Here is a 117,158-nt window from a genome sequence, read left to right as displayed (position 1 = left end):
CCGGTGATGCTGCTAGGTGCCTTCAAAGCCATCCCTCCACCTGGCTGAACCAGCCCTGGTCCTGCAGCCTCCCCTCTCAGGGCAAGGACTCCAGCCTCACTGTCTTAGTGGCCTCCCCTCACCTCAGTGTTGTTTCTGTACTGGACCAAAGTGGAGTCAGTACCCAGACAGGGTCATGCAAGCATCAGGCAGAGAGGAGAGTCCCTGCCTTTCCCTGGCACTCAGGATTGTGTCCTGCTCACACCTCCCTCCAGGCACCATTGGCCCTCATTGCTGCCCAAGTGGCCCTAGCTCGGCTCGATGCCTACCCAGGACCATCCGCCAGAGCTGTTCTCCAACCCCTTCAACCCCAGTCTGCATCTCTGCAGGGCTCTGCTTTCCACCTTTCCACCTGCTGGGCTCAACATTTGCCCATGTTGAATTTCCTGGGTTCCTTGTCAGCCCATTTTCAGGTCCACTTCAATGGCAGTCCTGCTTACAGTAAATCCACTGGTCTCCCTGTCTGGTGTCATATGAAAACTTGACACACTTGCCCTCTGTTCCCCCCTCTAGGTCAGATCTGGCAACTGAGCCCATGTAACACAGACTGAAGCCGCTCTCAGTAGCTGTGCGCTTATCTTGCTTGCTTCAGCAGCCAACACAGTTCCCACTGAAATGTCTAGGAAAACTTAGCTGACCAGAGGATCCTTCTGTCTAGCCCAAGGTAAATTCACTTCAGACATGCTTTTGGGTCATCACATAAACTAATCAGGCACAGTGAGAAATTTGAACACCTGACTTCCTGAAAATGTCCTTCAAAATTACAGAAGTCATCAAGAGGATGTAGGATTTCAGAACCTTTTTGTTGGACTACTTCAATACCACCTTGTACCAATCCATGGGCTCTGGAGAAACAGGAATGAACATCAATCCATAGAGACCTACATTTCAAGAAAAACTGCTTTAACTCATGCCACCTACTCTTCTTAGTTATAACATGTCATAATTCTTCATTTTCTCACAGTCTATATTAAAATTTGCTACTCATGGAAAATGATTTTCTGTGTACAATCCCTGGATTCGATATTAGGTCGTTTGGTAAGGTTATGTCAATGAATTACCGGGAATAGTGCAGAACAACTACATAAGGTTTTTCTTCAGCCATTGTGAACAAATGTGTAGTTTGCATGACAGCCTACACAGGCTGTTTCAGTTATTTGGCCTTTATTTTCATGTTGGCAAACTTTGGCATGCATCAAAAGTCTCAACAGGTTTCTAGCAAAGTCACTTGAAGCCAGCAAAGCTCTTATACTCACTGAGTTTTTATATTCCTAAGTAACTGTCATGAAACTTCATAATATACTTAACATATTCCCATTACTGAAACCCATGTAGCAACTAGAATTTTTCCCCTTAAATTGACATAGGCACTGCATCTAGTCAACTGTGCAGACAGCCATGGTGATATCTTGGGTAATCACTCCAGCCCTTCCCCAGTTCACGTTTTGTCCATGAAGATTTTGGCTGACACACTTTATTGTGTTTTGGCAGGGAATGTGCGTTACAATATCAGATTAGCCATCTACATAACCTACCTCCTTATTAATCACTCCAAAATGTGTTCAGTTTGAAAGGCGTTAGTTTTGTACCTAGAAAAACAGACTCTGTATTCTCACGGGGAGGACTTGCTTGCTAGTTTTGGGGAACAACAGTGAATGGTTTATGGAAAGTCTTGCAATCATCATAAAGTTATTCAAATTATTTGTGGTATTCCTTGTGCATAAACAACAGGCTCTTAATTTTGGCCACTTCAATGTCAGAGGACTAGAGTAGCATCTACCTTGGATATAACCACTGACAATTTAATTTTTAATTTGATGGGTATTAGTGCTATTCCTTCAGTTTCTCAAAAAATATAGTAATATTTGCATTCTTCATTCATGGGTTTGCACAGTGTCATTTTCAGGCTAGGATGTCTAGATTGGATAGCTAGATTACACAAAATTTGCTGCATAGTTCACCTTCCAAAAATTCCTTGTTCCCTTTCCTTTCCCAGAGTACACTGGCAGTGCCCTGAACTCTGATTTGTCATTCACCTGTACTCTTTGCTGTATTCACAACACTTCTTCCCCCTTTTAGAAATTTGCTCAATTCATATGGGTTTTTAATAAAACTAGTGGTCTTGACCAGCATAGGTAAGCTCATTTTTGTGGTCTTTTTCTTTTTTTTCAGCTTGACCTGTGATTTGTAGAACAACAAGCCTGCCAGCCCTTCTTCCAGTTTCTGCTCCAGGGAAAGTGGAAGAGTATAAGCAACCCAGTGGAGAGGGCTCCCTCAGCTCCACTTAGAACACTGTCAAAAGATATATTATCTCCTTGAAAAGTTCTCAAAATCTTCCTCTACTGCTAGGGTGCCCTATTCCATCTCCTCCTTCAAGGAATGTCCTGATGAGATCCAGAACTTGGCTCATTTTTAGCTCAATTTATGCTCTGCTTTTACTACAAGTTTTATATTTTCAGCCTTGGTTTTATACATCACAAACTTTTGGGGTAGGTCCTTGCAGGGGGGTTTGCATCAGACTCCAGTCATGAGCTGGTGTCTTCTCAGGGATTTGACTAATCCCAAAATGCAAAATTGGTTCTTCAGCCACAGGCTGGTCATAAACTCTATGGGTCTTTTATCTTCTTTGCATACTCTATTTAAGAACACACCGTTCCCTTAATCCATTTTTTTACGGTGTGCAGAACATCACAACTTGTTAGAGACATTAAGTGCTTCAGAACCAGCTTCTTCAGAAATAAGGTCAGATTTCCTTTTTTTGCAGTGCTCTATTTCTCATGCATGTACAGTTAAGCATACTTGTCCGTGTTTTCAGGGAGTACCCTGTTCCCATCTCTTTAGTTTAATTTATTCTTGATATTCTAGACAAAAGATCCTGGTAGGATGCAAAAACTTGTTATGGTCCCATGTCTTCGACCTTCTGTAAATTAGATTGTTTGTCTGCAAAGGGAGATAGAGATAGGCCTGAAACTGCAAGCTTTTACAGTATTACCTCCTCAAAAGTTGAAACGGTGTCTGCATAGCACCTCAGCTCAACTTTTGCAGCTGTCCCTTTGTCTGCCCTGCCTTCCCAACTCCGTTGCAATGTGAGAAAATCTCACACAAATGCACAGACTTAAAGTCAAGGAGGTGATAGGTTTAAAAAAAAAGAAAAAAAAAAAGAAAAAAAAAAAAGGAAATAAAGCACATTACAAATTTTCCAGTTGGCTAGCAAAACTAGATGGGTTCTCATCAGCATCTTCTTCAGAATCAAGTCAGTTAGACTACAGTAAAATGGTTGCTTGCTCAGACATATGGAAAATCCAAACATCAGCTAAAGATTTATTCTCTTTTTGACAGAAGCATCATGTTGCTTTATTTTTTTTTTTCTCTCTCTGATATGTCTGCCAGTTGCATAATGACCATGTTTCGCTTGAGGTGACCAAAGCAGTCTCCTACTGCTGAAGAAGAAACGAACAAAACCTGGCACACTGCATGCCATTGTTTCATTCTAATGCAGTGACAGATTCAGAACTACTCTTTGAGTGATATACACAGAAACTCCAGACTTGAAGTAAGAATCAAAAGGAAATACATTGTTTTTTCCCCAAACTATTTTGATTACTTTACTATTCCTTTGTTTCAGTACAGTTGCTTCAAGTTTTCTTTAATACTAACTGGTCAGTTAATACTAAAGGTATCTTTTTCTCCTCTCAGTCATACCCACTCTGAGTGCTATGGAGGAGATCAGTTCCGTAGCCTTGACCATCACACACTCTTCCCATCCTTCCATTTGCTCTCCTCTCCCATCCTGTTAAACATAAGCTGTTTGCTTTCACTTTCAAAGACTTTCACGACCTCCAACTCCTGACTGGCTTTTCCTTTGCATTGACATCAACTTTTACTCCCTTTGATCCTCTCACATATAAGAAGCTGTCCATAATCATCCACATTGTTTCTTCCTTGTTCTACTTCACCTTGAAAGGTGGCTTCTTTATGTTTAGTTTTGTTCAGTTCCTGTGAGACCTGTAGAAGATTGACAAAAACATGGAAACTGCTATGCTGTGTCCAGAAAACTTTGGAAGAGGCAAAGATTACTTTTATTTCTGTTTTTGGACAGGGACCAGTTTAATAGAGGTACTTTGGTTCCTAATTGCTATGGTAACACAAACAATAAGAAATAACAAAGAAATCAGTATCACTTCATTTGTTACATTGCAAATACTGAAGTTTTGCATTATCTGTCTATCCAGGCTGCAGACACAGCATACTTGCCCAATCTGACTTGTGGCATACAATAACCTTTAAAATAGAGCCTTTCTTTTTAATAGCATTCTGTTGTTTCCTCAGTAAGAAGACTTAACCTAGGATTTATTTAGTCAAAGCCATACACACGATTTAGGTTTCTCTCCCTCTCCAGACTCTCATAGCTAAAATCCTCAGAGACTCAAATGATCTCATTTCAGGACATATCTGCTGTGAAGCATTCTTGACAGCTGACTAGTATCACTTCTTAATCTTTTAGAATAAATGGATTTATTCCTGTTTCAAAGAGTAACAAACTCTTGGCAGGCAAGTCTTTTAGCCAGATTTTCTGAAGCCAGACATGCACGCCTGACATGAATTAATTTCAATACCACAGAAGCTGATTAGCTAAACGTATCCAGCTGCTTTGAGAAATGCCCCATTTTGCACAGTATATATACACAGAATTGAGTATAGTGCATTGCACAGTATATACCAGTTTTGAAGAGCTGATGGTCCGAATAGCCAACTGTCACTGGTGACTCACCAGTATAAGCAGTTCACTAAGAACAGCTGAAGTGACTACTGCCCTTGATGTTAAACTGGTTATTAAACTGGCAAATCCAGATTTCTGTAACCTTTCAGGAGCCAGGGAAGCAGCAGGAGAGGTGTATAATGGCAGAGAGGTGTGTGAATGAGATGTTCTGAAAGGGAAAGGGAAAGGATGAGCAGAAATGTGAGTAGAAGTTAATATTTGGAAGGTAAAGAGAAATACAATAGATGCAGAGTTGGTGAAGAGATTTGAGAAAATATTTAAAATAATGAGATCAATGGCTAGGGCAGATGCTTTTTTGAAGTGTTATTTAGATTTGCAGATTAGTTTAAAGGAATTGGAAGAGGATGGTACAGAATTTCTGAAAGGCTAGGTAAGCCAAACTGTGACAGACAAAACAAAATGAGTCAAAATCCAGGCAAGGGCTTTGAGACAGTAAATACGAAAATGCCATAAAAATTCCTGAAACTGATGTAAAACCTCAGAGTGGCCCGCTAGACTGTCTTCCAAGAAATGTGCAGAAGGGGACAGAACATTTTCCTTAATAATGAATTTGTAAAAGTAGTTTGCACCTTATTAATTCACATTTCCCAAAATCCCACGCTGTCCTTTCCTGCTGCTAAGTCAAGTAGGTTGTCCTCTTCATGTCAGGGAGTAACATAATCGTGCATATGTTAATCAGGCTACCTCACAAGGGAAAACAAATGTCAGAAGTGTCATTAATCGTTATATATGAGTTTTTGAGAAGTACAAAGCCTTCTACAAATGGTAGAGTTTAATTCCATAGGCACGTCCCCAGTTCATTACTAACCAGCCAGGAAATGGTTAAGCCACATTTGTTGCTTGTTGCCTTTTAAGACCGAGAATGCAGAGATCCACGATAAGCCAGGAGCCAAATTACATCTCTTATTAAATCCTGTTATTAAGTGAGCTTGCTTTAAGGACAAAGTTGATCCACAGGGTGCAATCTACCTTACATTAATTTGACTCCTTTCATATTTCCAGATTAACTGCAATACCAGAGAAGCAGAAGAGCAATGGTTAAAGACTGAGCACTTCCAAATTCTCTGCTCTCCTAGCTACAGATACTCTTGAGTGTTTGTTTTGAAATCCTGGAAAATACACTTTGTAAAAAGATCTCATTGCATGCCCAGGCACATCCAGACTTTCCACTTGTTCTCAGACATTGGACACCAGTACTACTCTCAGCTGGAAAAGGAAATGAGGTCTTGTAGCACAGTTCAGTGTTCATATTTTGGTCTCCTCATATACATGTGTTAATGCTATTATTTTATGCCTTATATGCTTTAATGGTACTGTAATAACGCATGGCAAGTACAAGTCTAATTAGACAGAAATCCTGTCATCTATTCTATTTAATATTTATCTTCAACATGAAAAATACAAGTAATTTGAGCTGAGATCATCTAATCAGATTAACAGTGTTGGTGTATCCATAGTTCTTTTGTCCATTGCCCATTGTCTCCAGTGATTCACAATACCAACTGATTCTGATCTTGCGTACAAGACAGTTTCTGCCGCTTCTGTCTCCATTCTCTGGAATTATGTTATGCTGTAGGGATACTTCCACTGGCTTTCAATGAGCTTCTTGAAGAGTAAGGTGCAAGTCTACATAAAAGTCTAGATTTGTCTTTCTGAGGACATGACTACATTACTTTACAGAGTGACATTAACAGAATGATGTAGTCATACTTGGTTCAGTTGTGATATCTGGCTTTATTGAAGCCCTTGCATACAATGCTTCTGTTGTTCCCAGTCCTGGTTAGAGCCTATGGGCTAGGTTCTGTCATAAATCAAGCAGAAAATGCTTAAAGTTTAGATTCTCTATGAAGGTACTACACTACAAAATGCAGTAAAGTGAAAAAGTTGGCAACCCTTTTGTGTTGCAAACCAAGAGGTGACATGCAATGGTGAGAGCGAGTAAAAGGAGTATACATACTCATGATGTTTTTTCAAAATTTTCTGAGGGATTTGATTCCTAAGAGAAAAACCAAAGAGAGACTGAGTAGAAGGTAATAGCAGCCAGGGACTGTGCTGGCCATATGGTTCATGTGCCATTTTGGGAGGGGTGAGAGAAGAAATGTACCCATGAGATGAGCAGAAAAAGGTTCTGGCAGTTTTATTTGATTTTTCTGATTGCTATGGCATTGCACTGTTAGCAGCAAACTGCAACTGCCAGCTGAAGCAATGGGGAAGGCTCTTCCAACTGCCACCTATGGCATGAGCCACATGTGCACATAAGCATAGCAGGTACATCTGTGTTCTTTTTAGGATGGGTCAGAGAGGAAATTTTTTCACATTCTGTTGAGCAGGTTCTATATAATATTTGGAAGGCTCTGCTCCAAACAGCCTGATATGGTTTAGTAATAACAAAGTACATATGTTTGGCATGTTGTCCCCACATACTGTGTCTTGGTTCAGTATATTTACTCTTCTGTGTACTGAAGTTTCTTCTGGTGATTGACATGCTGAGAACCTCAAGTGGGAACCTTGGAGCTCTCCATTACTTCTGGTTTGCTGAGGATTGGTGACCAATCTTAAGAGGCACCTGAGTTTATTAATGGCAATTGCAGTCAGTCCAGTGCTGATTCATCTGCTAGGACTCTGTAAAGAGTGCTGAGTTGCATCTGAGCTTGGCAAGATCAGCTGCTACTGAGCATGGTCATACAGAGCCACAACAACAGATGGCAAGGAGTTAATCCATTTTATCTGTGGAGTCAGCATCTGCTGTACACATGTAAAGTCAGTACTGTAATTCCAGGTGAAAATTTGGTTAGTGACTGAACTGAGAAAACTAAAAAAAAAAAAAAATAACAATTCTGTAACATGCTGCCTGATCATAGTAGGGATAAGACCAGGAGGCCAATCTCAGACAAGGTAAAGCTGGGCAAGAAGATGACTCTTTGTGAGTGACAACAAAAAGACTCCAGGATCCCTCTCTTACATTAGAAGCATAAGCCTACTTCTTCTTCTTCTTATTATTATTATTATTATTATTATTTAGTAAGTTTTCCAGACCTCATTCAATTCCCTATAAAGCAAAGCCAGCTGCTTAAAAGAAGAGAGCTCTTGCTGCATATCACACTGATTTCATGAAGAGGAGTAAAAGAAACAGTCAAGAATGACACCTGCATGTGAAGTTACTAAACAAGAAAAAACCCAGTGATTTGTTTCTTTGTAAAGACTCTGCTGGCATCAGCAAACTGCAACTTCCTCTGTGGAAAAAGGCACTCAGGTGCTGGAAAAATAGCCAGCATAGGAAGTTCAGTTTTACGTTTTATAACAGCTATCAGGTCTGACTTCCCCTGGGTTTTTTAAAACCAGACAGCAGCTGATTGAACCGTAAGGTATCTAAACATCTAAACATTGGCTACAAGCCTGCTAGCCAGATGGTGGCTTCTGAAGACCATTGAATATTGCTTTCAGCTGCTAATTCTGTCTTTTTCAGTCCACAGAGAGAGTGCCAGCCGTTGGTATAAATGATCAGGTGGAGGGGTCTGAAGAGGATGCCCATGCTTGAGCCATGCTGGAGAATACCACTCTACAAGAGTTCCTTCTCTATCCTCTCTAACCCACTTGTGGAGAAAAGGAAGCCAGTAGGTAGCAGCCACAGCAGCACCATCCATTGCAGAGCAGGAGACCCAGAGCCCAAAGTGAGACAGGCAACCTCACAGCCATGGTGACTGCAGATAATCCTGATAAAATGTAGCCTCCAACATGCACACATGTAATAGCATTTTCTTGCATAAATCCATACTACATCACCCATGCTCCTCTAGCAAAAGACGGAAGTCACCGCAAGAGAAGACCTGGCTTCACAAGGCAAAGTGGAGGCCTTCTGTGGTGAACTCCCCAGATGTTCTGCTAACAGCGAGTAGTTATGAAATGAACTTGGAGAGAAGAAGAAGGAAATATTAATATACCATCTTTTGGGCTCAATATTCAAAGATGTTTTGGGTCCTGGACAAAATCACAGAATTCAAGATTCAGGTATTTTACTGAATATTTCAGCTACCCAGATGAAAACAATAACAAATGCTTCAATTAAAGCTGTACTATAAGCATCTAATTACTGAAGGTTAGTTATATCTAGACACAAAAAAAAAAAACCAACAAACAAAAACCAAACAAAAACCTAACACTTACTGCTGTACATGAAGATATGAGTTTGAATGTATACAAATTTAGAATACGGGCTACTTGCAAAAATATAGTCTAAATATTAATTTCAACACAAGTACTTTTTCATTTGAAGTGGGATTTAAAGTACACTGGAACAAGACATGCTGGAGCAGGCATTTATATAATGAATGACAGTGTAAATCTAACTAGTAAATGGCATATTTTTCCCATGAAGACAAAATTCCAGGAAAGTCCTGCTCAGCCCAAAGCTATGATAAGGATTTGTCTTAGGATGGGGGATTGGGATAATGATGGTTTTATTACACATTTCCAACTGGGTGAGTTTGATATCCACACCAGTGAAGGATAGCATTAGAGTTACAGTAAGGGAAGCAAGGATCCTCAGGGTTGTAGTAACACTGAAATCCTGCTCCATCCAAAGGCGTAGATGAAGATGGGCTCAGGATGGAGTGGTAGGTCATCATAAATTTTGAACTGGGGGGGGGGTTATCTTCTTCTCTGAAGAAGGGTAGGTTTAGGGTTGGGTTTAGGGCTAGGGAAATCGAAGACCTCGGACCTGAAATACCAACAACATCCTGCTCAGCCCAGAGATATGGCATGGCAGCTGGGCTCAGGACAGGGCTGTAAGTCAGTGCATATGGAATCAGAAACTGGTATGGAATCAGAAACTGGTCTTATCTCCTGCAAGGAAAGCTGAGTTGTAAAGTTAGGGGCTAGGTTATTTAGCTGAGTGCCACCATATGATCCTTGAAGCAATGTGTAATTAACAAAAATAAACTGTTCTTTCCGATATAGGCTACCTCTATTCTGCTATACATTTTAGTAGAAAAGTATTCTTTTGTTTAAACAATATTTAAATGCCATTATAATCTTTGGACATTACAGAATGATTCAGGTAAGAGAAAATTCTGTTAAAAATTTTGTAACAGTCCAGAAAGAACAAAACACTATGGACAGTACCATTAAAAATTTGTACCAGATGCTACACTATAGGTGTAAAAGTAAACACAATTAGGCCTATTAACAGAAAAATTACATAATTGATTGTAAACATTATAAATAAGTGACTTGTAGTCATGAGCAAACCAAAAAGCTGTTGACAATTGCAGAAAACTTTTTCTGTGGATGATGTCCCTTTTTGTTATTGGTTCTGTGCCTCTAACAATGTATTTTTAAGATTCCTTTGAGTTACCAGCTGCTGAAGAAGCAGGGGAATGCCCAGCTGTTCAAAAGCAACTTCATCATCCAGAGGACTGCATAATGAAAAAAAATATGGTTGCCATGGTAAAATATTATTTGTGTACAAATAAATGCCCTGAGGTCAGTTTCTCCCCCAGATGACAGTATTTTTGCAGAACTTGGAAGAGAACAGAGGAGAAAACCAAATATAAGGAGATGTGCAGAGATGGAAAATTAAAAAAAAAAAAAAAAAAAAAAGGAAGTGAGACAGAAGAAAAGGAAGATTTGTTCAGTTCTGTTTAAAACTATTAGCCCCCATTTTTTAAGACTGAGTGAAGTGGATCTGCATATGCCATATCTTGCTGTAAAGTAGCTTTTCAGGATCTTACGAAGATAAGACTGGCACTAGGGTAATAAATCTCCCTGGCAAGGGCAAAATAACTACCAAACCAGTGCAAAAATTCTGCAGAGGAGGGTTGTCCTGTTTGAGAGAGGCCTCCAGGACTAGTTCTGCTGTGTCAAGAGCTTTTCTTCAGCAAAGAACTGGCAGACACCATGTCAATATCATATCCTCGGGCTTTGCAGTCCTACAGCTGGATGTTACTGCACTCACCTGGCTGCTGGGCTAGCATTTTTTGTGCCTTGAAGTCATGTAGTACTCCCCTGCCCTTGTCAGAATTTTCTTTTTGTCAGCATTGGCACCATCTCTTCTCTGCTGAATAGAGCAAGGTTATGTATAAAAAACCCCAAAATCATGTTCACAGCAATAGCAGTTCCAGTTGCAACATCAAAAGTAAGTGTATGAGATTTAAAAACCAAAACCAAACAAAACCACCACCACAAAAACAAGAATGCTGACATACATATGGCACTTTTGCCTGAAGGGGCTATTGCTAAATTTTTACAAATTCATATCAAAGTGAAGAATACTCTATCTGACTGCAAATAGGGATACTTGCTCACACTGGAGACTGCCAATTACCACAAAAAGCTTCACTTTTGCAAACCTTCCCAATGAGGCAGTTCCAGCTGCTCCCATTTTTCAGTTTGACACATACCATAAATGTACAGACCACAAGATAAATATATATGTAAGCTGTACAGGCAGGTATTGTCACAGGGTTCCCCCCCAGCCTGTTCATGTTAAATGCCAGCATTTCAACAGATTGCATACAACAAAGAAAGATCTTTGTAATATATTGCTTATTTTGATCACAGGTCACAACTTGTTACTTACCTGATGAAAAACCTGAACGGCAGCTCCACAGTGTTCCTGCATATCCAACTGATACTGACATTCATCTTGCTTCATGGAAATAACTGGCTTTTGTTTTCCTGTTACACCAATTTGTTTTGACCTGTGAAGTTTGGGGCACTCAAGTAGTGTTGAAAATCTTTAAGGCGGCAGGAGAAAGGAAATTGTTAGAAGAAGAAAGGCGAAGGATGAAAGAGATGGTTGTTTATAGTTTGGAATCATCATTTTCATTCCTCAACAAGAAGAAAGCATGCTAATGAACACAGGTGTTTGTATATTCAACATTGTTTAAGGCTCGATTGGGGTTTCATATCCCGATTTTATACTTCTCTCTAGTTCTTACTGACTGACCCTGCGGTTGGTGTGAGGAGAGTAAAACTTCCCAACCTGAAACATTAGGTAGCCCAAGTTAAGGGAGTATAGGATCCAAACAATGGACATAAATATCTTAAACCTTGGGGGTATGGAAAAATCTCTATATATTTTGGTCTTTAAAAGACAAGTTCCATGAAAGAGACAGCACCACTTTGCCATTTCCTGATTCTCTTTCCAACCAAAAATCCTTGCCAATTTCAAAATCTGCAAGGACAAAAAATGTGTTCCTTAGGTTAAAATATTTGTTCCTCAGGAATTATTAGGAGCAACTGCTGGATATTATGAATTGTCCCTGCTTGGCAGAAGGAATAACTGAGTCACACCAATCATCTCCAAACAAAAAAAGACAGCCAAAAAAAATGTAAATCTAGAAACTTTAGGGGCTCTTCTTCCTGTTTTTAAAGATAGCAAACAGATGAGGCTATTTCTTCTAAAGTTTTTCACTTAGACAAAAAAAGAAAAGCCAAAATGACATCCTTTCTTGCCGCTGTGGTTTGCACTGTCAGCTAGTTTGATCAATGTCTGCAAAAAATCTGTGTATGCACACTGGGCATCTCACACCAAGCCAGAATGATCAGATCTGCAAGTAGTGGTCATTGTACCAAACAATGCAGTTCATGGTAAACAAACAAATTTTGGTTGCCAACAAAATGACAAATCTGTGGCTTCCTTGCAACCATGTAGAGACGAAAGCAGTGAGTGAGGATTACAGTACATAGCAAGTTCCAAGGGGGAGAATGACTAATAGTGACAGTGGGTATGAGGTTGCCACAACAATGTGCTGTTGTGGACTGAGCCCTGTGACTGGCTTACAGAGTATGGGTATTTCTCTTTGAGTCGTGTTCCCATCTGATTAGGAGTATTCATTTTTAGTTCTAGCATCATGACAAGATGGGTTCAATAACTAGCAAGCTGCCAGATCCCCTGTTTCCATCAGTTTCTAGACATCGAGTGTTACTTGATCTTCTGAGACACTCTGTGAGTCTTACTAAATTTTCTGCCCTTCATCCAGTATCAACCCCAAGGCCAAAGCTCACAGACAGATTTATGGTTATGATGTGACAGTTTCTGTAGCCAGATAGGGAACAAACCAGAATAAGTGATGAGGTACTCAGTTATAGGTGAGTCAACAAGGGTTGGTCTTCTGCAGAGCTCCAGAGCAGCATTCCCACCCAGATTAGACATCTGTCACCATGACAGTGGCAATTTCATCAGCTTCTCCAGACTGACTCTGAGCTATCTACTGTTCATCAGCACTCCGTCTTTTCCAAGTACTGAAGCACTTAGTTTTTTGTCCAGACCTAGTGATATGAAAAGGGAGAGCTAGGCTCTGTCGGCACAATAACCCTCATCTCCCAATTAACTTTCTATTGATCTCCTTTATACTGATGTGAACTTGACTGAGCATCTGGAAATCATCACTCCAATTGACAAGTAACAGGTTGTTAATAATAATATGAATTGATGGTACCCATCAGTCCAAGTTATATGAGAGCTTACTATGTCACTCATGTCATCCTCTACAGAGCAGTGAAGCTATAGGCTGCAAGGTCCATAGAAGTGTTCCTTGTGGGTTAGATTTGACACACTGGCTGGGAGAGTAAATAGGGGCCTGTACTACCACTATTTGTATTGCACTGTGCACAACAGACAAAAGAAAGGAAAGCCACCTTGTTGATCATCAACATTACATTTGCCCCTCACATACGGGACCTTCTTTCACCCCATAAAATCCTTTCTCTTTTCTTCTTCCTGTCTTCTCTCTGTCTTTTGTTGCTATGGCTGATCAGTCACGGTCAGGAGTGGTATACCCTGAAGTACTTCAGATCAGGCTTCTTGGACTGTCCCAGCAGAGATTAAGAAGCTTTACCAAGCACAATGGGAAGAGCACATGCTGGGAAAGATCATCAGAGAAAAGCAACATAAAGCGATATGTTAGTCAATACACAGAAAATAGTTGTTATGAGGACAAGGTGAATATTTTTTTTTTGCAAAATCATTCCTTCAATAAATATTAATTTGCAGGCTAAGCACTTGGTGTCATTGCAAAACCAGCTAGGCAGTGTGGACACCATTAACCTTCCTAGTCAGGTGATTGCCAAATTAGGTTTACAGTGTTGTCTGGGAAATGCAGTATCTCAGTTAAGCACTCTTTCTGTCTGATTTGAACTGGGATCTTCCACCTCCTGGAAGAGTGCCTTTGCAACTGGGACATAGGGTATTTGGGGTCTGAGTATCTCTCAGTATATACAAGAGGGTTTTCACTTTATGTGAAGAAAACATGACATTTTGAATGAAGGGAGATAAATGCAAATCACAGGATCACAGAATCACTTAGGCTGGCAGGGACCACAGGAAGACCCTGGACCCTGACAAAGCAAGGAAGCTCTGAGCTCAGAGTGGGTTCTCTGAGCTTCGTATAGTCAAGTCATAAAAACCTGCAAGATGGAGATGATGCAACCTCTCTGTATCCCAGCTGCATTGCTTGGATGTCCTCTTGGCTTAATCTTTTGTTGTTGTTGTTGTTATGTCCAGTTGAATGTTACCTGTTTCCATTTACGACCATTTTCTCTCACTTGGCAACCATCCCTTCTTCAGGCTAAACCAGCTCTAGCCCCATAGTTTCTCTTCACAGGGCAAGAGCTCCAGCTCCTGGCTATCTTCATCTACCTCTGCTGAAGTCACTCCAATTTATTGATGTCTGTTTTGTACTGAAGGGGAGCACAGCTAGACACAGTGCTCTGGAGATGGCTGAACAAGCACTGAGTAAACAGACACTATACCCTGCGATGTGGTGTTTTTCCTCACTTCCAGTGACTTCAACCTGCCACCACTGAGTTACTGCACACACAAAGGGTGTGGACACTTCCTCCTCCCCTGTTTTGCTAATCCAGCCTTCTGTTTCTGCTTTTCCTGTTCTTGTATAAAAACATCCCAAAACAAAAATATTAAATTTTGATCAAATCAGTAATTTCATTCAATATTCTTAAAAAGAAGTTTCTATATGAAACACAAAACAAGTTTTCCTGTTCTTTTTTGGGGGATGGAAATCTGTATTGCTAGCTCTGTGGAAAAGGGTTTGGTGACTGGAGATCTTGCTAAGTAGCAGGTAGTGGCTGTGAGACTCTGCAAAGCCCCTAAAATTCATCCCTGATTCCTTGGAAACAGTAGTGGAAGTAAATGCCATCAGCCTTCAAGCTCTGTTCCTCTTCCCATCCTCTCCATCTTTGGTAGCAATCTGTGAGAGAGTCTGGACTATACCTACCTGTATGCCTGGGAAGCAGCTTCTGCTCTTCTGCCATAGCCTGATGTACGCCTGCTTAATGCTCAGAATTAATACTTACACTGTATAACTTAGTGCCTTTCATTAAACAGTGGACTAATTGGATCATGCTGTGCTAAATTAGTCACAAAGTACCATGTAGTAACACATTAATTTCCTGGAATTTCTTTTAATCAAATTATTACAAAGATCCATTCTTCAAACAACTGTTAAACAAAGGTGTCTTGCAGATGATGCTGCTATAATCTTGAATAAATCACCCCTTAAAATTGGTTCATCAGCTGGGATTCCTCCTTGTAATATCTCTATGAGTAAGCTTTTCTAAAGCTTACTGTGAAGTCTGTGTTGGAATGTATTTTGGTCACAGATTCACATCACAGAATCACACAGATTAACAGACACGTCTGGAGATCATCTAGTCCAAACTCCTGCTAAAGCAGGGTCAGCTACAGCAAGTTTACCAGGACTGTTGTCCAGTTGGGTTTTGAATACCTCAAAGAATGGAGACTGCACCACCTGCCTAAGAAACTTGCCCCAGTGTTTAATTGTCCAAACAATAAAAGTTTTTTTCTTCTGTTTAAGTGGAATTTCCCATGTTTCAGTTTGTGCCCACTGCCTCTTGTCATGTCACTGGGCACCACTAGAAGAGTCGGGTTCCGTCTTCTTTATTCCCCTGATCAGGTAGTTGTACACACAGAACTCCACCATCTCATGGTCACTGCAGCCGTGACTGCTGCCAGCATCCACATTTCCAACCAGTTTTTCTGTGAAAGTATCAGGAGCAACAGAGCTTCTTCCCTCTTTGGCTCCTCAGTCAACCATGTCAGGAAATTGTCATCAGTGAAATCCAGAAAAATCCTGAGCTGCTTGTGCTCTGCTTCATTAACCCTGCAGCAGACATCAGTGCGGCTGAAGTTCCCCACGAGGGGCAGGTCATGTGAAAGTGAAGGCATAAGGTGCTGGCATTGAAGAGCAGTCTCATATGTTCCTGTGCAATACAAAGTCTCCAAAAAGCACAGGGCAGGAATTCAAGGGAGAACACACACCCACCCACCCCCTACCCCCCCCCCCCCCCCCCCCCCCCGAGAATGATTTCAGTGTAACCCAAAATCCAAAGGAACAAATTTCCCTTAAAAATAAAAGGCTTAGATTAAGTCCTTATGCTGTTATACATCCGAATACCTCCACATACCATTATGTCCTCAATAAAGTTTACCTGCTCAACCTGACAGGAATCATACAGTGCGCTCCTGCTGTGAATACAGGGATAGAAAACATGACTTGGGGCCTGTGTTTGTATCAAGCTCCGAAGACAATGCATTTTGTTTCCCTAAAATGAGACATTTTCTAGTCATGGACTGACTATGCATTGTGACTATCTATTAGGTTATGTGTAAATAAGTATATTAAAGGAGACATGGTGGTAGTTATTCACCATAGTTGTAGGCACTGTAAACACCTGCAAGCTTTGGCCATAATAACTTCAGAATCTGCAGAATCAGGGATAAAATGTCCAGTATCCCAAAGTAAGGAGTGAGTTAAAATAAAAGTGTGAACCATATTTAAAGGTATAACGCCATGCAAAGATGCTGACAAGTCTGACCTGAGTTGAAAAGATCATTGACAGTTTAGTACTTGGCATGGATGTCACAGCAACAAAGTAAAATGGTTTTTAAAAGCTACAGTGCATATGCAAAGGCAGTGTATTTCTATTAAGACAAGTTGTCTCATTTTGAAGGCACCAGAAACTCGATGGAAAAGACATGCAAATCTATGCCAGAAAGGTATGCCATGATCAACAAAGTCTTCCTGCTTGGAGTCCTCAGATTCAGTCCTGCCAGGAGCTTTTCATTATTGCTGCAGAGAGCTTCACACTAAACATGAGTGTGAAAGCAACAGCTGTTCCCTTCCTGCAGACATGTGTGGAAAAGTGGTACCCATCAGAAAATAATTTCATTTTTCTATGAAAGATATTATGCAGAAAACGCAACATAATTCTTCACTGAAATAATTTGTGCCCAAGAACTACCTGTGCTAGTTTTCTTCAAATAGAGGAATTCCCAACCAACTGCCAGAAGCAGAGACTTCTGTAGGCAGAAGTGAAAGCATCTGGTTTTAAAGACAGCCATATAATAAATGAGTCTTCACAAATTTGTATAAATATAAATCACTTATAGAAGCTAATTCTGATCTCCAGTATGCTCATGAAAACTAGGAGAAAGCCTCCCTGAGCCAGTGGAACTACATTCATGAGGAAGTTCCATTTAAGAAAATACAATGGTGTAAAACAGCTGGTGACCATCAGGCCTGTTGAATTCAGACCACAAACTCGTTAAGGCAGGAACTGCTTTTTTGTTTGTGGCTGGTGTCTTATTCCTTAATTGCCAGTGTCATTACCAAATGAGAGTAGAACACAAAGCTCCAATTTTTGCTAATTCAAAGCAGAACTAGAACTACATGTGTCTGTTAGAATTGGAAACTGCAGTTTGACATGCATAAATAACAGAAATCCAATTACACCATGTCAAGCATTAGAGAGTCAGTCACGTTTGACTTTGCTATGGTTGCACATTGTGTCCAATACTAACATTTTACACAATCTCCTGCTTTTTTTAAAAAAATAGCCATTCATGTTTCTCTATGTAGAGTTCAATGAAGGTTCAAAGCCTCTTGATGAAAATAGATGAGAAAAACACTAGTGTTGCAACAAACATACTTCTGAAAATGTTGGCACAGGCAAAATTAAGTAGTCAGCCTACTTCAGTCTCTCTCATAGTGATATGTTTCTCTGGGGTTTTTTGTAATAGCCTCTGAATATTATTAACTAAATCTTTCCACTGATGGTTCCAGTGTGCCAAAACAACACACTGAATGTTGTAAATAGAAAACGAACATAGCAAAAAGCCAGGGAATAATACAATATTAATACCTAGTTAATTTCTGTAATAGACATAAGGAGGAAAAGGTAAAAAGACAAGATAAATCCAGATTAGACATTGGTTTCAAAAAACTGCAGTTAATGACTCAGCTTTGCTCCCACTGAAGGAAGAAACAGACTTTCTCTTTATATTAATGGAAACAGGCAAAGGACCTCCGTCCCTTAGAGATGCTGTGAACTGAAAAGGTGTGTATCCTTGAAGACTGTGTGGGAAACAAAGAGACCAGTTACATTTTATTCTACTTTGTTCATTACTATTTGACACTAGAAATTGAAAGGTACTCTCAATAGCACAAAAAAATCTTAAATCAACCACTGGATCATTCAAACACATAATAAAGATGTTTAATTTTTTTTCTCTGGCATCCAGTGAAGATGATACTGAAAAGGCAGCAAAAACCAACAGAGGTCCTAACACAGGCAACCTGTGCTTAAAAAGCATGCTCTGAACGGTGTGGTTGGGATTTGTCTCCAAGAAAGATCCAAGGACAAATAGGGAATAAATCCATAATGGTTATGAAAGGCATCTTAGCTCAGCTCATCCTCAACATCACAGCAAAGGGTAAAGATTTCAAATTTTGGAACAGAAATCAGTATTTTTAAATTTTTAAAAATTTTGTGAATAGGTTATTTTCTCTACCTCAATGTGCATTTTTTCCTATTTGGTTTTGAGATACAGACTTTCTAATGTAGTGTAAAAAACCCCATAGCACTAGACTAAAAATTCTCCTTTCTCTTTCAACAGAATGTAGATTCCCATTCTGAGTATCACTTCAGCTGTAGGCAAAACAGCTGCTAGTTCACTGGGATTCAAATTTAAACCCAGTTCTTGTTCCTATACACACTGTTTAAGTTTCTGTGTGACTGAAAGGCATGCGCAAAAGCCAATGGGTCAAATTCTAGCCTCATCTAATCACTCATAAAACATAGCAAACCCCCATGAAATCAAGTCAGGCAAAATAACATTAAAAAAAAAAAAGCCAGGTCTTTTAGGCAGGAGCATTAGTCCATTCACAGAACAGCCTTGCACATTTTTCCGTTTGCCCTCCAATCAGTTTGTCTACCGTTTACCATTTCTGCCACCGCTTATCTTCCGGGCAACCATTTATCGGTACAAGCAACCTCTGCTCTCCTCCACCTTCACCAGCTGCAATTGTGGATCTCCAGCCACCCCATTGTATTCAACTGAGTCTTTGGCAAACACCCCTCCCCTGTTAGGAGTGGTGTCCCAAAGACTGAGTTTTGATTTGCATTTGACAAGCATTCCAGTGTTAAAAGAATTTGCAGAGTGTTCACAACTGAGGGTAACTTGCACACAAGCTAGTCATTTGGAGCCGGTGACTACGCCAGCTTCAGACATAGATTTAACATTGTGGGTTTTACAAGTCTTTGAAGCTAGCCCTAGAACAATTGTCAGCATTTATAGTGGTGATTTCTAACATGACACTGGGGATTGCTTCATAATCATAAAGAAAAGAAAAAGAACCACAAAAGTAAAAGTCCTGCCAGAAAAGAAGTAGAGCAAATCAGACAGATGGTTAATATTAACTGAAAGGGCATCCAGATTTGTGATTTTCTTTTTCCTTAACAGCAATATCAACAAACAAGTTAAGAAAGCTCATAATATTTCTTCAATTAACTGTTCAAACTCTTGGTCTCCTTGTATTTTACATGTGACTTGTCAGCGCCATCAGCTTCATCTCCCATAATGACAGGGCAAGTGGAGATCTCACACTGTGCCAAAGACTTATCCTTTTTAATTAAGGGTTTGTTGGGTGGGTTTTTTGGGTGGGTTTTTTTTGTGTCCACTAATCACACGGGTAACCCATGTTATATGTCTTTGATAACTTTTCAGATGTGGAGTATTTTTAGGCATTAACCTTGTATCAGAGGATATGGATTATCCATTCCTCTGTAATTTAAATACAGCTGCACTAGAAAAGGAGCTAAGGGGTCCAGGCAGTAACTAAAACATCTGTTGCAGTATTAAGAGAAACTGTTGAACTCTTTTGTCACAGAGTATGTCTCAGGAGATAATAACAAAAGGTCTATTTTTCTACTCCAATTAAAAAGTGAAGAGGACAAAGAGAAGGAGAATTCAGAAATGGACCTGACTGTCTCCCATAATTATGGTCTAAAAATAGGAATGTTGCTCTCTCTGGCAGGCTGGAGACTGATCAAGGATGTTACCCCATCCACCTACTCAGAGTCAGACCAAGGCAGAGCTACATGAAACCTATGTCCAAACTTTGCAAGACCTCTGCCACAGCAGTGATTACATATGCAGTCCCTAGTACCTGCTTCAGGGAGAGCGCCACAGCTTGGAGGTCAGCATGGTGAGGACTGGCTTTCATCCAGCCTGCATGGAGCCAGCAGCCTACAGAACATGGCCATTGGCCATTGGCCTGAGCCTGCTCCACACCATCCCTGTGGTCTAAAACATAGCTGCTAATTTTTGGTGGCAAATTATGCACAAAACCAAAAGGCATAATTCTCGCCCTGCCACTGCAGTATTACTGAAACATCATGCTAATGATGTGTTTTTCTGGTCCTAGGACAGAGCATAAAGGCATGCACTGACCTCCTGGGACCGCATGTGGTAAAACAAGCCATACATAGTGCAATGTGTATTTGTGCTGCCTGTTTGTAAAGATCTTGGGATTGAAACACCTTGACAGCTCTGCCCAATTACCCCTTGTCCTATCTCAGACCAAACTAGCACCCATACATCCTGAATAGGATAAGGTCCTTGCAGCAAAGCAGACATTACAATAAACCATCAGAATACTTGCTCCCATACACTCTCCAATGGTAGAGGACAGAATGTCAAAGTTCATTGATGTGCTTTTGTTTCTCCTATAGTAGTCTACTCTGTAACTAGGTCCCAAAGGGTTTTTTTCCTTCTTGATGCTCCAGTCTCCACTCAAAACCTAGAATTTGTGACCACTAGCCTGTTATCTCCAGAGCTGGGAGCCATGTATATTTCTTCCTGGGTGGCTTCCACAGTTGGATACTATAATCAGGATCAATTATGGATCTATTTCCTACAAAGAATGGCCACTTCTCATGGTTTATTCTGCTTCTTGGACCAGTGCATGACGCAATTCAGATTCCTGTGTCCTGGACAGAAAAGAAATTCTTGCAAAAGAAATAGGAAAAAGTTTAGCAGACAGGATTTCTTGGAAATAATTCTTCCTACATATAGTAGGCCACAATGTGGGCAAAATGTGTCATTAGAAAGTTATTACTAGGTCATGAGAAACCCTCTGAAAATTTTAGAGCAATCTATGAGAAAATCTTTAGAAACATCTGATGATAACATTTAAACATCCGACAAAAGAAGTACAGAGATGAATCAAAGAAGAAAGAAGAATAAAACCCTAGCTTTCTCATACATGAAGCTTTGCCTGTGCAGGAAATGGAGATTCATGACCCAGCAGATGGAGGAGTTCCTTGTGCTGAGTTTCCTCAACAAAACCTGAATTATCAGTGTGCACCAAAAGAAGAGGTCTGTGCTGAATGGCCCCTGGCTGTGTGAACACCTCATCCACACAAAAAGTTCCTCCAGCAAAACAAAGGCTACAACACTTCTTTTTTTCCCACTCAGGTGCAGATCTCAACAGTTTTGCTCTACTTTACACGCCATGATGGGTACAATCCCAGTATAACCACAGTATGCCTGCCTCCTATTTATGCTGTTGCACTGCAGTCAAGACTGCTCCCACTTAAGAGCCCATTAAGACCTTTGTGCGTGGAGTGGCAGAAAGAGGTGTGTCTCCTCTGCCAGGACCTCAAGAGAAACATCAGCGTCCTGCTGAGTCAGCAGTCATGGTAAATACTGGGACAGATATTCCAGCCCTATCACGCTAATTGATGCAGCTGTTGAGAATACAAGATATGAGGATACTTGTCACTATTGCCAGATGTCAAAGTAATTATTAACATAGATGCTAGTGGTATCTGTGATGCCTGGAGTGAGGTTATGGTGACCCATATAAAAAGTCTCTGTTCACATTCCTGTGGTCTGGGACTTCAGATGAGTCCCATTAGCAGAGAATCCGTACATTTAGTAAGTCTTTATTTGTTTCTAATTGTACTTGAAGCTCCAGCCAATGTATCTCCAAGACCTTGAAAAGGTAACGCATGACCCAGTAAACCATCAGAACAATGAAGAGGCCTTTACAGACATACCACACTGCAAGCTGAAGAAACATTTTTAAGACTTACTCCTTTGTTACAGTTTTCCCAGAAAATTAAAAGCTATTCTTCAGTGGGTTTAAAAATAGGTTACTGAAGTAACAACCACTTTCCTTCAGCACCTCTTGAATTAGGGGGAAAAGCAATGAGGAATCACAAGGAAGGGGATAAATATTTCACTATTGATTTTTTTTGTTCTCCACCTTTTGCACTGTGTAATACAAATGAAGCTCAATAACTCTAGAATATCCCTTTGAGAGAAAAGCTTTCATTTTTAAAACACAATTCTTTCTAGAGTAAAAAGTAACTAACAGTAGAATTGAGATTTGCTATCCCCAAGGTGCCTAGATTAGACAAATTCAGTTTACAAAGAAAAAATGTTTTGCTACCTACTCACCTCATGCACCTGCATGGGTTCTCTGGTTTTTGTGCCATTGCCACAGATACTTTGATTTCAGTTGTTAATGAAAGGTCAAACAGGAAGAATCCAGTGGAAGAGAGTGGGGATAATGGACACAGAGGTGGCTTTGAGACCTTTTCTCTGCCTACATCACTCCTGGAAGAGCTGTTCCTTCATGGGCTGTCAGCATAGCCACAACTCAGGGATGTGCAGGGATAAAAGTCCTTCTCTGTTAGCTGCAGGAGTAAGGAACAGAGTAGACAGAGTAACAGTTGCAGTTTGAAACATGATTTGTATCTTAGCTATATTTTGAGTGGTTAAACTGCCATTGTTATTTCTCAATTTAATAGGAATTGTTCCAACTGCTCATGTTCATTAGCATAAGAGAGCAAAATAAATGTTAAACCAGATTATGAGTCCTTGTTTCTACAGTTTAAATAAATAATATGTCTTATTTTCAGGGTTTATTTTTAGTGAAAATTACAGCTAGGCTGAGTATTTACTTGTAACTTTTTTTTTTTTTCACTTTTCTAACTTTAAAAAAAAGTCAGAGCAAAATACATAACATATAGGTCTAAAATGACAATTTGGCTCTGATGCTTTATTCCAATGTAGAACTTGTCCTCCATATGAGAATTGCTTGAATAAAACAGTAATTTCTTTAAAGTGTTGTCATCACTTATGTATAGGAAGAGAAGGAACTAAATTTTAGTCAAAGAAAGCTTATAATTTTAGCAATATACTTCTTTTTTGCACTTTCTTGGTACTGTTTAAAAATTCTTCTTTCAAACTCCTCCAGTCTGAATAACTATGCTCTTTGGACTCTTTCTGTGCTAAAACACAGAAATAGTTTCATTTCATTCTGAAGCCACTAAGAAGCTATAGACAACTGTAAGCTTTTCCCCGTGTTTTTCTTTTTAAGCCTCTGCAGTTTTTTTCTTGTGGGGATAAAAAAAAGAGAAAAGTAAAAAGCATGAGTGGGGTCAGCAAAAGTACTAAAAGTTAAAATAGAATGACAAACTGAAATTTTATATAATAAAAGAGATTAACTGTCCAAATAATAGTTGACATTATTTTTTCTTTTGAAATTTCTCCATCACCAGAATGAAAAATCAAGTCACAATCACTATTCTCTCACGAAAAAAGCCAGATTCAACAACACCACACTTTTCCAAGGTGCATTGGTAAGCAATGTATTGGAGAAAGAAGCACTGTGTACCTATTATAGAAGCATTAGTTAGAGCATTGTGTACCTATTATGGAATGCCTCAAGGTCTCTGAGGACCACAGCAGTGCCAGTGCATATAAGAGAGAACCCCTGCAAATGCTGATTTTTTTGATACAGCAAACAACCTGGATATATACCCTCATCTGAAAGAGTTTTTTCCTTTTTAGACTATGTGAAGCTTAACATGGCTACCACCAGATGTCTGGGCTTGTACATGCCCAAGGTAGAACAGAACAAGCTGTACCAGAACACACTAAAGAAATCTGAGTTGTGATGCTGTGAACAACTACAAAAATTGTACTGTCTATTCCTTATAAACATATATGTATAGCTTTCAGCAGGCAATGTTCTTATGCTCCTCCAGTGAAGCAAGAGGTTTTATCCATCAAATTCATATGACATCTGCTGGCTGACACAGAATTCTACTAATTCTAATTCTACTAATTTTGCACAGATCTTCGATTGCCTTCTGGACAGGTATAGTAGAGTAGAAGGCAGGGATCTGAACAATCCATATGTGGGTTTCTCTCACAGTCATAAGCATCCTGTTACCAGCTTTGCATTCTCCATTCATCACCACTGTGTTGTTAAGCATAAGCATATCCTAACAGGTATGATTCCAGGAAGTGTCTTCTGCTGTCCTTCCATTTTAGAATCATGGAATCATCTAGGTTGGAAAAGACCTTTAAGTCATCATTGAGTCATCATAATAATTTGAGGACAGGACTAGCCAGTATGTGACTAACTCCTAGGAAGATGTGCTCTTTGAGAACTGAAATAATTCACAAAAACATCTGATCCCAAGGGATAGATATAGAGATAAGAATATGTGGCTACTTTGTAATGCCGTTAGATGAGGCTTTGAGAAATGAATTCCTACTACAGTAAAAAAAAAAAAAAAAAATCTTTGCCTGAGATAAAAAGATAAAAACACTCTAAAGTCTGCTGGATAAAAAGAGTTTGCATGAAGATGTTTCTATAACAGTTTATTTACAGAAGCAAAATATGTAAGTGTGATTTTCTCTTTTTGAGACACAATTCCTTAAAGAAAGAAGATCTGGAAGTTTTCTTGCAGACGAGAATATCCATCAGGACTTTTCTTCAAGTAAACATGATGTAGAACTGGGTGCCACTGCTAGATATCAGGTTGTCCTGTGTCCCTCCCTCTCATTTCACTCCTAAATAGATTTCAAATGCAGTGTTATATTTCCAGTATGATTATGTGATTGTAATACCCCAGTCTGGACAAAGAAATTGTGCTTTTTCAGCCTTTCACTTGGCATTCTCTTAGCTTTAATATAAATTATAATGCCACATATTGCTCTCTGGGACTGGAACTGCAGCAAAGCATGAACTGTAAAAATTAGTGGACATTGCAAATAACATCAGACTTTGTAACACTTAAAGAGTAAGAGCCAAAGACCACAAATATTCCTGTGAAAAGAGGACAGGACAAAAAGGCCTCTGATCCTTTATTCCTCAGCACCAGTACACATTTACGTTATTTTCTTCTACCCAGTTACTGGGGGAACAGCTCAAAGAAATCCTCAACCCCCTATTTTAGCTTCAGAAAAGTTAAAAGATCATTTGGGCCTTCATCCCATTCCAGGACAGGAAAAAAAAGAGGCAAAAATCCCTGAGACAAACTGCTGTAGACTAGAAGTTTCCCCTTCAGCCAGCTCTGAATTTACAGGATGAGTACCTATTTGCCAGCTCTTTTTTTGTAGGAAAGAAGGAGAAGAAAACACTGGCTCAAGGCTTTCTGTCAGTGTAGCCACAAGTGAATCAACTATCCCAAAGTTTTAAGAGAAAATGTTGCAGATAGAATTCCCCTTATCACAACGAAATGGAAGTGATGGGAAGCCTAGCAAGCCTTCAGTCCTCTTTGCCACCCTATTCTGTCCCTCGTCCCAACTAAAAAAGTAAAATTTTCTCACCTAGAAGTAGGGACAAAGGTAGTTACAGGTTTAGTTTGGGCCTGATGCAGACACTCCAAGATTTTGCAACTTAATGAAGCCTAAGGCGTTTCAGGAAAGGTGCTGTGCTATCACAGGGATTTCACAGCAGTCACAAGCTCATAGGAAATTCAGTTTGGAAGGAGCCACAGGAGGTCTCTAGCCCAACTTCCTGCCCAGAACAAGGCCACTTCTTAGTTCAGATCAGGTTGCTCAACACTTTATCCAGTTGGGGATTGAAAGCCTTCAATGATGGAGATGGCACAGCCTCTCTGTGTGCTCCACTGCTGCACTGTCCTCATGGGAAAAAGTTTCTTCTTATATCCAGCCTGAGCCTTTCTGACTCGTTTTAACAAGTTTCAACTTGTGCCCACTGCCTCTCATCCTCCCACCACACAGAGCTGTGAAGCGCCTGGCTCCATCTCTTTAATCACCTTCCTGTAGGTGCAGGGAGAATGCTTCTGTTAGGTCACTCACAAAAGGAAAAGTTGCAAAACCTAAGTAATAGAAGGCTGAAGTAACTGAAGTCATCAAGTAGCAATGGGCTAATGTAAAATTTAAATCTGAAGTTGAGGAAATTCATGATCTCCTAAAGCTGTTTATCGGAAAAAGGTTACCAAGATGTTTTAGAGGCAGGTGGGCTGAGAGTTACATACTCTTCTTAAAACTGTGTTAGTATTTGTTGTGGAGAGTTAGTACACTACCATTATGGACTAACTATTCTGGGAGCTGGCCAATGAATACAGTCAAAGCACTGAAACTACAATGAGAACAGAAGCCTTTCTCCAGCAAATACAAGATCGATGTAACTTGAATACTGATTAGAACAGACCATCTAAATTATTGTGATATTTTTTTCCTGCAGTCCTGGCAAAGGTCTATTCTTGGAATTTACCAGCACAATTTTATATCATTTTTTTCAGCTTGGGATTGTCTTCAATTGTGAACTTAAGCATAGCAGTTTCAAACATTTGTTGAAGTGACAGAAGTGACTGTCTCCATGAAAAATATCACACTTCAGTCCTCAAATGTCAGATCTGAAACTGAGACACAGGCAACTGGAGTTCCTTATGTTCAGAGGCAAGCAAGAACAATGACAAAAGCCTGACATCACAGATGCATTGAGGAAGGAAAGGCAACATCTAAAGGGTGAAGTGAGAGATTCCAGGCTACAAGCTAGGACATATGATGTTCTCCGTAGGTGAGATAGGGGCAAAAATCCAAGCTAGGCAGTAGGAACCCAAAACTCAACATCAGCTGGTAGCTAGGTTTTGCACTAACCAGCAAAAAAACCCTTTTAAGATTACCCATGTAGTCAGGGTAATATTTTCCATTTGTCTGCTTAAGTTCATTAGACCCTTTGGTACAATAAGCTTTATTTCAGCTAGCTGCAGGGCTAAAGACCTTTCACAGATTTCCCTGATAGATAACAAGGTCCTGACCTGCACCATGTAATACAATGCATTCACTAAATTACTCTACCATGATTGCCTTAAGAGTTTTTATAATTTTGTAACTATTAAACTGAGTGACAGCTGAAGGGAGAAGGAGAAGGAGAGGTTCAGTTGGAAAGGACCTGCAAGGATCATCTAGCCCAATTGCCTGACCACTTCAGGGCTGATCAGAAGCACGTTATTAAGACAATTGTCCAAATGCCTCTTAAACACTAACAGGCATGGGGCATTGACCACTGCTCTGGGGAACCCGTTCCAGTGTTTGACCATCCTCTTGGTAAAGAAATACTTCCTAGTGCAGCCCTGGTGAGCTTTGAACCATTCCCATGCATTCTATCAATGGATCCCAGGGAGAAGAGATCAGCACTTCCCTCTCCACTTCCCCTCTTCAGGAAGCTGCAGAGAACAATGAGGTCATTCCTCAGCCTCCTTTTCTCCAAACTCAGACACCTCAGCTGCTCCTCACAGGACACGCCTTCCAGTCCTTCCACCAGCTTTGTTGCCCTCCTCTGGATGCATTCAAGGACCTTCAAATCCTTCTTAAATTGTGGGGCCCAGAACGGCATGCAGCACTCAAGGTGAGGCCGCACCAACACGGAATACAGCAGGATAGTCACCTCTTTTGCCCGGCCGGTTATACTGTTTTTGATGCACCCCAGGATATGGTTTACCCTCTTGGTTGCCAAGGCACCATGCTGGTTCATGTTGAACTTAATGTCAACCAGCACCCCCAGATCTCTTTCTGCAGGGCTGCTTTACAGCCACTCTTCTCCCAGTTTATACTTGTGCCCAGCATTACTCCATCCACAGTGCAGAATCTAGCATTTAGACTTGGTAAATTTCATTCCATTAATCATTGCTCAATGCTCCAATCTATCTAGATCCCTCTGCAAGGCCTCTTGTCCCTCAAGAAAGTGAATAGCACCTCCCAGTCTGGTGCCATCTGCAAACTTGACAATGGTGCATTCAGCTCCTTTATCCAGATCATTGATAAATACATTGAACAGAACTGGCCTTAGGATTGAGCCTTGAGGAACACTGGTGGCTGGTCACCAGCCAGATGTAGCCCCATTCACTACAGACCCTTGAGATCTGCCCTTCAGCCAGTTCTTCAGCTGCTGCAGGTAGTCATCAAACACTAAAGAAACTGAGACATGGGTTATCTAGCTTCTTTGATATAATGAAAACACCTGATTCACTGAATTGATCATGATCACAAGGAACACCTAGTGTTTGTGACTACAATAATTAAATTTATTCTCATGGCAATACCCAATGATCCTTCTAACAACATAGTTGACCAGAACAGAATTAAGAAACGAAATAATTTACTGTTTGCACTAAATTAAAATATGAAATATTTCAGGAAATTCAGTGATGATGGGTCTCTTTAAATAACAGTTACTGTAATTCATCAGCCTTAATATTGTTTAATTTTTATACCTATTATATGCTCATTTGTCATACCAGCTTGTACCATCAATGATTTAATTGTCTGTCATTAATAAAACAGTAACTGAAATATCAATAAATTAATCTAATAATATTGACAATAATATTCTGGCAAGAAGATTCTGATGTGATTACACTCTAAATACATGAAAGAGAAATTCAGCCTATGAAGTAACAATGACAGAAAATCTGCAACTACAGTACTTTTAGCAACTGACTCCACTGGCAATCTAGAGGAAGACTTAGATAATTATATCCTAATCCTATGCAATATTCTCTCAAATGTAGCACTCTATTTTTACCTCTTAGCCTGATTTTCAAGGAAGACATACAAAAAAGATGAGTTTGTTAAACAAAATTCACACTTCTGCTGAAACCAAACACATCAATTCAGTCAAGACACGTTTATTTTATGAACTTTTACAGTCTTTCCCAAACCTCTGTTGACTTCTCTGCTTCACAGATGCTAATTATAGATTTCTTTTGCTCCAAGAGTGACAACAGCCTTCAATCCTCTCCCTCATGGCACTCCATGTTCCAGAACTTTTCTTTTCATTTAACCTCTTTCACTGAAATATATTTAGTTGATTAATGCAATTAGTAACTCAATTTCACCATCTTCATGACAAAGCAAAGACTAAGTCACAGAAACAAGGAATACCTGCCCCAGAAGTAGCACAGTCATCAATAGGCTTAAACAGATGATGAAAATACATCTCAAGTGCTGTTATAAATTATTTTAGCCAGGAATTTGCTACTTTTTTGTTAGAATTCCTGTGTTTGAAAACTTTATTTTCCTCCCTAAATATATTATGTAACCCTCTAACAGGTAACATCTACTCTTCTAAACATTCTATTATTAAAATTATTTCAAGAAAGTGCTCACATGCTTATAGTTTGTGTATTTTTTTCTGCTAAATTACACGGTCTAATTAAAGACACGATTTCTATATGTATTTTGTCTCCTGTCTGTCCTTAGATCACCACAGTTAAAACAACACTATCACTAAAAGAAGAATCATTCTCTCAAATATGCTATTTTCTGCATCTATGACACTTCTTATCTATGAATTGCTAGAATTAACATTTCAGTTAAGATTTTCAGAAACACTTGTCATGACCTACAACTAATCCTGGTGAAGCCATTATTGGAGAACCATAGATTTTAAAGAAAATAAGTCCAGTACTAGAAACTTTCACATATCTTGGCCTTCTGTATCTAGCTCCCACTGAAATCAAATGTCTAGGTAAGATTTCAGCAGGAAAGTGTAGGTACTACACTTTCAAGGTGGTAACTTCAAGTGTAGTATGATCTTTCTTCCTCCTGCTCTATGTCACTGCTGAGCAAAGAGTATGTAAGATCTGGCTCTCAAGTGGGCATTCATCTTTTTGTGAGAGAATATTTTATAAGAACAGAAATATCAGCTGTCTCTCCTGGTGTGTTTCATTTGTAACTGTGGATTATGAATAATTATAGTAGAATTATGGTAGTTCTGTAACTAGGATTCTCCAACAGGATTAGGACATCACATCTGTGTTTGTGAAGTAAGAAGAGGAGGGATAGGAAAATGAGAAATGCACATGACTTTCCTGCTCCTCATACCTGATGTACATGGTAGGCACTATGTAGACTCACATTTACAGTCTCTTTTCCTATATTGTTTGCAAAGCAGTTTTTAACCAGCTTAAAAGCGAACAAAATCATCTGAAAAACAGAAGAAGGACCTACAAATACAGTCTTTGCCACAGTATGAGTCTAATGTAAACGTAACCCAACAAGAGTGATCTACAAAAATAAGAAAAACATGACATAATGTCATGACCTGCTCAGACAAGGGGGACAAGTGACTCAGATTCGCAAATCCCCAGTGGACCAGACAACAAGTCTCTAAGTCCAAACATTTATTAACTACCCACAATGTACTAATTGAGCACACAATAATTGGCTAACTATACAGCAAGTTGTGGCAGGCAATACAATATGCCTTGCATTTCTTAATGGGAAAGGGGAAAGAGGGAGATAGAGGGAATGGGGAAATACAGAAATACACCCGTCTGGGTTTCTGCGTTGATCCCACCAGTGAGGGTTCCAGGAGGCAGCCGTCTTTTTTGCTGGCAGCTGTCTTCTTCACTTCACTGCACTCCCCAGGCCCCCCCCCTTTCTCTCCACCTACCTTGATTTATACCCACCTTCCTTGGGTCCATCCCCTAGGTCAACCCACATAGCTACGTATCCCATGTACAGGGAGGGGTGAGGTGTTTCATGGGATGATGTAATTAGCATGATCATGACAGCCCTCGTTAGCATATTGAGGGGTGTTAACTTTAATATGCATTTCATGGATAATGAAGCAAAGGTTATTCGCCGGACAGATGGCCCTTGAAATTTTCCCCAGTGCACCAGAGCAGAGCCGTCCTGTCTTCACAGGACTCCCTCCTTCAGCTGCACCTTGTGTTATTCGGGCAGCCTTATCAGCTTTGACCTCCACAGAATGCACCCTGTGACTCATAGTTTTGTCTTGTGAGTGGTTGAGGCATTTCTTCGATTAGCCTCAACTTTTGCTTTCCCAGGCTGTTTTTCTCAGTTTCTTGAAGGCCTGGTTTCTCATCTCTCACACATAAGGCCCCAAAAGAGCCTCTGAGAAACCCACAGTTATTTCAGATGTAGCTTTGCTTCCAAGCCCTGCAGAATTTTTTTCTTCTGTTCTCTCCCTTTTCTGGATCCGTCTCCAAATTAAAAAAAAAAAAAAAGGAACATATAACAGTATCCTGTAGGTAACAGTTTATTTTCCAGGTGTGCTCATAACAAACACATGACAGTTAATATTCTTTGGTTTCCAGAGATGGTAATTTCTCCTTGGGAAGCACCTGGAGATATACAGCAGTTCAGTATCTCTCCATGCTAACTTACCAATACTTGTTTTCTTCTACATCTAGCTATTGTAGAGCAATAGTTGCAAGGTTTTTGTAAATGCTTTGTTTAGTCTCCAAGAAGGTGTCAACAGAAGCTGTTTACACGTCTTATCATGGCCTCTTGTTGATCTATGAAAACTAATGGATAGTTCAAACATTATCCATTTTGCTCATTCACAGAAACTGAAAAAAAAAAATGAAAATAGGTGAAGATTAAGCAAAAAATCTTCATCTACTATTGTTCTATTTTTTTTTCCAGTAACAAATTGTTTTAATAGTAGGGCTAGTTCTAAAACACAGTGAATAACTGTGTGAGGGACATATACCATGCACAAATTTACCAAATATGACTACCACTGTGACTAATTTAATTATTAAGAAATCCAGACAAATTAGTACTCTGTTTTTTGCTAGGTTCATAAGCAACAGAAGGAAATATTTCATACATGGGGTATTTTTGATGGTAACTGGACAGACAATATGCAGCAGTAGGATGGATTAAAAATCTCCCGTGTTATAAAATGTTATGCTGGTTTTGTAGAAACTTAAGCCAATTAAGTTTATGTGTTTGGAAGAGCTCTGGTAATTCAACACAATCACATTTAGAGCTCTGTAGGTTTCACATGAGTGCATGGCTGCATGGTAGCTTCATACACAAAATACTGTAAGGAAAAAAGAGCAAGGAAACATTCAAACTGCTTTTACATCTCCAGATAGAAAAAAAAAAAAAAAAAAAAAAAAAAAAGATCAGGTACTACCTTATTTCAGTTATTCATGGCAGAATCATTCCTCTTCTTCAAGGTTTCAATTTCAGGGAAAGAAACCAACTAATGAACAGCACAATAAAATGTTTATATGAAAATCCCCAAAGAAAACCTACAATTTGTAACTCAGAGTGGCCAGTGTTTAGGAAGAGGGCTATAGTTATTTTTATTCTATAGAATTGAGCTTAATACATCTGCATATTGAAAACATTAAAAACACTGAGAAAATACCGTCCTAAAAAGTCCTAAAAAGATTCCATCTGCTGGAAGCACAAGAAATTTCTTACTGTTTATCACCTTGACTCAACACTTAGGTATCTCCATTTGGGTCTGAGACGAGACAGTGGAGAAGGAAAAAATCAAATTTATCTGGCTTTGATTACATGATGTTATAGTGACCACAGCACTAAAAATAAAAATAATAATCCAAAATCCCAAACCAAAACAAACAAAACAACCCCCCCAAACCCTGAGACATTAAAAGAAACAAAAGCAAGAAGACTACATAGTTTCCAAAAAATGTAGTTTGAAAATTCTTTCCTAATAAGCCAAGATTTGTGGCTGCCTGCAGCTGGAAAAACCCAGTAAGACATGTTCTTGACGGCCGATGGTTCCAGATGGATGGTGCCATGCATAGTCCAGACTCAAGAGTACCCAATTAGGTAAACACAACCGTGGGATTTGTAACATTTTCTACAATTTTCTGGAGTTTTCTAATGATTGGAACATTCAAGATTTACTACCTTTTAATTAACAAGAACATTAAATTTTTACAGCAGTCAAATGAGAACAGATTTTATTTATGTCTGCAGATCCTCAGCTAAGATAAATCTTTGTATCTCTGTTGACTTCAGTGAAATTACTTGTATAGAATTTGAAAACACTCAATATATCATAATAGTTTTAAGACATAGCTGTCAATACTCTTATTAGATATACATCCCTCAAATTTATCTTGGTGGTCTAAATATAATTGTCAAACGAATCTTACACTGATTTTTGTTTAATTGTGATATTAATAGATTCAGATCCTCAGTTCAGCTCCGACCCTTGAAATTCTGAAAGGAGATTTACAAGAAAGACTGAAAATTCAATTCTACCACAACTGTTATAGCAGAAATAAACACAGAGTACTAAAAATCTAAAAAAGTAAGGCTATGCCAGTTACAGCAGACATCCAAGACAATTCCTGACAAATCTTAAACCTTCTGACAGCTCCATTATAAATCAATACAGCTTTAATGTCAAACTTAGAGTTTATTAGATGCAGAGGAATCTAGTGTGCAGACTTATGCATCAAACTTTTAAAGATTTCTAAAACGTTCGTAACACCCTCTTCGACCACTCCAATTTTTGCCTATGGGAATAAGAGTATGAGAAGGTGAAATATTTCTCACTGTATAAATCTATTGTCTCACATCACAGAGAACATATAATCACTCAGCTTGGAAGGGATGTCAGAAGTCCAGCTCCAGCTCCAAGTCAATACTGAATGCAGATCAGAATGCTCCAGGCTTTGTTTAGTTAGGTTTTTAAAACCTCCTGAGATGGAGCTACCACAAGCCCTCTGGGAAACCTGTTCTACTACTTCATTATCCCCTGTAGTGACATTTTTCCTTATATCGAGTTAGGAACGTCACTATTTTATTTTTGATCACTATCTCCTGATGTGCATCTCAGAAAAGTGTGGCTCTGTCTTCTCAGGAACCTCCTGCTCAGCTCTGGAAGGCTTCTATTTGGTCGCCAAAAGCCACCTCAGTACTTCAAGCCAAGGTAGCTCACTTCTCTGAAGGCATCAGTAATAAGGTTTTATTGCACCCTCTAGTGTCTGAGGACAAGCTTCAGTGTGTTTAAAATTAATTATCTTGTAATCGTTCTTGTCTTTACATAAAATCATTTTCCAGCAGCCACAGTCAAACTCAGGACATTATAATAAAATATGTGAAGTGCAGGTACTTTTTACCATAAAAGCCTCTTCTTTTTTCACTTATTTTTTCTTGACTGTATTAAAATAGCATTTAGTACTTACACTGCAAAATCAAAGCCTTAAGTGACTACTTCTGAAAATAAGCATTGAGTAGTTAGTCCAAAAAACACAGCCTCATAATACTGTTAAGTCCAAGTCCAAAAAGGTTCAAAAAATGAGGTTAGAGTCTAATATAAATCAATTTTCTACAACTGCAGTAAGAACTACTGTTCCAGAGGAGCATAGCCACATGGTTTCTTCTATTTCACATTTAGAAATGGCAGCATATTACTGGGATTTAACAAAGAAGGAATGTAGGAAGTGCTACACATCAGAAATCCATGTGATATCTCTGCCCTGGACTTGTGAAACTTTTAACTCTCCCTACTGCAATAAGTAGATTCAACATGAGATGATTCAATATGAACTGGGCTTTTGTCAGCCCTACCTGAGAAGTGAAGTCAAAACTACTGTACCACCATCTCAGTTAACAATGAAAGAAAATATGAGTTCCTTCATTACATTTTAACACCAGTCACATATTCAAGCCTATTTTATTAGCACTTAGGAGCAGTAAGGTGTTTGAAAAGTTTTGCCATGAAGAACACCACTGTATTCACTTAATCAAGTTACAGTAAATATCTCAGATTAATAAATTTACATAATAACATAATTCCTGTGATTTAAACATAGAATAATATCATAGAATCACAGAATGATAGAAAGGTTTGGGTTGGAAGGGACCTTAAAGATCATCTAGTTCCAACCCCCTGCCACGGGCAGGGACACCTTCCACTAGACCAGGTTGCCCAAAGCCCCGTCCAACCTGGCCTTGAACACTGCCAGGGAGGGGGCAGCCACAGCTTCTCTGGGCAACCTGTGCCAGTGTCTCACCATCCTCCCAGGAAGGAATATCTTTCTTATATCTAAGCTAAATCTCCCCTTTTTCAGTTTAAAACTGTTACCCCTCTCATCCTACCACTACACTAACTGATAAAGAGACCCTCCCCATCTTTCCTGTAGTCCCCTGTTAAGTACTTGAAGGCTGCTGTAAGATCTTCCTGCAGCCTTCTCTTCAGGCTGAACAACCCCAGCTCTGTCAGTCTGTACTCATAGGTGAGGTGCTCCAGCCCCCTGATCATCTTCGTGGCCTCCTCTGCACCTGCTTGAGCAGGCCCATGTCCTTATGTTGGGGGCCCTGGAGTTGGACACAGTACTCCAGGTGGGGTCTCATAAGAGCAGAAGAGAGGGGGAGAATCCCCTCCCTCGACCTGCTGGCCACAGTTCTCTTGATGCAGCCCAGGATACAGTTGGCTTTCTGGGCTGCAAGAGCACATTGCTGGCTCATAGTCAGTTTTCCATCCAATGTTACTTCCAAATCCTTCTCTGCAGGGCTGCTCTCAATCCCCTGTTTGCCCAGCCTATATTTGTGCTTGGGATTGCCCCAAGCCATGTGCAGGACCTTGCATTTGGTCTTCTTGAATTTCATGAGGTTTGCACAGGCTCACCTCTCAAGCCTGTCAAGGTCCCTCTGCATGGCATCCCTTGACCGCACCACACAGCTTGGTGTCATTAACAAACTTGCTGAGGGTGCACTCAATCCACTGTCCATGTGACCAACAAAGATGTTAAACAGCACTGGTCCCAGTACTGACCCCTGAGGAACGCTACTTGCCACTGCCCCCCCACTTGGACATTGAGATGCTGACTGCAATTCTTTTAGTGCTGCCATCCAGCCAACTGCTTCTCCACCGAGCAGCCCATCCATCAAATCTATGTTTCTCCAATTTAGAGATAAGGATGTTGTGCGGGACAGTGTCAAATGCTTTGCACCAGTCCAGGCAGATGATGTCAGTTGCTCTTCCCTCATCCACCAACACCGTAACCCTGTTGTAGAAGGCCACCAAACCTGTCAGGAATGATTTGCTCTTAGTGAAGCCATGCTGGCTGTCACCAGTCACCTCCTTATTTTCCATGTGCCCTAGATAGTTCCCAGAAGGGTCTGCTCCATGATCTTGCTGGGCACAGTGGTGAGACTGACTGGCCTGTAGTTTCCTGTGTCCCCTTATTAAAAATGGGGGTTATGTTTCCCCTTTTCCAGTCCGTGGGAACTTCACCAGACTGCCACGACTTCTCAAATACGATGGATAGTGGCTTAGCCACTTCACCCATCAGTTCCCTCAGGACCTGTGTATGCATCTCATCAGGTCCCATAGGCTTCTGCACCTTCAGGTTCCTTGGATGGTCTCGAACCTGATCTTCTGCTGTGGACAGTTCATTCTCCCCATCCCCACTTTTGTTTCTGAGACTTGGGTGGTGTGGCTGGAGCCCTTGCTGGTGAAGATCGAGGCAAAAAAGTCATTGAGTATGCCTTCTCCATATCCCAGGTGATCAGGTCTCCTTTTTCTTTCCAGAGAGGGCCCGCATTTTCCCTAGTCTTCATTTTATCGCTGACATATCTGTAAAAGCTTTTTTTTTGTTGCCCTTGACATCCCTGGCCATATTTAATGCTATCATTTTTAGAATATAACTGTCTTCAGCAACACTTGTCTTCATTAAAGAAGACACTTAAACACTTGTCTTCAGTAAAGAATGGTAGTGCTGCTAGATCCATAGAGAGTGGTTTTAAACTCATTGTCCCATCTTTTAAGCAGCCATTTACAGTATTTTTTTAAAGTTTGAGATCTTTTCACATCAAGTAGCAGTGCTTGTGTTTTATTTTCTTGTTACACAGGTTCAGTGCAACATGGAATCTGACACTTTGGAAAGCTCTCTCACCTACTGCAGATTTACTGATATTTTTCATATTTACTACGTTACTGTTCTATGTGACAGATATAACATTTAGATAAACAAACCCAAACACAATAAGTCATACTACTATAAAATAAGAGTCAGGCCTTATTCTCACATGTAGCTGAATTTAAGTTTGCATGCCTGTGAGTGTAAGTGAACTTGCATTTCTGAAGACAAGTCAGAGAAAGGGTTATAAAATCACACATACAACTGATGTAAAACTGTAATCTGTTCTCCTGGATTCTATTGTAAAGAGTGCTTTTTAGTTTTGTTATTTTGTAGAAAATTCTTTGGACATTGTCCAAGCCTGACACTTCTTGTGTTAACATATTTCAGACAAAGAATGTTTCTAAAAATAAAAACATAAACACATAATATCTTTGTAGGCAAATGAATAAAAATAATAGCTAATTTATTTAAAGATGCCTAGCAAGAAATGTAAAATGCATAGTTGATATAGAATCAAAACATATTTTACTTTAGACTTAGTCTGCTGAAGTGGTTTGGTTTCATTATTAAAAAGGTGTCTAATAGAACTGTATCAGCTTTTGACCTGTGATTCTTTTATCTTAGGAGATCCACAGAGTAACTCAGAACAAAAAAACCCAGGAGATACTCTCAGGGGGTTGTTGTCTTGGAAACTGCAGCACAGGCAACTGCAATTTCTAAAGGAAGATTTCCATATAAATACCTTTGTTAAATTAATTGTTTAGCATAATTGCATTTTATTTGTCTCCATACTATATCCCTTGAGTAGAAGTCACAGAATCACAGAATTGTCCACGTTGGAAAAGACCACAAAGATCATCCGGGGTACAACCACCAACCCAACACTGACAGTTCCCAACTACACCAGATCCCTCAGCGCTATGTCAACCCAACCCTTAAACACCTCCAGGGATGGGGACTCCACCACTGCCCTGGGCAGCCCATTCCAACACCTAACAACCCCTTCTGGAAAGAAATGCTTCCTAATATCCAGTCTAAACCTTCCCTGGTGCAACTTGAGGCCATTACCTCTTGTCCTATTGCTTGTTGCTTTGTTCAAGAGACTCACCCCCAGCTCTCTGCAACCTCCTTTCAGGTAGCTGTAGAGGGCGATGAGGTCTCCCCTCAGCCTCCTCTTCTCCAGACTAAACACCCCCAGTTCCCTCAGCCCCTCCCTGTACAACCTGTGCTCCAGACCCTGCACCAGCTCCGTTGCCCTTCTCTGGACACGCTCGAGTCATTCAATGTCCTTTTCGTAGTGAGGGGCCCAAAACTGAACACAGGAATCGAGGGGCGGCCTCACCAGTGCCGAGTACAGGGGTCAGATCCCTTCCCTGTCCCTGCTGGCCACGTTATTGCTGACACAAGCCAGGATGCCATTGGCCTTCTTGGCCACCTGAGCACACTGCTGGCTCCTGTTCAGCCGGCTGTCAATCAACACCCCCAGGTCCCTCTCTGACTGGCAGCTCTCCAGCCACTCCTCCCCAAGCCTGTAGCGCTGCTGGGGGTTGTTGTGGCCCAAGGGCAGCCCCCGGCATTTGGCCTTATGGAAACTCCTCCAGTTGGCCTCAGCCCATGGCTCCAGCCTGTCCAGGTCTCTCTGCAGAGCCTCCCTACCCTCGAGCAGATCAACACTCCCACCCAACTTGGGGTCATCTGCAAACTCACTGAGGGTGCACTCGATCCCCTCGTCTAGATCATCCATAAATAGGAGTGGTCCCAAAAACGAGCCCTGGGGGACATCACTCGTGACCAGCCACCAACTGGATTTAACTTCATTCACCACAGCTCTCTGGATGGCCGGGCCCAGATTTTTACCCAGTGAAGCATGTGCCCATCCAAGCCACAAGCAGCCAGTTTTGCCAGGAGAATGCTGTGGGAAATGGTGTCAAAGCCTTACTAAAGTCAAAGTAAACCACATCCATGGCCTTTCCCTCATCCAATAAGCAGGTCGCCCTGTCATAGAAGGAGATTAGGTTTGTCAGGCAGGACCTGCCTTTCATAACCCCATGCTGACTGGGCCTGATCCCCTGGTTGTCCATTATATGACTTGTAATGGCACTCGAGATGACCTGCTCCATGACCTTCTCTGATACCGAGGTCAGACTGACAGGTCTGTAGCTCCCTGGATCCTCCTTTCTGCCTCTCTTGTAGATGGGTGTCACATTTGCCACCCTCCAGTCCAATGGGACCTCCCCAGTCAGCCATGACTTCAGGTAAATCATGGACAGTGGCTTGGCGAGCACATCTGCCAACTCTTTCAGCGCCCTTGGGTGTCACCCATCCGGTCCCACAGACTTGTGTGCATACAAGTGGTGCAGCAGGTCTCTGACCACCTCCTCTTCAACTGTGCTGACCTCACTCTGCTTCCCCTCCCCATCTCCCAGCTCATGAGGCTGGGTGTGCAGGGAACAGCCAGTTCCACTGCCAAAGACTGAGGCAAAGTAGGCGTTGAGCACTTCATCTTTTTCCTCATCCTTAGTTACTCTGTTTCCCTCTGCATCCAATAAAGGAGGGAGATTTTCCCTAATCCTCCTTTAGTTGTTAATGAATTTATAGAAGCATTTCTTATTATCTTTAATAGCTGTAGGCAGGTTGAGCTCTGGCTGTGCTTTGGCTCTCCTAATGTTCTCCCTGCATAACTTCACTACATCTTTATAGTCTTCATGAGAGACCTGGCAGGTCCACTTACACAGCACAGAACAATGTAGACTTATTCCTCATTTTGCCTTAATGGCATTCCTATGTGCCAGCAGATCTGTTCCAGAAAATGTACAGCCATGTCTACTATATTTGAAAAACCCTTTTTGTTTTCTGTACACATCACATGATTATTCACAGAGTGACTATATATTTAGTCTTCTATATAAAGAGGAAAAGTTACTTAGTTTAATGGAAATGAATTTGCATTTAACTTTTTCAATGGAAAGCGCATATTTATATGTTATGTTTGCTGAATAAACCAAACCTAAAGGCCACGAAGATGCATGTTTCATTATTCAGAACTGCAAGCAGGCCTCACAGATGTGTGCACTTTAATTTCTGAGCTACAACAAAGGAGAAGGCACAATTACTTACCCTCTCTGTATTTCCTTGTATGAAATAAGACCAGCATAAATTCCTCGAATCCAAAGGGATCTCATTTATATCGTACTCTTTGCAATTAGCCTCTTCGTGCCAATGCAAAGTAGGGCAAAGAGAGAGAAAAAAAATAGTACAACTCTCATTTTTGGAAAGCTAGAATTAGCCATTCTCCAGTTTCAGGACCAAGGTTAAAAACTAATCTTACTTTTAATGCTATTGCCCTACTCTCTTTCTCTTACCACCTTTAGTTTAGATAGCATTTGCAATTGTAGCTCATTGCACTTGAGAGATGGCAAATTATTATGCCTTCCCTTCAGAGTAAACCAAACATCTAATGACACGCAGGACCAGCAACAAAACTAGCTGAGATGTATGCAGCTATAGCATATTGCCAGAACTATCATAACTCCTCTTTACCTACATTAATGTGCACCTAGCAGAGTTCCCCCCTAGCAATATCCCTTAAGCATTCTCCAGATTAACAACTCCATTCTCCTAGTCACCACCTGTGGTGGTTTAGGCCCTGCCAGGACCTGAGATCATGTTTCCACTGGCTCCTTGGACCGGACGGGGCAGGGAGTGAGATACAAACCCCAGGGTTGAGATAAGGAAAAATTTAATACGACAGTGTAACAGCAACAAACCGAACAACAATGATAATAATAACAGTAATAACAATGAACAGAACAAGAGATATACCACACAGATACAGCAAACAAGGGTACCGACCTGGACAAAAAACATCCCAATGCTCTTCCCATGCTTGGGCGCCCAGACCTGACATCAGCATGGTATATGAATAACCCTGCTAGAGCTCCCTCCCCACTGCTGGGGAAATTTAACCCTATCCAGCTGAACCAGGACACCACCTCAAGTAGCTACTTTGTCTTAATAAGAGATATTCAGAATGTGAGTCATCAACGGCACTGCGAAAGTGTAACTGAAAAAAATGCAAACTGAAACAGCAGCTGCAGATACCAAAACCACACATATTCCAAAAATCCCTCTACTTCCTTCCCAGCCTGTTGCAGATGAAGGTATTGACACAGTAATGATTTAGTAAGAAATCTAGGTTTATTAATAACTAACAGCAATTTATCATTACAAAATAATTCAGAAATGCTGAGAGAAAGAAAAGCGACTCATTCATAGATTCTAAAATTACAAGATTCACTCTAACATTTAATGGTACCTTAATTTATACATATACTAGTTTATACATATATACATGTGCATACACAAAATGGACATATACACAGAAACAAAGGTGTTTGGGTTCAGTACCAACACACACAGAAACAAGGGTACGTACCCCCCCCATGCACACACCAATAAACAGAGAAAGAACAGGTGAAATAGAAGCTAGCTCAAAGAAAATTTCCCTCTCGAGTTTAGAGCAAATACTGACAATGCCTTGGCATTCCTCAATGGGCGATAACTGAGACTCGAGAGGGTGGACTTCACCCTGGCCTTCCGTCTGGAGAAGATGACACCTTAAGGGTTTTGGTACCTGAGAGGCGTCCCAGCTCAGGGGAGATGCTGGTCACAGGCCCGTGGCGATCCAGGAGAGCTCAAAGGGTCTCCCTGGTGGTCGTAATTTACAGGGTCGAAGATAATTGACTTTTGTCAAATACCTTCTGGTGCCTTCCAGCAGTTGCACAAGAATTTGATGAACGTTGATACAGAGAAATAACCACTTTTCTTGCGAATTATTCACTTACAGCAACATACGATGATTTCTGAACGTTGTCTAAGGATCCTGCTTGTCCAGACTTGTTTTGTGGATTCAGTGTAATTTACCAGATAGCTTGGGAATTGGCTATGATAAGAAAGTAGCAGGTAACCCGGGGGTATGAATTAAAAGGACAACTCACTGATAGCAGAAGCAAAGCCCTCAGTGGGTACTTAGGCAAACTTAAACTTGAATAAAAGGACTCAGAGATGCTATCTAGAGAGGATGATCTTGCCGATTTAAGAAGGACATATCTGGACTTTGCTTAACAGCGCATGCCTGGAGAGAGCGGACACTGTGAAGAAGATCACGTACTTCTCCCCTTGAATAATTATAATAATCACACCTATTCCCCGAAACTAATTCTAATAACCCAGCCCTTCCTAACGAATATGTATGTTTTGGTGTAATAAATATTTGGCTACTTGCCAGAGACGGTGTGCAACCTTTGTGTAGAAATCCCCTTGCACCCCGGCCGGAATAAACATGCCTGCTTTATAACTCTCTTTGAGTTGTAGAGTTTGTTTCTGTGCATCATGATACAGAGAAATGATTATTTGTTTTGAGATTTATTTACTTCTTACTTATAGCAAGTTATAGTATTTTTAAAATATTGCTAAGAATCCTGCTTGCCCAGACTGTTCTGTGGAATTTTACCAAGGACTACAGTGTTCATCAAAACAAAGCAGTTCATTGTGAAAATCTACCAAGGATTACAACGTTCAGAAAAATATTATACTTTTGTCCTTGAGGAACAGGTGGCTCTAACTAGTTGGAATCTTGCTAATGAGTAAAGAAAGCCATGTATGAATGGTAGAAGTTCTATTGTATTTCTTAGATATGATAGAAAGTAAACCATCTGAAAAACACTATTGTCATTCAAGAAATTGGCCAAGGGAATCTGCTCATGCTCCGGGGAAAAAACAAAGTGAGAAAGACTATGAGCCTTCCTCCCAAAGACCCCCGAGGATGTCCCCCAAGAGGCAATGCACAGGTGCAAAGATGACAAAAACTGCTGACATCAGCCTTTTCGAACTAACCCAGCCTTATTCATGCCTATGTATGTTTGTGTTATGTAACCCAATGAATATGGATATCCACACTCTACCAGTTTTTGGTAAAATGTGCGGTGGGTGTGCAAGCTTTCTGGAGAGATCCCCTTGCACCCTGGTGCCGGAGTAAACATACCTGCTTTATAACTCTATTCGAGTTGTTGAGTCTGTTTTCTGCAAATCAGGTAACCTTAACCCAGGAGAGGGGAGTGAAGGAAGACTTAAATCCTGGAATAAGCTCTATTTGGTCACTGAAAAGCAAGTTTCTGAATCACAAGTACTTTATATATTTGACATATCTTTCTTCCACTCTTGAGCATTTAATCTGAACAGCATGTTCTGACTTCTGAGAGCTGTGGATTCACAAGTTGAAGCCTCGATACTAAGAAAAAGATCTTTTAATCAAAACAAGGCAGATGATACACACGTTACCTCTCAAATCTGTTTGGTAACTTCACTAGAGATCAAATTCCATTTAAAAATCAGAATTATTTGGGACATTTTATTAAAACAGTTCAAGAAGATAAATCAAATCAAATATTCTGCACTTAAAACTTAAAATTCCACCACATATGGAATACTGTGTCTAGTTTTGCACTCCCCGGAACAAGACAGACACTGCCATACTGGAGAGTCTGGGGGAGGTCACCAAGGTGGTCAAGGCCTGGAACACATGATGTGTGAGCAGAAGCTGTATGTATCACTGTCATATGAATATATGCCCAAACATACAAACAGAATGCAAAAAGCAGAGGGCTGAGTCCAGAAAGTCTTGAAATGTATTATTCTGACTAAGGAGTGTTTTAAAAGTGCCAGAAAAATAAGTCTCCCTAATAAAAACAGATAAAAATCACCACTCAATTTTTTCATTGAGTCACCTGATTGTTAAGAGCAGAGCATTTCTGCTGAAAGCAGGGCAGTAGCCCAGATCATCTGAGATACTTGAACTTGGGCAGTCACACTGGTCACTTGTATTAAGAACACACATGCCCTAAAATATTCATCTTTAATGCTGTCTTCTCTGAACTTACATAACTTTACTGCTGACTGATATGTCACAATGAATCAGTTATTTTTAGTGTAATGATATTTGTAATTCAGAAACTCCTGAATACAAGCTTCAAAAATCACACTGAGAGTCAACAACTTACTCTTCATGTTCTATCTAATTCACATCTCTTCTGTATACAAGAGAACCTGAACTTCCCTTATGCAACATTCTTATGACAACAAGAGCACAGCTTTTCATTTTTTTAAAAACTGTATTTAACAAAGGTAGGAGTGAGGAATTCAGCTGCATGAGGAGCCTCATCTTTAATTCTGAGCATTTTGTGACATAGCAAGTGATCTAGCAAATGTCAATAACATTAATTAGATTTCACCCCTTTCTCCCACAAACAGGTAAAATTATCAAACTGCTAATGAATGATCCAGTCTCAGTTACGCTTTCACTTTTTTAAACAGCTTTGACAAAAAAATCAAAACACTGCAAGAGCTTTTCACAGTGGGAAGGATGGAAAACAACTTTTCTAATCCCTTGAGCAAAGAAGGACTGTTTTTTTGCCCATCAAAATTTATACACATATGTATACACGATGCTTTAGCAAAAGGGGAGAAAAAAGCTGGAAACAGAGGAAGATGCAAAATAGCACATTTCAGAAAATCTGTGCAGCTGAGGACTACCAGAATCCAGTAACTGTGTTGACAGTATAAGATCAAGGGTTTAGCCATAGTTGTTCCTCCCATCCAGTACTGAACTACTAAATCTCCTGGAAAAGAGAAATGAGAGATCATATCTCATCCAGGTAGAGATGACAAAGAACTTATATGGGTTCAAGGGAAGGCCCAAGGGTTTTTTAATGAGATCTTCTGAGGGTTGCTAACAAAACAAACCACAGTCTTTTGACTTCCCTGGAGCTGAAGAATAGTCGGAAGCTAAGGGATTACTCTAATGGGGGAAGGAGTCAGAAGAGAGTATCACATGCACAAGCTCGTTTTAGTCCTCCCTGGGTATCCATCTGTGACCTCTGACCAGTAACAGACGCCTGGAGCCAAACAGTCGCTTAGTCTGAATCAGTAGAGTTACTCCTATGTCTTCATTTTCAGCTATGGAGGCAAACCCCCGACTGTTTTATCTTCAGGGAGACATAACTCAGCGTGCTTAACTACCCATAGCAACAACTCCAGCTCCATGGAAAATGTAGAACTGGTAAACAATTTCAGAAAAGAGTTGATTTCATCATGGCTATACTTTAAATGGTGGAGGAGGGTAATGGTTCATGAACAGGATTTCTAGGATAAAAATAGCACCACAGCTTCCCAGCACACACTCAGAGACATTAATCACCTGCAGAATACCATCTTAATCAGCAGCATGACCTTGGTCAACACAGCAATGCAATCACCTTGTCATGTTTCAGAGACAGGGCTGTTTCATGTATTCTTTCTTTTTAAAGCACAACAGGATTTAAAAAAAAAAAAAAAAAAAAAAAAAAAGAAACTGACAGGTATATTCCAAGTGTCCTAATTTATAACAACAAGTCTAGTCTCCAGTCTCTTTCTGGCTGTCTAAAGCATCAGTTCACATGGTTTTGTGGTACTGCTCAGCCTTTCTACATCTCCATACTTTATATTTAAAATGAAATGATGAATATTCTCTCCGAATTTTCATTTTACTAAAGCCAGAAAACACAGGCTTATCATTGCGAAAACACAGGCTTATCATTGCTTTCAACATCTATAGGCCTTGGGCATGAGCAAGGGGTTCTGGAAAACTGTTCTGGTCTCTGTCAACATTAATTGAGCAGAATTCATCTACAGGAGCTATATCAAGCAAGAAACACAAAGCTTGCCTTCTTGTTAGCAGCAAGGCTCCTGAGGTAACATGAAGGGCATTTAGACATTAAAATGAGGATAGGGATAGAAAATCACTGCAAGAAAATAAAGCACTGCATAAGGATACAAGGCTAGAATGCAATGCTAGACAATATTAAGAAACAGAAAGATTAAAGCTATGCTGTTTACTTAATGCTTCTTCTCCATAACATCTGAGGATAACACTATAGACCACTGTCCACTGAATGTATAATTTTTGTAAACATGAGAAGTGACAGAAGTCTCCTTAACTAGGCAGGGTTTTTTACTTACATTTGCTTCTGGCAACACTTCAACTGTGTGTTAAAGAAACTAACCATATATATCTGTGACTTCTTGAAAGTATGGACTCAGAGTACAGGACCATTTTTAAGACTAGTGCAAAAGAAGTACAGACAGAACTTGAAGCAAGATGATTCCTATCTGAACAAAAAACCAAAATCAGGTAACATTATTTTGAGAATTACAGCTTTTTATTTAACCTGACAGCCAGGCTTGATTTCTTATCTGTTCAGTGAGTGATGAGCTAATAAGGTTGCTACAAAAAAATTTATGTGTTAGTAATTTTCCATTCTAATGACTAAACAAGAATTTGAAAAAGATTTTATATATGGTGTGAACGAAGAGGAAATGTCTGTTTTCTTAATATTTTACCCATTGCCTGAGAAACAAGCTGAAAAGTTTCAAAATATGCAGAGCTACCAAGAGAATGTAGATTTTACATATGTAGCACTTCACATCACTTACCTTATTTTACATGTATGCAAAACAAACCGTAAGATTTATACTGGAAGCAGCAGTTTGTATTTCCACACATTACTGAAGCTTCACCAGCAAATTTTGGATCTTTTAATTTTATTGGAAACTATAATTACAAGCACTGCTAGTCTCTTGGTGAAGAGAGAATGACACCTTATATGCTTGTAGTACACATTTAACCTGGGATTTTCATTTTGAACTGTGTATGAGAACACTTGAGATGAGATTGCTTATACTCTAAGAATCATTGTTTACAGCCATGGACATGTAATTTCAGTGGATGCTAAATATGATTCCTATTATCTTTAAAGATTTGCCTATAGAAATATAGCAACACAAGAACTGTAAGAAATTACAAGTACTAATATGAGCCAAGAAAAGATTTAAGAGATAGGATTTAAGGGGTAGATTAAGCAGGGCAAAACATGTGAATCTGGGAAACAGAGGAAAAATATGTTTCCCTTGAGATACGAGAGTGAGATTCCTTATCTATCCAGTTCTCTGAATGCTTACTTCCTTCCATCTCTCTACTGTTAAGCAGGATTGAAACTGAAAAAACACCCTAGGGTGAGGAAGAAATTGAGAAAGTAAGTAGGTGGACTGCCACTACCAGTTTGGACTAAGAGAACACATACAGTAGCACTCAGATAGTCTAGGATTAGACTTTATGGGTAAGGCAAGGATACAGACTTAATATACAAATTCAGAAGACGACCAATTAAACCAATTTTTGCTGTTATCATCATTCACTGGCCTATAACAATTTATGGTTCAACTAAGAGATGTAAGATGCAATCATCACAAGAAGACAAGGAATGGTAAGAAGCTGATGAGATGAACTGACAGTTACAACCAAGCATGAGTCACTGGGACGTTACAAATGCTGCTGTCAGTCTGCCTCACATCTTGAGATCAAGTGGCAGCAATTAAAAGTTAAGACTATAGCTACTGTTTGGGATTATATGATGGGGGGGGGGAGTCACAGTGGCCCAGAGAAAGGTCAGTTCTAATCTGAATTATGGGTTGTGCTACAAGAAGCCTGTGAACTAGTTTTTTTTCAGTTCCAGCTGTGACATAAGTGAGGGATAATAGCAAAGGAATTCAGAAGACATTGCCATCTGTAAGTGTACCTCTGTAAGCACAGTGCATGAAGCTAAACTTAAATGTGGTGTGGCAGGTTGCTGCAAAATTAGAGCTAAGGAGAAGGCTCATATATGGATTTAGGTCTGGGAGTCAGTTCAAACCAAAGAGCTAAAGAAAAAGAGGATCAAGAAAATCTGGTAGAGTAACACTTTTGGTTGGTTCCCCCTGCCCTGCCCCAAAAGTGTCACTGGTCTAAAGCTGCAAGCACCTGGATTTCAGCTTATCTTATATAGAGAGCAAGTTCTTGTGCAAGACCAGTGACATTAGGCTTAAGTCCCCAGATCCACCAAGCCCCTGTTCTAAAGCACAGAATGGAATTCTCCCTGCAGGACCCGAGGAGGCTCCTTCCTGGACTACACTTTTCAGCATCCCACATGCCACCCACTGAAGTGGTAACCAGCAGTAGAAGTAGGAAACACTTACTTTCCCCTTAAAACTGTTAGAGCTCTCCAGAGCAAAACTCTACATTTATTATTGAATGCTCACTTTTCAGAGTTGAATGCTGCTTTAAGAACACATGGATGTGTTTTAGCTATATTAATACACAGTTTGACCCACTTACAGCTGCCAAGAGGACAGTTTTAAGCTGTCATGTAGATTCAGCACATCCATCAGACTTTACAGATAACTGAATTCAGCCGCCCAATTATGCTTCTTTGCCATTACGGTCAAGTCCCAAATGGATGCTGATATTCTTTAACTCTTGAGCTTTTAGTAAAACACCAGTTAACATTTACAGAGAAAATAAATTATTACCTATCAATACTATTCCAAACTTACATTAACTTCTCTTTTCCTCAAATCATTTACGTTTTTGTTCTATTAAAATACTTGAACTGAATATAACTGAAGAATCTGCAAACTTAGGGATGATACTAACTTTTGCCATTCTCAATACAGCAAAAAAGATGCAATCCTGCAGTCTCTGTACAAGCAATTACAGGATTACTTGTATTATTTTTCTAGTTTTATAATGAAATACTACACTGATATGCTAATATACCATATTACTCTCATAGAATATTACTCTCATGAGAGTAAGTGTTAAACAACTATGTCCTCCTACAGAACTAAACACTGGTTAGTAATTATGATAAGCAAAATTCTGGAGGTGTTAGATGGAGGAATGGATGAAGTACACAAACTATTTTATATTCCTGAAGCATTTTGCTTCACTGTGACCTCATTCTATGTCTCCAAACAGCACTGAATTATTTCCTCCATTATATCATCAGTATATACACAGTGTGTCTAAACACCACCTTCCAGATACCCTATGGTACATTATACAATATATATTACAAAGTTGAAATAGAAGAAAAATATTTTATAAGAAAATCCATTCAATTACATACTAGATAGTTGTAAAGAGGTTTGTTTTTTGGTTTGTTTTTTTTTTTTACTTTGCTTTGGCAGTCCTTATCTAGCAGCTTGTTACGCACACACTGACATCAGGAAGGAATATGTTCCTCATCTTTTCAGTTTTCAGATGAAGGATACAACACTTTTTAACTGAAATCAGTCAAGAATCAGGCCAAACATCACTGATTCCCTTGCTTATTTATATCACAAGATTGCTGTGAAGAAGCATTAGTTAAAATATGTAAATATACACCAAAAGGAAATCAAGTGGTCACCAAATTCCATTCTCTACCATCCTTATCATAAAGGAAAATTAATGCCCTTATATATAAAATCAATGCTCTTATGTATTAGGAAATACTCTTGAGACTGACCTCTGTGCTTCCCGAGAAAATGAGAAAGCATTCTCAAAAGAAGTGACACTGTCCTGGTTCATCTGGGATAGGGTTAAGAGAGAGAAGGGGAAGGGATCTCCAGCTGGCTTATTCATATCATGCTGCACCGGCGGCAGTACCGCATCAAACGAGATTCCCCGGTCCCCATCCATCAGCTGATCCGTCAGCTAGAAATCCAGAAGGTGATCAGCAAAACTCACTCACCCTTCAACAGCCCTGTATGGCCAGTGAGAAAGCCTAATGGCGAATGGAGGCTAACTGTGGACTGCCATGGCCTGAATGAAGTTATGCCAGCAATGAGTGCTGCAGTGCCGGACATGCTCGAGCTCCAGTATGAACTGGAGTCGAAGGCAGCCAAGTGGTACGCCACGACTGACATTGCTAACGCGTTCTTCTCCATTCCGATAGCGCCAGAGTGCAGGCCACAGTTTGTGTTCACTTGGAGAGGCATCCAGTACACCTGGAATCGATTGCCCCAGGGGTGGAACCACAGCTCCACCATTTGCCATGGACTGGTCCATACTGCACTGGAGAAAGGTGGGGCTCCAGAACACCTGCAGTATATTGATGACATCATTGTATGGGGGGACACAGCCGAGGAAGTCTTTGAAAAAGGAAAGAAGATAACTGAAAACCTCCTGAAGGCCGGCTTTGCCATTAAGCAAAAGAAAGTTAAGGGGCCTGCAAGGGAAATTCAATTCCTAGGAATAAAATGGCAAGATGGGAGTCACCACATCCCGATGGAGGTGATAAACAAGATAACAGCCATGGCCCCACCAACCTCTAAGAAGGAGACTCAGTCTTTCCTGGGCGCTGTGGGGTTCTGGAGGATGCACATCCCGAACTACAGCCTGATTGTGAGCCCTCTCTACCACATAACCCGTAAGAAGAACGTTTTTGAATGGGGCCCTGAGCAACAACAATCCTTTGAACAAATTAAGCGGGAGATTGCCCAGTCCGGGAAGGGCAGGAGGTTAAGAACATGCTCTACACCGCAGCCGGGGAGAATGGCCCTACCTGGAGCCTCTGGCAGAGAGCACCTGGGGAAACCCGAGGCCGATCTCTAGGCTTTTGGAGCCGGGGATACAAAGGCTCTGAAGCTAATTACACACCAACTGAGAAGGAGATACTGGCAGTGTACGAAGGAGTTCGGGCTGCCTCAGAAGTGGTCGGCACTGAAACACAGCTCCTCCTGGCACCCCGACTGCCGGTGCTGGGGTGGATGTTCAAAGGAAAGGCCTCCTCCACACATCATGCAACAGATGCCACGTGGAGTAAATGGGTTGTGTTGATAACACAACGGGCTCAAATAGGGAACCCCAGCCACCCAGGGATACTAGAGGTGATCACGAACTGGCCAGAGAGCAAAGATTCCGGGATGTCATCAGAGCAGGAGGTGACACGTGCTCAGGAGGCCCCACCATATAACGAGCTGCCGGATGAGGAGAAGCGATATGCCCTGTTCACTGATGGGTCTTGTCACATTGTGGGAAAACATCGGCGATGGAAGGCTGCTGTGTGGAGTCCCACACGACGGGTCACTGAAGCTGCTGAGGGACAGGGTGAATCGAGCCAGTTCCCAGAGGTGAAAGCCATCCAGCTTGCTTTGGATGTTGCTGAGTGGGAAAGGTGGCCAAGGCTCTACCTCTACACCGACTCGTGGGCAGTGGCGAATACCCTGTGGAAATGATTAGGGCAATGGAAACAGAACAACTGGCAACGTAAGTGTAAAACTGTCTGGGCTGCTGAAGTATGGCAGGACATTGCAGCCTGTGTGGAAAACCTCGTTGTGAAGGTGCGCCATGTGGATGCCCATGTACCCAAGAGTCGGGCCACTGATGAACATTGACACAACCAGCAGGCAGACCAAGCTGCTAAGATTAGAGTGGCTCAGGTGGACTTGGACTGGCAGCGCAAAGGTGAACTGTTCATAGCCCGGTGGGCCCATGAGACCTCGGGCCACCAAGGTAGAGATGCAACATACAGGTGGGCTCGAGATCGAGGGGTGGACCTCACCATTGACACCATTGCAGAGATCACCCACAGATGTGAGATTTGTGCTGCAATCAAACATGCCAAGCGGGTGAAGCCCCAGCGAAATGGAGAGCGATGGCTGAAATAGAGATATGGAGAGGCCTCCAGATCGACTACATCACACTGCCACAGACCCGCCAAAGCAAGCAGCATGTGCTCGCAATGGTGGAAGTAACCACTGGATGGCTGGAAACTTACCCAGCACCCCACACCACTGCCCGGAACACCATCCTGGGCCTTGAAACCCAAGTCCTGTGGTGACACGGCACCCCAGAGAGAACTGAGTCAGACAACAGGACCCACTTCCAAAACAACCTCATAAATGCCTGGGCAGAAGAGCACGGCATCGAGTGGGTCTACCATATCCCCTACCACGCACCAGCCTCTGGGAAGATCGAGCGCTGCAATGGACTGTTAAAAACCACATTGAAAGCACTGGGAGGTGGGACCTTCAAAGACTGGGACATGCATCTAGCAAAGGCCACCTGGCTAGTCAACACAAGAGGATCTGCCAATCGAGCTGACCCGGCTCAGTCGAAACCTCCACGTGCTGTAGATGGGGATAAAGTCCCTGTGGTGCACATGAGGGATGTGCTGGGAAAAATGGTCTGGTTTAGTCCTGCACCAGGCAAAGGTAAAGGCAAACCCATCCAGGGGATTGCTTTTGCCCAAGGACCTGGGTGTACCTGGTGGGTGATGCAGGACAATGGAGAGGTCTGATGCGTACCACAGGGGGACTTGATTCTGGGTGAGAACATGCTGTGAATTGTGCTGTGCCTTTGTAAATTGTTATTCTGTGATTGTTAACTGCTAAATGGCAGCTGGACATGATGCAGATAGTATAGAATAAAGGGGTGGATTATGTCCTGGTTCAGCTGGGATAGGGTTAAGAGAGAGAGAGGGAACGGATCTCCTGCCAGGTTATTCATACCATGCTGATGTCAGGTCCGGCACGTCAGCGCAGGAACTTTTTTCCTTTGTGGCTTTGGTGATGGGGAGCACACGGCGGGCTGTTCGTAACCATTGTGGTATTTCTCTGTATATCTTTTGTCTTGTTCACTGTTATTGCTGTTTATTGTTGCTATCATTGTTACTGTTGTTGTTCAGATTGCTTATTCCACTGTTATATTGAATTTCTTCTTATTTTAACCCGGGGTTTGTGCCTCACTTCCAGCCTGACCAGCTGAGGGTGTGGGAGGGGCAACGGCAACGTGGTCTCCGGTCCCAGCAGGACTTAAACCAACACAGACACTTAGCAATAAGCACAAATATTTCAAGATATTCTAAACACAATACAGAATATGCTCATTTACACAAACAATCATCCCAACCTCATACTACAATAGGAAAACAAATTAGTCACATTTATTACTTCTCTGTATCAGTCCTTAATGATTTTAAGGAAAAGCATGCTGAAACTAGAAGTAGGCTATACAGCTATTTAAATAGGGAAAGAGTTCCAACATCGGTTTACTGATACAGAAATTGTGAAGAAATCTCAACTTTGCCTTAGATAATATTGGACTGACAGTACGCACCTAGCATTAAAAACAATTATCATTTGGAGAAATTACAATAAATAAATTACATCTACAAAGAAAGAAAATAAGGAGAGAGACTTACAATAATTGATTCTGTTGATTGTGGATGGTTTGCTGATTCAAGTGCATATTGTAATCAACTGCTGCTAAAAACCATCTTGCTCTGTGTACAAGGTAGGTGTACTCAAACCACTTGGTAACATACATATACAAGTGCTGCTAGAACTGTTCCAGATCAAATTCAGATCTTAATGAAAATATACAGTTCGATTTTAAGAAAAAATTTGACACTACTTGACATATCAGGAACACTTTCACTGTATTAAATATGTGTTAATAGAACACAAGTAGAAGTTTTTATCAATTTAACATTTTTTCCTTAAAGTTACTCTAGAATTAAAATCAAAGTAACGTCAATTATTACATAACTTCATACTATACAACAAAAGAGAATTAATTATTTGACATATGTGAGGGGGTTTTTTTTCGGCAAATCAATGGCATTTACTTCTTGTAAGAGAAGATAATTAGTTTGGAGAAACACAGACAAACTAATATCCACAAATGAAGTCCATTTTACCTAAACTGTAGAAAGTATGGGATGTTTCTGAGAAACTTTTTATCCAAAGTTTTTCAGCACATTTCAGTGTGAGGTTTGCTTCCATTCCTTTTCTCTTTCATCCATTTGAGGGCCACGTCTGCACTGTCCCTCAGTGCCATTTCTACTAGACCACTGATATTCATTGACTACATGATGAACTAAGCCACACCACATTCCCAACAATGTTAAGAAACCATTATAGTAAAACATAATTTATTGCAGTAAAAACATACTAGAATATTCAATTTTGATGCAATAATATCTTACAATGAAATTTTCACATGAACTAGCTTCCTTGCAGCAAAACCAGAAGTAACTAACAATGTCTGAGCACCAGTATAAACAGTGTCACAGGAGAATTACTGAGAGGAGCCATTGTTGTGCAGTTAACCAAAGGTTTTATTAAACAGTGATTAAGCAGCTAAGAATCTACTACTTACTACATGTCAAATAATTAGTTTATACACAATATACTTCTAGATCTTTTAGATCATCTCTCGTTGTAGACACCAGATGCTGGGTAGGGATCTCGCAGCCTCGAGGGGTAACCTTGAGAGACATCCCAAGAGGTGATCCCAAGATCAAGGGGAGATTGCCATGCCTCCCGCTGCCATGCAGCAATGGGCTCTGGTGGCTGCCAGTATTTGTAGCATCCGGTGACTGGCTTATAGTCAAACTCCCTCTTGGTTTATGCACAGCTGTCAACTGTAACAATTTTTAGTTCTGTCTAGTTCCAGCTCAGATGGGTATTGCAGTTTTGGCTCAGAGCATTAGTTCTTGATAAGATGTGACTTAGCATGAGTTTACAAGGTAAGCACAACAGAGTTCATTTAATCAGGCCTACTTGTCTGAGATGCCTGAACCAAAGTATTGTTAAGTCAGTCAGAGTGGGTACACCAGTCTCAAACAGTGGTCTCAAACAGTGAGAATCTTTCTATTTGCCAGCCTGAAAAACAAATGTATGGAGAACTACTAAGTATAAAACTATAGACACACCCCATATTTTTTATATTAAAGAAACATCACTGAAAAATCTGAAGACTGACACTTTGTTTTATGAAAAAATATGCTGTGCCTTCCTGCATTTGTACCACAGCTGTCAAATTGCCAAACGATCTTTGTAATAAATAGCAAAGCAAGGACAGTGGTGATGCAATTCTCCTCCTGTTGGCCATGCAATTTGGTCTGTTTAGAAAAATCTTAGGCAATGGAAAATCACTAAGTGATGTGGCCAGTTTTCCATGCACTTGTTTCCACTCTCCCAAAGCAGAGGACAATTAGTATCAAGTGTAAGGGGTTTTCATGCAAAATATGCTACATATATCAATAGCATTAAAGTCAATCGGACTTGTCTATAAAGCTGTAACAAATTATAATAGTTGAAGGGCACAGAAACAAACCAAGATCATCATGCATATTTTGCAAAGGTGGCGGTGAAGACATTAAAAATTGCATTTCACACTTGGTAAATTGAATCTAAATTGAAAGATTCTACACTTTCAGTTATTTGTTAAGGCAAGCTTAATGTAATAGAAGTTTGTTATATTACTTTAGACAGCTACAAGGATATAGTATTCTGTACTCATCACAGAGGAACTACCTCAGTCAAATAGTTTTCAAGGTATCTAGTACCTCCCTGGATTTCATGGGACTGGATTACCCAGGGAAATTTCTTTTCTGTGGGTAACAGACATATAATTCTTACAATATTTAATTATGGTGTATTTTCTACAGTTTATTCTTATGCCTTATGTAAAATTTAACATCTTTATTGATGATCTTGATAAGGACATAGAGTGTATCATCAGTAAGTTCACAGATGACACCAAGTTAAGTGGGAGTGTTGATCTGCATGAGGATAGGGAGGCTCTACAGAGAGACTTGGATAGATTGGATCCATGGGCCAACGTTAACGGGATGAGCTTCAACAAGGCCAAGTGCCAGGTCCTGCACTTGGGCCACAACAGCCCCCTGCATGGCTACAGGCTTGGGGAGGTGTGGCTGGAGCTGTCTGGGAGAGAAGGATCTGGGGGTTCTCATTGACAAGCAGCTGAACATGAGCCAGCAGTGTCAGCTTGTGTCAGAAACCAGGTGACCAGCAGAAGCAGGGAGGTGACAGTCCCCTTGTGCTCTGCACTGGTGAGGCCACACCTGGAATGTTGTGTCCAGTTTTGGGCACCTCAATACGAGAGAGATCTCAAGGTTCTGGAGTGAGTGCAGAGGAGGGCAACAAAGCTGGTGAAGGGCCTGGAGAATAAATCCTGTGAAGAGCGACTGAAGGAGCTAGAACTGTTTATTTTGAGGAAGAGAAGGCTGAGGGGAGACCTCATCACTCTCTACAGCTACCTGAAAGGACATTGTAGAGAAGTTAGTGCTGGTCTCTTCTCACAGGTGATTAGTGACAGAACAAGTGGAAACAGCTTTAAACTCCAACAGGGGAGGTTTAGACTGGACATTAGAAAAAAAAATTCACAGAAAGGGTGATCAGACAGTGGAATAGGCTGCCCAGGGAGGTGGTGGAGTCACCATCCCTGGATGTGTTTATGGGTCATTTAGATGAGATGCTGGGGGATATGGTGTAGGGGAGAACTTTGTAGAGTAGGGCTGATGGTTGGAGTCAATGATCCCAAGGGTCTTTTCCAACCTGAATGATTCTGTGATTCAACAAAAGAATATTTTCTGAAATAATTTAGTACAATTACAGCAAGTAAGCTTGATTGACAACTCAGTAATCACTTCCAAAAGCTACTATACACTATCATGTGCAGTATTAATACCAAGTGCAGTATTAATACCAATGTCTGCCTTATAAGCTTTGACAATGTATGTAAGTACCTAAGGTATACAATTTAAATATATATCATTATTTAAGTAATAGCAATTTAATTTTCAGTCCTCTTCAAAAGGCATGCATGAAGTCATACACAGTATATTGTCAGTTAATTGTGCTATTCTAAATAACTACTTTTGCAACTTGTAAGTACATTATTAGTTTTGTAACAATTTTCAGTACTTTCAGAACAGCACTTCACATTGTTATGACTGATTTTCACTTGTACCCAAAACTAAAATGAAAAAAACCCAACAACAAAAACAAGAACCACAAAAAAAACCCAAACCAAAAATTAGATTTTTAATCCACTGACTAATTTTGGCATGATTAATGGTTTTAAAGGTGTTCCTTTTATGTCTAACTCGACCAAGCTTCTTTACAGAATTCAAACTTCACATGTAGTTGGAAATATTTCATTCATTGAATTACCTGACTAAGGTTAAATTTGTTGCTCTTAAAAAATCTGAAACAAACCTGTATAGTGAATAAATTGCACAGGACAAAGTGAGAAGACAGTGAGCCTGAAAAGGTATGCTGTCAACTGCATAAAGCTGGCTTATCCCTTCTGAGCAAGGCAAATAGGCATAAATTAAAATTTCTGGGTTATGCTGAATATAACAAATTTATTTTTAAAAAACAATTTGGATTTTTCAGATGAAAATATCTTCCCGTGTCCTCCAAGAGTTGTAATACCTTTCCTCATATTTATATTTTTGCTTATTGGACATCCAGAATGCATCAGCTTGCTTCAATAATTTCAGACACCATAGATCATAAAACAGCATCTATACAGTCTATAAGGTGAGATGAAAACCTGTGACAGCACCACCATATAATCCACTTACACAAAACATGCATTATTTAGTCTAAATTTTTCCACTGAATATATAGGCTATTAAGAAGGCCCCATAAAATCTCCCATATCTAATTCATTTTCTAATTTAGAGTTCAACACACTGAACCTTCTGATAAATCTGTGGAAGCCCAGATTTGTGAAAGACTACAATCTTTTAATATAACAATCGTATTTCAAGTGACATATGACTACAGACTCTTGTTGTCTCCTTACTTATACAAAAAAATTTACTGAGTTGAAACCTAAACCAGAATTAAAGCATCATTCGTTTTCTCAACAAATGCAGACCATTTCTTCAGTACTGTGAAGATGGTATTTTAGACCTACCTTATTCTACTACATACTCTTTTTTTTCTGGGCATGGAGTAAAAAGAAATGCTTAAAGGAAAAAAAAACCCCAAACCTACATGAATTCAACATTTATGTAGTTACTGTAACAAATGACTTTCCCAGATTGGTAGAAATGTCTGGTGAAGCAGGCTGCCCTGGAGTTGCTAACACAATACGCGCTGCATATCTTTTGCTTTCAAAGGCATTCAGTTCAGAATTCTGCAACGATGGTGGCTTGCCATCTGACAGTGCCAAGAGATACTCACTTAGGCTACTTACATAAATTAGCCTTATAACAAAGTAGCTAGCTACAGTTCATTAGGTAATATTATAGTGGTGAAAAAAGGAAAGTCACAGGAACTGGGAATGCAGGAAATCCTTGATTCTAGTTACCGGGTATGTGCTCTACATAACCTCTGATCAGAGCAATATAAGTCTAAGCTTGCATTTATAGCAAGTGAAAACAAAAATAAAACGTGTATATAGATAAATATAGAAGCAAGATTAACACCTAAAAATACTATTTCAGGGAATATACGGAAAACAGAAAAGCAAGAAATTATCTTTTAGCAGTTGCTGCTGAAAATGTTTTTGACACAGCCTCTTCAGCTTTTAACACCAAGCTTCCATCAGCATCTTGTTTCACTTGGGATTCCTTGCAGGCATCACCTTAATGTTTCTATTTGTCATATCTAAACAAGCACAAAGTTTAACTACCAAAAAGGGAAAAGCCAACATGAAACACAGTCTGCTTTAAGGTTAGTTCTCTAACCTTAATCCAGCAAAAAATGGGTAAGGGACACCCTCCTTTCTATCTGTTCTTTTATACATATCTTCACCTGAGCCCTTTTTCCCTCCAGACTTTCTCCTCCTATTTTTTGTCCGAAGGAGAATATACAGGGGGTCTACCAGGCTGCTTGGTGGTGGTGAAGGCAAGAATGAAGTAGATGATGATGACATCACAAGCTTTCAAATGAGAGACAATTATGCATAGTTAATGCTTTGTAAAACAATTTGTTTTGAAATAATACATTAATTTCTAAATGACAACTAAATACAGCAGTTACGGTTCAGAATAATAATTGTTTCTTCACATCCAGCCTGCAGATAAGAGTAATTATCTCTTCACATTCAGCCTGCCGATAAACGCACGTAGCTCTCTTCGAGGTCAGGGGAAGCTGTACATGCGCGTTCATCTCTTAAAGCTATGTGGCTTAATATCTAACGTGAATATTAAAATAGCAAAGGTATAAACTACCAGTTTCCCATATAAATTAACTATTGCTGCTGCTTTTGCTTTTTTCTCTGTCAAATAAAGGAAAGGCGGACAGAACTGCAACTGGAGTGTGACGAGAACACCACAAGGCAGGGGGTGCTCGCCCTCAGCTGGACTTATCTGTGTTGGCGGCACTTGGGGCGCTGGCAGCCCCGCCCCGCCCCGGTCCCTCTGAGCTGCACCCGGAGGCGACCCGCCCGGACAGGCGGGACCCCGAAAGAGGCTCAGCCCCAGGTGGTGAGGGGCGGTGCAGGGGCCGCGGCCTCCCCGCGCGGCGGCCGGCCCTCGGCTCCCGCCGCCCCCGCCTGTCCCGCCCGCCTCGCTTCGGGACGGGCTGCACCCCCGGGCGGGAAACGCCTCCCCTTGGGGAAGCAGCCGGGGCCATTTGACATCGGCCGGCCCCTCCCGAGGGAGGCAGCGGGACGGCGGGAGGGGGCTGAGGCCGGGCCGCGCCCGCCCCGCCCCGCCCCGCCCCGCCGCGCCGCGCCGCCCGCGCGTTACCCGCGGCTCCCCGCGGGCTGCTGACCCGGAAGCGCTCTGCCCGCGCGGCGCCGCGCGGCGCGGCTGGTCCGGCTGCGGAGAGGGAAGATGGCCGAGTCGCCGGAGGAGGTGGCGGTGCTGGTGCAGCGGGTGGTGAAGGACATCCGCAACGCCTTCCAGAGGAACCCCCACATGTGAGTGGGGCGGGGGCTGGCGGCGGACGGGGCCGGGACAGGAGCGCCGCCCGCCCTCGGCCCCCTGCGTGCTCCTCGGCCGGCGGCGGGCCGCTCCCTCGCTGGCGGGAGGGGCTGTGGGCTCCCCGGCGGGGCTGTGGGCTCGCTGGCGGGGGTGCGGTGGGCCGCCCGCCGCGCAGCGGTGGCTGTCGGGGCCGGGGGCCGGGCCCGAGGTGGCGCCGTGAGGGGCCGCGGGCACCGGTCGGGCTTCCCCACCCGGTGCAGGGGCTTCGGCGCGGCGCCTCCCCGGTGCGTGCCAGCCTGCGGGCAGAGGGGGCGGCGGGTGGCGGCCTCCCCGACACCTGCGCTTCATCGGGGCAGGTGGCTGGTGCCACGCGTCTTCTGTGCTCTCCTGCTGCCTCGTCGTCTTTTGGGTAAGGCCAGGTCCCTGCTTCAGGAGCTGGGGTCACTCCTGGGGACCTGTGTGGGCCGCCGGGCGTAGGCTGCGGCAGCACCCCCCAGCTGCGGAGCCGTGCGGTGGCTTTGTCAGCCCGACGGCAAACACGGCCTCGTCAATAAAAAGCACTGAGTTACTGAAAGTGGCAAGGGCTCCGAAATCTGGAAGCGATGAGTACCTTTTTGAAGACGGGTTAAGTGGACTCTACTTGAATTTGAGGCTTCTCAATGTTAGACGCATATAGCGTAGTCGAGATGGGCTTGGCCTTTGCCAGGCGTGCCCAGCCCTGCTCAGAGTGGGGCAGAACGTGAGCGCTGATGGAAGCCAGCCTCGGGACTGAAGCTTGCTGAATTGCACCCTCGTACGAGCAGTGCAGTTTGATGAACGCCACCTTCAAATCTGTATTGGTTAATAGAGATGCCAGTGCTTTTCATGGTGTGTTGTTTCGAAAGAGACAAACAATGACTGTCTAAACACAAACTACAGTTATTGCTATCTTGTGTGAATCAGGTTTATCTAACAATCTGGGTGTCAGATGGTCTGCGTTTTATTTTCAGTTCCACTGATGACCAGCTCTGAGACCCTGGTTTAGGAACCTTCTCTATTTCTGTTTCCTTCCACATCTTTGTTGTTTTAAGACACAAACCATTTAGGGAAGCATCATCCTATCTATTTATGTAAACTCCATATTGGTTACGACAAATGAGGTAGCACATAATGGGTAACAACTTCGTAATGTAAGTACGATGTATTTGTGTTGGTTGGAAAAGCTGCTGTCTCGGAGGTGGTGGCCTATTAATCTGTTCCAGAAAATGGTATGCTAAGCAACTACGTAGGAAAATTTTACAGGCACTTAATTTATCCTATTGCTTAGAGGATTAGAGTGAATACCCTCATGTTTCTATAAATGTAGTAAGCAGCTTGGGTGGGTGGCCAGGTTTTAAAATGCAGCATATGGATGCTGTCTAAAAAAGAACCGCATTTTGCCATGAAGCTTCATTTTTAGGTCGTGAGGCATAATGTGCTGTAAACAGTCGTTATTTATGAATGAATGTTCAGATCTTCTTAGTTCCTACTCCTTCACCAGAATTGTTTATCAGTAGCAAACTTCGAGCTTGTGTTTTTGAAGAATATGTTGCTGTTGCCATTTTCTTATCTCAGAGGTGAAAGTCAGCCGTGAGAGTTGTGTGTTCCGAGACTGATACATTGTGTCATGCTTTGAGTGAAGAAGCATGAGCCTCTGCTGGTTTATCCCTAAAGCAGAAAAGCAGCAATTCTGTCTCCTAGATTTCTGAACAGCAGTACTTGAAATGGGACTATGCATGGCCAGTGTAGACTGCAAGCCCTTTGCTATGACTCCTCTCTCCCTCTACAGCACCGGGTTATAACCATGCTGGCCAGACGTTTTCATGTATCTTGAAGACATCTTGGCTTCCTGCTGGTGTCCCAGACAGTTGCAACCAGCTGCAGTCCCTAACCGATGCTACCCTCTTGAACTGAGTGACCTGTTCATGTTACATATCCACGTTTGAATTCTCTTACGTGGCATCTGCCTGGCACCACTGAAGATAAGGGATCTGCCACATGCATGGTGTTCTTATTCACATCTTAAACTTTTGTCCCCTATTCATCTCTCTTCCGGCATTTGTTGTCCCCTGTCTTTGACTGTTCACTTGCCCCCTTTGCATCTGTCAGAGTAGGTGTTTTGTTCTTGCAGGTTGACAGTTTTGTAGGTTTTTAAAGGGGATGTTGTCTCTGGTCATCGCTAAAAAGCATGTAAAAATACAGTTTTAGACTAAGTAGAACGTTGGATTGTTGTTTCTCTTTCTCTTTTTTTGCTTTAAATTTCCAGCAAGACTGCATGTTTTTAAGATCAGCTTACTTCTAACTAAATAGACAACACAAATTCTTTTTGCCTCGTCTCTCTGATAGCTCCATTTTCTTCAATCAGATAATTCTGTCAGCATGCTAGTTTTCAATTCTGTAAGGCTATGAAATTTACTGGAAGATTTTATCCAGTCCTACAAGCACAGGTGCTGACAAAGACATATATGTGAGCTATCCCTCTGGAACAGAATGGATCACCAGCGGTGAGCAGACCAAGGTATACTTTCTTTTTGAACTTTGCTGTTCTTTTGCACATGAAGTTGAACAGAAATAGACTCACTTGTCAAAAAATAATTTGGTGGGCATAATTGAAAAGATGAACTCTTAGATTAGAATAGCCAGCATTTGTGTATAAAATAAGACTATATTATGGTTTGCTAAGGATTATTTATGTCACTGTAGCTCAGATAATTTTTTCTGTCTCAATTAATCATGTGCTTAATGTAGTAAAAATATCACACTTCATTTTGTTAGATTTGAAACTCTGAATTTCTCCTGGTGTGATTGCAAATTTCTCAAGGAATTGCAAAACTCTCAGGGAATTCAGAAAGAAACATACTTCCTTAAGTCTTTGCTGTAGCTGAGCATGAAATTTGTCTTGCCAATGTTCTTTTCATTTAATATCTTTGTGCAGCATTGATACTTCCAAATATATCAATAGTAAGTAAAAATAATTTGCCTGTAATACTTAGTGAGAGGGGTCATCAGTGCAGAACTTTGTTACAGCAGCAGAAGTTTCCAGTCAAGTGGAGCTGAATGTGAGAACAAACGAAAGGAACCTCTTTAGAGAGTGAAAGTGTCATATTAATAGCTTTTTTAGAAGCAAATACTGGCTAGGAGTACTTTGGATTTTGGTAATATATTACTGTTCTTTCATTTACGAAAGATTTTGATTGTGCTACTAAGATAATGACTAATATTATTTGAAATTCTAAGAGAATCGTGTGTGTGATGCACTGCACAATAAAGAAGAAAAAAGTTTCAACTCTTGGATTTAGGTCCCTTCTTCCCTACCTTTCAAATGTTGTAAAGTCATTAGCCATATAGTCATTTCATGAGACTTATTTTGGTGTAAAAATATACATATTTCAAGTGTCCATGCTCTGGATTGTCTTCCAGTATTAAATGCTTTTTATAATTGCAGAAATATTCAACCACTTAGGTCTAGTCTTTATTGTCAGTAGAATCATAGTTGCATCATATCCACTGATTGTATCTCATTCAGGTCTCCCAGCCGTTCTTTAATATCCTTTGCCTAATTCTGTAGGCAGAGGTTGGGTTATTTTAAAGATCATCTTCCAGAAAAATCAGAGAAGGTTCCTTCACAGGAAGTACTTAAAGCTGAAGACCCATCATGGTAGCATCACAAGAAATACCTTCTTCCCTAGTAGTACTGTGGTATTGCAATTTTGTGAAGGAGGGAAGTTTTTTGTATCATGGTTTTGAAAGTTGTAAGTAGGTTGGCTAGGGTTTATTTTGGGGAGGGCCATTGAATGGCTGAGTCAACAGACTGGAGTCTTGAAGCAGGTCTTGCAACAGCTTGTCAGTACTGTTCTGCCATGGCTGAGGTTTGCACTACGGACCAAGTCTGGATTGTGCAGCTCCACGGTCTCCTGGGTCTCATCTCGCACATCTTCTCTGGTCTCAGCACAGTTTGAAGAAACTCTGTAATGGCTGCAGACTTTGTGACAGCCTAGCTAAAATCTTCCACAAAGTCCTATCTGTTTCCATGTTGTATGTTAGGAATGTGAACTAGCATGGTATCCTGTAAATACAGAGATAATTCATGCACTTTTTGGAATGTGACTGTGATGCTTGCTTTGAGGAAAATAAATGTAAAAGCACCAAATAACTCCTAAAATTCAAGAGACAATATCAGAAAACTGGGAAATCTAGGGAGAGGAATTAAGTCTTAGTTTCATGGTGGCTGATGCTTCTAATAGTACACAGTACCAAGAAGCAGCATCCCTCAAGTGGTGCCTCCTTTAGTATTGTGAGCAGCTTGCACCTGTCGACCTAAATGCAGGCATCCTCCATCCAACAGTGAGTTCGGGCAATCCTGTCATATGAACAAGCATGTCTTCTGTTGCACAGCCAGGGGCAGTTTGTGCAAGATGAAGCTACTTCGTCACTTCAGTTTACCGGCACTAATTCAGTGGTGCCTTCATGCAAGTCCTGCTGCAGATACTTTCTTCAAGTACATGATGTAGCAGAAACTGCAGGTGTTCTCAAGCAGTGTCTCCTAGACTAACAGACCTATCCTGTTACTTGCTCCTTGTGCAGATCTGGGGGGCCTTCAGGAGCAGAAATAGATGGTGATTTGAATTGTTTTGGCCATGAGATAGGCACCCCACCGTAGAGAAATCTGCCCTCCTGATGTTTTGCATCGTGAATTCTGTTCCTTCTCAGGAACTGGATGCAACATAGATTTCTGAACCGCATGGATCACCAAAAAGAATACCAAGATGTTGGGGACAACATTTCCACCAAAGTCCTAGTTTGCATCTTTGCAAAAACTGAAGTTACCACATAAACCATTTTTTGTGTTGCACTCTATCTTGGTCAATTGCATTATGCAGTGGTCTAGTCCTTTGCTGATTTTGGCTAGCTAAGTGCATTCTGGAGTTGGAGTGTTTCAGGGTGACTTACGTGTCAGCTCTGTGCAAACCCTACCTGTCTGTCATTTTGGCATGTTTAAAGCAGTGTTGTGAAGCTTAGCTCACCTGAGTCAGACTTGTTGGTTTTGGTAAGAAGTGAAAGTGTGGAATTACGGGTTTTATTGTTTTTTTTTTTTCCCCTCTCCTTGCTGTTTACCTTTAGTGTACTGTTTGTAAGCAACAGCTGGTAAATTCTTGTGTTAATTCATGGAGTTAATTAGCAAAAGTATGAGTGACTACATCTTCATTGCAGGTGGGGACCTGTGTGTCCCTGTATGCAAGGTCAGACAAAGTTTGGCCAAGGGCTGCATTTAACATTCATAAAAGAAAGGAGTCAGCAGTAAGTACAAACTTCAGGCTATAAGGTACCATGTTGAAAGAAGTGGACTGGTATATAATTTTTGATATAATCTGACTGGCTTCCTGAAGAGGCTAATTTCTGTTCCGTGGGGCAGCAGAGATGAGGATCTTGTTTTGATGTCCCACCAATTGCAAGCAGTCGGTAGGAAAATGCTGGTTTTCCTCTCTCCGTTCTCAGATGGCCAGGGGATGGGTAAGGGACCCACGTGTGTGTTTGGACACAGAGCCAACTGATTTACAAATATCTTACCTCAAGTTACTTGTGCTCTTTGTGGCTTGTGGTGTATTTTTTGATGTATGGAAGATTAAATCTGTTTTCTGAATAAGCAAATATATTCTTAAACGAGCACATAGTGTCTCTTTTGATTAGTAATAATCTGGTGAGGACACAACTAAATTGGTACATTCAGATTGTACAGTAACAAAATTAGTTTATGATAATTGAGTTGAGGTTGTGGGGTTGACACGGAGTGTATCTGTAGACATTATATTGCGAAGATAGAAGGTGGAGAATTTGCTTTCTGTCTGAGATCAGAAGAGATTATTTTTTTCCTGCCTGAGATTTGAGGATCTCCTTCCTTAGCAATGAATTTTTCCACTAAACAGGAGTTGGTGGAGAAATCATGCATAATGGAAAGTGTAAAATAATACTGCTTTCTGTCCAAATGAGTCTGAATCTTGACAACCTGTGTTTGTTTTCAAGAAGCTGTTAAAGCTGCTCTTCCAGCATCCCTGCATGCTAGAGAAAGCTGAGGAAAAAGCAAAATATGGTATTGAAACTAAACAGCTGAGTCTCTTCTGCTTTGTTTGCTTGTATGAATTTTTGCAGCCATCACTATTTTTTTAAAAAAGGTTTGATTAAAGCCTGTCATACAAAGTTGCTGTTTAATCAGACTGCCCTCCATGTCTCAAATCTTTCCAGTGTTCAGTGGGCTGCCTCACACAGCAGAAGGAAAAATGGGACCTGTGGAAGTGTACATGTGCACACAAGCACATTGCTGTCTGTGATTTTCTTTTGCATGAGCACCTGATCACACTGCTGCAGGGCACATGTGGGTAGCACTGGGTCAGTCAGGTGCCTGTACTGGTCGATGTGTTTTGTTTCCCTTGCAGTAGCAGTTATTACAGCTCCATCACAAAGCTAGGGGTACTTGTGTAATTCAGCTGCTTAGGTAATAATCTAAAAATACAAAAAAGGGACCTTTCTCAGTTAGGAGCTTTGGGAAAATCTAATACACCTTTTCTGATTATTTTAAGGTGAGAAGAGCCAGAGTCACTGAAAGGAATCTTCCTAAAGAACATTTAAAGGATTTTTAATTCTGGTTCATCTAGTCATGGCTATTACTTCCAGAGTCTTCAGCAATTTTAAAAATATTTCTGGTTTTCTATCACTACAGCATTGAGGAATTAATGCAAAATTTTTGTAGTGGCTTTTATATTGTGTCAGAATAAATTGTACAGAGGTAAAATACACATTCCTTTTCCTGCTAAACTTAAATTTTTATTCCTGCCTTAAAACATGTTTGAATCATTTATTTGCCAAGTTAATATACTGCATGAGTTTTGCAGAGGCTGGCTTTCTGAAAATACATTTTATCATACATGCAGCCTGGCAAGAATCAAGGTGAATTGATGAGTTTTCAGTAAAAACAAGGAAAAAAGATGATGGACTGTTTGTGTGGGAAGCATTTCCGGTCTGTTCTATTGAGAAGAATAATTGGCATCTACTGGAAATAATTTTAATTTTATTTCTTTCTGTTTTTTAAGAGATGAAATTGGATTAATACCCTGCCCTGAAGCCAGGTATAACCGGAGCCCTATTGTCCTGATAGAAAACAAGCTTGGTGTGGAGAGCTGGTGTGTCAAGTTTCTTTTGCCATATGTCCACAATAAACTTCTCCTCTACAGACAAAGAAAACAGTGGCTGAACAAAGATGGTAAGTTATACAGTTGGGGAATAGTATCTTAGTGATTCTTAATGCATATTTTTTATTCATCATAGAATCATTTAGGTTGGTAAAGACCTTTAAGATCATGGAGTCCAATCATAAACCTAACACTGCCAAGTCCACCACTAAACCATGTCCCTAAGTGCCATGTCTACATATCTCTTAACCATCTCTAGGGACGGTGACTCATATACTGCTAGGGCAGCTGGTTCCAGTGCTTAACAAAAACAAACAAAAAAATCTTTTTGGTGAATAAATTTTTTATAATATCCAGTCTAAACCTGCCCTGGTGCAACTTGAGGCCATTCCCTCTTGTCCTGTCACTTGTTACCTGGGAGAAGAGACTGACATCCATCTCTCTACAACCTCCTTCTGGGTAGTTGTAGAGAGCAGTAAGCTCTCCCCTGAGCCTCCTTTCCTCCAGACTAAACAACCTCAGTTTCCTCAGCTGCTCCACAAAAGACTTGTGCTCTAGACCCTTCACCAGCTTTGTTGTCCTTTGATGTGGTGGCCAAGGCCAATAGCATCCTGGCTTGTATCAGAAAGAGTGTGGCCAACAGGACTAGGGAAGTGATTGTCCCCCTGGGCACACTTCTGGCTCATATCCAGCTGGCTGTTGACCAGCTCCCCCAGGTCCTTTTCCACTGGGCAGCTTTTCAACTAGTTCACCAAGCCTGTAGTGTTGCAAGGGGTTGTTGTGACCCAAGTGCAGGATCTGACACTCACCCTTGTTGAACCTCACACAGTTGGCCTTGGCCCATAGATCCAGATGCCTCTGTAGAACCTCCCTAGCCTCAAGCAGATCATCACTCCTGCCCAACTTGGTGTTGTCTGCAAACTTACCGAGGGTGCAATCAGTCCCCTATCCAGATCAGTTTACCTTTTTTGACACTACATGGGCCCTTCTTAAAGCCAGTTTAACCTGTTCTTAGAGAACTGAGTGTTGTTACTGGGAGGGGAGGACAGGCTTCGTATTATGCATTTTGGCAACCTAAACAGGTTTTAGGGTTGCTTAGTTGAAAATTTAAATCCTTTCTCTCTTGCTCAAGCTGGAAGAGTTAGAAGGAGATGAGTTACTTCAGTGAGTGATTTAGGGAAGTGATGTTAACTTTTACAGAAGGAATTTTGCACTGCTTTTCCTGAGTCAGAAGGAGAACTGTGGAGATGTAAGAAAGAGCAGTGTTTTTCAGATGTAAGGGTACCAGGAATCCTTAGTCCATACAGTAATTGCAAAGCATTATTTTTTTTCACCTTTTTGTTTTGGATTCTAGTTTGTTTTACTTGCATGAAAAATGATGTAGTATATGTTGTTTATTTTGAATTATTTTGGAGAATTATAAACAGGTATGACATGGGAGATATTGGGCTGCTTACAAGGTGTCCTGCTTGGAGTAAGAATGGAAAAGGGTAACTGTAGTTTAAGAAACTTGATTTTTTTGTTTATGATTTCAGGTCTTCTAAATAGCAGTCAGCATAAAGAATATTCTTACTCTAGGCTTATTGCAGTGTCTTATTTCTGGTGCTTATTCATATTCTTTTTGAGGCTTCTTTTTAATATCTTCTGCCTGCTATGGTATTTTTCACATTTTTGTGTTCTAGAAAGAGGGATATCTCTTCTGTTGAACACCCCGTGACCACTTACAGAATTCATATCTTCATCTCATATGCACCTGGGTTTCAGTTTGTGGCTGTTACCATGTTTTAATTTTTTTCTGTTTGCATGAAACAAGCCTAATCCATAAACAACTGACTATGTCCATTGTGCTTTAAAATTACTGTCTAGGACTATCTTCCCCTTCTGGAACATACCCAGCACCCACCACCCATTGGATTGTGTTGGTTGCAGCTGTAGCAAAGGCAGTCTCCATGGTTGCTTGATGAACTAGTGAGTTAAAGAATTGTTTTAAATAGTGGGATGCTAGTAGACATCTGATGCAGCCTCTAGCATCTAGTCATCATATATATATAGTATGCTGTACCATCTTGAACAGATAGGTTTTGAGAGTAGGTCTTTGCAGATTAGGAAAAGAGGTCAGGTTAGTAACATCTCTTTCTCAATATAATTGCCATTTGCTTTTCTCTAATTTTTTTAATTACTGTAGTCTGTTTCACTTTAAGTAGTTGAAGCCAGCTGTGCATTTACCCTCATTAAAGCATAGAATTGGAGATGGTCAGATGGTGTTAGTCAGGTCTGTAAATGTGTACTTGATCTTCCTTTGCCTTCATGAATGATATGGAGAAATAAAATTGGGGTCTTTACTGAATTTTGGCAAGGGGGCATTCTCGTTGCCTACTTTTGTTTGTCTGAGGATGGGATCTAGAGTTATTAAACTAATTCCTTATTACAAATGTGGATATATAGCACAAGCATTTTGAAAAGAGTAGCACTAAATGGCAGAAAAGGCTCATAATGTGAGCATGAATGTGCTTGCCTTCTAGTAGATGGGGAGAGGTCATACATAGAAACTTTTTCCCTCTTTGCAGGCCAGATCATGCTAAAGAGGAGCCCATTTCACTGACTATACAGTCTTGCACTGCTGGCTTTACCTTGGGTGGTGTTAGAGTAACAGAGCACTGGATTGATACTTGGAGTCAATTCCCCATTCAAAAGAGTAACAAGAAAGTTGAAGCGCTTTAATGTGTTGTTGGGTATGACTGACCTGTTGATTGTCTGTATTTTATTTCTGTGTAACAGATTTTCTGTGTGTATTCCCTTCCCACCATCAACAGAGGGTTGATGTTAATCATTATGTGATTATCTAGGAGAAGTGGTTTGTGGAATTCATAAATTTTGCATTGTCCTTTTTTTTTTTTAATTTTCACATAATTTATTTGCTTGAATATTCTTTCCCATTACAGACATCTTTAAAAGACTTTTATTCCTAGAGTATATGTATTTCTAACCTAAGTAACCTTCATTTCTTTCTCTGTGGTTTATAGTTGGACTTAGTAAGATCTGGATCTTTTGATAGCTGCTGCCAAGCTGCTGCTGCTGCATTCAGTTCTGATAGAAACCAATGATTGTGATCTGATTGCAAATTCAGAATTTATAATGCAGATGATTATAAAATTCAGTAAAAAGAGCTTTCACATAAGGAATATAAATAATGTTGACTCTGACATGTAGCCAGAAACAAGTTTTAGCGTTTAATAAAGAGATGAACCTGCTAGCACAGGCAGCCTTAGCAAGACTAATGGTTCTCATTGCAGTGCTTTTTGCAGGTCTGAGGATTTTGTCAGGTGTATTTTGGTTATGCTGCAGATCTTCAGAAGACAGACTTTACTTTTCATCTCAGTCCCAAGTGTTACACAGAAGTCCTCCCCTTGAAATTGCTATGCAGACAAAAACTTGCTTAAAGCCAAAATACAAACCACTGAGGTTTGTCACTCTTGCATTGGGAGTCTGGAGACCACTGATAGCTGTTGGCTAAAGGACAGCTGGGTGCTAATGTGCTGGCACCCTGCTTCATCCACACTGGTCCAGGTGCCTTATTGCAGTGGCACTGTCGCATGTGCCTATTCTGCCAGGATGGTAGAGTGCACCAACTGCTTGGCATGTCTCTGCTTCCCTCCCAGATGAAGCCTTGCAGAACCATTCCTCTCAAAATGCAGATCATAAGACTGTGTTGGTAAATACTGCAGTGTCATGAAGTTAGATTACTGCCTGTTTGTTGAGACTTGTTTGGTTTTCTTCTTTGGAAAACAAAACATTGTCCTTTTTCTTCAATTACAAAAGTTAGTTTAAAATGTGTAAGAAGAGGTGATCTACAGCTTTTTCATGTCTGTTGAGGTTTTGTCACCACTGTAAAATGTGATCAGGACGTCCATCCATGTTAATAACATGTTAATAACCTGTTTGTAAAGCAAGGTACAGCTTATAGAGTTTAGTATGTTTTACTATAATTGAGTTTCACATTTTATATAAATTTTTAGCAGACACTGAACTGTAGTGGTGGAGGGAATGAAGGTGGAAGTTTTTCCCAGGTGCACTTCCGGAATTGTCTCTAATGTGGTGTATGTAGGCATACTCTAAGAGACATTATGTTTTCTGTACGTTTAAAATACCCTCAAGGATTTTTACTCCAAAGTCCTTTTTGTAGATGAAAGTACATGCTTAAAATTTGTCAAGGTAGTTGTTTTTTTCTGAATGTAGTGAAGGGATAGATTTGTTTATTACTGCTGCAAAACTCAATTACATTTTCTATTGATGCTTGTAATAAACGGTGATTTCACATGTAGTCTCTCATTACCTCTTGTGTTGTTCGAATTACTGTAAGCCATTTTAAATAGAAGAGAGAAGAAAAACAGGGTGCTGATTCAAGTGTCTGGTTTCAGATGTGGTGTCTGATACTTTTCTGGCAGGATCTTGGAAAAAGGAAGTGCTTTATAGTCAGTCATTGATAGCTGACTGTAACAGATGTTTATTTCTCTTCTTGCTATTGTTCCAGTTTAGAAATCCTAATTTTACGATATGTTTTTATTCTTTCTCCAATTTTTAAATGTTTGCATGCATATTATTTATATTATCACAAGATAGTTTTCTGAAATTGCTGTACACTTTTTATGCAAAGTATTGTGCATCCTCCCAGAATATCCTTACTTTCCCTAAATCTGTGTTTCTACTTTTACAACACTCTTCTAGAAAGCACATCTTAGTGTGATACACTTATAAAAACAAAAATCTGGATATGGCCATAATGTCCTGGTTTGAGTGAGTGGCAGGGTTTGGCAGCAGGGGAGGGGGCTACAGCAGTGGTCCCTGGGAGAAGCTTCTCAAAGCTCCCCCAGCTCCGAGTCAGACCCACCTCTGGCCAAGGCCAGGCCAATTAGTGATAGTGGCTGCACCTCTGTGATAACGTATTTAAGAAAGGGAACCTGGGAGGAGTTGTGAGGAGAACACCTGTGTGCACACCGAGGTCACTGGAAGAACAGAGGAGAAGGGGGGGAGGTGTGTGTGTGTGCCAGAGCAGAGGCTCCCCTGTATCCCCTGGTGAGATGGCAGGGCCGCCTCCTGCCACCCATGGGGGTCTACGGTGGAGCAGATGCTGATTCGCAGCTGTGGGGGGCCCCACGCCGGGACAGGTGACTGCACCAGAAGAAGGCCGGGACCCTGTGGGAAGAAGCCCCCGCTGTTGCAGTTCAGCGCTGGGAGGATTGCCACACGTGGGGGTGACGCACACGCCCGTGGGAGTGACTCGTGTCGGAGCTGGTTTGTGGGGGACTGTCTCCTGTGAGAGGGGGGCTGCGCTGGAACAGGGCAGGAATGCCAGGAGTTCCCCTCCCCCGAGGTGGAAGAAGCGGCAGGACTGACCACAGCCCCCACTCCCTGACCCCTGCGCTGCTGGGGAGGAGGCAGATGTACGGGGAGAAAAGCTGAGCCAAGAAGAAGGTAGGGGTGTGGAAAGGTGTTTTCAAGATGCGGTAATGCTTCTCATGGTCCTGTTCTGTTAAGTGATGGTGGTGTTAGTGTCTGTATTAAATGTTCTTTTTTTTTCTTCCCCTAATGAGACTGTCTTTTGCCTGTGCCTTAAAGGATTAGGTCATCCCTCCTTGTCTTTATCTCAAGTTTCTGGGTCTTTTACTTCCCTCCTCAGTGCTGCAGGGGGGACGGGGGGAGTGAGCAGCTGCGTGGTGCTCAGTTGCCCTCTGAACTCAAACTAGGACACATACGTAAAAAGAGAATGTCATATTTGTCCTTTTGTAGCTGTGGAGACTTGGAAGTACAAAAGGACACATACGTTGTGAGCACCTATATATGCTTAAGTCGTATCCAGCAGACAGTACGTTTAAATTGTAAATAAGACATTAGTTTTTGATACTGACACACAGGGAACTAGCTGGCAACTGCTATCATTGTATGCCGGATCTGTCTTAAGACTTTCTACTGAAAAGTAGCTCAGAGGTTACTAAAAGTGTGCCATTTGACATGTCTGACTCAGAATCCTCACTTCATGAAATCTTCATCTGTTATTTGTGGCACAAATCATCAAAGAACATCAACATGAGAAAACTGGTTACTACTTTGAGATTTTTCTTTTGTCTGCTGCTTTCTTTTGATAATGATGTTCAGGTTACAGTGAACCTCTGTAAAGGGAAAATGGACAAAATGGTAGACGAGTTTCTGTTTAAGTTGGGCTCAATTTGGTGCTGTTCCACCTTTGACATTACCAGAATAGTCCTGTTAACTGGAAATCATGATTTAGAACAATAGAGTTTGTTTATCTTACTAAATGGATTAATGTAGACTATGAAAACTGTTTCTAAAAAGTAGTCAGAGGACTGAACTAGGCACTAATAATCTTTTGCTTAACATGTCTTGTTGACCACAGCATATATAATGGTAGTACCCAATAATTACTAAAACCATTATTGTATTTAGGAAATCCAACACTCAAGATTTCAGAATTTTTTAATTACTTAATTCAGAACTGCCTTTAATCCTGTTCTTTGTTGAAGCACTTTGCTGCATCTCTACCTTTCCTCTTGTCCTGCACTGCACAGTTTCATTTATCTTTCCCTCCTATAGCAAACACCTTTCCCTCCTGTAACAAATAAAAAAGTCCTGCAGTCATCTTTATTGCACAGTCCTGTTGAATCTATACTTAGCATTTTTGAGCATTGGAGCCTTTGGATGCAGCCCACTGACTTCCTGACAAGGTGATAAGCAGCTGAAAATAAAGTTCACCAAGAGAAGTGTCAATCAACCTAGATTTGGTGCACTGAACTCTTCATAATATGTTTCAAAAATTACACTAAGCTAGCAATTTGCTGCCAGTCTAGATTAAATATAATTTAAAGCAAGTTTAAAATATATGTGACTCTTGTCAAGAGAAGAAGCTAGTATTTAAGTTTTTTGTGTTTGGGGTTTGTTGGGATTTTTTGTTGTTTGCTTTTTTGTTTGTTTTTGTAAATAATCAATTGGAGAGAAAGTTGTCTGGATTGGATAAAAATGCATTTAAGCAAATGAAGGTATTTAGCCTTGCTTTGTGTTAGCACGGATCTTGTAATCTCAGAATTTTTTTTTAATTTTTTCCCTTGATGAAACTCAGTTGCTAGGTAGTAGGTACTGTGAATTTGATGTACATAAATCTTACGTTACTTTGGAAGAGTTATTATTAGCTCTTGACCTATTGCATTCTGAAAGGCAATTTGTGTGTGTTGTTTATGACACAAGGTAGTAATAGCAGAATAAGTAGAGCATTTAATTATATATAACGGTAACATGTAAAATAGAGGTATTTTAAAAATATATGGAATAACTACTAATATTTTGAGAAAATGGAACATCTACATGAAACAGTAACAGGTCACACTTTTGACTATGGATCCTTATAAAACTGGGTTTTTGTTAAATGTTGCCAGAGAAGTTTTTGAACGTAAAATTGAACCAATAGCCAGCAAAACTTAGCAGGTGTTTAATTTTACATATGTGAGTAATCCTAGATATTTCAATTGGGCAATTCATCTGTCCAAAATTAAATAGGTGTTGATATATTTTGCTATTTCAAGGATTGGGTAAGTCAAAGAAAAAGCTTTTTACATTTATGCAGCAGATTGAGAAGAAGCTTTGCACATATGACAAATATTAATTCCCTGGCAACAAAGAGGGGTTTAAAAGGATATCTTTCATTAAAGGGAAAAACCAACCCAGTCTTAACTAAAACTCATCAACATAGAAAGTTACTTCCTTGAGGTAATTGCTTAATGAAAAATTGACAGAGTAGACTAAAGAGGTTTTTTTTTCCCCTTGCATTATATCATGGCATAATGTTCCCCATAAGCTGCAACATCACGGGAAATACAAAATTACAAGCAGTCATACAATAATGTACAAAGGTATTCCACATTTTGACCCACTTAAATCTTAACTTCTCTCAAAGTCTTGGTTCAAAGATAAATGAAGTAATGGTCCTTTGCGTTTTAAATTAATATGCTCCATTATTGGTGCATTTCATCAGTGACTTTTTAAAATTTAATTTTACAGTCATATTAACCGTACTAACCGATGATCTAGTCCCATGAGAATACCCTCTTTGTCCTTTTTTTTCTTAAAAAGTAATAAAGTGCCTCTTACTTGCTGGAAATCACCTGGAGTACAATCTCTTTAGTATATTAAATGCAGGGTTATTAGGAGAGAGTGTAGCCAGACTTTCTGGGCAGTTATATTCAGTTTTGATGCAAGATTATTGTTACTCAATTGCAAAATTACCATGTAAATTTAAGAATTGTAATTGCAGGACAGGTTGACTGATCTGATGCTGTGTCTCCTGAGAGCAGAGGTTAAGGGAGCCAATGTAGTGACAGTCCTTAGTATCTCAAGCTTAAGTGGAGATGCCTTATGAATCCCCACTGTTATCCTGGTGGGTCTCAAAACTCAAGTGGTGCTGTAGAGTGTAAAGGGAAAAGGAAAGGCTGGGTTACAACGAAATTACTCTTCCATTCTCTGTCTTGGTTTTGTGACATTGTTAAAAATGTGTAATACATAAATCTGCAGTCTGTGCAGTGCTTAAACACAGGGATGAAAACAAATGTTCTCTTTGTTCTTTTTTTCAGTGAACTAGTTTCAAAACCTGTCTGAAACAAGGCTGTCTGTGCTAGGTTTGTGTGGCAGGGCTTTTGGGAGCAGGGGAGTGGGCTACAGCTGGGAAAACCTGCTGCAAGTTCCCCTGGCTCCAAGTTGGACCTGCCTCTGGCCAAGTCTGGACCAGTTACTGATTGCACCTCTGTGATAATATATTTAAGAAAGGGAACTGGGAGGAGGAGTTGGAGTTGGAGTTGTGAGGAGGGATTGCAAACACCAAGGTCAGTGGAAGAACAGAGGAGGAGGAAGTGGGGGAGGTGTGCCGGAGCAGAGAGCCCCCTTGTATTTCATAGTGAGACAGCAGGACCATGCCACACCACCCATGCAGGTCATCGGTGGACCAGAGTCACCTGCGGCTTGTGGAGGACCCCAGAACTTTATGGGAAGAAGCAGCCCCCACTGTTGTAGTTCGGTGCTGAGAGGACTGCAACATGTGGAGGTGATCCACACCAGAGCATCTCAAGAAGAATGCATCCTGTGGGGAGGGCTCACAACAATAAAGTTTGTGAATCCTTGCAGAAGAAGTATTGGACTGACTGAACGTCTGTCCCCTGCCCCCTGCGCCACTGAGCAGAGTAGGTAGAGATATCAGGAACAAAACTGAGCCCAGGAAAAAGGAAAGGGTGGGAGAAGTGTTTTTTTAGCATACGGTAACACTCCTTAGTGGCCTATCCTGTCTGTTAAGTGGTGATGGTGTTAGTGTTTTGAATTAAAGTGATGTTCTTTTTTCTTCCCTAATGAGCTTGTCTTTTGCCTGTGACCATAATGGGTGAGCCACCACTCCCTGTCCTTGTCGATTCCTGAGCCTTTTGTTTAATTTTTTATCCTTCCCAGAGCTGAGGGGGTAAAGGGTGAGTGAACCACTATGTGGTGCTCAGCTGCTCTCTGGGCTTAAACCATGACAACATATTTAAAATGGTTTTTGTGCAGCTAGAATGTGGCCTTATTTTGTGATCCTAATTCATGGTTGTGGTGTTTCATTTTCCTAGCTACAAGTTTTTTTAATAGTATGAGTATTTTTTGTAACAGTATAGTATATGGCCGCCACCTGCAGCTCACACTTGTACTGAAGTAATAGGGTATATTTTTGGTACTATCTTTTTAAAAATTGTTGGATTTTCTTGAAAGAATTCTCTGTTCATGATGAATACAGTGTGTCTGCAATTTAAATCACTGAATACTTCAGGATTTTACGTCCCTTGCTGAGGGCATACTGTATGTTTGATTATAGCAGTACAGAGGTCAGAAATTTCCAGGTGCAGACTTCTTAGATGTGAGTTGTTAGCAAGACAGAAATCCATTATTTTAAATAATGAAAAGAGAAGATATGACAGATTTTGCGCCTTCGTAAATTAAGCTAGCATTTCTTCTGGATTGAGACAAAGCAGTGTTTTGCAGAGGTGGGCATCCATAGCTATAGCACCCAGTGGAGGAGAGACTTTGAGGAAGGACAGGGAGTACAGAGAGAGAACACTGCTGTGTGAATCGTTACTAATCTTTGTGTCTCTTATTCACTTGTTTTAGAACTAATAGATATCACATGTACCTTGCTGCTGCTGAATCCTGACTTCACCACTGCTTGGAACGTGAGGTATGTTGCACTCAATGAATGACATCAGAAAGACCTGAGCTTTATGTGTGAGTCAGCTGTAAGCATTGTTTTAAATGGTAATGAATGACACAGCAAGAGCTTTTCAGCCCGGGGTTGCTGAAGGAATGTTAAAAATCTCTTCTATCCTGTATGCCTTGCAGATAGTTTCAGATTGCCTTTTTTTCTTTTTTCTTTTTTTTTTTGTAGTTCAGGCTAAAGGTTACATTGCTGCCTGTGAAGGAACATGTTTGGCTCACATTTTGGGAGGATATAAGTCTCCTTGAACTGCCACTTCTCTTTCTATCTGTCAGTTCAGGAATGCCATTTTTACCTTTAGACGGTGTCCGGGTTCAGCTAGGATAGGGTTAAGTTTCCCCAGTAGTTGGGAGGGAGCTCTAGCCGGGTTATTCATGTACCATGCTGACATCAGGTCCGGGCGCCCAAGCACAGGATGGGATGGTTCGTGTTTGCCGTCGGTACCCTCACTTGCTGTATCCGTGCGGTGTATCTCTTATTCTGTTCATTGTTACTCCTGTTATCATCCTTGTTCAGTTTGTTGTTGTTGCACTGTTGTATTTTTCCTTATCTCAACCCTGGGGTTTGTATCTCACTCCCTGCCCCCTCCGGTCTGAGGGTGGGGGAGAGACAGGTGGCAACATAGTCTCAGGTTCCGGCAGGGCCTAAACCACCACAGCCTTTTTTGGCACCTAATGTGGGGCCCAAGAGGGTTGAGATAAACCCTGACCAGAGTGTGTTAGAGCAGTCTGTTAGGTGCAATCTTTCGGGTTTTATTTGTATTGTTTGATAAGGAACATTTGCAATGCTGGCCCGCTTGCTTGCATGGTGGGGCTAGATTAAATCTTATATCCACTGTGTGATCCCAGTGCTGGTGTTTGCTGGTGGTGGAAAATGTATCAAAGGTCTTGTTTTGCTATACTGGGTACTGACTGCTTATGATGTGCTCATATCCCTGCTTGTGGGGGTGAACAGGTACCTGTTTGCTGCCTGGGCTTTTGTTAGGGGTCTCACGCCCTCTATGAGTGAGCCAGGGGAAGAGATCCTCTCAGTTTTGGAGAGTTTTAACTATCCTTGGAGCATCCAGGCCAGTGTGTTTGTGGTGCTGTGCTTTCTGAGTGTCTGCCAGATCTTATTTTGAGCCATGTGGTATCTCTCCAATAATAGCACCACCTGGAAACCTGCCCCAAGGTTGGATAATTATGAGTGGCAAGGTGTGTGGGAAGAGATGGGCAAGTGCCTGGGTCAGTGGTCACCCCAAAGGTTTGGAATTTCACTCCCAAACAAATGAAGAGCCCTGATAAACTGGTGGAGTACTTAGAACAGGTGTGTTACCAATCTAACAAATCCCAGGAGACACAACTCGCTGCGATGTGCTGGGGATTTGCCCATGCCTACCATGTTCTCTTTAACACTACTCACTGCCCTCAAGGGGGAGAAAGGGCTGCAGGATCTGAGAGTGAACTTACTGGTAAAGCAACTGGGCCGGGGGAACAGGCAGAGCCAGTATCAGTCGCCTCCACCAGCACATCAACTGAGCCAGAGAGCCAGCCAGTGCCGGTATCAATTGTCCCCACTAATGCAGCAGTAGGGCCAGAGGGACAGGCAGAGCCAGTATCAGTCGCCCTGATACAGAAAACCAAATATACCAGAAAGTCAGCTCACAAAGTGGGGGATGGAGATGAGCCAGGCCCAGCATGGAAACAGGAGGAAGAGCCAGAGGTGATAGTACAATCTCTATCCTCAACTGAGTTGCGAGATATGCAGAAGGATTTCAGCCGCCTTCCAGGCGAGCAGATTTGCACCTGGCTGCTCCGATGCTGGGATAGTGGAGCTGGTGTTGTGCAGTTGGAGGGAAGAGTGGCCAAGCAGCTGGGATCTTTGTCCAGGGAGGCTGGCATTGACAGGGCAATAGGGAAACAGACTCAAACCCTCACACTTTGGAAGTGACTCCTGCTCAGTGTAAGGGAGAGGTACCCCTACAAGGATGATTTTCTGTGTCGGTTAGGCAAGTGGACCAACATTGAGAAAGGCATTCAGATCTCAGGGAACTGGCTGTGTTTGATATGGTTTATGGTGATCTGAATGATGAGCAGTCACCCATGGACCCAGATCAGGCCCCTTGCACACACCTGATGTGGCGAAAGTTCCTGAAGAGCGCACCAGAAGCACACTCGAAAGCATTGGCAATAGTGTCCTGGTGGACAGACACTCACACTCTAACAGTGGATGGAGTGGTTGGCAAGCTCCGGCAATATGAGGGAAATCTCCCTTCATCTCAACATTCCTGGGTCTCAGCTGTGGAGGAACTGTCTCAGAGGGTCCAGAAAATGGAAGAGGACATGTCCTACATTCCACCTGCACGGGCTGATGTCTCAGCCATTAGAAGTAAACATTTCCCCACCCAAGAGAAAGGTAGCAGAAGGTACACACCACGAGGCACCCTGTGGTTTTTCCTCCGTGACCATGGAGAAAACATGAGGAGGTGGGATGCACAGCCCACTGCTGCCCTAGCTGCACGAGTAGAGCAGCTGAAAGGGAAAACCACCATGAAAGGGGAGTCCTCCAAGAAAAAAACGCAGCTCCAGTGTCCAGTCAGAAATCCCCCAGACAGAATAGAATGGTCAACGTTATGCCTGACCCTCTTGAGGGGACCAGTAAATCATTCTTACAAGAAGTGAGTGATGGTGAGCAGGGTTAGAGGGGCCCTGCCTCCAGCCAGGTGGAGGAAAGGGATAATCGGATTTACTGGACAGTGTGGATCCGATGGCCTGGCACATCAGACCCACAAGAATATAAGGCTTTAGTGGATACTGGCGCAGTGATGCCACTTGATCCACCAAGCTGATGGCATCCTGATGCCATTGAGCTACAGTGGGGTTGAACCCATCTGTACCTCCGGAGTGACAGGGGGATCCCAACAGCTGACCCTATTGGAAGCTGAAGTGAGTCTGACTGGGAGAGACTGGCATAAGCACCCCATTGCGACTGGCCCAGATGCCCCGTGCATCCTGGGCACAGACTATCTCAGGAGAGGGTACTTCAGAGACCCAAAAGGGTACCGGTGGGCTTTTGGTGTAGCTGCCCTGGAGGAGGTTGAACAGTTGTCCACCTTACCCGGCCTCTCAGAGGATCCCTCAGTGGTGGAGCGGCTTAAGGTTGAGGAGCAGCGAGTGCCGATTGCTACCAGGACGGTGCACCGGCGGCAGTACCGCACCAACCGAGATTCCCTGGTCCCCATCCATCAGCTGATCCGTCAGCTAGAAATCCAGAAGGTGATCAGCAAAACTCACTCACCCTTCAACAGCCCTGTATGGCCAGTGAGAAAGCCTAATGGCGAATGGAGGCTAACTGTGGACTACCGTGGCCTGAATGAAGTGACACCAGCAATGAGTGCTGCAGTGCCGGACATGCTCGAGCTCCAGTATGAACTGGAGTCGAAGGCAGCCAAGTGGTACGCCACGACTGACATTGCTAACGCGTTCTTCTCCATTCCGATAGCGCCAGAGTGCAGGCCACAGTTTGCGTTCACTTGGAGAGGCATCCAGTACACCTGGAATCGACTGCCCCAGGGGTGGAACCACAGCTCCACCATTTGCCATGGACTGGACCATACTGCACTGGAGAAAGGTGGGGCCCCAGAACACCTGCAGTACATTGATGACATCATTGTGTGGGGGGACACAGCCGAGGAGGTCTTTGAGAAGGGAAAGAAGATAACTGAAATCCTCCTGAAGGCCGGCTTTGCCATTAAGCAAAAGAAAGTTAAGGAGCCTGCAAGGGAAATTCAGGTCCTAGGAATAAAATGGCAAGATGGGCGTCGCCACATCCCGATGGAGGTGATTAACAAGATAACAGCCATGGCCCCACCAACCTCTAAGAAAGAGACTCAGTCTTTCCTGGGCGCTGTGGGGTTCTGGAGGATTCACAACCTGAACTACAGCCTGATTGTGAGCCCTCTCTACCACGTGACCCGTAAGAAGAACGTTTTTGAATGGGGCCCTGAGCAACAACAATCCTTTGAACAAATTACGTGGGAGATTGCCCAGGCAGTAGCCCTTGGGCCAGTCCGGGAAGGGCAGGAGGTTAAGAACATGCTCTACACCGCAGCCGGGGAGAATGGCCCTACCTGGAGCCTCTGGCAGAGAGCACCTGGGGAAACCCGAGGCCGATCTCTAGGCTTTTGGAGCCGGGGATACAAAGGCTCTGAAGCTAATTACACACCAACTGAGAAGGAGATACTGGCAGCGTACGAAGGAGTTCGGGCTGCCTCAGAAGTGGTCGGCACTGAAACACAGCTCCTCCTGGCACCCCGACTGCCGGTGCTGGGGTGGATGTTCAAAGGAAAGGCCTCCTCCACACATCATGCAACAGATGCCACGTGGAGTAAATGGGTTGCGTTGATAACACAACGGGCTCAAATAGGGAACCCCAGCCGCCCAGGGGTACTGGAGGTGATCACGAACTTGCCAGAGAGCAAAGATTCCAGGATGTCACCAGAGCAGGAGGTGACACGTGCTCAGGAGGCCCCACCATATAACTAGCTGCCAGACAAGGAGAAGCGATATGCCCTGTTAACTGATGGGTCTTGTCACATTGTGGGAAAACATCGACGATGGAAGGCTGCTGTATGGAGTCCCACACGACGGATCACTGAAGCTGCTGAGGGACAGGGTGAATCGAGCCAGTTTGCAGAGCTGAAGGCCATCCAGCTTGCTTTGGATGTTGCAGAGCAGGAAAAGTGGCCAAGGTTCTACCTCTACACCGACTCGTGGGCAGTGGCGAATACCCTGTGGAAATGACTGCAGCAATGGAAGCAGAACAACTGGCAACGTAAGTGTAAAACTGTCTGGGCTGCTGAAGTATGGCAGGACATTGCAGCTCGTGTGGAAAACCTCGTTGTGAAGGTACGCCATGTGGATGCCCATGTACCCAAGAGTCGGGCCACTGATGAACATCAACACAACCAGCAGGCAGACCAAGCTGCTAGGATTAGAGTGGCTCAGGTGGACTTGGACTGGCAGCGCAAAGGTGAACTGTTCATAGACCGGTGGGTCCATGAGACCTCGGGCCACCAAGGTAGAGATGCAACATACAGGTGGGCTCGAGATCGAGGGGTGGACCTCACCATTGACACCATTGCAGAGATCACCCACAGATGTGAGATTTGTGCTGCAATCAAACATGCCAAGCGGGTAAGCCCCAGCGAAATGGAGAGTGATGGCTGAAATATAGATACAGAGAGACCTGGCAGATCGACTACATCACACTGCCACAGGCCCACCACAGGAAGCGCCACGTGCTCACAATGGTGGAAGTAACCACTGGATGGCTGGAAGCTTACCCAGCGCCCCACACCACTGCCCGGAACACCATCCTGGGCCTTGAAACCCAAGTCCTGTGGTGACACGGCACCCCAGAGAGAATTGAGTCAGACAATGGGACCCACTTCCGAAACAACCTCATAAGTGCCTGGTCAAAAGAGCACGGCATCGAGTGGGTCTACCATATCCCCTACCACGCACCAGCCTCTGGGAAGGTCAAGCACTACAATGGACTGTTAAAAACCACATTGAAAGCACTCGGAGGTGGGACCTTCAAAGACTGGGACATGCATCTAGCAAAGACCACCTGGCTAGTCAACACAAGAGGATCTGCCAGTCGAGCTGGCCCGGCTCAGTCAAAACCTCCATGTGCTGTAGATGGGGATAAAGTCCCTGTGGTGCGCATGAGGAATGTATTGGGAAAAATGGTCTGGTTTAGTCCTGCGCCAGGCAAAGGTAAGTCAAACCCATCCAGGGGATTGCTTTTGCTCAAGGACGTGGGTGTACCTGGTGGGTGATGCAGGACGATGGAGAGGTCCGATGCGTACCACAGGGGGACTTGATTCTGGGTGAGAACATGCTGTGAATTGTGCTGTGCCTTTGTAAATTGTTATTCTGTGATTGTTAACTGCTAAATGGCAGCTGGACATGATGCAGATAGTATAGAATAAAGGGGTGGATTATGTCCTGGTTCAGCTGGGATAGGGTTAAGAGAGAGAGAGGGGGAACGGATCTCCTGCCAGGTTATTCATACCATGCTGATGTCAGGTCCGGCACGTCAGCGCAGGAACTTTTTTCCTTTGTGGCTTTGGTGATGGGGAGCACACGGCGGGCTGTTCATAACCATTGTGGTATTTCTCTGTATATCTTTTGTCTTGTTCACTGTTATTGCTGTTTATTGTTGTTATCATTGTTACTGTTGTTGTTCAGATTGCTTATTACACGGTTGTATTAAATTTCTTCTTATTTTAACCCGGGGTTTGTGCCCTACTTGTGTCTGAGGGTGGGGGAGGGACAACGGCAACATGGTCTCCTGTCCTGGCAGGGCTTAAACCAATACACTGGTCCCCTTGCATGCTGTATCCGTGCAGTATATCTCTTTTTCTGTTCATTGTTATTACTGTATTGTTATCATTGTTGTTCAGTTTGTTGTTGTTGCACTGTTGTATTAAATTTTTCCTTATCTCAACCCTGGGGTTTGTATCTCACTCCTTGCGCTCTCCGGTCCGAGGAGCCAGTGACAACATGGTCTCAGGTCCCGGCAGGGCCTAAACCACCACATTCAGGTATATCCTTTTCTCTGAATCACATAAAGAGCAGATATCAGTTGGACGTTGTCTTCACTGTTTTCATTTCACCCCTCTTTGAATGTTATACCCAACTTCTTTTGAGGTAAATTAAATTTGCTGTTATTACCAGTGCAGCTTATCAAATCTAGATAGTCTTCAATAGGTAACACTGCAAGAGGAGAGGCAGATGGCTGTCCTTTAGTCTGGACACATTCTCCCACACCTTTCTACTTTATTGTTCCTGCTGGGATTAGTCTGACTTCATTGTTGGTCATTCTGCAGCACCTGTCCAGGAGTCATTAGGGGGAGGAGCAGGAATTTACCTCCTTGGCCCTTAATGGACCCCAGAAGCAATGGTTCTTTACAGCCCTGTAATCTGATAATTTTTATGTAAATCTTAGAGGTGGGGGGATACTCTCTGCTGCCTAGGCAAGATTGGAGACAGTTTTAAAGAAGTAGTCTTAGAAGGGCTGGCGGGCTGACAGAAAATTAAATCTTAGTGTCTAGGAGGTCTAATTAAAAGTAGGACTTAGTTAAGATGAATTATTGCAATAGGAAAAATTAACAAAGTGATCTGGAAAGATGATGTCTGCGGGTAGCTGTCAGCACTAGATATGGCAAATTCAGTTTGTTTGCTGGTTTTTTCCTCCTTTCACTAATGATGTAGTTCTGAAGGATTCTGCTTTGATCTGTATCATTCTAGCATTTCAGATCTAAGAAAGGGGAATTAAAGTGAAAATAAAGGCTTACTATCATGCAAATATATAGCTTGAATAGCCTTCAAGTGATAAAATGGAATTATGAGCATTTATAAGTACTAGAGCTACTACAGTAATGTAACTCTGTGGTACTTAAATCTGAATTCAGGTTTTTGATTTGGGTTTTGTAGAAATTTTTTTAATGCAAGTGCATCCATCCTTATCAGTCTGGCTTTTTTTCTGCCTGACAGCTGAGAGAGTGTGCTCTTATGTCAATGAGATGAGTAGTTCAAAGTTGTAAGGAGTTAAAAATGTTAAGCAATATGGATGAGGATTGCTTTCTTTTTTATTATGTTTATGGTTTACCCGAGTATACAAATTACTTCAGAAAGTGGCCTTGCTCCACAGATTCTTTTCGGTCTGCCTTTGAAGCATTCATTTAGCCTTTGAAGCACTCCATTTAGCATTCAGAGAGAAGATGTTGTTATAGAAGTCAGATGGTAGCTGTGGAGTTTACTACTGAGCCTGCTCTAGCCAGAGGACTGTTTCACTAAATCTGACCCTACGCTATTTTAGGCGCTGCTGAGAGTTTGCCCTTTTGAAGAGTCAGCACTTAATTGGCACAACATTTGAGCTTCTCTTCTTTTCAGTAAATTACAGGTCAGAGCTAGCCAGATGTATGGCATATAGTCACAGAGTAGAAGTCAGACTGTGTTCTGCACAGATGTTGGAGGTAGATCCTTATTCTGAGCTAGTATAAACGGAGAACTAATTGTGTGGGATTTGCACTCTGCTTGCAGAGCATGATGGATCTGCCGTGGGATGATTGTTTTCATTTTGCTCAGATGTTTGTCGCACCAGATTAATTTATGTTCTCCACACACAAAGTCACTGCTTTATTTTAAGGCAAAAAAGCATCATAGACTCTAAATAGCCTGAAAAATAAAAAGTGTAATAGTTATTTACTGAATAGCAGCCCTGCACATGGTCTTTCCTGTAGAATTTAATGACTCTTTCATTTTAGGCTGTAGTTTAGTCCCTTTTTCCTATGCTGAATTCTCTGCTGAGATTTCTTCAGATACTAATTGAGTCAATAGCACTGAATTTGAAGATAGTGGAAGAGGGTTGTCTGAGAGTGGGAAAAGGAAAGCTCCTCTTTGGAAGGGAGACAGGACTTGGCAGAACAGGAAGACTGGAGTGGCAGTGTGGAAGACTAATGAGCATTTCAGCCCAGCTGACAATCATAGAAGGGTCTATCTGGTTAATGAAATGCAGGAGGAACATAAAACTTCAAATATGTTACCTGCTAGGAAGAGATGAATAATCTATCTTGGCTTTGGAGCTATTCCGAACAATTGTAATATGCCTGCATAGGTTTGTCTTTTATTTAAATTAGAAGTGACTGGGAAGCTACAGAAGGACAGGGACTATAACCTAGACTATAAGAACTGAGCAAGAGCTAATTGTATGGTGTGTAGGAAAGCATGCTAAAGAATAGGAGATGCGCTCTTAGAACTCAGAGGGAAATCCCTGTTATACTGAATGGGCAACAAGACATCTCCAGATAGTAATCCTCATTTCAGTTATCCTTTGGTTTTAGAAGTTGAAAAATCTTCCTAGTTGAAATGAGCAAAATCTTTATGTAGGTGATTGTAAAGGAATTGTCATAGGTGGTTTTGTTCCTGCTGATATATTTACTGGCATGTACAATTGATCAAAAGTCAAAAGACATTAGGTAACAAGATGCTCTGAAAAGTCGATTTCCTGTCAGATATCAGTTACTTTAAAGGTGTCAACAAAAACATAAGGCAAGTCAAAATAATTTCAGATTGTCTTTCGGGAGCTAGAATTTTGAAGGCTGAAAAATTGTGTATGTTCTGTATGGCAAAAAAAGTGAGTTAGAAATTATATATCCCAAGTTGGATGTTCGCTGAAAGAGCTTGAAAGGAATTTATTTGTAAGTATATGATACTTTAGTCATACTTGTGTTTGAAGTCCCTTACTTGTGAATGGGAGGGTGTCTCATTTGGAAGTCTGTGAAGCTAAAAATTGCTTCCTTACCACAGCAGTGAAAGTAGATGTTGTCTGTAATGTTCTGCAACTTTGCAAGAGTGAATTTACTTGAAGAGTAAATATGTGTGAGCCTATTAATGCTTTAATACAGAAAGAGCAATTTCTTCACCAAGAGTTTAGGTTTGGGAGGTAGGTGGCTTGGTAATCTCATCTTTGTTAAAATACGTTAACATTCCCTGAATGTTTCTTTTGGCTGCTTTGCAAAGGTCAACACACTGGCACTGAACAGTCTGGTTAGTCTGCTGCTCCTAGCTGGTATACATGGATTTCCTATTGAGTGCCTGATAAAAACATCCAATCTGAAGCATGCTGGGATTTGTTTCGGATAAAAACAAATGTCCCAGTAGCTATGTTTCTGATCTCTGCAGACAATTCTTTTCTGACTTCACTAGGTATCGGAGGCAAAACTTCCTTAAAGATTTGTTCAACTGTTGGTTCAGTAGCAAAAGAAGGGTCTAGACTAGTGCCTAGATATATGTCTTGCCATTTTTCTTGAATTTTAAATAATATGTTACTTGCTGTTACTGTTGCCACCAGTAGCCTCTGACTGTGGGTATACAGTTCAATTAAAGAAGCACAAAGCCAATGTACCAAGTAGAGTCAATTTCCTACTGAAAACTTCCAAAACCGGCAGAAAATGACAGTAAGGGCTCACACTAAAGGATATATCAATTTGTTTGTAAGACTTGGACCATAACTTTAAAACAGTATTATGTGTTCTGTGTCAGACTGCAGAGAAGTTTTACCTTCTTACTAGATAACAGCTTTTTTCAGAGTGTATTTCTTCCCTGTCCCCTTCCTCCCCCACCTCTCTTTTCTTTTTGATCAGAAAATTGATCACTGTTCTTCACCTACTAGTACTCCTCGTGTTGAACCTGGTGCCATGTGTGTCATTATGATGAATGATAAACTATTAAAAAAACCTTCAAAACAAAATAAAAACACACACCCCTCCTGCCCCCAACGCAAAACATCAAACCCATGCCAAAATTGCTCGTATTTTTTTCACTCTGTTTTTTATTATGACTTCTGGAGGTTCGAGGAAATGCAAGTTTCCTGTCTGCAAATGGTAACTTTGGAACTTAATCTATTTTTACTTCAAAGCCACTATCTCCTAGATTGGAGATTAAGATATGGAGACTGATGTCCTGGGAGTAACTGGTGATGGGGTGATGTCTACAAACGTGCTTGGGACAGGTAGTAAGAGTTATAAAGCTAGAAAAAATAATAGAGTGTGGGGCAGGTAATTCTGTGCAAAGAAGGCAAGAAAGATAAATACAGGATTTCACTTTGCTCTGTGTTGGAGGTACTGTGGGAATGGTTACACTGAATGAACATTAAGTTTTGTTAGAGCAAGTACTTTTTTTAAAAAACAAAAGTTGGTTTACACATAAATTTAGTGATTTTAGCCTTTTTGTTAAGTTTGAGAAACATCTGTGCAGAGTATTTTGCACTTCATTCTGAATTTAAGGATCCTTGATACTCTATCTTGAGCCATATTTAAAAATTAAAAGTAAGGGGTGTGGGAGGCTGGGTGGAAGAGTAACTATTTTCAGATGATCTGAAGGCTTAATTTCAGGAAGGAATGTTTAATCATATATGTAACCCTATTGGCAGCCATTGTATCAAAGGGTGCGCTTATATACAAACCCTTGAACAGGGTGTGCAAATATATATCAGTGTAGAATGGGTTAATCACCAAAGGCTTTCTAAACTCATGTAGTTTGACAGTGAAGTTCTGTTATGATACAGAGGAAGTACTGTGCTGTTTGTTACTGGGATTTGTTTCTGTTTTCAGGTTACTACTTCTATTCATACAAAATTATTTTTTCTTTTGTAGGAAAGAATTAATACTGTCTGGCACTTTAAATCCACTTAAAGATTTGCATCTTGGAAAACTGGCATTAACTAAGTTTCCAAAGAGTCCAGAAACATGGATTCATAGGTTTGTTTCCCTTGCCTTCTGTTGCCTCCCCAAACTTAAACCTTTTTCCTAGGGTTTTTTTTTTCCTTGTGCTTGGGTTAAGAAAAGCCATAGATGAAAGGACATCTGAAGATATAGCAGATTGTTTGAACTAGTCATTGTAAAGTACTGTGCTTTTGGCTTTCGAAGTTACCTGCCTGTATTTTACACTTAGAACTAAAATACACATCTTTTTTTATGTGTAGTTTTTTAATAAACTTTGGAGGTGAGAGAACTTTTTGCAAAACTTTATCATGTCTTAACAGCACCTAAAATTCTCAGCCTGAGAATTCTCATTCCATCAGTAGTAAGTATTTGAGCATTGTGGGTTTCTCCCTCTTTTCCTCCTCCAACTTACTGTTATATATATTGCTTGCCTACAGGCATATCGGAAAGGCAAGGATCTGTAAGAGCTAATGTTGATAACCAAAACTGGATTCTTTTCCATTCCAGTGCTGATCTTCCTGGTCTGGTGAATTTATTTTTATAATTTCTAACTTAAGTAATGCCATTAAGTCACTGCTACTAAATATTAAAATAACAGAATGCACTTTTGGAAAAGATAACTCCAGAATTACTCAAATGCACAAAGCTAAATTTCTCAGTCATGCCTGACTGTATTTAAATAGTCTGTAGCACAACCAAGTGAAGTATAAATCCATTGCTCAACTTTCTTTAAAAAAAAACCCAAAAAAACAAAAAACAAACTTTGGTATGTGTGTGACTGTTTTCATGATGTATTTTTCACAGGATAGCTCATCCTTTCATATAAAGAGATTTGAATGTAACACATTAGAAAGCAGCTCACAATGTTTGCATTTCACATGGCCAGCATTAAGACAACTGTAAAGTTGATACCCCCTTAGGGAACTAATACTCATAAATAACGCTTCAGTCGTATTGATAATATGAAATTTTGGAAGAGGGAGTTGTTCTTTGCTTTTAAACTCATGCACCCTTCTTTGGGTGCATGAGCTTAAAATTCTCAAAGTTAACCTAGAATGTAATACATGGAATATTCCTAAGTATTTCTTAACTTACAATCATCTCCATAATTCCTCTTACGTTCTTTCTTAGTAGCATTGATAGAGCAAAAGCAATGATGAATTTCTGTAATGTTGGTTTTGAATTTGTTGTTCTTCAACTCCTTTTCATCGTCTCCATGCTACTGACTTACGCTGCTTGATTGTTTGAAGCAAAAGGAGTATTTAGAAACCATGGGGAAAATCTTGCAGTTTGTCCTGGTTTAGCCTTTCCTATGTGGTAACTAACACTGGAAGACCATTTTTTGCATGTAACTAGTGCTGAACGTGGTGCCATACATATCATTATGATGATTAATACATTATTATTAAATTAGTCAGAATGGTAGGTTCTTAATATTTATGTACATCTGAGACAGAATTTTTTATTATTTTTATAACTTCTATGCAATCTTAAATTAGGAGTATTTTAGTGGTGGTGTTTTTTGTTGTTCTTTTTCATATTTGCTTAAAACAGAAAAGTATACTTGAGGCTGACTGTACAGATGTTTGGCTTGGAGTTGGATGTGCTGACTGTGACTGATACCTGTCAGAAATAACATGTGCAAAAATTTTATTTCTGCATCAGCATAGTGGTTGATTTTGTCCTTTCTGTTCTCCCATGACACCAAATTTCAGACAGAAGTGCAAAAAAGTAGAATGGAGCAATTACAAAAATCAGTAAAACATCCTTTTTTTTTTTTTTCTCTTACATATGGCAAATACACTCACTAAAGATATCAAAATACCTAAAAAAATAGAGATATTGAAATTTTGCCATACGGCTTTTTTGCTGTACATTTTGAGGGGTTTCGGGTAGATCATGTACATATGCAGTCAGTGTATCTATTGATTGCACAGTTGTCACTGAATAACTGTTCATTTGCAGTGCTTCCAGGAACAGCAGTAGTAATAGCAATAGGAACATGCATACAGTGACAGAAGAAATCAGATTTTTTTTTTCCTTCAAATTTATTGGAGAAAATGTTCTCATAAAAACCTCCAAAGTAATACCATGATATTCATGGGTACCAAAAATACATTTTAAATCTATACATCTAAGGTTGTGCTTGTCTGTCTTCCTCCCATGCAAAAAGTCTAGAAGGTAGCTCATCTTCAGTTTATAGATTTTTTTGCTTTTGTTATAGAGACTATAAAGTCTGCATTTTTTCCACACATTCCTGCATATATAATTTACCTGAATTCATTATTTTTAAAAACCATTTTAAGAAACTGAAATAAATTATTTTTGATCCTAAAATTATGGTTTTACTCAGAAGACAACGTTAATGAGGTAATATTTATCTTTTGTTAAAGGAATGTCTACTCATTTAGCTTTCATGCCTAGACATTTTTGGAATTTCCCATTTCTTGCAAATCTGCTGATTGAAGTGAAAAAATATTAGATGGTGATGTTTGGATCAAACACATTTTTAAAAAGCAAAAATTAAGTCTTCGAAATTACTACATTTCATAAAAGGAAGTTACACAACAAAGAGCATGGTGTATTTAGCTGTACACCCTTAGTTAAAACAAATGTTACATAGAAAGCTAGGGTATGAACACTGGCTTCAGTCTACTGCTTGTGATTTCTGCTGAGAAATGCAGTCAGTTTAAATATTGCATTCTTATAAATTATCTTTAATATTGTCTTCCAGTGGTTTAAATATTTTTTAGAATACCTAAGAGAAAAAGGCAGCGTAAATGAAAAAAACAATAAACAAGAATATTATATTTGTTCTCAAATTAGAGAAAAAGCAAATGGGTTATCAAATATTTTTGTTAATAGGGGTTGGCTTACCTATTTTTTTATATGTGAATTGCAAAATAGAATTATCTTTTTAAAGAAAATTAATTTATTGATTGATTTCTTTTAACCATGAGTGACACCTTTCTGCAAGTAGCAATTAATTGGTTTTGGAAATGATGTGAGCCAGTACAAAACAGAACAACCTGTGTCACAGACTGGAGGATGTCTAGCTTTCCAGAATATTCCACATGGACCCGTTGCAATTCTCTTGACACATGCCACTCTGTGGAAATTTACATATCTGTGATCCCTTTTTGTAGGATCCTTTTGTGTAGGATCTGCAGATGCACATTTTCTGCAGCATTGAGAACACCTCTCAATATACTAATATGAAAATACTACTAAAATGCTATTAAAAGTCAGTCCAAACCAAAATTAAAAATCCATGTAGGAATCTGTGTTAATCTCAGTCACTTCAAAACAAATATGTATAGTTTAGGAGCAAAACCAGTTGGATGGTTATACTTAACAGCTCTTGAATCCATAGATCTTTTGCACTTGCTGCTGGTGATGTGCAGAAACTAACTTGGCTTGGTGTATGCAGTACTGACAAGTGTAAAAAATGGTCACAAAGCACAGTTAAATTTTTCTTACAGAATCATTTTTTTTCTGTTTCATTTTGAATTCTTTAGTGCTATACAATTCTCTGAAAGAGGAGCTAATTAGAAATCTTTTTTCTTGCAAGATGGTTCTTGCATTTTTTTAATAAATTTGCTGTTTCTTTCTGGTTTAGTATGCTGTAAGTAGCTATGACCTCTTACAGTGAGTTAAGAAACACAACTAGAGCTAAATTATTTTGGACTGTGATCATAAAGCCATAGCTTTCAGTATGGAAGGAGTTCAGATGGTTATGTTTACTACTTATCATTTAGTTACAATGTAATTGAGGTAATTGAAATATCAGAAAGATTTGATTTATTTATATAAATGAAAAATCTTTTTCCTGTTAAAATTGCTCTCTCACTATTAACACTGTATGTACATCCTTTAACCAGACGATGGGTGCTGCAACAACTAATTCAGGAAAACTCCTTGCCCAGTCTTGTGACTAAAGGAAACTTGGGAGCAGCACCTCTGGAGAGAATTCACCGACTAGTGCAGGAGGAAATGAATGTCTGCTCTGAAGCTGCTGGAAGATATCCAAGCAACTACAATGCCTGGTCCCACCGCATCTGGGTTTTACAGCGTTTGGGAAAGCTGACTGTCAAGGTATAATAAAATAGTGAATAAATTTCCTTATCAAAAAAATATACTGGTTCGCCAAGCAGATCCTATGACATTGATGGAGAGTATCACATTAAGTTAGCACAGAACACAGGCAGCTAAGAATGTTTTAAAAAAACAGGCAAAATATTGCAGTGAGTCTGTTGTGCATTTTTCTTGCCAATTCAGGTTCTGCTCAGCCAGAAAGAACAGATTTTTCTTGCCTGTGTACAAAGTTCTGTCTGTTGATTACTTGGTGTTAATGAACTTGCGTCAGGAGCATAGGTGGGACTGTGTGAGCTGAAATAAAAGTGCAACAAAATAATTCTTCTAGCACTAATCTTGAAATTCCTAATAGAGAAAAAGATAATACATGATGGATATTCTTTTGATAATATAATACGATGTCTTTTTTTGATACCCTTATTCAGATTATCTGTGGTTTCAGGGTATTGAAGGATTAAGACATCAGGAATTTCAGAGAAAGCATAGCAGTGCTTGTAACTAGTGTCTTCAGCTCCAACAATATCTTACTGACAGCATTTAAACTGAGAGATGATGAAGCTATTTCAGCTGCAGCAGGGACATCTTATGTGGTGGTGAATATTTTCAGATCACATGCTAGTATCTAAAACATTGAGACCTGCAGCAAATTGGATTAGTTAATGAGACATGGTCTAAAGTAACATCTGCAGTTTTGTAATATTCTAAGCTGTTAGATGTGAATATTAGGCCAATACAATGACACATCACTCACACTTAATGGCAGCTGCTGCATCTTGCCATCCTGCAAATACATAGGGGAGTGAGGAATTTAGTGGAGGTTGTTGAGTCATCACAGTCTTTTATTTCTTATGGGTCAGCTGCTGCTAACATGGTTGGGTTGTTTGCTGGTGTTTCCTCTTGTTAGTCACCTGAGAAAGTTTAAAAATAGGTCTATCAGGTAGTAAATAGCAAGTATATTCCAGACTCCATGAGGGAGACAGCCCATAATTTGGGCTCATCTCCCTAGCAAGTTTGTACAAAAAGGTAGTTGTGGAAAACTCACAGAATTACAGGACTGGGATAAATTGGAGGTTAGAAGTTAAGATTAGTCATCTATATTAATAGGAAATGGGGACTTTCACATAAGTCTTTAATAGCTTTATTAAAAAGAGGGAGAAGAAATTAGCACTGTTAATTAAAACTTGAGTAATTTTATGCTTCAATTAACAGTAGATTCAAGATCAAGAAGCACCCAGGGTGTTATCCTGCATTTGCTATTCCTTACTAATGTAAATAAACAGAAATAATTCCACTGTGATAGAAATAACTCTTCTCAGAGCTGGAGTTATTCTGTTGAGTTTATTCACTGACAGTTGTCAATGCTTTGTGTGACAAGTCACAAGCATGCCTGTGAAGGAAGTGTTTTTAAATTTGTTCAATCACTCCTGAGTCCATTTACCTTGCCTGCCATCCCAGTTTCCCTACTGGTTGTCTTTTTCTGCTGGTGTCCTGGTTCAGCTAGGATAGGGTTAAGTTTCCCCAGCAGAGAGGGGGAAGGGATCTCCAGCCATACCATGCTGACATCAGGTCTGGCACGGCAGCATGGGAAGTTTTTCCTTTGTGGCTTTGGTGGTGGGGAGCACACGGTGGGCTGTCCGTAACCATTGTGATATTTCTCCGTATATCTTTTGTTTATTGTTATTACTGTTTATTGTTGTTGTCATTGCTACTGTTGTTGTTCAGATTATTACACGGTTGTATTAAATTTCTTCTTATTTTAACCCGGGGTTTGTGCCCTACTTGTGTCTGAGGGTGGGGGAGGGGCAACGGCAATGTGGTCTCTGGTCCCGGCAGAGCTTAAACCAACACAGACTTTCTTGGCGCCCAACGTGGGGCACAAGAGGGTTGAAATAAGAATCAAAAAGGGTCAGACCCTGACCAGAGTGTGTTAGAGCAATCTGTTGGATGTAATTTTTCTGTTTCTATTTGTACTGTTGGATAAGAAAATGTTTGCAGTGCTGGCCCATTTGCCTGCATAGTGGGGCTGGGTTAACCCTTATATCCAGTATATGGTCCCAGTGCTGGTGTTTGTTCTCGGTGGAAAATGTATAAAGGGTCTTATTTTAATGTACTGGTCTTGACTGCTTATAATGCCTTTGTAACGCTGCGTGTAGGGGCGGGCCGGTACCTGTTTGCTGCCTGGGCTTTTGTTAGGGGTCTCACCCCCTCTATGGGTGAGCCAGGGGAAGAGATCCTCTCGGTTTTGGAGTTTCAGTTATCCTTGGAGCCTGCAGGCCATTGTGATTGTGGCACAATGCTTTCTGAATGTCTGCCTGATTTTGGTTTTGGCCATGCGGCACTTCTCTAACAATAGCAGTGCCCGGAAACCTGCCCCGAGGTCAGATAATAGTGAGTGGCAAGGGGTGTGGGAAAAGATGGGCAAAGGCCTGAGTCGGTGGGCACCTCCAATGCTTTGGAATTTCACTTCCAAACAAATGCAGAGCCCTGATAAACTGATGGAGTGCTTAGAAAGGGTGTGTTACCCGTCTGGCAAAACCCAGGAGACACAACTTGCTGCAATGTGTTGGGGACATGCCCATGCCTACCGTGTCCTCTTTAATACCACTCACTGCCCTCAAGGGGGAGAAAGGGCTACAGAATCTAAGAGTGAACTTACTGGTACAGTATCTGAGACAGGATACAAAGGCTCTGAAGCTAATTACACACCAACTGAGAAGGAGATACTGGCAGCGTACGAAGGAGTTCGGGCTGCCTCAGAAGTGGTCGGCACTGAAACACAGCTCCTCCTGGCACCCCGACTGCCGGTGCTGGGGTGGATGTTCAAAGGAAAGGCCTCCTCCACACATCATGCAACAGATGCCACGTGGAGTAAATGGGTTATGCTGATAACACAACAGGCTCAAATAGGGAACCCCAGCCACCCAGGGATACAAGAGGTGATCAGGAACTGGCCAGAGAGCAAAGATGTCACCAGAGCAGGAGGTGACACGTGCTCAGGAGGCCCCACCATATAACGAGCTGCCGGATGAGGAGAAGCGATATGCCCTGTTCACTGATGGGTCTTGTCACATTGTGGGAAAACATCGGTGATGGAAGGCTGCTGTATGGAGTCCCACACAACGGGTCACTGAAGCTGCTGAGGGACAGGGTGAATTGAGCCAGTTTGCAGAGCTGAAGGCCATCCAGCTTGCTTTGGATATTGCTGAGCAGGAAAAGTGGCCAAGGCTCTACCTCTACACCAACTCGTGGGCAGTGGCGAATACCCTGTGGAAATGGTTGCAGCAATGGAAGCAGAACAACTGGCAATGTAAGGGTAAAACTGTCTGGGCTGCTGAAGTATGGCAGGACATTGCAGCTCGTGTGGAAAACCTCGTTGTGAAGGTGCGCCATGTGGATGCCCATGTACCCAAGAGTCGGGCCACTGATGAACATCGACACAACCAGCAGGCAGACCAAGCTGCTAAGATTAGAGTGGCTCAGGTGGACTTGGACTGGCAGCGCAAAGGTGAACTGTTCATAGCCCGGTGGGTCCATGATACCTTGGGCCACCAAGGTAGAGATGCAACATACAGGTGGGCTTGAGATCAAGGGATGGACCTCACCATTGACACCATTGCAGAGATCACCCACAGATGTGAGATTTGTGCTGCAATCAAACATGCCAAGTGGGTGAAGCCCCAGCGAAATGGAGAGCGATGGCTGAAATAGAGATATGGAGAGGCCTCCAGATCGACTACATCACACTGCCACAGACCCGCCAAAGCAAGCAGCATGTGCTCGCAATGGTGGAAGTAACCACTGGATGGCTGGAAACTTACCCAGCGCCCCACACCACTGCCCGGAACACCATCCTGGGCCTTGAAACCCAAGTCCTGTGGCGACACGGCACCCCAGAGAGAACTGAGTCAGACAACGGGACCCACTTCCGAAACAACCTCATAAATGCCTGGGCAGAAGAGCACGGTATCGAGTGGGTCTACCATATCCCCTACCACGCACTAGCCTCTGGGAAGATCGAGCGCTACAATGGACTGTTAAAAACCACATTGAAAGCACTGGGAGGTGGGACCTTCAAAGACTGGGACATGCATCTAGCAAAGGCCACCTGGCTAGTCAACACAAGAGGATTTGCCAGTCGAGCTGGCCCGGCTCAGTCAAAACCTCCACGTGCTGTAGATGGGGATAAAGTCCCTGTGGTGCACATGAGGGATGTGCTGGGAAAAATGGTCTGGTTTAGTCCTGCACCAGGCAAAGGTAAAGGCAAACCCATCCAGGGGATTGCTTTTGCCCAAAGACCTGGGTGTACCTGGTGGGTGATGCAGGACGATGGAGAGGTCTGATGCGTACCACAGGGGGACTTGATTCTGGGTGAGAACACGCTGTGAGTTATGCTGTGCCTTTGTAAATGGTTATTCTGTGATTGTTAACTGCTAAATGGCAGCTGGACATGATGCAGATGGTATAGAATAAAGGGTTGGATTCTGTCCTGGTTCAGCTAGGATAGGGTTAAGTTTCCCCAGCAGAGAGGGGGAAGGGATCTCCAGCTGGGTTGTTCATACCATGCTGAGGTCAGGTCCAGCGCAGGAAGTTTTTCCTTTGTGGCTTTGGTGGTGGGGACACGTGGCAGGCTGTCCATAACCATTATGGTATTTCTCTGTATAACTTTGGTCTTGTTTACTGTTATTACTGTTTACTGTTGTTATCATTGCTACTGTTGTTGTTCAGATTGTTTATTACACTGTGTATTAAATTTCTTCTTATTTTAACCCGGGGTTTGTGCCCTACTTGTGTCCGAGGGTGGTAGAGGGACAACGGCAACGTGGTCTCTGGTCCCAACAGGGCTTAAACCAGCACAGCTGGTTACTAAGGAAGTGATAGTTTTCTCTAGTTTTGTCCTGCTGGCTTTTCTCTCTGTCAAAATTTCACTGGTGCTGCTGTTACTTGAGGAGTGTGTTCAACCTGTTGGGGAAACTCCATGTTCACTCAATGTCTTTTTCATTACACCACCAATACATCTCTTCTGATGGTCTAGCAGAAGGTGTTTGGGATGCAGGAAAATTAGGAAGAAGTGTGGAACATAACAGATACCAAGAATCTTCAGATAAAATTGTGTCTAGGTAACTTTAAAGGCAGAATTAGAAAGTGATTATTTGCAAGTTGTGATGTGAGGAAAAAAGCAAATAGGAAGGAGAGCAGGGAAAAAGTAGGCATTACAGATTTTCACAAAAATATACTGGTTGCTTTCTTGCTTGATATCTCATTTTATACCCTCAGCCATTTGGAAAGAAAGGTAAATTTCAGTGAGATGTAAGACTGGAACTGTTGAAAAATTAGCAGATAAAGCAGTCACTTTGATTCTAGCCATTTAGTTCTTGCAAGGTCGCCTCAGAGTACCCTCTATTATTTAGGGCTACATTTCTGCTATAACACAAACTTTCCCTGTAATTTGAAGTAGTTTTTATTATGGTGTACAAGGAAACAGACTCCCAGAAACATATATTACCATTGAAATAAGACTTCTCTAAATAGGTTTATCATTCATTAAACATTTGGCCTGCTTTGGAGAATTTGAGGGAGTAGTTTGGTAGGGTTTGGGGTTTTTATTACTTTTGTTTGGTAGTCCTAATGTTTCAGCAGACTGAATCTCAGTTCAAACCATGGGAAAAAGATATAAAATACTAGAGGAGAAAGTTTTGGTCCTGTAGGAACATTTTCTGACAGAATGTAGATCTTCTTACACTAGACAGTAAAAAAAATTATCTTGTTTGAATGTAGAAACCTTAGTTTGTTTTTCCTGTGGAATTTGAACCACATTAGCAAGTTTACTTAGTGTTTGAATAGTGTTCCTTAATATCAGTTAAGGATTTGTCAAGAACAGAGTATTCCAAACTAGTCTAATCTTTCTAGTATTGGAGTACGTGCCTCGGAAAAGGACAAGATAGCTTGACTTTGGCTTTCTTACATGACAGTATAGTTAGCTAATATGGGAAAAACTTGGGCTCCAGACACCTAGTAATAGGTGGGTGCATAATTAGAGAACCAGAGTAAGGGAGTAATGTTGTTATAATACCATCTGTTAAAATTCATACTAATCATGATACTTCAGAGAAATCATGCAGGTAGAAAACTATTATATAGTTCAAGAAGGATGGACAAACTTTTTTGTTTTCTTTAGACAGGAATACTCAACTTTATGATTGCAGAATGGAGAGTGACTGATCAGGCTTAAAGTAAAAACAAAAGCAAAGAAATAAGTGGTGGAGTGATTGTCACGAGGCAACACCTCTCTTTGTGTGATGCGCAGAAGACAGATGTATGTACATAAGACAAAGTAATTTTTCCTGTAGACATTCTGAGTAAGGCTTGGCTTCTTCTTAGATAACCGCACCTTCGAAGGTACCCGTCTTTTGTGTGAGTGGACATTGCCATACTTATCTGGTTATCCTTAAAAGGTTTTTTCCCCAGATACATTTCATTTCCCTAGTATCCCAGACCAGGGAGGAAGCTTTGGGCTGCAGTTTAAAAAAGCAAGTGCAGGATCAGGGAGGATGTAAGAGGGAGTGCAGATCCAAAGGTTGAAGCAAAGGTCACTGAGTGTATATGACCTATTCTGGAGCAGGATGCCAGTTCCATGGTATTCAGCTCATCACTGAAGGTAGAACAGGGCCCTTTGTGAGAGGTTATCAAGGGGCGGGGGGAACATTTTCATATAATTTCCTCTTTGCTTCACAGAAGAATGACGAAGGGTTTGTGCTGTTTGGTGTGGAAATGGAGAAAACTGGCTTGGTGAGAAAACTTATGTTGGAATTCAGATGTTAGATCGCTTTTTGTTTTATCTCCAGTTGTTTGAAGCATATTCCACTGTTACTCTGAGGTTGCTAGAGGAGAGGCTTTGGTTTTTGTAGATCTTAAAAAGTTTAATGGCAATCTCCTGTCTTTCTTTTCTAAAAGGTTTTCTAGTTCAGGTAAGGAGTGATGCTGGGAATCATTCTGTTTGCTTTGTGCAAGAAGTTAAAATGTATAGTTACAAGGTTCCCCTGTAACTTTGTAGCTTATAAACATATTAGGTAAATGAATCAGATTATTCTGAGGTTGATAAATTGGACGTAATGTGTGTAGTATCAGTTCCAGCTGAATTAACACTGGTCTGATTTTTCTGATGTCACTCTTGAGCCTTATGTTGTTTTTAATATGCTTTGCTTTTAAATTTCAGTGTTCAGAAATTTAAAATAGTAAGATCAGCTCTGCCAAGAAGAGATAAGCTGATCTTGTGCTTTAAAGTCCAGAACTGGAGATGGGGAGTTTTAGCTCCCTTAACAATCCAGTGTGGAAGCTGTTATTTAATAGTGCCCTTCAGTTTGATCTGTAAAAGGAAGATGATGCTGGTATCTCTTGTCAAGACCTAAAAAAGTGTGCTGAGTATCTCAGGTAGAAGACACTATTCACATTGTTTGTATTTGCTCTAATATCTTTTAGAACAGATGAACCACAAAAAAGGTGAATAACTACCCTTGTGCTTCTCCATGGTTTTCTTTGTGGGAGGCTCTGCTTCTTGTGCTGCGGGAGGAAAAAGAAAGACTTCCTGTCTGTGAAAGTTACTTTGCATCAGCCAGTCCTATTACGTGGCATAGGTAGCTTAGAACAAGAGATTAAAAGCAAGAATATGCCAGTAACGTTATATCCAAAGCCTTTAGAAGTAAATGAAAAAGGTAGTTTTGATCTCCTTGGAGAGTTTAAACTCCAGAGGAGGGCCAATGTGAGGGAAGAGGTTAAAGCCTTTAAATATATACCACCATTAGTTTTAATAGACAAAGTAAAATAAGATTTGCCCAGTAGCCAAACTCACCCATCTTCCTAGAAATAAATTTTGAAGGTCTAAAACAATCAGAATTAAGAGAAAAGTTGTAGGTGCCAGCAGGGTTACAAATACAGCTGCAGTCACCAGTGTATTTACCACAGTTACTGTGAAAGACTTTCTTGGAAGTTCAACAATGACCAAGTCAAGCAACTTCATTATGGACAAATAGTTTTGTATTCCACAGGCTCTAGGACTTGGAACATAATGTTAATGGTTGATAATCTTTCCTGGAAAATGAAAATGTTAATTACTTTAAATCTTTTTTTTTTTTAAGCAGCTCACCCTCTGACACCAGTAGTGCACTAGGGAAAAGTTAAAATACTTCTAACTAATATCTGTGTAGTTTGGTGTACATAGTCTTTATTAATAACCATTTGGAGATTCTTAAAACACTGGGGTTTTTTCTTATCATAAGTTCTTTGTGTTTTTTTTTCACCTCACCCTGTGTAAAGGTTCCTGAGACACCCTATCTGTTCAAAGTTTGGAAGAATTATCATTTCTTCTGTGCAGGGATGCCAAGATACTTGTCAGCACACAGTGGAAAAGTCTCAGTGATTATTTCACTTTCCTGTGTGTGTTCTCAAACCATTACCACAGTGGCTGAAATCCCCAGAGGAGAGGTTAGGTTATTACAGAAACAGTGGTGGTAAATTCTTCTGTTACACTGGTTGATAACTGTTGCTAATTTTTGTTTCAGGTTCTCCTTGATGAACTTGCATCCACTAAGTATTGGGTATCCATGCATGTCTCAGACCATAGTGGATTTCATTACCGCCAGTTCTTGCTCAAGTCCTTGATAGGCAGAACTGTGACTGACAATAATGTACTGGTACAAAATCAAATGGTAAATGAGCAAAACCCTAGCCTTCAAATGGAAAAGGAGAGTGCAGGGGCAGAAGCTGCCTGTGCGGAGGAGCAGAGCCTGGATCTCCCCCACCGTTTAGAGGAAGAGCTGGAGCTCTGTACGGAACTGATTGATACTTACCCAGGGCATGAAACCTTGTGGTGTCATAGGTAAGAGGACTTGGTCAAAAGAGTGTCCTGATTTGTGGATTGTTCTTTGCTTGATGTTTCCAGACAAATTATTATTGTGATGTTAAAAGGCACCACTCAATAAAAGATTTCTAAGCTACCATGTCTTAAGCCTTTGGAAACATTAAGAGCATAATAAGAGCTATTGAATGATAAGTTTGATTGGGCTTAAGTATCTTACTGATGTAAGCTCACTCGTCCCTGTAGTTTTTGCAAGAGACAAGATATGGTTAATCAGCCTCGTCACACTTAAAATGTTTAAAAGCTGGCAAAGCACAGGTTTCTGCAGCTGGGTGTGTGCCTGACTAGGTGACAGTAGATTTACTGAAGTGACACTGGGCCCTCTTTTGTAGAGTGTGAGCAGTGATAGCAGATTTTGTGTCTGTGGAGGAACCTGGTGGGATGGCAAATGAACTGGAGCAGTTCAGTATCAACAGCAGATTATTTTCAATGTGTGACTTTGGTTTTTCTGTTGTTTTTTTTTCCTCTGAAGGAGGTGTGTGTTCTACCTTCAGTACCACCTAAGCCACAAACTTCCTCTTCTGAGTACAGTGGTATCATCTGTGGACAGCAGTGATGAAACTCTGAGTAATTCCCACCACAGTCCTGCGACAAGTCACATGGCACAAGCTATGGATGTTGATGGTTTGAATGAATCCGGCAGTAAACAAGGTTATACCCAAGAAACAAAACGCCTGAAGCGTGCTCCTATGCAGGACTCTCTTGGTCCAGAAATGGAATACCGGTTCATTGATAAAGTATTATCAACTTGCAGGGATGCTGACCAAACCAGGTTTGCTACTGCTTATAGGAAATGGTTAGTTACTTTTTTAGGTCAGTGAAGGAAGGGTTTAAAGCCTTCAGGGTTCTTCTAGTGCAATATTATCTTTTCAGACACAAATGCATGTCTTGGTTGCAAGTGTTAGCTAACCATGTGTTTCTCACTCTTTTAATGGTCTGTCCTAAAGTTCAGAGTAGAAGTTTGTCACTATTTATTAAAGAACTGGCATAACCCTTTTATTAATCAAATGCAGTTTATTCTTCAATCTTTTTAAGAAATCACTCTGTGTCAGCTTCCTGCCATGTCATTTTCTTAACTTTTACATTAAGCTGGACTCTGAATCACTTGGCTTTGGAAAGAAAAAAAAATCTGAAATGTTTTTGAAACAGAGTATCTGGAAAAAACATAGGAGGATCTGTCAGTATCAGCTAAACCTGTTTCTAGGCTGTTCTTTATTATAGTGGTGTCTTGCTAATACCTTTTTGAATTCAGACTATATTTGGTGAGTGCTGTTAGTTTTGTATTGGCAATCATTGATAGAACACCAGACTGCAGTGTTTCTTTCTCAAGGCTTCAGTAACAGTGTGGGAGCCATGCCTTCTACTGTTGTAACTGGGGTTTTGTTTATTAGTTGTCACATGTGTTTGATAGGAAAGTCTATGAAGTTGTAATCCTGAAAAGCAGATACAGGAAAATAGTTCAAACACACGTTCACATTCACAGTCAGAGCTATATTTAGAAATACTTTCCTTAGACTACTTTATCTTAATTTCCTACTCAGTATTTATTTATTTATTTTATTTCAACAATCCAGAATTAATGACACTTGATACACATTTCTGAATGTATTACGTACACTACAGAATCTCAGCCTGCTAAATCATACACTGGTAACTTTACTTAAGCAAGACCATGCAAGTCCAGTAGACGATGGAGTAAAAAGTAATTCTTCTGAGTGGTCATTGAGACTATACAATTCAAAAAAAGGCAGCAGGAAGGAGCTATCTCTTTGCTTTTGTTCTTCCGAAGAGCTTCAGTCTTTGTTGTTTTTTTTCCTTTTGACTCTTCCTTAAGAGCACTTTTCCAACCATACATCTCTGTTTACATAACTGTAAAATTTAAGGGAATTTGAAACACGTTTCTGTTTCATTTCTAGTGAAATTAAACATGAATAGTTTATATTGTAATTTCCTTAGAACTTGTCTATATAAGGGATTTTTTTACACTAATGGAATTGTGCTGGTCCAAAGACCCAGGGGAGATACATTGTACAACTGCAGAAGTTCGTACAATGGCAACATCACCTCTTTTCCAAACAGACTGAGGGGATTAGATTTTCACTGAGGGGATTAGATTTTCAAGCTAGAGTCTTTGCCAAAATTACTGTGTATTTCTCTTGCCCAAAGTGCCTCCTAACTATGATAAGTTTCAAGCTGCTGTTTCTGTTGGGCAGAGAAAGCAACAATGAGGGAGGAAAAAAGCCCAGGTAGTTGCCTCAAAAGGTATTATTTGGAAAGAAAAAAGACACTTGAAAGATGCAGAATTTCAAAAGTTCTGAATAATTTGATGGATGGGGATTACTCTTGCATTTCAAACTGAAAATAGACCATCTCTAGTCTAAGAGATATGTTCATAACTCATTTCAGGCACAGAGTAGCTAATGAAGACATTTCTAAAAGCACTCTCTTCTGTTTACAGTACCTAGATGAGAAGCATCTCCATGTCAAAGCTTTGTTTCAGTGGGCATCCACACCTGCCTCTCTATAGCTAGGGACATGCTACATGGCCATTTGTGTTGAGGTGCTCTCGGATGCTGTCTTGCTTGATAGTTTTAGCTGCAGAAGAGTATAATCGATGTGTGAAGGACGTGTGAGAAGCCCTTGAGAGGATAATTTTGTCAGTAGATGTCTGTGGTCACTGACAGATGGGTAGGTTCAGGTACAAACCAGAGTCTGACTTAATTTGAGCAAGAATTTTACCCATCCCAGAAGACCTGATGGATTCTGAATATGAAAGATATATTAAAGCATGTGTGGTAGCCTGGGTCAGCTTGGTTAGCAGTATCTCATTAATGGCTAATATGAACGTGGAAAGCATGAAGTCAACTGGCAATGTATTAAGGACCATGTTCTTGGTTCTAGATTACTTAGTAACATAGTTGAGTGTTCTCTTTACCTTGGCAAAAATTACCTGTTCAGAGAAAAATGTTAGTGGCAGGAGCAGACTGAGAAGTAGGAGCATGATAAGAAATACTTCTTGAACTGTGGGAAGGAAGTGATGCTCTCTTCTTGCACTGGAGTGATTGGGTTTTTTTAGAGAAAAAGATTTATATTAGGATCTGACTTGAAACCCATTATATATTTCTTCCAGAAAATATAGGAGGGAATATATTTTTTTCTTCCAAAAAAATCTGGAGTCTTAGTTGGCTTTCTTAAAGCTATGTCATGGAAGTACTGTGCTATTAAATTTGACAATCTTACCATCCTAAACACTGAAGATCAAACAGCTGCCCTCATATACATGTGTTCAGTTCCTATTCATGTCAGCACAAGTTATGCATGCTTGTAGGAAGACAAGATTTGGTCCTGTGTAACTGAACAGAGTTGCATTATGTTTTCATACTTGGAAAATATTCTGACATTTCTGATTAGAGATGGTGCTGATACTTTTATTACTTTTACAAAATGCTGATGGCTGAAGTATGACTCTTAAGTGTGGGTTTTTAAAATCTACACCTGATGGAAATACTTGCCCCCTCTTTTTTTTTTTTTTAAATCCAGTGAGAATAGTTGCATTTAGAAACCAGACTCTGCCACACAAAAAAATAAACAATTAAAGTGAAATTGAAACAAGTCATATCTTCCCCTTTGAGAGAAATGCAAGCCATAAGCTGTCAAAATTGAGCTTTAATTTTTTCACATTAACAATATAAATCATATGAAAGAAGAAAATATGTAATTAAAAGCTGTCAGTGTCCTGAAGCCTCTTATATAAAATGATTGAAGAGATACTTCCAACAGATTGCATTAAGCTTACAACTGTGTGATGTTCTGGAACTATGATCTTTGGAACATATTTGTTGAATCATTCGGTATTACTGCGGAGTCCCATTAGGACATTGCTTGAAAAAAGGGGGCTTCAGGCCATTGGTAGTTGACATGCATAAAGGTTACTGAGTACAGCTACTTTAAGTAATGTATTTTAGTTATTTTGTGTTTCAGAGGTCAGAGAATTATAATATAGTCAGTGAACATTCTTGCAGATAAAATGTTGAACAGAAGCTGCAGAATAAAAGGCACTCACTCCCTGATCCTTCAGTATAAAATCAAACTTTGTACATCTGTAAACATCTTTATATAAAGTTCAGCATCTTTACGGATTTTGTCTTCTGCTCTGGTATGTGTGATTTGAGTTGATAAAAATTCTTTCTGTTCACTGGATTAGTCTTTGTAGAAATTTCGTTGTGCTAGGAACAAATGTAATTTGAAACTACAGAAATTAGAAAAGAAGGAATCACACTTTAAGGGGTTGCAATTTCTGCTGCTAAATACATTAACTGTTATTACATTTATCTTGTCTGTACAGTCACTGGAGCAACACATGCAGCGTTAAAGATAGCTACAATTACAAATATGTATAAAGTTGTTATTGGAACGCATTGCTATAGCTGCTCTGATTAATGTTTGTAAGTCTACAGTTGTCTGCATATTAGTCTTTTGTTGATTACTTACATATTCTTTATACCAGAAAATCCTTCTGTCACTTAAATAGGGGGAAATTTGTTGGTTTATACTGTTTGATCAGTTACCTTATATAGAACTTGTTTTAAGACAAATAAACAAAGCAGTAATATAATGAGAAATCTTAGATGCTGTCTTACAATCAAAATTGTTGGTATTTCAAGTTTTGACTCAGTGCTACTTAATTAGAATGTGTAGCTAGTATTTATGGACAGGAGTGAGTTTTTTCCTAAGTAGATAATTAGTGATTTTTTTTAAAACAATACTGTATAATATTCATGACCAGAAATTAAGGGTTTTGGAAAGGCTTCTCCGCGTAGCCAGATTCAACAAGCATGCTTTTTAAGAATAACATAATACAATGAACAAAATGTGACTACCAGATAATAATTTAAGTGATGAGCCTTCAGAGACTTGATGATTGAACTTTTGGACAAGGTTGTTTGCTTAGTTTTGTTTTGCCTTCTGGAAGGGAAGAATGTTCCTTAGTTTTTCAGTAGGAATTGAACTACTGCACTTACAGTGAAGTGAAATGTAGATGTGGCTTTTAAATGCATGTTTGTCCTATACTCATTTGATGATGAGATCTTAACACCTTACTGTTTTATTCATGACAGATACAAAGGAAAGAGGGTAACGCACCTTTTTTCAAATGCACTTAACATTCAGGTTAGTTTAAAGGAAGTTCAGTGTCCCTGTCTTAAGATAACTTTCCTTCTTTTTTTTTTTTCCTCTCTGTGCTCAGAGGCATGTTTCTTTCCCAACATCGTTGCTGTTCTTTCAACCAGCAAAGAAAAATGTAGCAAAGGTTGATGAGGTGGCCTCATTTCATGTTTAGATAACCCTGACTACCTCCCAAACAGTTCTCTGATTGATGTCCTTAAGTGGAGTTAATCAGGCTGATTTTTCAGAACCTTGTGCTAGGCCTACATCCTCTTTGAGAGGTGAAAAGCAAGAGCTTTATCTATGAAGCCATCTAGTTTCCCCGGGAGAATTTAAAGGAGAAAATTTTTAAAAAATTAAATCTTGTAGTTAAAGTTGGGAAAAATAGAATTAGCATAAACTTTAATTAGTCTTTTCCTCAGAAGCAGCAATGTGCTGCTGAAAAATGGAGAAAATATGTGCTTTCAAGAAATTCCATGTAGACAGTTTATGCTTTTAAATTATAGACCTGATACTTTCTAGTGGCTTTTATTTAGGGTGTAATGTTACTTCTCAGGGCATAATCAATTGTAGTGAAATAGCATACATTTTTACAGTTTATAATTACTGATTTAAAGAAAAAAAACTTAAATGCTAAACATGTAATAACTGGCTTCTACTTTTTTTTTTGTCTAGCATAGTGTTTTATATCTACCCACAAGCTAATACTGTACCTAATGAATCACAGTAGACCTTACTATCTCATCTGCATCATACTGTTATTCTGTATCTTAAATTTCTATTGCCGTCTTACAGGAAGCTCCTGACAGTTGCTGGGTTTCTTCTCGGAGTTCCTTAGTACTATTCAGTAGGATATTTAGTATCTCACAAAGATGTGTGCTCTAATGACAGGGAAGCTTTTTACAGTATCTGTGTTGATGCACTATGTATCTTAGATTTTTCTTTTTTAAAAACCGAACTTTTGTGAGGAGTCTGAATATGAGAATTGCAAAGACTTTTAGTTTTTGATAGCTGGCAGACACTTAATGTACAATACAACTATTCTGAAGAGCAGAACTCTTAACTAAAATCTGGTTTATTAGGCATATTTATCTGCACCATCTGGAACCTGCTGTTAATCCTACTGTATAGATGGAGGTGGAGAGAACCCACAGTGAGTTGCATATTTTATTCACAGGACACTCTCTGAACAGAATATAATTATGGTGAACAAAGAGTTTTTCTTGGATGAGGTATTCCTATACGTTCATTGTTGAATAAAGTTATGAAATTGGATTGTCGTTAATACAGTAAGATTTCCTGAATGGCTGCATAGGATGAGTAGATAAATAGGGTTTTTTAAGAGTGTTACCTGTTATTGAAAAATCACATAAATGATATAAGGTACCAGAACTTGTCTTTACAAGACACAGTATTTTTATACCTACTGTGTTCATTCCCAATTGTTCCAGTTTTTCTTATTTAGAACTGGGTAGTCATCTTGAAGAATGTGCTTGGAAATGTCATCTTTAATTTAATATAATAGAAATAGTAGGTGTCTTAAATGGTTTTAAGTAGCATCAAGATCCAAGTAGTGACAGCACTATAGTATTTGTGAGTCATGAAACACTAATTTTGTAACAGTCATGTCCATTGAAGTACTATTCTATGTAGGGCAGAATGTTTATTTTATCAAGATATGTGAAAAAATATTTCATTCTCACAGCTTTCATATTAGGGGGAAATACAGTTGGTTTTAAACATAATATTTTGCAATATTTTTTCTATGAGAAATTCTCCGACACAGTTGTGACCATTGTAAATTTTATGTAGATTTCCAATGCCGATAAATTAGATAAATGGTGAATTTTGTAGCAGAAAGGCTAAAATAATGACAGGACAGTGAGATACTGAAAAGTAATCTGATAAATGACCGGTGTTGTACAGGATAGTGAATGTAAAGCATCGTTTGCTTTTCACTGGTCCTTTAACTGGTCTAAGATTAATTCCTTTCAGAGGGGGATTGTCTTTTTTTTGGTCATCAGTAGAGAGATTATCAGTGAATAAATTACCTGTATTTATTTTCCCACAGTAAGTGTACATGTATGTGTGGGTGGATGGTGGAATTCTATTTATGTAATGTCCTGTGCAAAAGGCAAAAACCTCCCATGCGTGGCTATTTTTATGACACTGGTGATCTGTGAACAGAACTCTTCCATGGGAGACCTGTTCTAAATCTCAATCTAGCAGAATCATTGCCAATGTCAAAAGTTTTTGCTGAAAGCAGTGAGATCTCTTGCTTCCCCTCTCTGGCTTTGTCTGCCTTACTTTGGTGATACTTGGGCAAATGTGTACTTACTCAAACCAAATTATTAGCGGTGGTGTTTATTCCAAGTGCTTGTAGGGAGTATTTGAGACAGTGAAAGAGTTTGTAAGGTCTTGCAAGCTGGGAGAATTGGGAAGTGCTCTACCAACATCCCACCTGGGGGGATACCTTTCAGGAATCATCCAGGAAAGAAGAGACATGCATATTGGATGAAGTGCTTTAGCATCACGGGATACTGGGAAAAGTATGTCAGTCAAAAACTAACAATTGAAATTGGTATTTGAATACAAACAACAAGTAGTCTTTTTGGTACTTTATTTTCAATATTTTTCTCATTATTTCTATAAAAATGAGTCACATTAAAAAATATTTTCAAAGTTACTCATAATTTTGAATGCCTTCTGATTTTGAATTTTCTGATTTGAAAGCTTTCCTTAAAGGGCTCAATTTTATCGGAAAATGCTAGCACCTTTCCTCTCTCTTCCTGGACAATGTGATTCATTTCAGATGTTCTGAAAATGTGCTAAAATGAGCACCTAAAGTCACAGGGCATTACTGAAAATATTGTCCATCATTTTAAATGCAAAACTTAAAAAAGCAAGAACATTTTTTGCTTGTACAGGGTGTTTTGTTTTGCGTTTTTTTCATTTTCTCTTCCTAGCCACTAGGACAGAAAGTAGAAAGATTATGTAAGGAAACCCTGAGTTGATATGTACAATATTGATTTACTTAATTTGGGGGTTCATTAAATCAGAAAGTTTAGTATGATCAAGTAATAAACCTTCCAGGGTCCTTGTACAGAAGTAATTTGCAGGATCTGGTCATTAGTTTGTTTCCAATCTGCATATTTGGTTTTTACATCTCTTAATGAGTGACAGAATTCCCACTGACTTCACTGATAGTAGGATCAGGCCATGAGCAGAGGGGATATCAGCCCTACATGGTAGCTTCGACATACTTAGTGTGATGGATTGTAAGTGACTTCTTTGTCTTCTGCAAATGGTCATATTTATGGCTTCAAGGAAGAAAGCAGTTAGGGTAGTGTATCTTCATTAGCACTGTGGTTGAGGGGAAACTAAGGTTGTGGAATATTACAGGTGTAAAAGAGCAGCTAGAGAGAAATATGTGTACCATGAGGTATCAATAGGTAAGAAAAATTACACACCCCCCAGCTCTCCCCCCCCCCCCCCCCGTTCATCCCCCCCCGTTCATCCCCCCCTCTTTTTTTCTTTTGTGGTGGAAAAAAAAAATCATACAATATACCTGTGTGCAACCAGGGTAATACATAAGTTTGGGAAGTATTGCATAACAATAGCATATAGGTCAATGACTGAGTTTTATGCAAGATATTTAGGAAGGAATGGTAAGCTTTTAAGTGCAGTGTCATAATTGATGCAATACTGAAGAGAGAAAGTCTTAATAAATGGTGAATGGCTTAAGTGTGGCTGTTCTCAAGCGTGCTATAATACATTTATAGTGCAACAATAAACTGCACGTTTGTCACTCTGTCATCTCACAAATGCTTATAACTAGGTAATAGCTAATTTCCTTTTTGAAAAGCATCTACCCAATGTTGATTTGTGATGTTTTACAATTATTTGTTCTTATCTAGTACTAGATAATTTTCTCCACACCTTTAATACATTTTCAGTGGAATCTAGCCAAGTACAGATATTCATGGTTATAAAATCTAGTTTTGAATCTAGTTTTGCTGTGAAGGGAAGTTGAAATTCCGTCATGTAAAACATTGTTTTCTGATGTCTAGTTAGAAACACAGGAGGGCATCCTAGCACTGCTTTCCAGTTGTGCACACTGAGTTTATCACAATTATTTTGTATTGCATGTTAATTAAGTTTTTACATATCCTAGTAGCACACAAAAAAGACACCCCTACAGTCCTAACTATTCTATGCAGATGTCTTCCAAAATTTACAGGTACAATTTTAGTGGTGGTTGTTGGTAAATAGATTTTTTTTTTTTTTTTTACTTATTTATCAGCAGACCTGTTTTTATATGTATTAGTGACAGAATGGACTAAGCACAGCTGTAAGTTATTGTATTTCTGTAGAAAATGGAAAATAGTGTAAAATTGTTTTTGTTAAATGTTGGCAGTTTTTAAATAAACTTCTCATATCCTAAAAAACCCTGTTTTCTGTGACAGTGTATTTACCCCAGACTCAAATGTCATTGTTTACCAAGAGATAGCCTTCCTAATTATTGCTAATCTCTTTTTGGTGATAAGCTTCTTTTAATAGGAACTGCATCTGTTGTGAATTTAGGTGATGGTAGCAGACTTATTTTTGGTCTATTTAAACATCGACAGTTAAGATTTTTCCAAATGCATTCCTACATCTTTTGTTCAAACTTAGTTTATGAAAGCATGGAGATGAACAACAGTTCTTCTATGTTAAGAAATTTCTTTTAGGCAATAGACAGCTGGCTGTACTGTCTAGAGTTGCAGAACTTGGACAGCTGCATGATGCTTGTGTTTCTGTAACTTCTTTAAGTTTCAGTATGTTGTTCAGTGACATGCCTTTTTTAAAATCTGAAATAGCTAAAATAGCTTATGCCAATCTCTCTAGGGTCCATAAAATTTCTGTGCTGTTGTAACTGAAGGGAAAACATTTCACAGTTCTTAAAAGCAGGTGACTGCCCTCTTATGGTCAAAAAATATACTTTGTTTGATTCATATTAAAGAGAGATACAATATAGAAGCATGGTACTTTGATCCTAGCTGGTGGCCTTTAGACCATAAATTTTGCTGTATAAATTTTATGAGACTACCTGAAGAAGAATTCTCAGGTGACCTGTAATCCAAACTGGATAAAAAGATACTTGAGGTATGCTCATAAACTTTCTGATTATGCAAATACATATGCATTAACACCTGGATCCCGTGTCCAGGTTTCAGATCTGCAGCTAATCTCCTCAAATAGAATTCTATTTCCTGTATAGTTTTTTGCTTTCATTTATCAAAAAATTGTTCATTGTTTATCAAAACTGAATTACATGTTAAGATGTCTTTCATAGACTTAAGTTAATGCTGCAGTAAATTTGCTGTCAGTCCTTGTGTATCAGGGCAATCAATAGCTCTCTAAAGAGCTTTCATTCCAGGCTGTTACCCAAATAATTCTAAGGTTTATACAATTTAAATGTTTAATAATTTATTATATTTATTTATTTATATAAAAGAATATTGAATTAATAACAGAATGTGTGGTTGGGCTTGGGTTTTTTTATCTAAGCAATGGCTACATTAGGATATTTAACAGTGTATGTAAAAATTCTTCAAATAAAGTTAGTTGTGTGTTTTAGATATTTTGCAGTACATGACTGGAATAGTAGGTCAAATAATTCTCGAGTTTACTTAAATGTTTCTTGGATTGTCTTGTCATCCTGGTATCTTGTTCATCAGATACACAAGCAGAGTAGTGAGCTAATAAGTAGTGAGCTATGAAAAGAAATGTGTCATTCTATTTTACTTGTATTCTGTAATATTTATTTGTTCTCTGGTATAGGGCTTCATATCTTCCACTATTGTCCAGTTCTAATAAATACAAATGTTCCCCAGCTACTGATAAGCATAAGAAGATCTCCAGAATTCTTCTGCTGGATGCCTTCTCAGTGGTGGCATTGTCTGGTTTTTCAGCAGTATGAAGCATCTGGCTGTTACCCTGCAGTCTGTTTGGGGTTGCTACACCTTTGAAAAGCAAGCCAGGGATTTACTGCTTTTTGGAACCAGACCCTTGAAGCACCTTTGAGAACTACTTTTCTGCAGTGTCTGGTAAAGAAGTAAAAGAAAGTGAAAATGTCATGTCAAGAAATAGCAGAAAGGGGTAAGTTGGTGGGGCACTGCCTGGAAAAAAAAAAAAAAAAGCACAACAGAAGCAGTTTTGTGGTTTGGCTAACTAAGTCTTACCATTACCTACGCGAGATGTATCTGACATTGACAAGCTGGGAAAGCAGTGTCTAAGGCAAGAAGGCAGCCTTTTGAGGGAAAGTGCATTTCAACATTTGAAGTGGAGCATTTGCAAGGGAATTCTTCTCTTTTACTGTGGGGACAGCTTTCTCTGTTTCTTTTGGGTATATTCTCAACTCGAACATGCCCTGTAGTATCAGTATTTCTTTTGCCAAAGTAACCTTTCCTAGTGGCTTACAGCTCGAAAGACAAGGTAGATAACAAAGATTTGTAGCTGCAGAACCCATGGGGTTTCAGAGGTCTTTCTTGCTTTCTCCATATAAGCTCACTTGTTTAAACAAAAATATTAATCTGCCTGGCAGCTCCATCTGATTGGGAAAAGTGACATCATTGAAAGTGCACTTAGTGGTTTCCATGGCAATTGATGATTACCAAGTGGAGTCAAATGGAAGGCAGGTAGAGAAAAGTAAGTCCAGCCGTTTACTGTCGTTATCCACCCTAAAACTAAAAGTATACATGTTTAATTAAACACATACAGGCACAAAGCAAAGTAAAACTATTAAGGCATCCCAGTTCTGTAGTGTCACTTCAGGTTAGCATACCTGTGTTATGCATGTTTAGCTGTATGGGAGATGACTGTTCTTAGCCAGGGAGATTTATGAAAGCTGCAAACAAATCAGTGGAGCCATGAAAATTTAGTAGCTACTAATACCCTGTTGACCTTCATTTCTTTCCCTGTTGGGGTGGCTTCACTACCAAAGGGCAGTATGGCTTCTTCTGAGGAAAAGGGAAATAGGAACCTTCCTCTTTGTGGTAACTGCTGTCTTTACACTATACTGCCTGGCCCCATTTTGCAGGTGACTGTCTCTTTTTGTACCCTTTGTTGTCTAGCACTGCTTTGTTCCTCCCCATCCCTGCTCCAGCACATTCCTGCATCAGTCTGCACAGCTCCACCGACCCCCTCAGGCATCTCGGATCCTCGGGTTTGCATCCTCATCAGTTGCGACTTTCCAACTTTGAGATGTGCCTGTGGTTTCTTAACAACCCATCAGTTAGTGTGACTGTTGAGGTCTGTTTCTTGCCTTTGTGTTAGTTTGTCTGTTGGATTTGTGTATCTGTGTGTTCTTGTTTATGGCTTACCCTTTTACTTATTGTCCCCTTTGGTACTGAAAAAGTCCTTGACCAGATACCCTTAAGGGAACAGAGGCTCTCTCCTTGCACAAACAAGTTTGCCTGTTTTCAGACAACTTGAAAACCTTGTTTTTTTCACCTCCCCAAATAACAGACATCCTCAAACCTGACACAGCAATTTTTTTTTGCGAGAGGAAAAAAAATCACTGGATAGGAACTGCATGAAATACATCATCCTGCAAATCTATTGGATGTTACATCTCATTTGTAGCTGCCATCTACCATCTGGTGATCAGTGTTTATGCATAGTCTCACATTAAGTTAAACTTTTCCAAATGGAAGGTATAAAAGGATCTTTCTATACTGAACATAACAGACATACCTGAACTTGATCTAAACAAGCAGGCTTTTACTTTGACAAGGAGGATGTTCCATTTTCATCATAGAGTGACACACTTAACATTTAGAAGTTAATTTATCTCTATGCTTCACCATCACCTTAAAAAATGTGTTATAACAGACTTTAGATACATTAATAGCTCTTATAATTTTAATGAATGCAAATATTAGCATAAACACAAATCTAGACAGACCACTGTTTTTCATTTAGTCTGTTCCTTCTGTGTTCTCAGAGAACGTGAAGACTCTCAATTTTCCACAAGGCTTTATTGTCAACTCATCATTAAACCCCACAACTATCCCTGACTACTACTGTGACAGCTTCTCTTGTGTTGTTACTGCTAACTCTTGTATATTTTGATTGCTTCATATTTCAATTAAATCTTTTACTTTTTCATTCTTATATTTGCTATCGAGGCTACCACCTCCATGATTTCCTCATTGATTTGGAGTAAGTTAGGCTGGGTTGGATTTTTGTTTTGTTTTTATGTGTATACTGAGCTTTGGACTTACATTGCATTCCTCTGATCAGCAAGGCCTAGGTATCACACATTACCATGGAACTGACATTTGGAAAGGGAATCACATACAATTAGTAGGTACTTTAAAATGAAAAAAAACCCCAACCAATTTTACTAGCACTTCTCTTCCAAACAGTGTTTAAAAGGAGCACTTCCAGTCCTGCCAGGCAGCGTGGTGAGGCCTAGGATGTAAACATTTTCAAGGTACTCAAACAACAGGTGTGATATAATGTATTATATTTTTTGCATGGGATAGCTACCCCTGCAACTTTTATGTGCTTCAAAGAAGAAAGGGTAAAAGATCACTCCTGATATTTGTCACAAGCTTCACCTTGAAAAAATAAGGCTTGCAGCATGTTCTGAAAGTCTCCACTTGCAAGTGATCTCCTGGATCCAGCAGATTGCAGGAGAGAGTTTGTGCCTCTGAGGATCCTTCACCAGGAGTATTGCTCTTGCTCTCTGTTGGACTCCTTGGGGGTACTAGTGGAAGTGCCTCAGCCGAGGTTCTTCCAACTTGCCAAAGTCCAATCCCAAAGCTATCATGAAGGATACCAGTGTCAAGCCGTTAACTCGAAACCTGAAATTGCAGGCAGAAGGCTATGGGTTAAAAAAATGGAGCTGAGCCTAATTCTAGCCTGGTTTTGCCAAGCGGTTGGGCTTATGGCATCACATGCAGTGCTAGAAGTACCTGACTCCAGGAACCAGCCCACCAATGATGGTACCATTTGGCTTGTTGCTAAAGTGACAAAAAAATCCCCACTGCGAAAAAAATCCGGTTACCTGATTAATGTTAAGATTCATGTGGGATTTTCCACATTCTGTAGAGCAAGCACTCCTAACTGCCCACATTCCCTGCAGGTGTCTTTGGCAGTGGGCTTCGCCTGCCTCACCAACAGATGGAACAAGCACTGACCCTGCCAAATCCTACGCTTCCTTCAACCTTGCAAATCACACACCACTGCTGCCTTCTCTAAATTAGGCTTTAAACTCACGTCCCTCCCCCAGAGACACCTCAGAAACTGTATTGTAATGGAATGATGAAATGGAGGAGAAGCTATTGGCAAAATCACACTGCTAGAAGACACACGTTCCAGAAGGTTTCTAAACTTTTTTCCCCTGTATAGCTGAATTTGAACTGCAGGTTGGGACTCTGCAGAGTCACTGTTAGAGCAGGTCATTTGGGTGGACTAATAATGTCCTTTTCCATCTTCCGCTAGATTTTAGATGGAGAAGAGCAAGGTAGTATTGAATTGTCCTATATCCCCTCTGTAGGTGTTAGGTAAATTAATGTATAAAATTAGCAGCAGAGGTATTTGGTGCACTTTGGCAGCATGCTGGTGGAGATTTCCAAGGGAGATAATTCAGGTTTGGAAAGAAAGGCCTGGAAAATGGGAAGTCAAAGAAAAAGTGACATTGAAATGTCCGTGCTAATAAGCTTAACACAAAAGATCTTCAAAATGTTTGTGTGTCAGGAGTTTCAGGTGAGGGCAAAGAGAACTCATTTTCAGCAAGACCTTATTTCTTCTCTCTTGCCTGAAAAATGCCTTTGTACCATGCAGCCACAGGGAGACAATGGCAATGCCTGTGGTTGTCAACAGGAGTCCCAAACCTCCACTCTTGGCTTCAGCAGCGGCAGACAATCAGGATGCTGCTAACAGGTCAGCCCCTCAAAATCTTACCTTTGGAGGCAGCTGAGGAGTGTAAGGTAAGGTAAATTATCAGTCTTCTCCAGGGTCTCTTCTCCCTTTCCTACTGTTTGCGCTGGCTCCTGTAGCCTACTAAAGATCTATCGGGGTAAAACTACAAGGGCAACTGGAATAACTAATTTAACTTTCTTATTTCTTCTGAGAGGTTCCTGATGTGTAAGTTTTGCTAGAGATTCCCTTCTGCACCTATACGAAAAATTCCTGTTGAGTGTACTAAGTGCCCGATACTCTTTCTGAATTCATTCACTTCAGTAAATATCACATTCTGTTCAAGGCTGCTCTGAGGAAAAAACAACCAAAGCAGTATGAAGCCAGATATTTTATGTAGGTGACTTCTTCAATCTGATTACAAAGTAAGGTGCTTTACACTCAGTACACAAATACTACTTCTGTTATACCTGAAAAATACATTTTATTTTCCATCACTGTAGTCACTAAAAGTCCTAGGGTGTTCATGTCATAGTATGAATGTACATTATAAGATAAAGGAGGTTTTCTCAAATTGTCTTTAAACTCTTACAGCTTTTTAGAAAATGATACAGTTTGGGTTATTCGATAGTTCTATATGGA

At 40.7% G+C, this 117,158-nt stretch overlaps 1 protein-coding gene across 7 annotated transcripts; it reads left to right on the top strand.

The window, feature by feature from the left end:
• Positions 1–59,560: 59,560 nt before the first annotated feature.
• On the top strand, positions 59,561–112,696 carry PTAR1 (protein prenyltransferase alpha subunit repeat containing 1). 7 transcript variants are annotated; one of them, XM_074931506.1, is made up of 8 exons: positions 59,561–59,669; positions 66,777–66,946; positions 77,064–77,130; positions 88,370–88,474; positions 92,320–92,533; positions 101,089–101,405; positions 101,917–102,240; positions 112,562–112,696. In XM_074931506.1, exons 1-8 carry the CDS (start codon positions 59,584–59,586, stop codon positions 112,671–112,673), a joined length of 1,395 nt encoding a protein of 464 aa, XP_074787607.1. In that variant the 5' UTR covers positions 59,561–59,583; the 3' UTR covers positions 112,674–112,696. The 7 variants fall into 7 exon arrangements, with proteins under 7 accessions (XP_074787607.1, XP_074787609.1, XP_074787610.1 ...); XM_074931508.1 differs by lacking the exon at positions 112,562–112,696 and having other exon boundaries at positions 101,917–101,949; positions 102,031–111,078; XM_074931509.1 differs by lacking the exon at positions 112,562–112,696 and having other exon boundaries at positions 101,917–101,950; positions 102,035–111,078.
• The last annotated feature ends 4,462 nt before the right edge of the window (positions 112,697–117,158 follow it).

Source organism: Athene noctua, chromosome Z (genome assembly GCF_965140245.1).
Source record: "Athene noctua chromosome Z, bAthNoc1.hap1.1, whole genome shotgun sequence".
Lineage (NCBI taxonomy): Eukaryota > Metazoa > Chordata > Aves > Strigiformes > Strigidae > Athene > Athene noctua.
Note: the sequence above shows the minus strand (reverse complement) of the source record. Positions and strands in the feature narration are given on the sequence as shown.

Bases quoted from the DNA above. Each gene is read 5' to 3' on its own strand.
- PTAR1 (XM_074931506.1), top strand. From the start codon at position 59,584: ATGGCCGAGTCGCCGGAGGAGGTGGCGGTGCTGGTGCAGCGGGTGGTG. The intron at 59,670-66,776 runs GTGAGTGGGGCG...CTGTTTTTTAAG, and splicing joins TTCCAGAGGAACCCCCACAT to AGATGAAATTGGATTAATAC. The intron at 66,947-77,063 runs GTAAGTTATACA...CACTTGTTTTAG, and splicing joins ACAGTGGCTGAACAAAGATG to AACTAATAGATATCACATGT.